Genomic DNA, 141,708 nt, shown 5'->3' with positions numbered 1-141,708 from the left:
TGTCACAACCTCAGAGACGTACAGTATAACCTACATAACTTGGGCTCGTTCCGTTGGTGTGTTCGGTACATATCGTCCTTTGTTTACGACTGCCAGCAGCCTTAGCGATCAAGTAGCCTGGCGACGTTTCGTGTTGCGTGCATCAGTCAGAAATAAATAACGTAAGGAGCATCTGTACAATGTGATTTCACGAAATCTTGTTTCCGCTGTGTCGTATTTTTCGCCATAGCTGCTGATACTGTGCGCACGGCGCAAGCGTGGTTAAAAGTTGGTAACCTTCCGAGCCGATACGTAAACAACCTTCCCCTCGCGTTCCTTTGCCCGTGACGCTAAATGTATTTTTATCTTTATCTGCCCTATAACTTGCGAGGCCCCTCCCGCCGGAGGGTCGAGTCCTCCCAAGGGCACGGGTGTGTGTGTGTTCTTCTTAGCAAAAGCTAATTTAAGTAGTGTGTGAGTTCAGGGACCGATGACCTCAGCAATTTGTTCCTTTATGAATTCACACATTTTTTTGTCCCATAACCGGGCTATAGCGTAGTTCGACGCTCAACTTATCTTGGAATACTTTTACAGTAGATGGGAGCTCCCATCGGGGGCTATTTTTAACTCCCGTTGCAAAATGGGGGTGTTACACGAGAGGCGTTCAGTAACTAGTGCAATACATTTTTTCTAAGATAATTTTGGTTACAATCAAGAAATCAGCTAAATTTCGATTACGCGATAAGTCACACAAATCTGAAGGCTGTAAATTCAACTAAATACTTAGGGATTACAATTACAAATAACCTAAATTGGAACGATCACATAGATAATATTGTGGGCAGAGCAGACCAAAGACTGCGATTCATTGGCAGAACGCTTAGCGGGTGCAACAGATCTACTAAAGAGACTGCTTGCACCACGCTTGTCCGCCCTATTTTGGAGTATTGCTGTGCGGTGTGGGGTCCGCATCAGGTGGGACTGACGGATGACATCGAAAAAGTACAAAGAAGGGCAGCTCGTTTTGTATTATCGAGAAATAGGGGACATAGTGTCACAGACATGATACGTGAATTTGAGTGGTAATCATTAGAACAAAGGAGTTTTCCGTTGCGACGGGATCTTCTCATGAAATTTCAATCACCAGTTTTCTCCTCCGATTGCGAAAACATTCTTCTGGCACCCACCTACATAGGTAGAAATGATCATCACGATAAAATAAGAGAAATCAGAGCTCGCACAGAAAAATTTAAGTGGTCGTTTTTCCCGCGTGCCGTTCGTGAGTGGAACGGTAGAAAGACAGCTTGGGGGTGGTTCATTGAAGCCTCTGCCAGGCACTTTGTTGTGAATAGTAGAGTAATATGTAGATGTAGATGGTGAGAAAAAAGGCAGAATTTGTTGTGGCACATCGTGGAGTATCCCCGCTTCAACCCGTATATTTTCATAAATTTCCAATAGTGATGACGCTGTCTGTAGCCTTCAAAATGGCGTCTGTCATTGCGGTTTTTTTCCAGAAAACCAGAGCATTGCAGATATCCATAGGCGCTTGCAGAATGTTTACGGAGAACTGACAGTGAACAAAAGCACGGTGAGTAGTTGGGCGAGGCGTCTGCCATCAATGCAACAAGATCTTACAAGCCTTTCTGATCTCCCACGTGCCGGCCGACCGCACACAGCTGTGATCTCTGCAGTGTTGAAATGTGCGGACAGTCTCACTAGAGATGATTGGTGGATCGCAATCAAACACCTCACTGCACAACTGGACGTCTGTTGGTAGTGCTGACACACTCATCCACAAGTTGGCTAGGGGCCTAGCCGTCTAACAGAAGGCCATAAAGAGCCACGAAGGACAAACTGTGCCGAATTGCTTGCTATTACGAGGCTGATAGAGATAAGTTTTTGCCAGACATCGTCACAAGCGATGAAACATGGGTTCATCTCTTCGAACCGGAAACAAAACGGCAATCCATGAAAAGGCGTCACACCACTTCTTCTACGAAGAAAAAATTCTAAGATGTACCTTCGGCCGGTGAAATGTTGACGGCCGCCGGCCGTTGTGGCCGAGCGGTTCTAGGCGCTCCAGTCCGGAACCGCGCTGCTGCTACGGTCGCAGGTTCGAATCCTGCCTCGGGCATGGACGTGTGTCATGTCCTCAGGTTAGTTAGGTTTAAGTAGTTCCAAGTCTAGGGGACTGATGACCTCCGATGTTAAGTCCCATAGTGCTCAGAGCCATTTGAACCATTTTGTTGACGGTCTTCTGGGACTGAAGTGTATTGTGCTACCCTCAGGAGATTGAAGAAACGAGTTCAGCGTGTTCGTCACCACAAAAATGTAAACAAATTGCTTCTTCTCTATGACAACACAAGGCCTCTCACAACTCTGCGCACCCAAGAGCTCATCAAGCTTCATTGGACTGTCCTTTTTCATCCTCTCTACAGCTCCGACCTCACACCTGTCGACCTCCATCTGTTCGATCCAATGAAGGATAAAATGAAATTTTGTTGCTAGAAGAGGGGGGAATAATATGATCTATTAGAATCCTGAGTAAAGCCAACTTTCTTTAAAAAAATGTTGCATTACTTATTGAACACCCATAGGACTGCCTGTGTGTTTGTCTGCGCAAACATGGCTCCTTATAGAAGGTCAGACTGTAATGCAATTCTTTTTTATTTGGAAGTTAGTTTAATCGGGATAGTTCTTATGTATATTCCATGAAAACCTGTTCATCCGTTTAAATTTCATCAGGTATATGAAATAAAAATGTTTCCCGCCATCGTTCTCGTTTGACATCCATTAAGTAATCCATAAGAGCTACATCAGTTTCTTAGTACCAGACTGTGGATCTCAAAAAGATCTAAATAAAAGTCCACAAGACAATTATATTTATCTTTTACGTTTGACCAACAATTACGATTTTTTCTTTTGATGATGCCTGTTTCAGCACCTACAAAACAGAAAGCAGAAAAGAAGTGATTGTGACTAACATGTAAAAGATTAGCACACTTCTCGCAGAATTTGTGTAGTTATTTTTTAGGTCTACAATTCAGTAATAAATCAAATGAGTTTGCTCTGATGGTTTAGGCAGCATATTGCAAGGGAGTGCACTGGCAGTCCATTTCTTCCGACTAGAACAGCAATTACTGCCACTACTTAATCCTTACGTTACCTAAAGTAATCACAGTCAATAAATACATATGTGAGTAAAAAAAGAAACATGTATATCGCATAAATGGTTCTCAACTTATAAATGCCTACCTGTATATCAGGTTTTGAATTCAGTCTTCATAGAGCACGATTCGCATGGTATCGGGGACATTCTAAACTGTAATAAGTTTCTCTTGTTAGCTATCGTTAACTCCACAGAAAAACCAACAAAACATCCATCTGGCGCTTGCGGAATACACATTCAATAATTAATCAAACAGGTAACGTACATCAGTCACTTGCAGTTCAGTAGTTGCATCGACTGTTTCGCTCTGATCTGACTGCGTTCTTTCGTTTTGTTCGAATTGTTTATTTACACTTTGGGACTATGAGGTTATTTGACAGTGAAATAGTTACGTATACCTCTACTAAAATTAGTGACTTCTTTAAAGCCAAAAGTCAAAAAGTTTGTGGGACCAATGAAAATCACAATTTAGATTTGGAATCTACGACTTCAGCCGGCGATGGAAAGCACATGCAAACAACAAAGAAGACTATCTTTCTCCTACGCTGTCGTCGCTAAATGAAAATGTCTCCAGGTTGTCTCCAGGTCTCCAGGTTGGATATGGATAATCGGCTTTCGAATGTAGTAGTAATTGAAATGACGATGAAAAGTCAGATTTTTGGCCTAGCAAATAATACGTAGAGCAAAAAACTAAAACACCGTGGTTAATTATTTAAAAACGCAAAGTTGTCAGATTTGTAGAAGTGCATATACACTAGGTGCTGAAAGAAACAAAAAGGTTAAAACTGAGTGAGCAACGAAGTTTAGGAACTGTAAGCTCACATGGAACAAATAAAAAAGAACAACAAACTTATCTTAGGAAAAAACTATTTGATCACTGCAGATTTCTAGCTCACGGATTAGCTAACAAAATCCTGAAAAATGCAGAAAAACACCGAATCCAGAACTCAATTACTTCCATGGCAAAGGAACCACAAACTTACAGAGGATGTTTTTCGCACAGCTTGTAACCAAGTGAAATTAAATGAGCCGTTTCGTGAATGTGAGACAGAAACTAACCTCCGAATTAAAAATGGTTTGTATATGGGCCGAATACTGAATGCAAATGTTATTTTTATTTATTTTATTCATTGAGATTTTCCTCCAACATAACAAATATCCGAAAATTTTTACATCGTTTACATAAGATCTTGATTTATCTCATGAGGATGTCTCACCAGGTGTTTTGATCTTGTATAAAAAACATTTTTGTCTACCGTTATGCATGTTGCAGTTGTTTACATTCTGTATTATTTACATTGTTTCTACTTTACTATCAACTGTTTGTACTGCTTCGTGGCCAAATAAATGCAACCTTGCAAAATTTCCGTTTGTTGCTTTAATATTGGACACTTTGTGAGTCATTTCTAATAGCAAAGGAAACACAAATTCAAGACAGTAAATTATCCAACCCGGTGAAGACATCACATCAGTGACTGCAACTGTGTGAAGTTTGTCTTCTGGGAATAGGTTATTGCCTCTGAGGGCACATTATAAAGCATACAAGCAGTCTACTCCTTTCCGTAAGGCATGAAAAAGTGAGACAGAAAACTTAAGTTACAAATAATTTATCATCACCACACAACAGAGAATCACGTAAGAGAGTTTAATACCGTGACGTGTTTGCTGGAACCGCGTGTGTCAGTCCTTGTCAATTTCACTCATAGTTAGAAAATATAATTAAGATATTCATCTGTACTACATGATGACAAATAAACTTACTTTGTGAGTTAACAAAAACATAATTTTTGAAAACTCTTATGGAGATGGAGGTCTGTAAGTATAATTAAATGAAAAGTGAAAGAATTTACGTTTAACGTCTCGATTAGTTTTTATCGTCAAACCGACGTACAGCTGTTACATTAAGAGCCGGCCGGAGTGGCCGAGCGGTTCTAAGCGCTACAGTCCGGAACCGCGCGACCGCTACAGTCGCAGGTTCGAATCCTGCCTCGGGAATGGATGTGTGTGATGTCCTTAGGTTAGTTAGGTTTTAGTAGTTGTAAGTTCTAGGGGACTGATGACCTCCGAAGTTAAGTCCCATAGTGCTCAGAGCCATTTGAACAATTTATTACATTAAGATAGTACTTGGAAAGTCTGTATGACCCTCCTGTAATTTATACATTGTCGTTTATGTTAGTTGAATCGGGACAATGAAATAACAAAAACGTTGATTAGATCTGTACAGCTCATCGAGCAATACGAATAATTTATAGGTACAACGCATCTTTCAGTATGGCGTCAATACGCGACAATCTTCTATACTTTCAATCTCTCCAACTCTCGACGACTAAATGGTGATTTCTCTAAATATCGTTTTAAGTTTAAAATATTTCACAATGAGATTGGGGAAAAAACCTTACAGAGATAGAAAATCCACGCGCCAAGCGTCTGTTGAGTGTTACGATCTCTGCGGCAGATATTTCTACTATCGAAAATTCCAACAATTAATTTAAGTAATATTACAAAATGAACACTGTTTAACATTTCTTTTTCAAAACACAAATACGAGGATACAGTACTGAATGTAATACTTTTGCTTACTGTTATGTGTTCCATTGTCTCCGGAACCTTTCGAAGACTTTCTAAGTTGTGTTTTCGCTATGTTTATTGTATTTAGGATCATCCCATTATTTTTTTTTTCTTGTACCTCCTTTTCTTCATTATCATCCGTTTGTAATCAACTGCTGGTTTAATGAGTCCGTCAAATTTCTTCATGTCACGGTCTTTAGTTATACGCATTCTATATCTTTTATCAGCTATTGTGTGTCCTGTACATAATAACATAAATCGATTCTAATCATATGTACTACAGTTGCATATAGTAACAGCTACATGCTTTGCGCACACAACGTATGGCAAAAGCTAACTGCTGCTTAGTGGAGAGCCGACGTAAACGCTTAGAGAACAACAGCACAGGCTAAAAGTTTCTAAGTCAGCTGAGCACCGTTCAGCTGTATGGCTTAACAGTTTCCGATCCCACGTAGAGGGTGTTCAACTTCGACGGATCATGCACATTGTGTCTGGAACGCTTCGGCTTACGCATGTCGGTGGCTCCTAGCGCCAAGCCACAAGCCACATCGCCTCACGTAAGGAACACGCAGGTTCGATTTTCTTTTCTTCCCGGTCGCGCAGCAAGGCGGCCGGCTGATTTTGTTACTGAATTTTTGTCCCTTTTACCTTTTTGACAAGGATCCTTTGGTTTCATGACAGCATTTCGATGAGGACGACCTCAGATGATTAAGTGATTTTATTTTTTACATCAAGTGTTGAAACTTTAATTGTTCCGATACCTGTCATGTACATAACAAATGACTGTGGATTAAGAAATTGTCCTGCGGTTTCTTCATTTTCCAAAATGGACTAATGCAGTTGCGGCTGTTGCACAAGAAGAACTCTTTGATATCCTTCTGAATTTTAATTCCACTCTTCATCCTTTCTTTTATTTCCTTCTTAGTTGTACGGATTGAATAATTGAGATGAAAAACTACACTCTTGCCTTACGCCCTTTTTAATTCGAGGACTTAGTTCTTGGTTTTGAACTTTAATTGTTCTCAAAAAATGGCTCCAAGCACTATAGGACTTAACATCTGAGGTCATCAGTGCCCTAGACTTAGAACTTCTTAAACCTAACCTAACCTAAGAACATCACGCACATCCATGCCTGAGGCAGGATTCGAACCTGCAACCGCAGCAGCAGCGCGGGTCTGGACTGAAGCGCCTAGAACCGCTCGGCCACAGCGGCCGGCTTTATTGTTCTCTCTTCGCGCTTTCACATACTGTATGTTACCCATCTTTCCCTATAGCTTCCTCGTATATTTCTCAGAATTTCGAAAATCATACGCCATTTGATATTGTCCAACTCTTTTTCCAGGTCGACAAATCCTATGAATTTGTTTTGATTTTTCTTCAGTCTTTCTTCCATTATCAACAGCAACGCCAGAACTACCTCTGTGGTGCCTTTACCTTTCCTAAAGCCAAACTGATCGTCAACTAACAGATCATCAATTTTCTTTTCCATTTTCCTGTATATTTTTCTTGTCAGCAACTTTGATGCGTGTGGCGTTAAGCTGATTGTGCGATAATTCTCGACTTCTCGGCTATTCCTATCTTCGGAATTATTTGTATGATGTTTTTCTGAACGTTAGATGGTATATTTCCAGTCTCACACATTCCACACATCACCGTGAATAGTCGTTTTGCTACCACTTTCCCCAATTATTTTAGAAATTCCGATGGAATGTTACCTACCCCTAATGTCTTATTTGATGTAATGTCATCCAAAGCTCTTTTAAATTCTTTTGCTAATATTTGATCCAACATCTCTACTCTGTCGGCTCCTGCTTCTTCGTACATCACTTCATCAGAAAAGTCCTTCAATGACCTTCGGTGTACTCTTTCCACCTATCCTTTCTCTCCTCTGCATGTAACAGTGGAATTCCCATTGAACTCTTAATGTTATCACCATTGCTTTTAATTTTAAAAAATGGTTCAACTGGCTCTGAGCACTATGGGACTTAACTGCTGTGGTCATCAGTCCCCTAGAACTTAGAACTACTTAAACTTAACTAACCTAAGGACATCACACACATCCATACTCGAGGCAGGATTCGAACCTGCGACCGAAGCAGTCGCGCGGTTCCAGACTGTAGCGCCAAGACCCGCTCGGCCACTCCGGCCGGCTTAATTTCACTGAAGGCTGCTTTGATTTCTCTGTTTGCTGAGTCAGTCTTTTTGACATTAATATCTTTTTTTGATTTCTTCACATTTTTCATTCAGCCATTCGCCTTAGCTACCCTGCACTTCCTATTTGTTTAGAACAAATTTCTTTATTTCACGACCATGATCACAATCTTGTAGGTACCCAGAATATCGGTTTCGGTCAGCAATGACCGTCTTCAGATATCAGTATTGATTTGATGATTCAGTTTGCTCAGGTTTTTGACTCTGTCGTAAGCCAGCCAAGGGACCAGTTTCGTAAAATGTGCCATGGTCGCGGATGGTTAGTGATCCAGAAAGTGTAGAATAAATATCTTTATTTCATGTCTATGTTTACAATCTTGCAGATCCTCAGACTTCCGGTTTCGGTGAACAATGACCGCTTTCACATCTCGGTACTGATTTGCTGCTTCAGTTTACAGAGCCTTTTATTTCGTTCCTAAGTGACTTATATATCTGAGTTCGTGAATTTCCCCGCACTTTCTTCTACTTCCTTCTTTAGCCACTCAACTAAAGTATTTCTTCTGTTATCCAGAGTCCCATTGCAGTTACCTTTCTAGTATCTATGCTTTCCTTTCCAATTTCCGTTGCTTCCTTTTTAGAGGTGTACATTCCTCTTCATCTTTACTGCCTACTGAGTTACTCATTTTCGCGGCATTTAGAGCCTCAGAGAACTTCAAGCGTATTTTTTCATTCCTTAATACTTCCATATCCCACCACTTTGCACATTGGTTCTTCGTGACTAGTGTCGTAAGTTTCAGCTTCTACATCGTCACTAAATTGTGATCTGAGTCTATATCTGCTTCTGGGTGCACCTGAAAATCTAATACACTATTGGACATTAAAATTGCTACATCACGAAAATGACGTGCTACAGACGCGACAGTTAACCGACAGGAAGAAGATGCTTTGACATGCAAATGATTATCGTTTCAGAGCATTCACACAAGGTTGGCGCCGGTGGCGACACCTACAATGTGCTTACATAAGGAAACTTTCCAACCGATATCTCATACACAAACAGCAGTTGACCGGCGTTGCCTGGTGAAACGTTGTTGTGGTGCCTCGTGTAAGGAGGAGAAATGCGTACCATCACGTTTCCGAGTTTGATAAAGGTCGGATTGTAGCCTATCGCCATTGCGGTTTATCGTATGCGATATTGCTGCTCGCTTTGCTCGAGATCCAATGACTGTTAGCAGAATACGGAATCGGTGGGTTCAGGAGGGTAATAAGGAACACCGTGATAGATTCCAACGGCCTCGTATCACTAGCAGTCGAGATGACAGGCATCTTATGCGCATGGCTGTAACGGAGCGTGCAGCCACGTCTCGATCCCTGAGTCAACAGATGGGGATGTTCGCAAGACAACAACCATCTGCACGAACAGTTCGACGACGTTTGCAGCAGCATGGACTATCAGCTCGGAGACCATGGCTGCGGTTACCCTTGACGCTGCATCACAGACAGGAGCGACTGTGATGGTGTACTCAACGACGAACCTGGGTGCACGAAGGGCAAAACATCATTTTTTCGGATGAATCCAGGTTCTGTTTACAGCATCATGATGGTCGCATCCGTGTTTGGCGACATCGCAGTGAACGCGCATTGGAAGCGTGTATTGGTCATCGCCATACTGGCGTATCACCCAGCATGATGGCATGGGGTGCCATTCGCTACACGTCTCGGTCACCTCTTGTTCGCATTGACGGCACTTTGAACAGTGGACGTTACATTTCAGATGTGTTACGACCCGTGGCTCTACCCTTCATTCGATCCCTGCGAAACCCTACATTTCAGCAGGATAATGCACGACCGCATGTTGCAGGTCCTGTACGTGTTGAAGCTGCATGGGCAGCTGTACCTGTACACGCCATCCAAGCTCTGTTTGACTCAATGCCCAGGCGTATCAAGGCCGCTATTACGGCCAGGGGTGGTTGTTCTGGGTACTGATTTCTCAGGACCTATGCACCCAAATTGCGTGAAAATGTTATCACATGTCAGTTCTAGCATAATATATTTGTCCAATGAATACTCGTTTATCGTCTGCATTTCTTCTTGGTGTAGCAGTTTTAATGGCCAGTAGTGTACTAAGGCAATATTTAACACTTTGTTTTTTTCTTTTCTTTCCGACGGAGATACCATTGGTAAATCCTAAGTTATTTGCTTGGTCTTTGAACAAGTGGGATATAATGCTCTGTATGGTGAGAAAGATTTTAGTGCATTTTCCCATTACAGAATACAGACGGACAATTATATTAAAGCAACACTGTAAGGAGGGTGTCAGAACTCTCCATTACATTGATTAAATATTACACTGAGTATCGAAAACAATATAGCCAACTTAAGGCTATTCTTTGCATTGTGTGAGATCTGCGATTCTCTATGGAAATAAATAAGGACTCAGATGTCGATAGCAACAATCTGAATGCGAAACATGGGAACGAGATTCTAAGCATTGTTGTGAGACGAGGTCTGTCCGTGAGAGTAAATTTTCAGTACTGTTGGTCAGAAGCTCGCAGACAGAGAACGTGTCACGCTGTCCTCACGTCGGTGATGGCAGATCTTACTACACCACGGCCGCGTTTCATTTACATCCGCAGGAGAGATTTAGATGGCTTAACTACGCTTGATGATGGAATTTCGCAAGAAGAGCGTAAAGTGCAATGGCAGGGTTAGGCTCGTGATTGTTAGTCAGAGTTTGCAATAAGCCCATTTTTGCTCGTCAGTTAAAGAAGCCTCCTTAACCCTCCAAATAATAACAATTATTCTCCACGTCTAATTCATAAATATGCTGTGGTTATTAAATGTTAATATAACTTTGAAAGTGAAATAATTTGTTGATCTGCCACTCAGTCATAATTGATAATTAGAAGGTCATTGCCAGGCATTTCGCCATTATTAATACTTGACAAACTAGTATTGGGCATGATGATTTGTGAAGTTCTTAAATAGACTTAGTTTATGAAATCCCTTCTTACAAATCATTTAGTAGTTAACAGGATCCAAGCAAACTCCTTTTTATGAAATTCAATGTTAGTTACAATAAGCTTTAGTAAACCTCTAAAGAGGTGATTGCAAAACTTAGGGCCAAAACAGAGACACAGACACACCAGAACATGCCATGTACTCTAATCCAGTAAATTCCGTTGCATACGCAACACTCTGTACCATTTGTAAATTCTTATTCAAATACGCAGTCAAATAGCTTAGTTATTCATTGTTACAGGTTCATTCATTCCTGTAGTTTTTCAGATTAAAATACGAAATCAGACAGCTTATCCAAGTGTTAGTCTTAAGTTTTTCATGTAACGACCTGTTGAGGGCTTAAATGGCAGTGATACTGACACTCATATTAATATAACACACGCACAGTGTAATGCAGGTTAGATTTCGATCATGGATAGCTCAGGTTGCTTATGTAGTCCATTTTCACAGACGAACATAGGCTTTTTTGTAGTAGGTACGTTACAACACACATTTTATCGCAACACTTAACCATAAGAGATGGCTATGCCTGAATAATACCTCGTGTCAACGGTTTTAACTTTGATAACCTCCCAACGCCTGCTGTTCAAGTAAGACTGGCTTTGGCGATCTGAATCTGTTATAATATCCCCGAGTACATATAGCCCACGTAATTAGTCCAACGGATACTAGCTTGGATGGAAAAGATGTAATGCCGAAAAAAAAAACATTTTGTGAGGATATTGTCGAGTATTCTATTCGGTGAAGCGCGCAGTGGCACGATCAACGGTGTTCCCGAACTATTAGTTCATCAATACACTATAGAAGGCGAGCCTCAAATTATACTGACGTGTGGGTAAGCTGTCGATGGTGGCAGCGCAAAAGGTGTTCAGGCAAACATAACAAATCATGTTTAATACTAGTGTTATATGTAGGCCTATAAGTTAAAGGAGCAGATAGTATAACGGTGGATGTCATTGCATCACAGTAAGACCCGTTGAATGAAAGTACATTGTCACATCGAATAACACGCTATGACTGAGAAATTAATACATGAATATACACTATGAGATCAAAAGTATCCGGGTACCCGCAAAACATACGTTTTTCTTATCAGGTGCATTGTGCTGCCACCTACTGCCAGGTACTCCATATCAGCGACCTCAGTAGTCATTTGACATCCTGAGAGAGCAGAATGGGGCGCTCCGCGGAACTCACGGATTTCTAACGTAGTCAGGCGAATGGGTGTCACTTCTGTCATAAGTCTGTACGCGAGATTTCCACACTCCTAAACATCCCTAGGTCCACTGTTTCCGATGTGATAGTGAGATGGAAACGTGAAGGGACACGTACAGCACAAAAGCATACAGGCAGACCTCGTCTGTTGACTGACAGAAACAGCTGACAGTTGAAGAGGGTATGTAATAGGCATACATCTATCCAGAACATCACACATGAATTCCAAACTGCATCAGGTCCACTTCCAGTTCTAACATAGTTAGGCGGGAGATGAGAAAACTTGGATTTCATGGTCGAGCGGCTACTCATCAACCAAACATTACGCCGGTAAATGCCAAACGACACGTCCCTTGGTGTAAAGAGCGTAAACACTGGAAGATGGAACTGTGGAGTGTAGTGACGAATCACGGTACACAATGAGGCGATCCGATGGCAGGGTGTGGGTATGGCGAGTGCCCAGTGAACGTCATCTGCCAGTGTGTGTAGTGCCAACAGTAAAATTCAGAGGCGGTTGTGTTATGGTATGGTCGTGTTTTTCATGGAGGTGACTTGCAAAAAAAAAAAAAATGGTTCCAATGGCTCTGAGCACTATGGGACTTAACCTCTATGGTCATCAGTCCCCTAGAACTTAGAACTACTTAAACCTAACTAACCTAAGGACATCACACAACACCCAGTCATCACGAGGCAGAGAAAATCCCTGACCCCGCCGGGAATCGAACCCGGGAACCCGGGCGCGGGAAGCGAGAACGCTACCGCACGACCACGAGCTGCGGACCGGGGGCTTGCATCCTTTGTTGTTTTGCGCGCCACTTTCACAGCACAGGCCTATATTGATGTTTTAAGGACGTTCTTGCTTCCCACTGTTGAAGAGCAATTTGGATGGCGATTGCATCATTCAACACGATCGAGCGCCTGTTCATAATGCACGGCCTATCGTGGAGTGGTTACACGACAATAACATCCCTGTAATGGACTAGCCTGAACAGAGTCCTGAACTGAATCCTATAGAACACCTTTGGGATGTTTTGGAACGCCGATTTCGTGCCAGGCCTCACCTACCGACATCGATACCTCTCCTCAGTGCAGCACTCCGTGAAGAATGGTCTGCCATCCCCCAAGAAAGCCTGTGAGAGTGGTGGTTTGTAATCGAGGCTAATGGTGGGCCAACACCATATTGACATCCAGCATTATCGATGGAGGGCGCCACGAACATTTAAGCCGTTTTCTACCAGGTTTCCGGATACTTTTGATCACATAGTGTAGCTGAGAAATGCTATTACAGTTGGCCATCGTATCAAACACAGAAGGATGTTTCAAGCAGATAAGAACCAAGTGTTGTGCATCACAAAGACAGTGCAACAGCAAGACATTGCCTTAATTTCTTCTAAAAACAATGCAATGTAGCAATCAGTGACGCCGGTATGTAGTGAGAAAGTAAGACAGATGTAATAATTCGTATGAATGCGAGACTTGGATTCCACAAGCGGCATAACAGAATGTGTCTGACAGTCTTTACTAACAATTAGAAGACTATTATTTTGTCACACAACATATTTTTGGGCTAACGACGAGACGACTGGGAAGAGGCGAATATGGTAACACTGAAATTCGCACTTTATACCAGTGACACGTAGGGATATCAACACATTTAACAAGATTGCGGATGGTGACAATTTCACTGTGGCAACAGTGTAATAATGCGTCAAAATCGATTCCTATATGGCTTAGACCATTTGCACTAGATTTAAGTGTCAGGAAGTCGTTTCTGAAAGTATTTGTATGGAGTGTAGCCATGTATGGAAGTGAAACATGGACAGTAAATAGTTTGGACAGGAAGAGAATAGAAGCTTTCGAAATGTGGTGCTACAGAAGAATGCTGAAGATTAGATGGGTAGATCACATAACTACTGAGGAGGTATTGAATAAAATTGTGGAGAAGAGGAGTTTGTGGCACAACTTGATGAGAAGAAGGGACCGGTTGGTAGGACATGTTCTGAGGCATCAAGGGATCACAAATTTAGCATTGGAGGGCAGCGTGGAGGGTAAAAATCATAGAGGGAGACCAAGAGATGAATACACTAAGCAGATTCAGAAGGATGTAGGCTGCAGTAGGTACTGGGAGATGAAGGAACTTGCATAGGATAGGGTAGCATGGAGAGCTGCATCAAACCAGTCTCAGGACTGAAGACCACAACAACAACATTTGCACTGGTTCTCATACATTCAGGGCTGGTTAATATTTGTGACAATGAAAGAGGACAAGTTACTCTTTCAGCTATTTTTTACAAATATTTTGTTACAATGTTATGCAAGTTGAGTGAGAATCTAGAAAGTTAACGGCCTGAGTAGGCATTCATGGAGCCTGGTAGGGCGCTAAAAGAATGAGGTATTTTTATGGTTTCTTAGTTCATAGAAACGGCATGTTGGGATTTGAAAGCAAGTGGCGGCGAGTTCATCCCTCAGTAAATCTTGCCGGACAGGCCACAGCTGCCCAGGGCAGACAGAGCAGCCCCTAGTCGAGACAGGTCTCCAGCAGGACAATGCGACTATACCTACACTGGCGCCAGCCAAAAGTTGGGCTGGGGGCTATGGACTGAAGGGACGTTTCTACACAGTATAGTCATAAACCGGGCATTTCGTGCATCGTTATGCCTAATAAAAAACTCACAAATTTTCGTGTTCGCCGATACTGCAAACAGGCCTGTGACCAAATTCCCACTTCCATCGGCCACCTTGGTCGTATTAGAAACTTTGGCATCTGAGAAACGTTCAGGGATAGAATCTTTATTACACCTCATGGCTAGGACTAACATTCTCCAAGGCATAGGCGATTTAGATAAATATCTTTATGATTGTATCTGTTCCCTTGTTGCCACGGGAAGCAATGCAAATTCAGACAAAACATCTCCTCCCACCGCGAAAACTCAAAAAACCAGTAATTCGCTGTTTCTTTTTTTCCAGAGGCGCAGGTTTCTTAATTCTTGTGCTGTCGTGTATGAGGGGAGATTTAGCGCCTCTAAAACCCTGTGATTGGCTCGAGACGGGGTGTAGGCAGTGTCGTTCGTGCACTTTGCAGAAAAACGGAATTGTTTTATCTGGGAGAGGTTCGAGGCATTCACGCTCTGGACTTTGGTCTGAAAGCAACTTCTGCTCGAAGCTCTGGCATAAATGGTTGGAACTTGGGACTTTCCTAAGACTGACTTCACTTGCAAGTAATTAGACTGGGGAGCCTGTGGTGAAGTTCTTACTGTGCGACTTCAAATGTCTCGAAATACTCATTTGCTGAGGGCACACTTATTTGTTTTTGGTTTACCAGTCTTGACGTTTGGCATCCTTCTGCGTTCTGTCGTATGAGTGAGCCAAATTGGTCCTTGATACGACCAGGGAACAGATGTGTCACACACCGAAATCTACTGCGATTTCAGGGCTCTGGTAGAGAGTAAATTGCGATCCATCTGCCTGTTCGCTAGGTCGTGAGATTTTACATTTCTTTTGTGGCTGCGATCGATACACAAGTGCCGGCTTACGCCTCGCCCGCGCCACATACATCTCGCCAGCTGCAAGTTACATTGCTGCAAGAAGTAAGTAGGGTAAAATACTGCTGTTCCGGTCTTTTCATGGTGTACAAATCCCAATTTCCACTTACTCTCAGCTGCACCAATATAAACTTCTGTAGATTTGAACAGTCAAAGTCTGCTCGGCGTCAGATTGATTCAGACTGCGTTATTCACAGTTTTAGGGCCAGTGTACTTGACTCACTTCTGCCAGCCAGGATCCTAGTCCATTGTGGTCTTAAACCACCTGTTAGATGTTTACGATATTCTCAAAAATGGTTCAAATGGCTCTGAGCACTATGGGACTCAACTGTTGAGGTCATTAGTCCCCTAGAATTTAAAACTAGTTAAACCTAACCAACCTAAGGACATCACAAACAACCATGCCCGAGGCAGGATTTGAACCTGCGACCGTAGCGGTCTTGCGGTTCCAGACTGCAGCGCCTTTAACCGCACGGCCACTTCGGCCGGCTTACGATATTCTATCAAATGGTTCAAATGGCTCGGAGCACTATGGGACTTAACGGCTGTGGTCATCAGTCCCCTAGAACTTAGAACTACTTAAACGTAACTAACCTAAGGACATCACACACATCCATGCCCGAGGCAGGATTCGAACCTGCGACCGTAGCAGTCGCGCGATTCCAGACTGTAGCGCCTAGAAGCGCTCGGCCACTCTGGCCGGCGATATTCTATCATAACGCGTTTAGCATAAATCACGTCTGTCTTTGTTTTTGGAAAATAAATGTTGTCAGTAAACTAGATTTTGCATACATTCTCAATCATTTTTATATATAGCCCCCAAACAGGTTAACTTTCATTGTGGCGTCCCATGCCAGAATAATTTTCAACAAAGTTTCCACGGGTAGTAAATTGGGACTAAATTTCTTCTGTTACCCTACAAGTTTGTCCAGTCGTTCAAACGTTATGCCAAAAGATGATGGATGGTTTTTGAAATGATGAAGTAATCACAACACTGACAAATAAGGCAAATAGAAAACAGCACAACATCCTAATTAGTGTATGCTGATGGGTGAACACACAACGGTTTTAGCTGATTTCGTGACTGAAGCTATCACCAGACTAGGGCATGATGGTGGTATCCAGAAAAACAGTCTATGGTAGGGAATCTACCATAGCCTACTACCTAAAAATGTACCAATGCAGTGTACCACGATGGGGTAATTACATCCAATGGTTAGCTTATTTGAAAACTGGTAAAATTGTAAATGTTGCATAGATATCTGGTCGTAGATAAAATGCTGGTAGTTACTTGTGGGTTGTTGCGGTGAAGTAGTAAAAGGTTATCGATGCTGTATTGATGTATTCATAAAATTGACTGGGTATTTAAACGATGATCAACGGAGGAGGATTCAGAAGGCAATCAAAACCACTGCATTACAGATACATAATGTGCAACAACAGGACTCTTGGCCTGTGTTTGAAAAAAATGCGTCATCTACATCCATACTCCGCAAGCCACCTGACGGTGTGTGGCGGAGGGTTCCTTGAGTACCTCTGTCGGTTCTCCCTTCTATTACAGTCTCGTATTGTTCGTGGAAAGAAGGATTGTCGGTATGCCTCTGTGTGGGCTCTAATCTCTCTGATTTTGTCATCATGGTCTCTTCGCGAGATATACGTAGGAGGGAGCAATATACTGCTTGACTCCTCGGTGAAAGTATGTTCTCGAAACTTCAACAAAAGCCCGTACCGAGCTACTGAGTGTCTCTCCTGCAGACTCTTCCACTGAAGTTTGTCTATCATCTCCGTAACGCTTTCCGATTACTGAATCATTCTGTAACGAAGCGCGCTGCTCTCCGTTGGATCTTCTCTATCTCTTCTATCAACACTATCTGTTACGGATCCCACACTGCTGATCAGTATTCAAGCAGTGGGCGAACAAGCGTACTGTAACCTACTTCCTTTGTTTTCGGATTGCATTTCCTTAGGATTCTTCAAATGAATCTCAGTCTAGCATCTGCTTTACCGACGATCAACTTTATATGATCATTCCATTTTAAATCACTCCTAATGTCTACTCCCAGGTAATTTATGGAATTAACTGCTTCCAGTTGATGACCTGCTATATTGTAGCTAAATGATATGGGATCTTTCTTTCTATGTATTCGCAGCACATTACACTTGTCTACATTGAGATTCAATTGCCATTCCCTGCACCATGCGTCAATTCGCTGCAGATCCTCCTGCATTTCAGTACAATTTTCCATTGTTACAACCTCTTGATATACCACAGCATCATCCGCAAAAAGCCTCAGTGAACTTCCGATGTCATCCAAGGTCATTTACGTGTATTGTCAATAGCAACGGTCCTACGACACTCCCCTGCGGCACACCTGAAATCACTCTTACTTCGGAAGACTTCTCTCAATTGAGAATGACATGCTGCGATATGTTATCTAGGAACTCTTCAATCCAATCACATAATTGGTCTGATAGTCCATATGCTCTTACTTTGTTCATTAAACGACTGTGGGGAACTGTATCGAACACCTTGCGGAAGTTAAGAAACACGGCATCTACCTGTGAACCCGTGTCTATGGCCCTCTGAGTCTCGTGGATGAATAGCGCGATCTGGATTTCACACGACCGTCTTTTTCGAAACCCATACTGATTCCTACAGAGTAGATTTCTAGTCTCCAGAAAAGTCATTATATTCGAACATAATACGTGTTCCAAAATTCTGCAACTGATCGACGTTAGAGATATAGGTCTATAGTTCTGCACATCTGTTCTACGTCCTTCTTGAAAACGGGGATGACCTGTGCCCTTTTCCAATCCTTTGGAACGCTACGCTCTTCTAGAGACCAAACGGTACACCGCTGCAAGAAGGAGGGCAAGTTCCTTCGCGTACTCTGTGTAAAATCGAACTGGTATCCCATCGGGTCCAGCGGCCATTCCTCTTTTGAGCGATTTTAATTGTTTTTCTATCCCTCTGTCGTCTATTTCGATATCTACCATTTTGTCATCTGTGCGACAATCTAGAGAAGGAACTACAGTGCAGTCTTCCTCTGTGAAACAGCTTTGGAAATAGACATTTAGTATTTCGGCCTTTAGTCTGTCATCCTCTGTTTCAGTACTATTTTGGTCACAGCGTGTCTGGATATTTTGTTTTGATCCACCTACCGCTTTGACATAAGACCAAAATTTCTTAGGATTTTCTGCCACGTCAGTTCATAGAACTTTACTTTCGATTTCATTGAACGCCTCCCGCATTGCCTTCCTCACACTACATTTCGCTTCGCGTAATTTTTGTTTGTCCGCAAGGCTTTGGTTATGTTTTTGTTTGCTGTGAAGTTCCCTTTACTTCCGCAGCAGTTTTCTAACTCGGTTGTTGTACCACGGTGGCTCTTTTCCATCTCTTACGATCTTGCTTGGCACATACTCATCTAACGCATATTGTACGATGGTTTTCAACTTTGTCCGCTGATCCTCAACACTATCTGTATTTGAGACAAAACTTTTGTGTTGAGCCGTCAGGTACTCTGAAATCTGCTTTTTGTCACTTTTGCTAAACAGAAAAATCTTCCTACCTTTTTTAATATTTCTATTTACGGCTGAAATCATCGATGCAGTAACCGCTTTATGATCGCTGATTCCCTGTTCTGCGTTAACTGTTTCAAATAGTTTGGGTCTGTTTGTCACCAAAAGGTCTAATTTGTTAATGCCACGAGTCGGTTCTCTGCTTAACTGCTCAAGGTAGTTTTCAGATAAAGCACTCAAAAAAATATCACTTGATTCTTTGTTCCTGCCACCCGTTATGAACGTTTGAGTCTCCCAGTCCGGCAAACTAAAATCTCCACCCAGAACTATAACATGGTGGGGAAATCTACTCGAAATATTTTCCAAATTATCCTTCAGGTGCTCAACCACAACAGCTGCTGAGCCAGGGGGCCTATAGAGACATCCAACTGCCATGTTTGAGCCTGCTTTAACCGTCACCTTCAACCAAATTATTTCACATTTCGGATCCCTGTCAATTTCCTTCTATACTGTTGCACTTCTTATCGCTATAGAGACGGCTCCCCCTTCACTCTCCAGCCTGTCTCTGCGGTATACATTCCAATCTGAGTTTAGAATTTCATTACTGTTTACATCTCGTTTCAGCCAACTTTCTCTCTCTAGTACTATGTGGGCATTGTGACCGTTTATTAATGAGAGCAGTTCTGGAACCTTTCTATAGACACTCCTGCAGTTTACTATTAGCACATTAATATTGTTATTCCCTGTTGCATTTTGCCTACTCCTACCTTGCCGCGTCACAGAAGGCGTCTTGTTGGGCCTAGGGAGGGAATTCTCTAACCTAAAAAACCCACATGTGCACTCCACACGTACTCTGCTACCCTTGTAGCCGCTTCCTGCGTGTAGTGCACGCCTGACCTATTCAGGGGGACTCTACATTTCTCCACCCGATAGCGGAGGTCGAGAAATTTGCGCCCCAGATCTCCGCAGAATCGTCTGAGCCTCTGGTTTAAGCCTTCCACTCGGCTCCAAACCAGAGGACCGCGATCGGTTCTGGGGACGATACTACAAATAGTTAGCTCAGATTCCATCGCGCGAGTGAGGCTTTCCGCATTCACCAACTCCGCCAACCGCCTGTATGAACTGAGGATGACCTCTGAAATCAGACGGCAGGAGTCATTGGTGCCGACATGAGCAACAATTTGCAGTCGGGTACACCCAGTGCTCTCTATCGCCCCCGGCAGGGCCTCCTCCGCAACTCAGATGAGGCCCCCAGGCAAGCAGACAGAGTGAACACTGGCCTTCTTCCCAGAGCTTTCCGCTATTTCGCTAAGGGGCTCCATCACCCGCCTAACGTTGGAGCTCCCAATCACTAACAAACCCCCCGTGTGCCTGCTCGGACCTTGCTGAAGGAGCGACCACATGTCCACTCACAGGCAGAGCGGGCGATGCCACACGGCGAGCCTCCCCATTGACCCTCCGCCTCGTGCGCCGCGAACGCCGCTGAACCCGCCACTCCCCTTGGGGAGAGGGTGGCCCAACCACGCCCGGTACCCGCGAAGATGTCTCGACAGTAGGGACAGTGGGTGAAGCATGAAACCTGGGGTGTACCATGCAACGCACCAGACTCCCCACTGCCGCTACACTCGGAGACAGCAGCCTGAAGACGGCTGACCGCGGCCATCAACACTTTCAGCTGTTCGCGAACAGTGGCCAGCTGCTCCTGCGTCCGTACACAGCAGTGACACATCCTATCCATCGTAAGAAATCAATTTACTGTAGAGAGTTAATTAACTTTTAACTAGACTGCTAATTCACTAAAGGCGGCTGATAGTTGACTAAACTGTGGTTACTAGACACTTCTTGTAGAAAACCATGAAAATAGCACTACCTGTCTCTGGACTGTATTCAAAACAAACCGTAGAACTACTGGCACTATGGCTGACTAAAGAGACTCTCTCTGACTGTATTCAAAACAAACACGAAATCTATGGAACGCTATTACTAGCACTCGACAATTAAAGCTCCCTACAAGCAAAAACACACGGAAGAAGAAGTGACAAGTAAGAAAAATACAGTTAATACTTAAATTAACGTAGCTCGCTGCACAGCAGACGAGACTCAGACGGCAATTACGACGACATGATGATATCTCCATTGGCAAGAGACTCTGGGTTAGTTCCCCATTCAGATCTCTGGGAACAGACTGAAGAGAGGGAGGTGACCATGACGAAAAGATGGAATAATAACCAGCTGGACAACATTCTACGATTCGGAGCTTGAAATCTCAGAAGTTTGATCACAGTATGGGAAACCTAGAAAATCTGAGAATGAAAATTTAAAGGCTCAATCCAGATGTAGTGGTATCCAGTGAATTGGAATCGAAAGAAAATAAGAATTTCTGATTAGTCGAGTATAGGATAATATTAACAGCAGCAGAAAATGGTATAACAGTGGTAGGATTCCTGATAAGTGGGAACATAGGGCAGAGAGTGGGTTACCGTAAACAGTTCAGTGATAGGGCGGTAATCATCAGAATCGACAGCAAACCAACGCTGATAACGATAGTTCAGGTACACATACCAACTTCGCTAGCATCAGATGAGGAGACAAAGAAAGTGTATGGGGATACTTAACTGGTAATTCGATATGAAAAGGGAGATGAAAATCTAAAAGTCATGATGGATTGGAACGTAGGGGAAGGAGTAGAAGAAAGGATTATTGGAGAGTGCGGAACTGGCAGTAGGCACGAGAGAGGAGAAAGACTAATTAACTTCTGCAATAAATTTCAAATGGTAATAACGAGTACACTGTTCAAGAATCACAAGAGGAGGAGGTATTTTTGGAAACGAGTGGGTGATACTAAAAGGTTTCAGCTGAATTATGTTATGGTCAGACAGATATTATGAAATCAGATATTGAACTGTAAGAGGTACAAATGTGCAGATATAGACTCGTATCACAATTTAGTAATGATGAAGAGTACACTGAAGTTTAAGAGAAGCTTCCGAAAGAACTATTGCAGAAGGAAATGTGATACTGAAGTACTGAGAAATGACGAGATTCGTTCGAAATTCGCTAAGGATGTGGATACGGAGATAAGGAACAACGGAGTAACAGCTCGGGTGAAGAGGAGTGGACATATCTAAAAAGGGTAATCACTGATGTTGGACGGACATACTCTGAGCTGAGAAAATTCATGGGATACCTACGAGGGCGGTTCAGAAAGTAACCTCCAATTGGTCACAGTGCGGGTTGTGGGGTAGTAGCGACGCCATCTGAGCGTTCACGCACTCAACAGGTCAGTCGGCATCAAGCCGTGGTCGAGTGAACGTCGTACCTGCGCTAGTTTAGTTTTTGTGGCAGTTTGAAATGTGTGCTGCAATAGATTACCCCGCCAAAAGTGAAGTGCGTGCTGTCATAAGGTTTTTTACAGCCAAAGGATATTCTGCAGCAGCTATTCATCGTGAGCTTTGTGCCGTGTACGGACCAAGAGTTATGAGTGAAGGAGTTGTCCCTGAATGGGTACGTTTATTTAAAAGTGGACGAGAAAACGTTCATGATGAAGAGAGGAGTGGTAGACCATCATTGGTGACTGACGAACTCGTTCAGACAGTTGATGCAAAAGTTCGTGAAAATCGACGTTTCTCAATGTTGGAGTTGTCTACTGGTTTTCCACAGATTTCTAAGACTCTCTTGTACGAGATAGTGACAGCAAGATTGGGTTACCGTAAGTTCTGTGCACGATGGGTGCCCAAAATTCTTACCGACCATCACAAAACTCAAAGAATGGCCTCTGCATTAGACTTTCTGTCACGTTATGAGGACGAAGGAGAACCATTGTTAAACAGAATCGTGACCGGTGACGAAACCTGGATTAAGTACGTGAACCCCGAGACAAAAGAACAATCAAAGATGTAGGCACATTCAAATTGGCTACAAAACCACAAAAGCCTCGCAAGATTTTTCTGCCAGAAAACTGATGGCAACGGTGTTTTGGGATGCCAAAGGGGTGTTTTTGGTTGAATTCATGGAACGTGGTACGACCATTATCAAGACGTGTACTGTGAAACAATAAAAAAGTTACGACGGGCTATACAGAACAAACGCCGTGATATGCTGACTTCCGGTATCATTTTTTGCACGATAACGCCCGTCCTCACTCTGCTCGCAGAACAACGGCCCCTCTTGAGTCCTTCAAGTGGGACGTTATCAACCATCCACCTTACAGCCCAGACCTGGCGCCAAGTGATTATCACCTCTTCATGCATTTGCAGAAATGGCTCGGGTCACAGCGGTTTGATGACGACGAAGAGCTCAAAGATGCGGTCACAGGCTGGCTCCAGGCACAAGCGGGTGATTTTTATGCAGAAGGAATTTCAAAGCTTGTGAAGAGATACGATAAGTGCCTCAATCGCTATGGAGACTATGTAGAAAAATAGTGCAAAGATGTAGTTGTAAGATGTATATATTAAAATATTTTTATTTAACTTGGTGTATTTTTTTAAATCAACCGGAGGTTACTTTCTGAACGGCCCTCGTATTAGTATCCTGTCGGACTTACTCGACGTGGAATAGACTCAAAAAATCGATACAAGCTTTTTTTATGTTGAGTTATGCTGATTCTATAGCCGTCCATGACTGCAAAAGTGTTGCCGGTGGTCCCATACATATTCGATATGATTCATGTCGGGTATTTCAATTGGCCAAATCATTCGCTCGAACTGTTCAAACCAATCGTGGTCTGGTGATATGCCGCCTTGCCATCCATAATAAGTCCATCGCTGTTTGGGAACATGAAAGTCATGAGTGACTGCAGATGGTCTGCAAGTAGCCAAACAACCGTTTACAGTCAATGGCCGATTGAAAAAATGATTCAAATGGCTCTAAGCACTATGGGACTTAACATCTGAGGTCCTCAGTCCCCCAGACTCAGAACTACTTTAACCTAACCAACCTAAGGACATCACACACATCCATGCCCGAGGCAGTATTCGAACCTGCGACCGTAGCGGTCGCGTGGTTCCAGACTGTAGCGCCTAGAACCGCTCGGTCACAGCAGCCGGCATGGTCGGTTCAGTTGAACCAGGGAAGCCAGTCCACTCCATGTAAACACAGCAAAAGCATTTGCGAAGCCATCACCAGCTTGCACAATGTCTTGTTGACAGCTTGAGTCCATGGCTCCGTGGGGTCTGCGCCACTCTCGAACCCTGGGATCAGCGCTCACCTACTGAAATCGAGACTCATCCGATCAGGCCAGTTTCACAGTCGTCTAGCGTTCAACCGATATAACATAATCACGAGCCCAGGAGAGGCGCTGCAGACGAGCTGCTAGCATAGGCACTCGTGTAGGTCGTACGTCTTACACTGATTTCTGCGGTTACTTCACGCAGTGTCGCTTATCTGTTACAACTCTACGCAAAAGCTGCTGCTCTTAGTCGTTAAGAGAAGCCCATCGGTCATTGCATTTTCAGTGCTGAGAGGTATTGCCTGACATTTGGTGTTCTCGGCACACGCTTGACATTGCTGATCTCGGAATATTGAATTCCCTGACGATTTCCGAAATGGAACGCCCCATGTGTCCAGCTCCAACTACCATTCCCCGTTCAACGTCTATTAATTCATGTCGTGAGGCCATAATCACGCCTGAAACATTTTCACGTGAATCACCTGCGTACAATTAACAGCTTTGCCAAAGCGTTGCCCTTTTATACCTTGTGTACCTGATACTACCGCTATCTATATATATGTGTATATCGCTATGCCATTGCTTTAATCACCTCATTGTGCATAGGTACAAGAAAGGTAACTGCAGAGAAACCTTGGTAAATGGATGTAATACTTTTATTGACGAAAGAAAGAAACAGAAAAACAAAAAATGGTTCAAATGGCTCTGAGCACTATGGGACTTAACATCTGTGCTCATCAGTCCCCTAGAACTTAGAACTACTGAAACCTAACGAACCTAAGGACATCACACACATCCATGCCCGAGGCAGGATTCGAACCTGCGACGTAGCAGTCACGCTGTTCCAGACTGAAGCACCTAGAACCGCACGGCCACACCGGCCGGCACAGAAAAACATCCAGGGAAAGACAGGAATATAGCGATATAAATTCCTTACGAATGAAATGTACAGTAAATGAAGGGCTGTGAATGCCAAATGGATGCAGGAAAGACCTGAAGAAAACGAGAAAGAAATGATGGTTGGGAGGATTGATTCAGAATTTATAAGAAATGATGGTTGGGAGGATTGATTCAGAATTTATATAAGTCAAAACAGCTTTGTATAATTTAAAAGCAATGGCGGTAACGGTAAGAGTGCTATGGGAAATCGACTGTAAAGGCCGAAGAGAGAGATGACTGGAAAGAGTACATTCAAGGCGTCTATGAGGGGGAAGACTTGTCTGAAGACGTGCTAGAAGAAGAAATTGGAATCGATAGGGATGACACAGAGGATCCACCAGTACAGTCAGAATTTAGAAAAAAAACTTCTGGAAAACTTGAGATTAAGTGAGGCAGAAGGGATTGATAACATTCCATCGGTATCTATGAAATCATCCGTGGAAGTGTCAACCAAGCGACTGTTCAAGTTGGTGACTAGAATCTATGAGACTGGCGACGTAGCATCACACTTTCGGAAAAATGCCATCCCACAATTCCAAAAATAGCAAGGTTAGATAAATCCGAAAACTGTCGCACAACCAGCATAACAACTCATGCGTCCAAGCTGCAGACAAGAATAATATACAGAAAAATGGAAATAAAACTGAATAACAGTTAGATGACGATCAGGCAAAAAGGCCATGAGGGCCTTAGAAGCGTTTGAAATATGGTGCTACGAAAGCATTTCGAGAATCAGGTGGTGTGGTAAGACATGAAACGAGGGGGTTCTCCGCAGAATCCACGAAGAAAGAAACATACGAAAAACAGAGAAAACAAGAAGGAAAAGGATGATAGGACATCTGTTAAGACATCAAGGAATAAATTCCATGGTGTAGAAGCAGCTGTAGAGGATAAAAACTGTAGAGGAAGACATAGTTTGGAAAACATTCAGCAAATAATTGAGGACGTAGTGTGCAAGTGCTGGTCTGAGATGAAGGCGTAGGAGAGGAATCCAAAGCATATTTGAACAGTCGCATGTAAACAGTCAGAAGACTGCTGACTTATACTGTGTCCGCAAATGATAGGTTAGCAGAACTAGTAACACATTGGCAGAAACCAGTAACTCAGAACCTAGGTAGCTGATTCGCACAAGTTCATATTATTGCTCATCTATGAAAAAGAGATGAGTTTGGGTGCTGACTCTACTGGTGAAATGTATGAAACGTACTCCCAAAGAAGATAAATTTAGTGGAAAGAGGGTTTTAGTAGGGTTATGAGGCAAGCTAGGAAGCCAATCGTGATTAGCTTGAAAGGTAACCCTGGTGAGACTGTTTAAATGATTGATTGTGTAGGCAAAATTTAATTTAATAAAAACATTTATTTTCCCAAAACAGACATTAATTGTGCTAAACACGTTATTGATTGAATACTGTAAACAACTAACAGTTGATTTAAGGCTATACAGGACAAGGATCCTGGGTGGCAGAGACAGTTTAACTTGTGGAGTGAGTCAAGTACTCTGGCTCTGAAAATGTGGAGAACACAATCTGAATTGATCTGACGATGAACAGACTTCGATAAAATCTACTGAAGTTTCTCTACATAGGTGCAGCTGAGAGGAAGTGGCGATTGAGATCTGTACGCCATGACAGTGCCATATGACGATGTAACTTGCAGCTGGCGAGATGTGTGCGGCGGAGGTGAGACGTGGAGGCGGCACCTGTGAATCGATTGCGGCCATGAAAGAAACGCAAAAACCTCACGGTCCTGCTATAAGGCAGGCGGAATGCAATTTACTCTCTACCAGAGCCTTGAAATCACAGTAGATTTCAGTGTGTGTGACACCCGTTCCCAGGTCGTACCAAGGACCAATTTGGCTCACTTACACGACAGAGCGCACATGGATACCAAGACTGTTAACCAAAAACAAATAAGTTTTCCTTCGGAGCCATTCATACAGTACGTACAAGAGCGAAGAGAGAACAAAAAATCCGGCCAATGTGACCGAGCGGTTCTAGGCGCTCCAGTCTGGTCGTAGGTTCCAATCCTGCCTCGGGCATGGATGTGTGTGATGTCCTTAGCTTAGTTAGGTTTAGGTAGTTCTAAGTCTAGGGGACTGATGACCTCAGATGTTATGTCCCATAGTACTTAGAGCCATTTGAACCATTTTGTTTCCTCGGCAAACGAGTAGTCCGAGACGTTTAAAGTTACACTGTTGGTACAGTAGGAACTTCACCACAGGTTCCCCAGTCTAAACTACTTGCAAGTTAAGTCAGTCACAGGACAGGTCCCAAGTACCAACCACACATGCCAGAGCTTCGACCAGAAATGCTTACAAGACCAAAGTACCGCTCCTGAGTGCTTCGCACCATTCCAGAAAAAAATTCCGTTTTCCCTCAAAGTGCACAAATGACACCGCCTTCACATTGTCTTGAGCCAATCACAGGGATTTATAGGCGCTAAATCTCCCCTCCCACACGACAGCAAAAACTCATGTCGAACCATGGTAAGAGTTAAGAAACCTGTGCCTCTGAAACAAAAAGAAACCGCAAATTACTGGATTATTCAAGTTTTCGCAGAAGGGGAAGGGATGATTTTTTTCGATGTTGTGTCTCTTCCCACGGCAATAAGTCCTCTCTCGACGAGGGCCTTCCCTGTCTGCCCTGCGAGGCTGTGGGCCTGTCCTACAAGATTTGCTAAGGGATGGGCTCGCCGCCAATTGCTTTCAATTCCCAACAAGCCGTTTCTACAAGCTAAGAATCATAAAAATACGTCATGCTCTTAGCGCCCTACCAGGCTCCATCAACGTCTGCTCAGGTCGTTAACTTTCTAGAGTCTCGCTCAAGGTGTGTCAGGTTGTAATGAAATCTTCAATATTTTTCCGTATACGAAAATTAGGTGAGAGAGTAACTTGTCCTCTCTCAAGCTCTCCAAGATCGTAGCGACCTAAGCAAACCGATATGTTGCGCACCACATCAGGTAGGTCGCTATCCAAGGAACTGGAAACAGGCGTTCATAATACTGAAGTACGAGGTGCATTCAAGTTCTAAGGCCTCCGACTTTTTTTTTCTCCAGACTGGAAAGAGATAGAAACATGCGCATTGTTTTAAAATGAGGCCGCGTTCATTGTCAATACGTCCAAGAGATGGCAGCACCTACGGCAGATGGAATTTTACCGCCAGTGGCGAGAACGAAAACTGTTTTAAATACTTAAAAGGGCGACGTTTTCCTTACTTGAACAGCGTGCTATCATTCGTTTTCTGAATTTGCGTGGTGTGAAACCAATCGAAATTCATCGACAGTTGAAGGAGACATGTGGTGATGGAGTTATGGATGTGTCGAAAGTGCTTTCGTGGGTGCGACAATTTAATGAAGGCAGAACATCGTGTGACAACAAACCGAAGCAACCTCGGGCTCGCACAAGCCGGTTTGACGACATGATCGAGAAAGTGGAGAGAATTGTTTTGGGGGATCGCCGAATGATTGTTGAACAGATCGTCTCCAGCGTTGGCATTTCTGTTGGTTCTGTGCACACAATCCTGCATGACGACCTGAAAATGCGAAAAGTGTCATCCAGGTGGGTGCCACGACCACATGGCTGCCCGTGTGGCATGTTGCCAAGCAATGTTGACGCGCAACAACAGCATGAATGGGACTTTCTTTTCGTCGGTTGTGACAATGGATGAGACATGGATGCCATTTTTCAATCCAGAAACAAAGCGCCAGTCAGCTCAATGGAAGTACACAGATTTACCGCCACGAAAAAAATTTCGGGTAACCGCCAGTGCTGAAAAAATGATGGTGTCCATGTTCTGGGACAGCGAGGGCGTAATCCTTACACATTGCGTTCCAAAGGGCACTACGGTAACAGGTGCATCCTATGAAAATGTTTTGAAGAACAAATTCCTTCCTGCACTGCAACAAAAACGTTCGGGAAGGGCTGCGCGTGTGCTGTTTCACCAAGACAACGCACCCGCACATCGAGCAAACGTTACGCAACAGTTTCTTCGTGATAACAACTTTGAAGTGATTCCTCATGCTCCCTACTCACCTGACCTGGCTCCTAGTGACTTTTGGCTTTTTCCAACAATGAAAGACACTCTCCGTGGCTGCACTTTCATCAACCGTGCTGCTATTCCCTCAGCGATTTTCCAGTGGTCAAAACAGACTCCTGAAGAAGTCTTCGCCGCTGCCATGGAATCATGGCGTCAGCATTGTGAAAAACGTGTACGTCTGCAGGGCGATTACGTCGAGAAGTAACGCCAGTTTCATCGATTTCGGGTGAGTAGTTAATAAGAAAAAAAATTGGAGGCCTTAGAACTTGAATGGACCTCGTAGGACTTGTATGGTTATAGAGTGTTTGTCACATTTATTGAAAAGGGGATCTTATTGGTCCTGGACGATACTAATTAAATCAGATGGAAAGAACAACTGGCAGGCACGGCTACATTAGTTTGAATAAAGGAGATAGCAGGGAAGGAGTAATTCTGAAATATTAATGAGACACTGATCACCAACAGAACATCGATGTGTTTCTCTTCCTCTCCTGAGAATGTTGAGGGGAATGCAGTATAGTATAGGTAAAGAACAGGAACAAAATTCGTAGATGTCAGAAATCTACCTTGATAAAAATTGAAGTGAGTGTGCAATTGCTGTCCATGTACATACTGTAACAGTTGTGTTACTAAATGTGACACTTCTGTCACTCAATGTAACTGGGTTTTCTCTTTTGATGCTGTCAATTGTCAGGATGAGCATTCTAAAGCATTCTGTCAGGGTGAAAATATTAAATAAATTAACTTTTCTCTCTTAACAACATGTGGGCAGGGTGGGTTCTTCCTTGGCTCGGGTATGAGGTCGAATGAAACATCATTTTTACATAAGATAACTTTTATTGAAGATTTGTACAACTGTATCTTACGGGATGTTCTGGTTCGGAGAGCGGCAGCTGTGTCGTTTGTGAAGTCTTCTGCTGCGGCAGCGGCGACGGTGGCGGCGGCGGCAGCGGCGTCTGATTACGCGTAGCGGTGTGTATCTCATGTCGCCGTCTCGCCCAGTTGACTGGAGACGCGCAGCGCGAGGTGGCCCGTTTAATTATTGCGAGCGAAGTCGTGCATCGGATGGTGATACCTTGGATGTGGCGTCCCAGTGTTTCTCTTCTCTAAGCGGCCGCGTGTGTTGTGCGTCGACCAGCGGAGCGGCGCGGCGGGGCAAGGCCAGTGTCCCGAACTCGAACCACGGACTCCCGCTTGCCAGTCTTCGGCTGTCAGGTCTTCATCCCAGCTCACAGGTGGCTGCTGAGGTGAGGCCGTCTCCTTCCCGTCCTCACGAGTCACCCGGGTACGTAAAAATCAGACTTCAAATACCTTTTAACTTCTGTCTTCTGGCGCCGCGGCTGCTGTTTGCTATGCCATTAAAACAGCGGACTTGGTGCGTCTGTGTATGATGCAGTCTCTTCTTGGATGACGGTCTTCAGCACCGAAACTGACTGAAAACTATTGCTACTCTTCTTTTCTTCCTTCGTCTCTCATCTTCGTCTCCATCCCCATCTCCGTCTTCATCTTCGTCCCCGTCTTCATCTGTCTTCATCTGTTGGGCCCACCGCGTCTCGCGTATTTATTCACTTCAGTTCACTGGAGGTGAACGACTTCACGGCCATTGCCTCTTCTGTCACGTTGAAAAGCTTCTCCAAGAATCTTCTTGACCTCTGTCATTGGCTCTTGGTATATAGGGGGGGGGGGGGGCCTCTGATCGCATGTGACGAGTGAGAAACACGTGAGCTGGTCATTGCCTCTTCCGTCACGTTGGAAAGCTTCTCGAAGAATCTTCTTAACATCGGTCATTGGCTCTTGGAATGTAGGCGAGGGCCTTTGCTCACATGCGACAACTGAGAAACACGTGAGCCGGTCGGGCGATGCCCTGATGGCTGAATCGACAGCGCCCGCTTATGTGGAACTTGCTGACTTCACAGTCATTGCCTCTTCTGCTCTGCTGTTGTGCCCGCTGTGTGCCAGTATGTAACTCTCCAAACAAACCAAGTTTTTCATTTATATTCTAATTTCTAGTTCACTTTGATTTCACTAATTTATTTACTTAAGTACCACTCAACATTCCTCCACCCTTTGGAGAAATTCGCCCTCGAATTTACCACTCAACATTCCTCCACTCTTCACACGGAAAAAGCACAAGCAATGAAAACTCTCGACTTAGAAGATTACACACGCTTCACATTAAGTATGTGGAAAATACTTTATCACTTTACAAAAGCACTGTACGGTCAGGAATCACATAGTTCTTACATAAATGGTTGTAATAAGTGTAACAAATCTTGATGACAATGAATAAACAAAAAATAGATTTTGCACTTAGAAAATTACAGAGCAACAGCTGTTTAATCTACCCTATACTAATGCAAGAATATCTATTCTACAGTATTGTTTATTTTAACAAGAGACTGTTTAATAGAGAATGAAGTACAATAAACAAAATTAATACACTAATGCTCGAAAGTAACTACTGAAGTACACCAGTTAAGAGTGTGGTATCCAGTTTACAGGGATTTGATGAAGTGTCATATTATGATTTGGGTTATTTTTTCGTCTTAAATAAAAGGAAACTGTACAAAGCAGAAACACCAACACAAAGGTTGCAGATATACCCGTTTCTAGCATTATAATTTTAGTTTTGTTCACCTTTTAATTGTAAGACATGTTGCATCATAACATTAGTATCAATTTTGCCTTGCTGTGAGTTTATGACTTCAGAAGGGAACTGTCAAGGGAGTCATTGAGGTAGGATAGGCTTTGTGTAGGAAATGCTTGCATGGCGTTTTCTGAAAAAAGCAAACAACATGGTTATGAACCTACCAACCTAGTGAAAACAAAAACAAAGAAAAGAAGGAATACATTGTTAACTACAAGATCTACCTGTTTCTACGTTCAAATTTTATTTCTTAAAAAATAAACCATTATAATTTATTAATTATTTACATTTGTATACTGTCCACAGTCTACTAAGATTCAACTAGGTCATTCGCACCCTTGAACGAAGATTGTATGGTGCCATCTCTGTATGTTGTGCTGGCGTGGCCACTCTTTTTCCTTTACGGGAACTTCCTCCACCCTTCGAAAAAGCAGACACTATTGTTGAAGGAATTACATCTGGAGCGCCCTTAAAAGGTTTTAAACGACTTGCATGGGTCAATAATTTGATAAGGACCTCTGTAGTTTGTTACAAATTTCTTCGTTTTTCCTTTCGCTATGTAAGGAGTTGAAAGCATAACCCACTGACCGATTTTGTAATTTGGATATTTAGCTTGGGTATTACCTAATCTTTCCTGTCATTCCAAAGCCTTTGTATTAGATTTTTGAACCTTTTTCCATACATCCTTCATCATTCGACTGAAATCTCTTACTGTTTCTCCGACTTTTCCGTTTTTCTGCCTGATTACATCAAAAGGGGACGGCATTTTTTTCCCATAGACCACTTCATAAGGTGACATGCCAGTTGCTTCATGCGTTTTGGCGTTGTATACCGACACGATTATTGGTAAATACGTATCCCAATTAGAATGTTGTTCATTAATATAATAACTAAGCATCTTGCCAATTGTCCGATGAACTCTTTCTGTGCGCCCGTTGCACTGAGGGTGTAACGGAGTTGTGCGTAATTTGCGTATTTTTAATAAGTGGCATAGCTGTTTCATTAATTCAGACATAAAATTAGATCCCTGATCTGTGATAATAGCTTCAGGTACTCCAAATTTAAGTATCCAGTTGTTAACTAAAGCTTGGGCAACTGTATTTGCTTGCTGATCTGGGAGACTCACCATAGCTAGATAGCGTGAAAAGTGATCGATAATTGTAAGAACATACTTATTACCAGCAGGTGTTTTATGAAATGGCCCGTAGAGATCCACTCCGCAGATTTGAAATGGACATGAAGCCTCGGGGAGCCTCTGTAAGGGTATTTTTGAACGAGAAAGTTCAGCTCGTTGTGCGCACGCAATGCAATTACGAACGTACTGCGCAACATCCTGCTTTCTGGTTTGCCACCAAAATTGCTCTGCTACTCGTCTTTCGGTTGTCCGCTGTCCACCGTGTCCTGCAAGGATATGATCGTGGGCCTCTGCCATTATTTCTTGTCTAAGGTGTTGGGGAACGACAATTCGCGGTCCAAGTTTTGTTTTACGGCATAATACACCATCTTCAAAGCAAAATTGTTTTTGAGTTGCGTATTTTTTACATTCTGTATCCTCATCTTGTGCCTTTCTCCAGTCCTCAGTATCTCGGCCTGTTGCTTCCAAAAGTGCTATTTTCCAACTTAGGCAATCCGCGTTCGTGTGTTTTTTGCCTGGTTTATGGATAACTTCGAAATCCATTTCGGAAAGACATAGGGCCCAACGGGTAAGACGACTAGATGGATCCTTTAATCCAAGCAACCATTTTAAAGCTGCGTGGTCTGTAATAACCTTGAATTTCCTACCATACAAGTAGCATTTAAAGTATTTGATACCATAAATAACACTTAACAATTCTTTCTCCGTTGTGGAATAATTTCTTTCTGCCGTTGTTAGTTGTCTCGAAGCGTAGGCTATGGGGTGTTCCGCGCCATTAATATTCTGACTCAAAACAACTCCTACTGAATGACCACTTGCGTCACAGGATAAAATAAATTCTTTGTTATAATCTGGGTAGGCTAATACTGGACTGTGTGTTAACTTATCTTTAAGGGTTTGAAATTCTGATTCACAATCTTCAGACCAATGAAATTTTGCACCCTTTTTCAATAATTGGGTTAAGGGTCGGGCAATATCAGCAAAATTTTGAACATATTTTCGGTAATACGATGCGAGACCAATGAAACTTTGTACTTCCTTAACGCGTTGTGGTGTTGGGAAGTCCTTAACTGCCGAAATTAATCGAGGATCTGTTTAAATTCTTTTTTCACTAATGACATGTTCTAGGTATGTAACCTCTGTCAACGCAAAACTACATTTTTCCATATTTAATGTTAATTTAGCTTTTCTAAGTCTCTGAAAAACATTACGCAGACGCACAGCATGTTCATTAATGTCTCTGGAGAATACAATAATATCGTCTAGATATACACAACATTGCTGAGTTTTGAGTCCTCGCAATACTCCGTCGAGTAGTCTTTGAAAAGTTGCTGGTGCATTTTTCAAACCGAAAGGCATTCTTTTAAATTGCCAATGGCCTCCAGGGGTAGAAAATGCTGTTTTATGCCTATCTTCAGGAGCAACTTCCAATTGATGATATCCGCTACGTAGATCGATTGTTGAAAAGTATTTACTGTTACCTAAACTGTCAATGATATCTGTAATGTTGGGAAGAGGATAAACATCTGAGATAGTTTGTTAGTTAAGTTGCCCATAGTCACAACAAAATCTATATCGTTTCGTACCGTCGGGAGACTTCTTTGGAATAATTACAATATTTGAATTATAAGGAGAATCAGAATATTCTATAATTCCATCCTTTAGATGCTGTTCCAAAAATTCATCCAGTACTGGCTGTAAGTGATGCGGAACTCTATAAGGCTTCCTATAAACTGGGGGGCTATTTCCTGTTGGGATCCTATACTGTGTGATGTCTGTTGCTGGCAATGGACCTTCTGCATTAAATAAATCTTGGAACTCAACTAAAACTGCTTCTATTGTGTCTCTATCCTTTCCTTTCAAATGCTCAATCTTCTGGCGCAATGCGGTTTTATAGGCGTCTGGTTTCTGACCATCAGTAATATCTGACCAAATGAAATCTTCTTCTTCAAAATTACTGACTGTAGCCACTAATATTCCCTTATGCAACTCTTTCTCCTCCACTCCGAAATTGTCAATATGTACCGGTACTTTTCTTTCTCCCTCAACGTCTTGAACCCGTACAACACTCCTACGTACAAAACAATGTGATACATCTAATTCCTCATTTTCCTCTAAAGGCTCTATTAGACACACTGTATCTGTAGGTACTTCGTGGTCAACGGTCATCCAGAGAAGTTTTCCTGAGCCAGATGGTATCTGATCCCACGAATCAACCTTCAAGGACGTTGCACGCAGTATAGTTGATTTCGCCTTCCGGTTAGGGAAATCTTGCGGCCGAGGGCCCTTTGCAGCGGTGTCACCTAGCTGAAACACTATTCCGCTAAGTTCTACAGTTTGCTGTCTGAGGTCGATTTTAGCGTGATGTTTATTCAAGAAATCCAACCCTAGGATCGCGTCGTACCCGTCAGTTACCTTTGTTACCACTTCTACATCTTCTTGAAATTGTACACCTTGAATATGGAAAATCAATGATGTACATCCTAATGACTTAACTGTACCTCCTCCTACTCCATTCAATCTATACCTTGGAGGGTCATATTTCTTTTCTCCAATACATTCATTACTTACTATTGATACGTTTGCGCCTGTATCCACCAGTATCCTTGCCTCTTTATCCTGTATGGTAGCAGATAACCAGCATTCCGCCTTCACATTCGCCTTAATGGCATGAAATTTTATTGGGAACGCCTGGCGGCGGCTCCGACATTCCCGTTTGAGTTTAACTGATTTCTATTTCCAAAAACTTTCTTAGACCTGCATTCCTTGAATGTGTGACCTATTCTTTGACAATTAGTGCATTGAGGTTGTCTGCAGTTTTTTGCTATATGTCCTTGTCGATCGCACCTAAAACATTGTACTCCTGCTGAAAATATATTTCGCTTCTCCTTGTATCTGGTGGCAATGTCAATTTCTTCAAAAGCTGTCGCCACAGATACAGCTTCTGCTAAATTTTTAGGAAACTCTGCCCTGACACGACGGGACGTTTCAGGAGGTAACCCACGTAAAAATGTATCCAGAGCTCTATCTTCTGCCTCTTGTAAAATAACCTTATTTGCTTCATCACTCGTTGTCAACTGATAGGTGTTAATATTAACTTTTCTAATCCTATCTACAAAGCTTTCTAACGACTCGTTTTGCCTCTGAGTGATAGTGTTTAATTTTTCCCTATAAAATCTACAGCTGTTCTGTTTTTGAAAACGTTTAAGCAATCCTTTCTTCAATTCCTCAAATGTTGGAGCATTCCGTAATTCTTCATGGTATAAGACGTGTGCTTTAGCATCTCCTGTCAATCTTAACTTTGTCATTTGTAAGAGCTGTTCATCTGACCATGATCCTAACTTTGCAGCTGCTACTAAATCATCAAAAAAGGCTGTTATGTGTTCGCCAGGTTTACCTGAAAAAGGAGTTACTAAGGCTGCTGCTGAGGAATCTAGTGTGGGAGGGATTGAACTGGTTTGCCTAACCTCACACAACTGCTTAAATAATGCATTATTATCATTTTTAAGCTGTGCTATTTGATTAACTAAGCTCTGAATAGCTTCATCAGTAGAAACCGCTTGTGGTGCTGACTCTGACTTTGTACGATTTTGTGTCATCATTTTACAAACTGTTAGTTACACAATCTTCCTATACTCAATTTAAAAGATGTTTAAATATTTCCAACAAACTCTTAAAATCATGAGAGAAAATACACTTCTAAACAAAGAAAATATTACGACTGCTATGCAAACCTCTATCCCTTCACACATTAAACAATACTAACTGTGGACCTTTAGTGACTGTCATTCACACCTCATATTGAGCCAAGGGTTTTTTCTCTGACACCAAATGTAACAGTTGTGTTACTAAATGTGACACTTCTGTCACTCAATGTAACTGGGTTTTCTCTTTTGATGCTGTCAATTGTCAGGATGAGCATTCTAAAGCATTCTGTCAGGGTGAAAATATTAAATAAATTAACTTTTCTCTCTTAACAACATGTGGGCAGGGTGGGTTCTTCCTTGGCTCGGGTATGAGGTCGAATGAACATCATTTTTACATAAGATAACTTTTATTGAAGATTTGTACAACTGTATCTTACGGGATGTTCTGGTTCGGAGAGCGGCAGCTGTGTCGTTTGTGAAGTCTTCTGCTGCGGCAGCGGCGGCGGCGGCGTCTGATTACGTGTAGCGGTGTGTATCTCGTGTCGCCATCTCGCCCAGTTGACTGGATACGCGCAGCGCGAGGTGGCCCGTTTAATTATTGCGAGCGAGGTCGTGCATCGGATGGTGATACCTTGGATGTGGCGTCCCAGTGTTTCTCTTCTCTAAGCGGCCGCGTGTGTTGTGCGTCGACCAGCGGAGCGGCGCGGCGGGGCAAGACCAGTGTCCCGAACTCGAACCACGGACTCCAGCTTGCCATTCTTCGGCTGTCAGGTCTTCATCCCAGCTCACAGGTGACTGCTGAGGTGAGGCCGTCTCCTTCCCGTCCTCACGAGTCACCCGGGTACGTAAAAATCAGACTTCAAATACCTTTTAACTTCTGTCTTCTGGCGCCACGGCTGCTGCTTGCTATTCCATTACAGCGGCGGACTTGGTGCGTCTGTGCATGATGCAGTCTCTTCTTGCATGACGGTCTTCAGCACCGAAACTGACTGAAAACTACTGCTACTCTTCTTTTCTTCCTTCGTCTCTCGTCTTCGTCTCCGTCCCCGTCTCCGTCTTCGTCTTCGTCCCCGTCTTCATCTGTCGGGCCCACCGCGTCTCGCGTATTTATTCACTTCAGTTCACTGGAGGTGAACGACTTCACGGCCATTGCCTCTTCTGTCACGTTGAAAAGCTTCTCGAAGAATCTTCTTGACCTCGGTCATTGGCTCTTGGAATGTAGGGGGGGGCCTCTGATCGCATGTGACGACTGAGAAACACGTGAGCCGGTCATTGCCTCTTCCGTCACGTTGGAAAGCTTCTCGAAGAATCTTCTTAACATCGGTCATTGGCTCTTGGAATGTAGGCGAGGGCCTTTGCTCACATGCGACAACTGAGAAACACGTGAGCCGGTCGGGCGATGCCCTGACGGCTGAATCGACAGCGCCCGCTTATGTGGAACTTGCTGACTTCACGGTCATTGTCTCTTCTGCTCTGCTGTTGTGCCTGCTGTGTGCCAGTATGTAACTCTCCAAACTAAACCAAGTTTTTCATTTATATTCTAATTTCTAGTTCACTTTGATTTCACTAATTTATTTACTTAAGTACCACTCAACAATACTCATACACGTATGAGAAAACGAATGAGAAATCGAAAGACAGAAATGATAGAACCACGTGAGGCTGGGCAGAACTGCCCTCATAGGAATGTACTAGATTGTAAGCATATGTGAGTGCACAGCTTCCCATTGTTGTGTAATGCTTTATCATGTATGGCAAAGAAACGACAGCCCCTAGCTTAACGAACCACTTGAGACATAACTCATACCCCACGGTAAATCTTTGAATAATAAATAAATCTGACACTGTGACAAAGGAGGAACCAATACCTCAGTATTTATTCGCTGGAACAGAAAGACAAAACTAGTACTGTCGGAGTAACATGACAAGGCTTCTCGACGACGAAATAAGAAAAAAATAGAGTAGGCTCAATGACACGGCGATAGGGTAAGGAATGAAAGTGGAGCGTTTCAAAAGATAACTGCAACGACATATGACTACAGACACCAATCGGCGTCTCAGTGGCAATACCGATTGGCTGTACATCGTGCCTTGCCAGTGGCGTAATAAACCTAGTAATTAAGAAGTTATCCCCATTGTCTCTTGATTGCTGTGTGTATAAACCAACATCTTTACACAAACAGTAAGCAGGTAACCATGTCAGAAAAGGTTTACTCAATTTCCATTGTTTAGCACTAGCGCCATACAATAGTCTAACCACAAAGAGTGTAGCCAAGTGTCTTTTCATATCTCTAGTCGCATTTCAGGGTAGTGTGAAAATTCTGACCCTTCCTAATACAGGTATCTACTGCCAGATCTTGTGGGAACAACTCCCTTCAATCACTCCTACACGTCTGAATAGTGGCAAGTGTGGTAGAAGCGTAACCACAATAAAGAAAATTGTATTATGTGACTGAGACAGAGCACATGCAGCGTAGTCCACAGTAACAAAATTCTATGAAAAGATAACATGCATCACTAAAAAACACAAAATAATTAGTTTTCATAAGGAGTACTAAATCAAAACTGCTTGACTGTCCACCTGTCCACCCCATTGTAGGAAAAATTAACTTCTCAAAATACTTTCAAGCGTAAATTCTCCAGCATTCCCCATAAACATATATGAAACAGTGCACGCTTTAACTTCATCACCATGTATGTTGTATACCCCATACTAAAATCATGAGCTTCCTCGCAATGTATTTAACCACATCTAAAATACCATCCACTGCCACACAGCGTTTCACTTAAAAGTATTCTTTTCATATCGTACGCTGAGTAACACTACAACTCAAAGCCTATTAATTCCGTCTTGAGGAGAGAGACTGTCACCTTATCTCTAACTCTCATGAGATACAGTACACAAAATGCATAAAAATAATTATTGAAAAGAGCCAGTCAGAGGCTCATGAACATAGACAATCAATATAAGTAAAATATATAAGCATAAAATGCATGGCCAAGTAACTAGAGCAATAGGATGAGCAGTAAGTTCATAATTATTCCGTTGTAACGGTCAACGTATCTATCCTCCTTTGCTGAACCATACTTAACTCTCATTAGTCCTTATCCATACTTACGACAGTGAAAGTGCTACTCTTGTTCGATAATTGTTTGCAAAATTTATTGTCTCATCACGTGAAACTGTGCGTAATTCAATGTTGCCTCCTCGCGATTCTTTGTTGGGAAAGTATGCTACGTTCAACAGTTTTCTTGTCTTTTGAGTCTTTCAAGTAGCGTGGTACAAAATTAGCGTGTGATTCAACTCTTTCACAAGTGGTTTCCTCGTACAAAATTTCATTTTTCAAAGAAATGTTCTTTGTACTCGTTGCGCCCTGACCTATCTGAAGAACCTTATATTCTGTATGCGACGTAACACTGCTACAATTGATGAAACAGTAAAAACGATATAGCAAATCTATGTAAATTCTAAGGCACACGCGATCGATACCCTACGAACATATTAAAACAAAACCAAAAACTCCTTGCCGGCCGCGGTGGCCGTGCGGTTCTGGCGCTGCAGTCCAGAACCGCAGGACTGCTACGGTCGCAGGTTCGAATCCTGCCTCGGGCATGGGTGTGTGTGATGTCCTTAGGTTAGTTAGGTTTAAGTAGTTCTAAGTTCTAGGGGACTTATGACCGAAGATTTTGAGTCCCCTAGTGCTCAGAGCCATTTGAACCATTTTTGAACCAAAAACTCCTTGATAATGATCCGTGAAAAAAATATGCTTTTTGCTGTCGCTTTGCTTTTCAACGTGCTAGGTCCAAGTTCACTTTTTGTTACGAGAGTTTTTGTCCTTCAAACGTAGTACAACAAGGACCTAATTCCACCCAATACCTTAAAATAACTGGCAAATTCGTCATAATTGCCTGGCCCAGGTCTTCAGCTTTGCTAGAAGAAAAATTATGTAATATTCTGTGCTGATAGTAACACTCCTTTAAAACACTAACGTAAATTTTTAATGTCCCGCGTAATGGCGGCGGACTCAAGGCCTCCAGCGATGGTGTTTCCTCTCCACTGCAGACAATACTATAATTCTGAAAACTGGGGTTATTTGACACATGTTTAACACTTCTTTAAATAAAACTCGACTTACTCTTTAATTTACTATCTATTTGACATCAGCCCAGTAACTTACATTATAGACCAGACGAGCAGTATACGTAGTCACGTTTCAGAATACAATCAGAGAGAGAGTGAGAGAGCGAACACTTACATATATAAATCTGTTGAAGACTGCAGATGAACACTTTTCAGTACAATGATATTGTATTTTTTCAAATACATCATTATTGCCTTTCATTTTAAATTATTATTTTCGTAATCTTTCGCATAAAACACTACCTTTACGTATTTTATAATCACACTACTTTTTTGGTAGTTTTTCTATGTCTCATGTCAGTTGCAAAAAATGTTAGTATTACGCGTTGGTATGGGGACGGTATAACATCTACCTTCCTTTGCTGAAATATACTTAACTCTCATTAGTCCTTATCCACACATACGACAGTGAAAGTGCTACTGTTGTTTACAAAATTTATTGTCTCATCATATAAAACTGTGCATAATTCAATGTTGCCTCTTGTCAATTCTTTGTAGAGAAAGCACAATGAACAACTTTCATATCTTTAGTAGCTTCCAAGTAACGTGATACAAAATTAGTGTATGATTCAACTCTTTGGCAAACGCTTCCTTGTACAAAATTACAGTTTCTAAATAAATATTCTTCGTACTCATTGTGCCATGAACTACCTGCCTATATTCTGGCCGTGATGATTCGATGATCTCGATGTGCAGCGGCATCTTCTGTCGGTGAACTTACTTGTGTCGTCTGCCAAGAATTTTAATCATGATTTTTCTGGTACTGACGTCTGCTTCAGTGATTTAATGGTTCAGCTGATCTTTTCCTTCATGCGATCATACATATTGGTGTTTGACTATGGAGTGCCTTTACGTCGCGTAGAAATGCAAAGTTAACAAGTAGCATGAGGTTGGGTTTAACGTCCCATCGATATCGACAACATTAGAGACGAGGCACAAGCTCGTATTGTGTCAAAGAAAGGAATGAAATCGACCTTTCCCGACATTTGCCTGGAGCGATTAAGAGAAATCACGGGAAACCTAAATGGGGTGGCCGGACTCGGGTTTGAACTGCCGTCCTTCCGAAAGCGACTCCAGTATGTCAACCTCTGCGCCATGTCGCTCGGTCTGCAGATATTATCGAAATCGAGCAATAAAGTAAATCAGGAACTGTCACATGAACATGTTGAACTGCTACCTCTGCACGTGATCAGTAGTTTTCCTGGGATCAGTTCCATTCCCTCTTTTCCTGGAAACCCGTCGGAGAATATTCACCTCTTTTGTGAAACGTCCGTGATATTACGCCTGTGTACTCCTGCAGGAACAAGTTTTTAGTGTTTGTAGCCAGGTTAAAGTTGCCAGGAATCATCCCCCAAATTTTCAAGGATAATTATGCGTAAAAGAGAACAAATTGATAATTAGTAACTTCAAATCGCTGTCAGTTATCGACGACTGAGAAGGTCGTGGTCACGTAAATAGATATACCATTCATGTGTGTTTCATGTCCACCAGGTTAGTACACATAGTAGGTCGTTCAAATGCCCACTCATCATTTATAAAAAGTATTGTAGTCAGTACTGAGCACCTGACTTGAGAATGATGGACGAAAGCAGCACAGTACGTTACTTCAGTGTGGAAAATCTTCGTTTTTCATGTCTGAAAGGTAAACGTGCATAATATCAGACAGCGAATACTGTGGCGAGTTCGACATGGATCGCAAACGCAGGTTTCGAGGAACACTACTGAGAAAATTTAGAAAACCGGCATTTGAAGCTGACAGCTGAACGATTCCACTGCCGCCAACATACATTGCGCGTAAGGATCATAAAGACAAGATACGAGAAATTAAGGCTCATGCGGAGGCATATAGACAGTCCTCTGTCCCTCGCTCTGTTTGCGAGTGGAACAGGAAAGTAAATGACTAGTAGCGGTACAGTGTACCTTTTGCGACGCACCATAGGGTGGCTTACTGAGTATCTACGTATATGTAGACGTAGATGCTAAAGAATTCTGATGCGATTAATTTTATGTAGCTTTGACGCTCCAGCGCGTGATTCAGGAACCGGCTTCTGCTCACACATAAGAGAGAAAATTCAAAAGTGCATATTGTAGCGATCAGATTCGCTAATATATGAACGTCTGCTCAACTCCGGCTACGAATGGCAGAATAGTACCCTGAACGTGCGGTACTATCGACCACGTAAGAGACTAGCAGGAAATGTCATTTTCACTGCCTGAGTATGGTGGTGGTTAGTGTTTAACGTCCCGTCGACAACGAGGTCATTAGAGACGGAGCGCAAGCTCGGGTTAGGGAAGGATTGGGAAGGAAATCGGCCGTGCCCTTTCAAAGGAACCATCTCGGCATTCGCCTGAAACGATTTAGGGAAATCACGGAAAACCTAAATCAGGATGGCCGGAGACGGGATTGAACCGTCGTCCTCCCGAATGCGAGTCCAGTGTGCTAACCACTGCGCCACCTCGCTCGGTGCCTGAGTATGGGAAACCCATTGTCCTTACATATCCATTTTGCTTTTTAGCCTTCTCCCAGGACCCGTGGTAAAACCCACCTTGTGGGAGTGTTCCTGCTGATACGTGTTAAACTGCATGCTGAAATTTTAAATTCAGCCACAAGTCTGGTATGTTGTATACAAAACATGAGATCTGGAGCTGTGATTGTCACTGAACAAGTCACGAAAGAAACAGAATGATTCAAACAAAGGTGAATTATTAGTACCTAATACATTATTGGTTATGACAAAAGTCTGTAATATATTCGGCGGTTCCTCCTGGGATAATTACTTTTGTAGTATCGTGCATAGTTCTGGCTATTTGACTGAGTCATTACTGATGGCAATGTTCAGTAATTAAATTGACAATAATACGCCAAGCTTATTTGGTAGTCTGGTGCGACGCGCGGGGTTGGTGGTTGGAGGAGCGAGGGATAGCTCGACTCTCTCCAGCTGGTGTCTCATGATTGGCTGAGACGGCCGGTGGTAACGTCTTGCTGTTATGGCTGCCTGGGAGCGCGTGGTAATATTAACAGCGATGACAAGGGCCTATTTGACATAACCACATAGTTTTTCTCGCGCTCGCAGCGTTCTTTTAAAACTTTCTGTTTGTTTATAAGGCTCGTTTCAGGAAGGGTAACATCAGATCATTTACACGTTGTACAGAACGTGTCATTAGTGGCGTAGTTTCTTCCATGATATTGATTTTGTAAAACACTTCATTTACCTTCATAACTTACACTAAGACATGGACTCACCTTTTGATGTCTACACTGGTCCTCAGCACCCAAAAGCCTAACGAACGAAACTGTTAGCAACCAGTAACAACTCATGATTCCCAAGTATGTGTAGGCTTAATTATTACTAAAATTTGTTGAGAGATTTCCAGGTATGCCGGTTCTCATTGTGATCAGGAGGTACTCCATCAATAGTTTTTTCCTGCCAAGAGGAGCGCTCTCTTTTTCCGCATGTATAGCCGTTGGGTTGTATTGTTGTTGCTGATGTAGACTCTTACAAAACTTTTTCTGGACTTCAAAAGTGATGGTGCCGGAGAGAGGCCAAACAGTGGGTGAATATCAAAGCTATACATCCTTCTGCTTGGTCAGCTGCTTAAGGGGGGACGTTGATGAAAAACACACACTACTTCAAAAATGCACCAAATCCACAGTTTTGGAGATATGGTAATGAAATTTTGCACCACGCTTTGCATGAAAGTAACACATTTAAATATAAAATCCTTTGATTATATATATTCAACTTTTTTTGAATGAAATTTGAAGTTTTTTTTGAAAAAATAATGTATGTTCCTTTTTCTCAGAACGTATTAAAGAGATTTCTACAAAAAAATTTCTGTTTCATCTCTTTATATGTTGTAATCTTCTCTCACGAGGTTTTTGGAATAGGTCAAATAGAAGAATTGTCATAATTTTTTAATTATAATTCCACAAGTAAGATTTTAAATTCATGCAAAATTCCAAGCACTTTGCCTCATATCTCGGCTTGCAATCAGAGTTTCAAACTTTGCTCTTGAGACAACGTTTATTAGGTTTGCAGAAATATGTGTACCAAATTTCATACTTCTAGCCTTCATAGAATCTGAGGAAAAGGTACATAAACTTTAAAAAAGAAACTTTTCAGGAAACGCAATTTAAAGTTTAACCTAACTTTTTTCCTTATGTTACTACTTCAGAAGGCACCACATTTGTACTCTGGGTCGACTTTCCCTTCAAGGCTTCTCTTCTGGTTTCTTGTTGTCTGTCTTCTTTCCTTTACCAGGACTTCAACTGACTTTTCAGCTGCAGAGACGCCGTGTAAATCTATTTCTCTCAGGATGTCTTGAGTAAAATTTCCTATCTTGAAGCGATACCTTCATCCTCCTAACTTTTCCATCATTAAATACAATAACTGCATCATAAGTTGCAATTATGACAACTGTAGCAGATGCAAATGTGTTTTTAGGGCATCGTTTCCATATGAGTTTATATGATACGGAACAAAGTCAAAGATGATCTATAAAACCAAAGAGTATGTATCACGGCCTACTAGATGTATCCCGCACACGTTTGGTTGAAAGTAATACACAAAATAGTTGTTCACTGAGCTGGTATTGAATTGCTGCTTCAAAACGTGGGAGTGGCAGGGAGGCCGCGTCACACTTTTAATTAATTTTCAGGCACTTCAGATGCGATTTCAACATTGAAACATTGAAACTTTGTACTAACAAATAAAACATAATCGAAAATTGACGTTATTGGTCAATTTCATCAACGTCCCCCTTAACGCCTGATGTCAGGCAGAGTTATGCCTACCAGTACGTGTAGCTGCTCCACTGTAATTGGTCTCAGACATCCAGTAATTATGCGACACGTCTCATTCAGAGTGGTGTCCATCTGGCTAGTAAGCAGCCTAGCATTACCTACATGTGGTGGTGTAAATTATAATGCAGATTCCAAGAGACGAACAGGCGTAATTACTGCTAAAGTCTGTTGACGGACTTCCAGGAACACCAGTTCTCATTGTAACCAAGAGGTAGTACTTCTTTAGGCCTAGAGGAGCATTCTCTATTTTACAGGAAGCAGCCATGTCAACACGTCAGTAGTAATAGTAGTAGTAGTAGTAGTAAATGCTCAAACTGCAAGTTGTTAACTGCTGACACACAGCTTCGTCAGTAGGCAGCAAGGCGGAGTGGGAGGAAATAACGGCAATGGATTCTTTATAATCATTGTGTTATAGCATAGTATTTCGCGCAGAGCAGTCTTCTATAAGCCTTAAATTCACCCTTTATTGAACTGAGTCCAAAAGAAGCGATCACTCATTCGTTGGAATACCATTCGTAAACCCAGCCTCCACAGACTTGATAGGCTAGACACTTACACACTTTGGTACAGGAGGAATACCGGCTGGGATACATTACTCCAAGTGATCTATAGTTACAATGTTGTTGTGTTTGCTGGCCAGAATGGCCGTGCAGTTCTAGGCGCTACAGTCTGGAACCGCGCGACCGCTCCGGTTGTGTGTGATGTCCTTAGTTAAGTATAAGTAGTTCTAAGTTCTAGGGGACTGATAGCCTCAGAAGTTAAGTCCCATAGTGCTCAGAGCCATTTGAACCATTTTTTTGCTGTCGTGTTTTCAAAGTGTACAAATTCTTATACATAATAGAACTGCATTTTGATGGTTTATCTTAATTACGAGACTTCTTGCAATTGCAGGGAGACATCAAATTCCTGTGATGGATAACGCCACTGAAAATCAGTAATGGAATCATAGTCGATAAATGTTAGGTATTTTAGGCTAATCAGACACTATCATATTTTGGCACTTACATTGACACTAAGCATTTTTCATATCAAATTATTATTGTGACCTCACTAGATCACAGCTTCTCTATTGCATTGCATGCAGTTGTCTGCCGAGCTGTGTGGCAGGAAGCAGGGGGCGGTAAGTGCTGTGGCGTGCTGGTGGGGATGGCGGCAAGTACTTGGGGAGTGACTTTGAAGATAAGGAGATACTGATGCTGCTGTCAGCGAACTATACATCTGCAACTGTCTCAGCTGAAATATGTATATAAGAAAATGCTGATACTGATGTCAGCGAATTCCTAGCCAGAATGCTCAGTGACCCTCTACTCAGTTAAACCCCTAGATTTCTTGTTGATCTTTTAGCCCTTTCGTGGGTATCGTCCTCCCTCTCTACTTGTGACGCGGAATGGTAGGGTCTGTTTGCAGCCAGGGGATTTAAAATGTTTATGTGAGTGGCCTGTCGAAGTAGTTGTTTGAGGCAGTTTCGTGACAAAGTATTCTACATCTACATCTGTCTGATTACTCTGCAATTCCAATTAAGTGCCTGGCAGATTGTTCACCACCTTCAAGCTACTCCTATACCATTTCATTCTCGAAAAGCGCACAGGAAAAATGAACACTTGAATCTTTTTGTATAAGCTCTAATTGCTTTTATTTTATTATCATGACCGTTCCTCCCTACGTAGGTGGGCGCCAACCAAGTATTTTCACACTGTTGAGGAGAGAATCGGTATTCGGAATTATTGCGCATAACATTTTGTGCATACAGCACACATTCTCATTTTTTGCAGTCAATTCTGAGCAAGTTAAAATCGTCTCATGCCACTACCGTGTGCTCGTAATTGTTTGATGTTTACTTAAATAGGTTTTATTGAACTTTCAAGTCACTACTATAATTGTCATAGCACACAGGAAATACTTGATAATGACAATGTCCAATAGGTGCTGAAGTGTCAGTTGAAACATATTTGCAGTTTTACCACCTGAAACGTCCGGCCAAGGAAAAGAACACAACATATGTGTTAAGTAGGAAGTAGCCTCCTCGTCTTGTTTCTTAATGAACAGTGAATCCACAACTGTTGAAAGACATGAACTATTCTGGAGCTTAATTTTGTTATATTAGAATGCAGAAATGAATAGAGTTTCCTACTTTGTGAACACATATTATACAACTCAAAAACTTTTGTTTTGTTATGGCAGCACCAAATGTGGTCGATTAAATACCTAAAAGTTATTTTATTGTAACAAATCCTTACGTTAACTGGAGTACGAAGCTGGAAAAAGCTAGAAAGCTTACTACTGAGTGCAAAGGACCGACCGTTTGTCTCAATACATCAAATGAATTCGCAATTGCGAATAAGGACTACCATCAGCTGTTGAATAGAATAGAATAACTCAGGCACTGCAATATCGTATTTGTATTAATGGTTTAGGGAGACTTTGGAAGAATATTCCAATTCTGAGTCTGAGATACTAGCTCTAATGGACATAGAAAACAATATGTTGGAATTATCAACCATTTAGTAACAAGGGAAATATTGATGGGAACTTACGAACACATAGATCTTTCACAAAATAGTAGCTATCTTAAAAGTCTTTTAAAAAAATTGGAATGCAGTATTAATGAAAAAAAGAAACACATGACATTGATGTAATGTATAAATGTATAAAATATTCTGTTAACTGGCAAGGGAACAGTGAACTAACGCAATTTAAATTTGTGTAATGAGTTAGCCACATAATTTTGAACTACAAATATTACTTACATTATATACTTTTAAATGAGCGCTGGATCATTGACTGTAAATTTCATAACAACTGTGAAGTACAGTCGTTTTCACAGAGTACATCATTTACCAACACTGCTGCTCTGCCATTTTCAATTGCAGCACAGTATCAGCTCGATTTGAAGCAAACTAATAATTTTCTGTTGGTTAACAAAAAACGATGCCATTAGCAAGCTGCTCTACGCATCTTCTATCAGCATTCAGCAGTCACAGAAAAGTTTTTCACTACCTAATTTTCAGTTGAGAACCATGAAGTATTTGGTGTGATTTCAGGGTCTTGACATCTAAGCTCCGTCTTGTTATAGTAAGGGCTTCGTCGACTATGGGACATTGGCTAGCTTGCCAACCATGTAATGACTTCTTTTGAGAAGAGCTGGTGTTTCTTTCCAATACTCATATACTTCCTCATTTCATTCTTATTAGCTCTGACTATCACATCTTTCTTTTTCCTGACCTTGTCCCTTACCTTCATTGGGTCGGCATGATCATCTGAAATTGGTAATGTTGATACCAAAGAGTGGCTGGATGTCCTTTCTTTTGTAACCCTATCGCTACCCCTTCTTCGCTTCTGAAAGAAATTTGTGTACTCCATCCGTCTGCATCCAGTGTAATCTCACGTGAAAGTGTGGTTGGTTGGTTTTGGGGAAGGAGACCAGACAGCGTGGTCATCGGTCTCATCGGATTAGGGAAGGATGGGGAAGGAAGTCGGCCGTGCCCTTTCAGAGGAACCATCCCGGCATTTGCTTGGAGCGATTTAGGGAAATCACGGAAAACCTAAATCAGGATGGCCGGACACGGGATTGAACCGTCGTCCTCCCGAATGCGAGTCCAGTGTCTAACCACCGTGAAAGTGTGAGAACGTTGTGGAAATATCAGCGAGTCTTGTAACTGAGGTTGGATGCGGATACCGATGTGTTGTTCACATAGCCGTACGTGGGAACTGCCGAAAAACCACATCCACGCAGGCCGGCACACCGGCCATCATGGTTAACCAGCCGGGCGGATTCGATGTGAGGGGCGTTGCGTCTCCTCGAATCCTGGAAGCGGCGTGCTAACGCGCGCGACTATCTGGGTGGGTCCACAAACGTCACGTCTAATTTACGTTTCTACATAAACTCACTTTTACGAAAGTTTCTCTCCTCAAAGTTATGTGTACCGGTAAAACATGTCGTCTAATTCATAGCCATCGTCACATAACTTTCGTTCCTGCATGTCTACACTGCTTCTTCTTACATCGTTCTAGATGCTTAAGCGATAGCATTGTATATCTATAGCTGTTATGCTTCATGTTTAATAGGTACTTCAATTTATTTGCTCGTACAAAATAATCTTTCAACTACGCCGCGCCAACTAATCCTGCTGCAAAGTTTCAAATTGGAGTTCATCATTTAACGCTCCAGTTATCATAGAAGTTAGACAATGCACACGCTTCTGTCACAGTAATGTCACCACCGTCTATTTACGACGTTAACGTGCAATGATTACTGACAAATTGCAGGTGGCTGCACTAGCAGTGGAGGTTGTATAACGCATGTTTGGGAATACAGTAAACAGAGCAGTCGCTATCGTATTGCGACGAACGAAGCGAGTTATCCGATGTCCAAATGGCATGATCATTCACTTTCGCGGCAAATGTGAAAGCATTGCTGAGACAATGAAGTTCGTAAACACTTCGCATGCCGCCATGTTGAAAGTATACTGGCATGGTATAATGACGCTACCCAAACCCAGCGCCAAGACAAATGTGCTGCATCACGGACAATAGGTGACATGGGTGAATGACGGCTGCGGAGATGTGTACGAGTGAACAAAGTGCAACTGTTGGGCAACTGATGAACTGAGAGGCTACCATCTGTGTCTCCTCAACAAGCGTTCAGAGAACGTTGCTTCGTACGGGCGTCTGCAGCAGACGCCTGGTTCATACACTAATACTGACTGTTGTTCATCGGCGACGAAGTTGGAATGTGAATGCAACTGGACGTCAGTCGAGTGCGATAGGTAGCGGTCGGGACGAATAACGTCGTTTAATACTCAGTCGGACTGAAAGCAAACATCTTGAAAGACTCTTCGGTAGGAACCAAGGCGGAGAAGGGAACGGTATGGTCTGGGGAACGTTTCGTGGCATTCCCATGGTGATTTCGTCTTTCTGGGATGCACAATGGTTCAGTACAGGTATGCATCTATCCGTGGGGATCAAGTCCACCTCTACATGCAGTTTGTTTGTCATCGGCAATATGGCATCTACAAGAGGATAATCCAATGTGACGCATAACTCGCACTGTACGTGCGCGGTCCGAACAGCAAAAGGATGAGTTTTCCGTACTGCACTGGCATCCAAACTCCCCAGACTTGAAGGTAGTCGGTAATCTGTAGGACCAACTCGATCGGCTGGTTGCGCCATGGATCTTCAACCATAAGCCTAGTGCAGCTGGCCAAGGCAATGATGATTGGCATGGCTTCAAATCCCTGTCGGTAAATTCTAGAATGTGACTGACTCTCTTCCTGCACGTTTCGCAGCGGTCCACTCTTCACAACGTGGTTATTCAGGTTTTTGACAGGTTGTCACATTAATTTGACTGGACAGTGAAGAGATGGAGAAATTCCTGTCGGTAACTTCCAGAATGTGACTAACTCTTTTCCTGTGCGTGTCACAGCGATCCATTCTGCACAAGGTGATTATCAAGGTTTCGACAGGTGGTCACATTAATTTGACTGGACAGTCAAGAGATGGGGACATGTTTGTTCACAAAGCGTAGGCTCGATGCCACGTATTACAGATTAACCCTGAAAGTATTTTAAAGTGCACATCGAATTATGACTTGTGTTTTTCAGAAGTCGATTTGACTATCTGTTGTTTAGATACTATGTATTCCACCTGTCAACAACTAACGTAATTAAAATGATTCAGCGAGTCAGATTTCGTACGCCGACAGCCACCGTAAGATGCATGTCAGAGGATTCGTGGCATACCATTAAGATTTGTATCCCTTCGTGCCATTCGATTCACGGAGATAACAACAGACAGTAAGTCTAAGTGAGACACGCAGTAGTTACGGCAGAGGCTTGACATTCGAAAGGAGTGGACATCCAGAGATACACTACTAATACTTTTTAGTAGCCTTTTTTTAAGACGAATACTGGCATGACACCTCAGAAAATGACGCAATTTATTTACTTTCAGCTTTGGAGTTTTGCTCCGACTCTAATGACCTTACCGTTAGAGGGGCCGTTGAAACTGATGTATGTCTCTAAAGCTTGCCGTTATAGTTTTTACGCCATATGTTTGATATTCCCTGTCTTTTGAAAGCGAAGTACCCGGTATTTTATGTCTTTCCGTAATGGTCGAAGACGTCCGCCGTTGTATCTGTTCTTTGATTGCTAGCACTAACTGAGCAAATTAATGATCCAACTAATCGAAATTTTATACAACCCACATGTTTGTTGCAAAATAAAAGCAGAATATTCATTTATTATCACATTTTCAATGTCACAGCAAAGAAATTAGGTTTTCCCCCTACGCATGTTAAGCTCAACTCACTGCAGAAGTGTGGAAATATGTTACATGCTGACGTATGCGACGATAATCAAAAATCCAAGACCATCGATCACAGATCTGGAGAGATCACACAATTATGTTCCTTTGTCTAAGGTGAATATTATACATCCCGGTAAAACGTAAATGCCGTGTGGCTAGGGCCTCCCATCGGGTAGACCGTTCGCCTGGTGCAAGTCTTTCGACTTGACGCCACTTCGGCGACTTGCGTGTCGATGAGGATGAAATGATGATGATTAGGACAAACCCCAGTCCCTGAGCGGAGAAAATCTCCGACCCAGCCGGGAATCGAACCCGGGCCCTTAGGATTGACATTCTGTCCGCTGACCACTCAGCTACCCGGGGCGGGCATACATCCCGGTGATGGTTCCCTACACACGAAGTGCTTCTCTTGAGACGGTGAAGATTACATTGGCCTTTTTTACACAGGTCGTTTTGGAAGAGTATTATTTCGTGCAACCTACAGAGCATAGAAATAGTAAAGGATTCCAGCCAAATATTACACAACTGCTCCATGGGAAATCTTACAGGGGTTGGACAAAAATGGAAAGAACTGCATTAAATGCACATAATGTGTAACCACAGGATATGTGGTCTATAACTGAAAAAGTGTCATGATGGTCTCTCCATTGCTAAAAGATTCCAGACATGATCTTCGTTCGGATTTCTGGGATGGATCTGCCAAGAGAGAGATGACCATGAGAAAAAAATTGAATAAACAACCAAAAAATGACGTTCTACGAATTAGGGAGTGAAATGTCAGAAATTTGAATATAGTAGCGAAGCCAGAAAATCAGAAAAGAGAACTGCTAAGTTCAGTCTAAATATAGTGCAGGCCAGTGAAGTGAAGTGGAAAGAAGACAAGGGCTTTTGGTCAGATGTTTTGCAAACCCTCGTCGCTAGTTTTGTAAAAGGTTCGTCGCTGTGGAGGCCGAGTTTCCACTGTTGTAGCGGTAGGCCGAGTTTGCGAGTTTGTGAAAGGGCTTCTGGTGCAGTACACCGCCAAGACATCTCTCTGTAACTATTACAAAGCTATGCCTCGGGCTCAGGTAACAGGATAGGGGAACGAAGGTTCCACAACACTCCAACAAATTAGTAACAAAGTCACGAAATGAGTTAAAAGGTTTACTTTTCTTTGTGACTCGTCGAATATTGAAGTCGGCAACACTGCATGTAATATAACACGAAAAAGGCCCTCAATGGTTAAGTGAAATAATCGCAGGTAAATTCCACAGTGCGTAGCAAACGCAACACACAACAATTGTCTGTTCACTTGTAAGAGTTCACTAAACGACATTCCCTGTCTGAGTCAGCCCTGGATGATGATCCATAACTAAGTGCGCTAGAGCTGCTCTTCTATCTTCCGAGTAGGCTTCTGTCCGTTGTCGCCCGGTGATTGGCGCATTGTACTTGGCCGGCAATTGGCTGAGGCGAAGTCGGAATCCTCATCCACAGCACCGCCCGTGGCGCTGGTGTAACTGGCGCAAGTGGCGAGTCTCTACGGCACTGGCACCAGCTCGCATCTTTGCACCCGTGGTGCTTTTTCCCTGGCTATGTCTTGCTTGGACGACACAGCAAGATGAGTATAGAGTAATATCGACTGCAGCAGAAAGTGGTATAACGGAAGCAGGAATCATTATGAAAAGGAAGAAAAGGAAGAGAGTAAGTTATTGTGAACAGTTTGAGCCGTCGCAGCCCCTGTCGATTCCAGAAACGTTTGCGCAGAGCGCTAGCAGCATCTAACAAGGGAACCTCCCCATCGCATCCCCCTCAGATTTAGTTATAAATTGACACAGTGGATAGGCCTTGAAAAACTGAACACAGATCAATCGCGAAAACAGGAAGAAGTTGTGTGGAACTATGAAAAAATAAACAAAATATATAAACTGAGTAGTCCATGTGCAAGATAGGCAACATAAAGGACAATGATAGCTGATGAGCGCCGTGGTCTCGTGGTTAGAGTGAACAACTGCGGATCGAAAGGTCCTTGGTTCGAGTCCTCCCTCGAGCGAAAATTTTACTTTCTTTATTTTCGCAGAGTTACGATCTGTCCGTTCATTCATTGACGCCTCTGTTCACTGTAATAAGTTTAGTGTCTGTGTTTTGCGACCGCACCGCAAAACCGTGCGATTAGTAGATGAAAGGACGTGCCTCTCCAATAGGAACCGAAAACATTTGATCGCAAGGTCGTAGGTCAACCGATTCCTCCACAGGAAAACACGTCTGATATATTCTTTATGACACTGGTGACGGCATGTGCGTCACATGACAGGAATATGTTGTCGACCCACCTAACTTGCTCACTTGGCGAATGGGTAAAAAGATTCTTCTACCTTGCCCGATTTAGGTTTTCTTGTGGATGTGATAATCACTCCAAGAAAAGTGATGAAAACATAAGAGTTTGTCACATAAACTGCATCAAATGAATGCAACAGTTTCAGAGTCGCACAGTTTTCCCTGTGCTCTGTCAAAACATATGTTTTTTTTTACGTTTTCAAGTGTTTCCGTGCGTAGACCGTCAAATTCTGTATGTGTCCAAGCAAATCTGAACATGTCCTGGAATTTTGGAGAGCGAAGTTGATTATGTGTGAGTGCCTGAACTTCGATAATTATCTGAAAATAAAAAATTAAAATTTTCAACCGAAAGAAGATTTGAACCAAAGACCTGTTGTTCCATAGCTAGTCACGCTGACCACGGGACCACAGCGTTCGTAAGCTATCACTCTCCTTGATGTTGCCTTCTTGCGCATGGACTACTCAGTTTGTATATTTTGCTTATTTTTTTCATAGTTCCACACAACTTCTTCCTGTTTTCTCGATTGATCCGTGTTCAGTTTTTCAAGGCCTATCCCTGTGTCCCTGTGCCAACTTATAACTAAATCTGAGGGGGGTGCGATGGGAAGGTTCCCTTGTAAGAGCCTCTGTGACCCAGAGAAAACTTCAGCAACCCCCCCCCCCCCCCCCCCCACATACTGATAGCGATAGTAGGAGAGACAGAGAGAACGCAAGTGTCCGTAGGTGAGAAAGGAAGGAGACGCCGCTATCAAAGTGATAGGAAGTAAGCAATATAGTGCAGCGTGGAACCAAACTAGCACCGACTGTGCCTGTCACGCAGCGCACTGTCCCTGTTTCCCCCCGCTGACGCGACACCAGTGGAGCGAGGAGGCACTTGGTTGTAGTTGCGGCGTGCATCCATTACCGAGTGGGGACAGAGTAAAGTGTCAAGAATCACACGCGTCGGTGGGGTAGCTAGTGGACAGTGGTGAATTTCACTAGGGAGAATACGATATCCGACGAATCAGCGGCGGCCTAGAGCCTCAAATTAGTGAGGGTGTTTTGTTGGAGCAACGCACAGAGCAGGACATGTAGACGGCTTTGCAGTGCGTACTGAATCCGTCTAAAGCATCGGCTTTAATGGTGTTTGACCAAGGAACCGACTAGTGATGCTGTATCTAGGACACTGAATTAGTGAATCTGGTTAAGCCGTCGTGTTCGGTTTTGCTATGAGTGTGAACTGCTTCCTAATAAACACTTATGCAGGTAATTGGTTTCTTGAAGACCACCGTGTCAAGTTGCTTTTCTGTAGTGATTCCTGTGGTGTCACCGCCAGACACCACGCTTGCTAGGTGGTAGCTTAAATCGGCCGCGGTCCATTTAGTACACGTCGGACCCGCGTGTCGCCACTGTGTGATCGCAGACCGAGCGCCACCACAAGGCAGGTCTCGAGATACGGACTAGCACTCGCCCCAGTTGTACGACGACATTGCTAGCGACTACACTGACGAAGCCTTTCTCTCATTTGCCGAGAGACAGTTAGAATAGCCTTCAGCTAAGTCCATGGCTACGACCTAGCAAGGCGCCATTAACCGTATCTGAAGATAGTCTTATTTGTATTATCAAGAGCGATGTACCACAAGGATGGAATAAAGATAAGTATCCCAAAGCAACGTACTTTTCTTGCTACCATTCACTACTTATCCTGTTCCAGAATTCACGCCCGTCTGCGTTAGATAGCGTGCATTTCGGCCTCCTCTATCTACAAGGTGTTGGCACAAATTGCCAACACATCATTGGCGACGAGGGAAACGTGTTCTTTCTAATTGCTTACATTTACTTGTGTCATGGCTTCGCCAGATGTACTGTCCGAATTTTATCGCTTGCAAAATCAGCAGACGCAGGCGTTATTGGATGCCCTTGGACAGCTCGTCCAGGGTCAACGTGCCATTCAAACCGATGCGGCAGCCGCCGCTTCACCGCTCCCGCAGCCACAACATGTAGTTGCACCGCCGTTTCGCAATTTTGATGCACAGCAAGAGACCTGGACTGAGTGGTCACGCCAGTTTGGATTTCATCTCGCCGCCTACAGAATTCAAGGTAACGAGCGGCAGCCTCACTTATTGTCTTGTGTCGGCGTGCAAACGTACCGTGTGATAGTGAAATTATTTCCCCGACGCGACGTAGCAACTCTGTCCTACGATGAAATTTTGTCGGCATTGGATGCCTATTTCAAAGAAACAGTTAATGTAGTTGCAAAAAGATATACTTTCTTTCGTACAAAACGTACGGCCGGTCAAACTAATAGGGAGTGGGTAGCAACATTGCAAGGCCTTACAAGGGATTGTGCATTTGAATGTGACTGTGGCCTTCCTTATTCAGATACTATGGTACGTGATGCAATTGCACAGAACGTTTCTGATGTTCGCATACAGGAGCAGATTTTGAAACTAGTTAATCCCTCCCTTCAACAAGTGATAGACATATTGGATAGACAAGGTACACTTGACTTTGCTCAGGAATCATTTGCGACTTCGCCAGCCGTGTGTAACATTAACCGGCTGGACAGGCGCGCTGCGCGGCCCGGTAAACTGCCCTCGCGCATGTTTGCGCAGCTGCCGCCACGCTCTAACCCAGGTGTGCCACGCCAGCACACAAATGCAGTGAAATCATGCCCGCGGTGTGCTACTAGACATTCGCGTGAACATTGCCCGTCACGCCAATCTATTTGCTTTTTCTGTAATAGGAAAGGACATGTTCAAAGTGTTTGCCAGAAAAAGCTCAGATCAGACAATCACAACCATTCCAGGCCTTATGCTTCGCGCCGGAATCGAACCAAGAATCCACAACTCGTGATTGCAACTTTTCCCTTACCCCGCCCAGAAGATCTGTTTGATAAACTGTGCCCGGGTAAATACTTTTCAAAGTTGGACCTAGCGGATGCGTACTTGCAAATCCCAGTGGACACCAAATCCCAGCGCACCTTGGTGGTTAACACGCATCTGGGTTTGTACCGATTCAAAAGACTGCCATTCGGGTGTGCATCCGCCCCTGCATTGTTTCAGCAATATTTACAAACTATTTGTGCGTCGGTCCCTACTGCTGCGAACTATCTGGACGATATTGTGATCTCCGGAAAGATGGCAGACGAGCATTTAGCACACCTAAGAACATTATTTCAGGTATTGCGACAAAATGGTCTTCGCTTGCGGAAGGACAAATGTGTGTTTTTTGCTCGTGACTTACCATATCTGGGACATGTCATAAATGCACAAGGCATACATCCCAGTCCAGAGCACCTCCGTGCCATACAAGAATTGCCTTCGCCACAAAATGTGAAGCAGCTACAGAGTGTGTTGGGTAAAATTAAGTAATATCATCGCTTTCTGCGCAATGCCTCTTCCATTTCAGCTCCGCTTCATCGCTTACGCCGTACAGGTGTTCCGTTCGTCTGGACGACGGAATGCGAACGCGCCTTTCGCCAGTTGAAATCGGCGTTGCTTTCTAATACTTGCCTTACGCCATTCGATCCCCAGAAACCCCTTTTGTTGATGGCAGATGCATCGGATTTCGGGATCGGTGCTGTGCTTGCGCACAAAGTTGGCTCGCATGATCGCCCTATTGCCTTTGCGTCCAAATTGCTCTCGTCTGCGCAAAGAAATTATTCACAGATAGAGAAAGAAGCTTTGGCTCTCGTGTTTGGTGTTACTAAGTTCCATGATTTCTTGTATGGTCGTCACTTTACCATCATCACAGACCACAAACCTTTGACGTCGCTTTTTCATCCGAACAAGCCTGTACCTCTGCGTACAGCGCAGAAATTTATTCGCTGTTCTATTTTCCTCTCACAGTACCGCTACGATATCTTGTATCGGTCCACTGCTAAGCACGGCAACGCTGATGCGTTGTCCCGTTTGCCTGTTGCTGAGGATAAAGCATTAGATTCTTCCGAACTTGCTTGCATGTTCATTGATTCGGAAACCGATGAAGTGGTCGAATCGTTTCCGATTGATTTTCGTCGTGTAGCTATAGCCACAGCTGCTGACCCTGTCCTTGCTACCGTTTTGCGTTTTGTTGCTACGCAATGGCCTTTGTCAAAGTCTCGGATCGAGGATCCGTTGGTTCGCCGATTTTTTGCTCATAGGGAGAGACTTTTTGTACGACGTGGTGTTTTGTTGTTGCGTTCTGATAATGATCAGTCCAGAGTCGTGGTCCCACGATCGTTACAGTCCTCTGTCTTACGGCTTCTTCACCAAGGACATTGGGGTATAGTGCTAACGAAACAACTTGCTCGTCAGCACTGTACTTGGTTCGGAATCGATGCTGCGATTACGAATATGTGCTCTTCTTGCATGGCGTGTGCCGAACAACAATCCGCACCGCCGCGGAAAGTCTTTGCATGGCCAAAAGTCACTTCCCCTTGGCAACGCTTGCACATCGATTTTGCTGGTCCATTCTGGAATGCTCGATGGTTGGTTCTGGTAGATGCCTTCAGTAATTTTCCTTTTGTTGTCCGGATGTCTTCCACGACGTCATCTGCCACCATCCAAGCGTTGTCTGCTATCTTTTGCATTGAAGGTCTTCCGCAGACTATTGTTTCCGACAATGGCCCACAATTCATGTCCGCAGAATTTCCGTCATTCTGCCAAGCCAATGGTATTCAACATCTGACATCCGCGCCGTTTTCGCCTCAGTCAAACGGTGCCGCTGAACGACTGGTCCGGACTTTCAAGTCACATATGTTGAAGTTGAAAGAGTCGCATTCTCGGGAGGACGCGTTGTTGCTCTTTTTGTCATCGTATCGCTCCCAGCCCCGAGATGGTCGCTCGCCGGCTGAGTTGCTCAATGGTCGTCCTCATCGAACCTTGATGTCTTTGCTGCATCCGCCGCATCAGGTTCCTGTGCAGCGGCAGACTCCTGCTTTTGCTCCAGGCGACGTTGTATTTTATCGCAACTATCGAGGTTCACGGCGTTGGCTCGCAGGGCGCATTCTTCGCTGCCTCGGCCGCGCGATGTATTTGGTTTTGGGGGCCTCTGGTGAGGTGCGTCGGCATCTCAATCAGCTGCGCCTCTGTCGTCGCACGGGTTCTGCCGCTCCCCGTCTGCTTTCAGCGACGGTGCCGTCCGGTCAGTGCCCTGGGGACCCATCTACTGGCTCGCCTCATCCCCAGGTGTTACCGACAATGCCTTCCATTTTGCCCCATGGCGACGCGCCGCCGCAGCCGCCGCCGCCGCCGCCTGTTCTCCCGCCGGCGCCGCCCGCATTCGACGCTTCGCTGCAGCCGCCAAGCGCCTACCTGGGTCACGCGCCGCCGATCGCTTCCCGTGACCAGCTGTCCTCCGCCATGGAACTCTTGCCCGCTCCGGACCCCATGACGTCATCGTGCGTCGGGTACCCCGACGCAATGGAGGTCGACCCTTCGGCCCCTCCTGTCTCTTTACGGGCGCATACACCGCATGTTGACGTGCACCCTGGACTAGGTTTTCAGGCGTTTCGTAGCTCCCCTCTGACCGAATGGCCGGGTGCGGGTGGCACAGCCTCGCCTGTTGTTAGGCTCCCCACCTCATCGTATACGTCAACATGGGTTCCTCCCCACGGCGGGCGGAAGCCTTATAACACGACCGTTCGCCGATTTGCGGGGGAGGAATGTGGTGTCACCGCCAGACACCACGCTTGCTAGGTGGTAGCTTAAATCGGCCGCGGTCCATTTAGTACATCTCGGAACCGCGTGTCGCCACTGTGTGATCGCAGACCGAGCGCCACCACAAGGCAGGTCTCGAGATACGGACTAGCACTCGCCCCAGTTGTACGACGACATTGCTAGCGACTACACTGACGAAGCCTTTCTCTCATTTGCCGAGAGACAGTTAGAATAGCCTTCAGCTAAGTCCATGGCTACGACCTAGCAAGGCGCCATTAACCGTATTTGAAGATAGTCTTATTTGTATTATCAAGAGCGATGTACCACAAGGATGGAATAAAGATAAGTATCCCAAAGCAACGTACTTTTCTTGCTACCATTCACTACTTATCCTGTTCCAGAATTCACGCCCGTCTGCGTTAGATAGCGTGCATTTCGGCCTCCTCTATCTACAAGGTGTTGGCACAAAATGCCAACACATCAATTCCAGCTGAATTAATTTGAGCCATTTGTTTCTCATGCATAACAGGTTCTGCCCTGTTCGATGCAATACACGACTGGGAGCCTATCCTGTGTCACATTAGCGTTAAAGGATTTTTACATGACTGTGGATGTGTAAGTGGGCCTTCTCTGTTGGTTGAAGTAAATTATTCTTACACTGTTCTGCGGCACATTAATGGGAAGATCCTTTTTTCGTATTTCTTGCTGTTAAGTGGAACAGGTTCCGTCTGACTTGAATTAGTAATTTATTATTTGTTGAGAGCCACATTTAGAAATAAGCCTTACAATAAGAAATTTTAGTTCTCTCTGAATTGTGATAAATGTTGGGTAAACAATACTCGTACAGCACTGGTCACACATATTAACCTTGTGAATGCTGTTATTACTGTATGTCAATATTACCTTTCATGGCTGCTGGATTGGGTTAATAAAAAAAATTGTCAGAACAAACTACAACTGTTGCTCACGTAATTAGGGAAACAGTTTTGCTACTGTTCGTTCATGTTCTTGATATAGCTATGTAAGGATTTCTCTTATGTACTCCGGACACAGGTTAACTGAACGTAAATAGGGTTATGGGTAAGGTGAACTGTAGGTGCGAACTTAGCTCTAAATTATTTGTTGTTAATTGAACTGATTAAGAGCTCACTTGAGAAAGACAAATTGATTATTGTACTACTTGATCTATTTTGGGATATCAACACTATACTGTTGTTTAATGTGTAAATACTGTTTAACTTTATCAAGTGTCTCTGTTAAGGAATTTCAAATGCTTTGCAGGATTGTTCAATTTATCTGTTGGGAATACATTTTATCATTTGCAATTATTGTTCGTATCAAAACACCCAGCATGAGCCGAACTCCTGCTTTGAGACTCGCCGTTCCAGTAGTAGCGCAGAGCCGGCTCTGCTACGGGCGCTGCTCAGTGTTTGTAACAATTAGTAATCTTTTTTAAATGTGCCACTTGTGTTTGTAAAAATCTTATCCCGTTGGGAACCAAACGAGATACGGGTAGCGAGCGGCCCCAAGAAGGAAAAAAATGCGGTACGAACTCCCCATACACCGGTGTTCACCGGAAGGAGACCGTTGCGAACACATACGCAGTTGCGTGGATCGTTTGGCCAGCCATTAACAGTCGGGCCGAGCAGTTCGGTGCTTGTAACTCTCCGCAATACAACGTTGTTTCCTCTGAGTTAGACTGTGTGTTTATCTTGCGTGAGTCAGTAGAACTTTCCAAAAGAGAGTAGAGCCACAAGTGATTCGTTACATAAATCATTTGAAGGATATTGGCCGGCAGCTGTAGCCGAGCGGCTCTAGGCACTTCAGTCTGGAACCGCGCGACCGCTGCAGTCGCAGGTTCGAATCCTGCCTCGGGCATGGATGTATGTCCTTAGGTTAGTGAGGTTTAAGTAGTTCGAAGTCTAGAGGATTGATGACCTCAGATGTTAAGTCCCATAGTACTCAAAGCCATTTTTGAAGGATAACCAAATCTCTGACTTGCCAATAGAAGACTTAAATCAAGTCAAGGTAATATTAACTATATTATAGGATTGTTAACCAATGTGTATACAGTTCATGTAAGTGTCTTGGCTATGGATGTACTTGAAAAGAGTGTCGCAGACTTTTCTGTGGAAGATCGGCCATGGACGAGAGCGTTTAGTAGTTTCGCTAGGTTACCCAACCTGCTTTTGCATATTCTTCAGAGAGTAAGGGATTCGTAGAATCAGTATAAGAAACATAGAACGTTTTGTGGTTTTTAGTTGATATATAGCAACAAGCAAATTGGAGACAAAGAATAATTATTATTACTATATTCAATTGCTGAGGGACAGTTAAACCGGCATATTAGGGAATCTATCTCAACTAGAATTAATGTAGACCAGTTTCATAAAAATCTGAGAGACTGACTTGAGCCAGATTAGCTTATACGTGAATTGCAAACAAAATGTTATTCATCACTTCAAGGAAAAGATGAAACCTTCATATATGGCATGGAGAGGGAAACGTGACTTGTTATCGCAATGGGCAGCCTCCCTTAGTTACTTCGTGTTGCGTGAGGGGGACAGGGAGTAGTGGGTCTTAAAATAAAAGAGGTTATTTAAAATACTGCCCATTTAACTGGACAGTGGGACGTTCGTAAGTTTGTGATACCTGTGAGTCTATTGGTTAAACGTCTACAAACAAATGGCTCTGAGCACTATGGGACTTAACATCTTAGGTCATCAGTCCCCTAGAACTTAGAACTGCTTAAACCTAACTAACCTAAGGACGTCATACACAGCCATGCCCGAGGCAGGATTCGAACCTGCGACCGTAGCAGTTCCGCGGTTCCGGACTGCAGCGCCTAGAACCGCACGGCCACCGCGGCCGGCAAAGATTGTTGGAGTCCACTTGCATAAGTTAAGGTTAACTAGAAAGTGGTCCCTCGTGTGGTGTAATGGCTCAATAGGAATCTGTAACAACTAGTGATATGTAATGCACCAAGTCATACAGGGCAAATCAAACAGAGTCATCCGATATGGCAAGTCTATATTTCTGAAACTAATAAACATATGCAATTATTTATGGGTTTTTAATGAATGGGATTCAAAAAGTTTTTTCGTACCTTTTGAAGGCAGCAGAGGATCAAGCAGGTAAAAAGACGAGGGCTAGTAGAAATCCTTGGGTAACAGAAGAAATATTGAATTTAATTGATGAAAGGAGAAAATATAAAAATGCAGTAACTGAAGCAGGCTAAAAGGAATACAAACTTCTCAAAAATGAGATCGAAAGGAAGATCAAAATGGTTAAGCAGGGACGGCTAGAGGACTAATGTAAGGATGTAGAGGCTTATCTCACTAGGGGTAAGATAGATACTGCCTACAGGAAAATTAAAGAGACCTTTGGATAAAAGAGAGCTACTTGTATGAACATCAAGAGCTCAGATGGAAACCCAGTTCTAAGCAGAGGAGGGAAAGCAGAAAAGAGGAAGGAGTCCATAGAGGGTCTATACAAGGGCGATGTACTTGAGGACAATGTTTCGGAAATGGAAGAGAATGTAGATGAAGATGAAATGGGACATACGATACTGTGTGAAGAGTTTGACAGAGCACTGAAAGACCTGAGTCGAAACAAGGCCACGGGAGTAGACAACATTCCATTAGAACTACTGACGGCCTTGGAAGAGCCAGTCCTGACAAAGCTCTACCATCTGGTGAGCAAGATGTATGAGACAGCCGAAATACCTTCAGACTTCAAGAAGAATATAATAATTCCAATCTCAAAGAAAGCAGGTGTTGACAGATGTGAAAATTACCGAACAATCAGTTTAATAAGTCACAGCTGCAAAATACTAACGTGAATTCTTTACAGAAGAATGGAAAAACTGGTAGAAACCGACTTCGGGGAAAATCAGTTTGGATTCCGTAGAAATGTTGGAACACGTGAGGCAATACTGACCTTATGACTTATTTTAGAAGAAAGATTAAGGAAAGGCAAACCTACGTTTCTAGCATTTGTAGACTTAGAGAAAGCTTTTGACAATGTTGACTGGAATACTCTCTTTCAAATTCTAAAGGTGGTAGGGGTAAAATACAGGGAGCGAAAGGCTATTTACAATTTGTACAGAAACCACATGGCAGTTATAAGAGTCGAGGGGTATGAAAGGGAAGTAGTGGTAGGAAAGGGAGTGAGACAGGGTTGTAGCCTCTCCCCGATGTTATTCAATCTGTATATTGAGCAAGCAGTAAAGGAAACAAAAGAAAAATTCGGACTACGTATTAAAAAACTTTGAGGTTCGCCGATGGCATTGTAATTCTGTCAGAGACAGCAAAGGACCTGGAGGAGCAGCTGAACGGAATGGACAGTGTCTTGAAAGGAGGATATAAGATGAACATCAACAAAAGTCGGGTGATGCTGAGGGAATTAGATTAGGAAATAGGACACTTAAAGTAGTAAAGGGGTTTTGCTATTTGGGGAGCAAATTAACTGATGATGGCGAAGTAGAGAGGATATAAAATGTAGACCGGAAATGACAAGGAAAGCGTCTTTGAAGAAGAGAAATCTGTAAACATCGAGTATAGATTTAAGTGTCAGGAGGTCGTTTCTGAAAGTATTTGTATGGAGTGTAGCCATGTATGAAAGTGAAATATGGACAATAAATAGTTTGGACATGATGAGAACAGAAGCTTTCGAAATGTGGTGCTACAGAAGAATGCTGAAGATTAGACGGTTAGATCACATAACTAATGAGGGGGTATTGAATAGAATTGGGGAGAAGAGGAGTTTGTGGCACAACTTGATAAGAAATAGGGACAGGTTGGTAGGACATATTCTGAGGCATCAAGGGATCACCAATTTAGCATTGGGTGGCAGCGTGGAGGGTAAAAATCGTAGAGGGAGACCAAGAGATGAATACACTAAGTAGATTCAGAAGGATGTAGGTTGCAGTAAGTACTGGGAGATGAAGAAGCTTGTGCAGGATAGAGTAGCATGGAGAGCTGCATCAAACCAGTCTCAGGACTGAAGACCACAACAACAACATTCATAGGTGTTCAATATACCCACCTTGAGATGCATGGCGGTATTCTAATTGTTTACACACTGTAGCGAGCATGCCTTGGTAGAGCTTCCACAACTGCCGTTATGCGAGGTGTCAGATCATTGATTGTTGTTGGTAACGGAGACATATAAACAGAATCGGGTACGGTGACCTTGGTGGCCAGTAATGTAAGGCTGAATCATTGATCCAGTGCGACCGATCCATCGTTCAGTTAATTCCCGCACTTCCAGATGCCAGTGTGGCGGGCCCCATCCTCTTGGAAAATGAATTCGTTCGAATCAGTCTCCAATTGTGGGAAAAAAATTTCTCAGGCATACGAGATATATGCTCCCTGTAACAGTGTTCTCGGCAAAGAAAAACGGAGCATACACCTTTTCCTGTGAAACTGCACAAAACACAGTAAATATTGGAGAGTCCCTCTCATGTTGTACAACTTCATGTAGTTGTTCCTTTCCCATATTCTCACACTATGACGGTTCACCTTTCCATTTAAGTGGAACGTTGCCTTTTCACTAAGCACTAAGCGTGGAAGAAAACTGTCATCCTCCATCTTGCCACGAACGAAATTACGGGACTGCACACGTTTTTGTTTGTCACCTTCATGAAGAGCTTCCAGTAGCTGAATTTTGTATGGTTTCATGTGTAAACACCGACGTAACACACGTCAGACGGACATCGAGTACATGTTCAGCTGTCGAGACGCACAGTGAACGAATTTCTGCAGACTTCTTGTGAAACTACGGCGGATGGGTTCGACGTCTGTGTCAGACACTCGGGGACGGCCCGGCGATTTGCCTTTATACAAACAACCTGTTCCCCGGAATTTTTCATGCCATCGTCTAATGCTCTGTGCTGTAGGAGGACCCACGCCATACCTAGTACTATAGTCACGCTGAACAGTTATTACTAACCCGCATTGCGCAAAACGTAGGACACAAAACGGCTTTCTGTTGTCTCGACACCATTTTTACTAGAACTGAAGAGGGTGCACTCTGCTGCTACCTGACGGGAACCATGTAAAACTCTAGAGTTTGCTCTTTCAAACAGTACATTTTCACGTACAAATCTCAAATAACAAAATAGTTATGATTTTTTAAAAATTGGATGCCTCTATTTGATACAACCTGTATTTTGGGTATTGTAATTTTATGTATTGTTCTGGGTAAGTCTAGGCTGCAAAATGACATGATTTCCATTTATATCTCTGCATGAATCTGAATGATAATTTTGAGATAGTTCGGATGTATTATCAGAGTCTGATGCTACTAGGAGTTCCTACCACGCATCTAGTCAACGGATTAGCTCTGTGGGCGAGCGATCTGTTTCAGGTGTTTGGGCCCAATTTAGGCGTGGGAGGATGAGCCATCGCAGCGGCTATCGACTCCACAGAGATCTGTAGGGGAACACTAGAGGTAACTACGAGCCTCTCTGCCCAGAGAAAACTTCAACAGCGCTCCCTAGAAGTAGCGGAAGTGGAACTGGAAAAGAGGATGCAATTGTCAGTAGAGGAGAAAGGAAAGAGCCGCCAAAGTCAGATATAGTAAGCAACACGGCGCAGCGTGGAACCAAATTAACAGCGAGTGTGCCTCGCCTGTGGCACGCTGTCCGAGTTTCGCCGCGGTGACGTGACGCCTGTGGATCGACTAGGGCACGTGGCTTTAGTTGCGGCGTGCTGCCTTCCGCTGTATCCGTTGCTGTGTGTGGACAGAAGCGAAGAGTAAAAGTTACGTACATGTCGGTGGGATAGCTAGTGGACAGTGGTGAATTTCACAAGCGAGATTCTGGTGCCCGACGACTCAGCAGGTGTCTGGAATCTCAAACCGATAATGGTGTTTTGTTCGAGCAATGCGCTGAGCAGGATATATTCGATGGCGTTGTAGTGCGAACTGAGTCGGTGTAAAGCGTCGTGTTTAAGAGTGTTTCGTTGGAGCGTGGCACCGAGTAGCGACACGGTATTTAGGACAGCGTTGCGCCTATTCACTCCGTCTGAAGCATTGTTTTTAAGAGTATTTTGTCGCAATGAGGCACCTAACGATAATAAACATGTTAGACTGCGTTGCACTGAATTATCGAATCTGATTAAGCCATCGTGTTTGGTGTTGCTGTGAGACTGAAATGCTTCCCAACAGACACTTGTGCTGATAGTGCGATTCAAGTGGAGGTTAATTTGATGCGTTTGGTTGTCATGCACAACAGTTCTGACCTCTTGGTACACTACTGTGAGCCTATCCTGTGACACATTGAAAGGTGGCTACACTGAGCCACAGCGCCAGAGAGTTTTGTTTCGCCGCCTCCACTGGCAGTGATTATTGAGAAGTAGCGGAGGGCAGTGCTGGTCGAGAACTCGTAGTAGTCAGTGCTTGCTGAGATGTCGTAGTGAAGAGTGCTTGTCGAGATGTGGCAGTAGTCAGTTCTTGTTGAGATGTGGTAGTAGCGAGTCGGTGTGGAGATATTGTAATGATTAGAGTGCTTTTCATCAATATAAATGAAGGTAACAAACTACTTTTCTTTTTTTTCTCATTATTTCAGTGTCCTGAATAATGCGTCATTACAGGTTCAGTCAACAAAGCATCTGGCTTGTGTTCTTGTATTAGAGTGTAATTCTGGTTTTCTTGCGCAATTATAGTATTTCTATTTTTTTTATCACTTCAGTATAAATGGTATTTGAAATTTCTTGTCTTATTGAAGAAGAACCGTGCCAGATGTGTACGTTGAGTCATACTTCCACACACAGAACAGTTATACTTGTGCTTTGGTTTCGTAGGTTTTATAGTTGCTGGGGACTTAATTAATTAATTGTATTAACGGAAATTTTCATTTCATTCTTGTTGTTGTTCTATGCAGTCAGATTGCGTACAAATACTAATCAGGGCCAACCGTTTACGAAACAGCGTAATCGGACATACAGCTACGAAAAATAAAAAAAATTATTTTCAAATTATATAATTAAGCCCCCATGCAACATTAAGGTTATAGGATTTTTACGTATTTATGGTAGTCGTATGTAACAGATTCAACCCTGTTGGATGAAATGAAAATTAATAATTCTAAACTCTTCTCTGACAGTTCCATAAAATTTCGGGCGTGCAGCCGCATAAATTCAGCTTCTTCTTCTTCTAATATTTCGGCTGAATACCGTCCAGTCATCTGCAGAGTGAGCCGAGGTAACTAACGCTCCAGCACTTGTTCCGTCCTGTTAAACCCAAGGACCGAACCACAGTGCATGCAGCCAAAGATACACAAGGCGCCAGAGACGTTGATAGGCGGCAAAGACATGTAACAATTTAAATTCTGTTGTGAGCAAGATTAACTGTATGCCTGAATTAATGTACACCTGCTTTCTAATGAGAAAGAAACACCGTGGGAGCGAAGCATAATTCACTTCCATTTGGTACAATTTGTTAATGAACTGATTAAGAGCTCAGCTGAGAAAGATAAATTAATTATTGTACTTCCTGATCTATTTTGGATTATCTATACAACTGTTTGTTAAGATCTTTGTCAATTATATTTTTTAAGGATTTTCAGATGTTCAATAGAGCGGAGTATAAGTTTTAATTTATGTGTAATGAATAAATTTTGTCATATGCCAACATCCAGCATGCACCGCACCTCGCTTTGAGACTCGCCGTCCCACAGTTCAGTGACAGGGTTTTTCTCTTCAGAATCGACAGCAAACCAACATAGACAACAATAGTTCATGTATACATGTCGACGCTGCAAGCAGCAGATAAAGAGAGAGAGAGAGGAACTATGAGGATGCTGAAGGTTAATTGGTTATGTAAAGGGAGACGAAAATCTAACAGTCATGGCGGATTGAAATGCGGTTGTAGTGCAAGGAGTAGAAGTATGGGCTACGGGAGAATATGGTCTGAGCTATCTTTGTCACTGTATTTGTTTTTAATTCTGTTGTGAAGTTTAGCGATGGTGTCAGAGCTGTAACCATTATCGTGTGCTATTAATTTGATTGTTCTTAGTTCTTGTAGTTTATCTTCAATGTCCAAAGGGATTTTTTTTACGTTCTGTTGAGCATTGCCTCTAATGCACCATTTTGTATTGTGGGCTAACGTGATGAGCTGTTGATTGTGTCATCCGTTGCAGTGGGCTTTTGTATATTTTAATTTGTTTTTACCGTTGTGTATACTATTTTTTTCCTACCTCTCGCATTACGACAGGTGGGGAAAGATCAGTTAATTTTTTCCAACACTTTCGTGCGCTGGAGCGAAAGTAAACTGCAGACAATGAAATTAGTTACTGGCTTGACTGTATTGCAGACACTCCAACGTTAGTTATGCTGCTTGTTGCTGTCTGCTGCTACTCAAAATGACTTTTTTGCAGTATTACGAATTTACGTGGCTATAGCTGCTGCTGCATGAAGCAACAGCACTAAAATAAACAGTTAAAATAGCAACAATATCAATGAGAGACAATTATCAACAATTATAATAGCAGCAGTAACACTATGTTTGAAATATACTCACTGACTGCTTGCTGCTGCCTGCTGCTACTCGAAATGTCTTTTTCTCAGAATTGCGAATTTATGTAGCTGCTGATGTTGTTGATGCTGTTGGCTGACAACTGACAGTGGTGCAGCTCCCGCATTTGATAGTACGAAATGCTACTCTGTGTGGAGCCCCTGAGCTCGAGAGCCTGTTGGCCTAGAGTCATCGATACTCAGACGCTATTGGATCCCCCCAAAAAACTAGGGAGTGAGTGAGAAGGCTGAGAAAGAGAGAGACTAATTAAGATGTTATCTCAACGGGGGTCGGGGGTCAAGATGGCAAATCAGATAAAAATGGCCTCGAACGCTCACTTACTACTATTACTGGTCCCATACACTGAGCAATAGTGTTTTTTAAGCAGTCTCCTTTGTAGACTGACTGCATTTTCAAAGTATCCTGTCGATGCGATGAACCAAAGTCAAGCACCTGCTTTACTTACATCTCAATGTATCGGATCATTCCGATCCATATCCCTATAAATGCTATAGAAAATATTTGTATGAATTGATTACTTCCAATGATCGTTATACCAGACGTTAGATGCCCCCTCTCCCACGTCCAGTCTGTTAACCATAATATTCTTGACGATGCAAGCTGCAGGTAATAGTACAGGTGGCAACCGCTAGCAGAAATCGAGTGTTATCTACTGCAGAGAACGGATGAAAGGCTGATTATGCAACGAAACAGAAAGCTGGATTAAAGTTAGGAGTCCTAGTCAGCGCAGAAACTGCGAACTAAGCAAGGGAAGATAAAGTCTCGAACAAGAAGCTCCCAGAGCAAAAGTTTACTTGTTGACTTTTTGAATATAATAACCGTTAAAGGATAGGTTGCACTGTTATTATACATGTATTAATCGTACAGGATTGCAGTTAAAATTTCGTAGTTTCTTATTTAAAATTTGGAGACATATGTAAGTTTTTATTTTTATTTTATTGGGGCTTCTCACCCTCTAGGCACACGTATCAGTCTATAGTCTATAAAATAATGGAGACCCTACTGTCACCATAACACAAGCGATGTAAGATTAGAGACCACATCACTGATTAACCAGCTCTGTACATGAACTAAGAATGTTTGCGTTTTGTAGTGTATCAGTTTCATACTACAAAGGTGTCTGTAATTAGACATTAAGCAACAATCCAGCATTTACAGATTTGTAAAGTTGAAATTTATGTTCAACTTGGTTTAGAACTGTATTGTTCAGACTTGCCCCACTGACTTACCTGTATGATATATTTCTAATGAATACTCCACTCTGTTCATAGATCAAAGCTCCATTGCAAGTATTTGTAATTTTTCACGCGTAGAAGATGGTTCCGTTGTAACATAACAGACACTTTCCGGTCTATTAGGAAAGTGTTTCTAATCTTCCGCATCCAACACTATTTCGAAATTATATTGACTTTATCAGCTTTCTTCATATGATTCATGATTTAGCATTTGTTTTATCCTTTACAAATTATCCTCAGAATTTCTAACATTTATTGGAAGTCAGAAAAACCTCATATTAGCTGTGACATAATAACTTTTGTGTGAATTTATCTTCCATGAATTAATCCAGCAAAGCTAAACGTGAGAGCATTGTTCATATTAGTTTTCGACGCTTTCTTTGGAAAGCATACTGGAACAAGTGAGGCATCATAGTTGGTGTACGAAGTCAAAATGTCCTGATACAGATCATTTGTTTCAAACAAAAGACGATGCTTCAGTTAACATTACATACGTGAGCTACATTTTGAAGTGTTTTTCGTTTTTTGATGATTTGTACATTCTATCCCCGTATCAGTCAATACATTATAAACACGACGTGTATGTGAACAGAACCAATAACAGTGAGAATCGGCGGGTTGTATGTTGATCAACTGAATCATTTGAAAACTGGCTCTCTTTGTGATTTGAAGCTACAAAAATAATAATTTGATTCATGAGACACTTCGAAAATTCGACGTCGGCCCTCGTTGTCGCCGTAATGACTGGGTATTTTCTATACAGATAAGTAATGTGATGGCGTCAGTAAAATGTAAATGTCGTGTGGCTAGGGCCTCCCGTCGGGTAGACCGTTCACCGGGTGCAGGTCTTTCGATTTGAAGCCACTTAGGCGACCTGCGCGTCGATGGAGATGAAATGATGATGATTAGGACAACACAACACCCAGTCCCTGAGTGGAGAAAATCTCGGACCCAGCCGGGAATCGAACCCGGACCTTGAGGATTGACAATCTGTCGCGCTGACCACTTTTTTTTTAAATCTCATTTTGTTCGTTTTTGTTCGTTGTATCTGCTTGGGGCGGACGTCGCAAGACACCCGTTTCAGTTCGTCGTTGTTCCATTAACTCAGTTTTTTTTTTTTTATTATTTATTACAGAGGGCAGCGAACCCCCTGACCGAACACGCTGAGTTACCGTGCCGGCCCCACTCAGCTACCGGGGACAGACAATGCCGTCAGTGATGAATGCTATTTTTCAGTGGAGCAATATCTACTTTTGTTGCGTAGAACGACAATAAACAAACGTTATACGTTCTTCAGTATCATCTGAAACACGAAATAAAGCCATGGAATTGTAATCTTGAACACATCAACGACAGTAGGCTATATCAACGTGGGTTGTGGATTTGGGAGGCTACTGGATATTGACTTCTAGAAAATTAAAACAGAGGTAAATTTCAGCTTTAGCAACCACCCTTGAATTTACAGTCAATTTCTGTTCGGTCTTTTTGATTTGTTTCTCTCATGCCAGCGTGGAACATTACTCCTCAGATAAACCAAATGAGGTGATTTTCCACATATGAACAAACCTGTAATATATATCATCACCAAGCACACAATTATTTCATAGACACTTTGGTTTGGTCTGTAGTATAAAATATTTATGAATATCATTTTTCTTTCTTTGATTTCTAATTTTACTTGCATATTGATTTAATGCTATGACATTCTAATCATTAGTACACATATGAGCTCACGTTTCACACGATTTACAGTTATGATGACAATCCCTTGTGGTAATTTTATGTTAAAATTGATGTTCAAATTTCTTATTCTAGAGAAATTTTTGTTTGTTGTCTTTCATTGATAGTTGTAAATTATTTGCCACTGATCAGTAAGTTTCAGCATGTCTGTTGCACTGTCAACAGTTTTCAGTTTGGTATGGAGTAGTAAACAGTGCGGTTATGTATGACCTCTAGTTTTACATGGCGCAGTAGACTGTAATAATCATACAAAGCAGGCTTCCGCTGCCCTTGTTTATGTAATTGGTGATTTTTATGTTATGTGTCCAGATTATATTAATATTATTTACTTGTCTTCAGTATTTGTAATACAATATATCCAGTGGCAGAAGCAGTAAATAATCATTCACGATTTTAGTTATGAGTACAGTCACCATTTCCCTCAGATCATTTAAGTTTTATCTCAGTTCTCGAAGTTAAATGCTATTGTTCACTATTTCTATAATCTTCTGATAGTCAGTTTTGGTCTTATATAAAACAAGTGAAATGTGTAAAGCTACTAACATTGGTGCTGAGAGTATTTTGAGTTTGGTTTGGAAATTCATTTGCTATAGTGCCGTCTGCTATCTAAAGATACCATTGGCCCTTACTGAAAACGTTTTCATGTGTTTACTGGCTGACAGCTCAAAAAATTCATTACGGTGCGGTAGCCAGTTATAATGCTAATCCTTCTGTCTACTTGTCAAGAAGGGGATGGTATCCATAAGTCATTAGAGTGCGGCAATTAAAGTGATACGTCTGCTATATGTACTACAGTCGCTTTCCTAAAGCAAGCTGTCTTGTAACACATTATGTGACACAGCTTTCTACGCCGACCAAATGGTCACTGAGTAATGACCAACATTTGCAAACTTTTCTCTTTACTGGCCGGCAGCTCATAAAATTTATCACGATGAGACAGCCTGTTATAATAGTAATCTGTCGAGAAGGGGATGGTATCCAGATGTCATTAGAGTTCGTTAATTAACGTAATACGTCTCCTATATGTGCTACAGTCGCTTATCGATAGGAAATTGTCTTGTGGCACAGTATTGGAGACAGCATACTTCGCCGACCAAATCATCACCTAGCCATGGCCACCATTTGGAAATCGTTATCTTAGTCTTCCAGCAATTAGAATATAGATGGAAACGTAATACTAAACTATACGTTTCATGTTACAAAACTTTGTTGTTATACTTACGGTCATATTCATAATGTCAAATCGATCTTTTGTTTTCTAACTGTACTCTGTCTTTATCGCAGAATACAAGGGTTAATGAAGATTTATATTTCTGAGTATTTAAATATATTTCTGAGTATTTAAATATGTAAGTTTTCTGTACACCAAACTTCGTTTTATCTTTGTAAGTATATCGAGACAACTCATCTAACAAAAACTCCTACAAAGTGAAGTGTGTCACAAAACAGAAGTCAATACTGATTCGCTTTATGTCCATGAACAAAAATAAGAAGTCTTGAATGTTCCTGGCGCCTGTATACTCTTCACATATTTTCCCAATAATTCTTGGCTAAAGTATTATACCACTTTCAGTTTTTTGCACTTTCTTTTCACGAGAGGTTAGATACACTTAACGATTTCCACTACAGCGCGCTTCGTGCCAATGACCTTTCATGAGAAGAGAGGAAAGAATGGAGAATATAAACGCGCTTTCTACTCTTGGTGGGTGAAAGCGGTCATGAAAGACAATGACTTTGCAATGATCGTGGATTGAGACTACTAGGAGGGGAAGAGATGGTGAATGACACCAAAGCTGTCCTTAATTGGCGGCGAGGAAGCAAAACTAAGGGATTAATACAGTCACTTCTAATTACAATGCAACTAGTGGTAATAGGCTTGCCTTACAAGCCTATTTACGTGGTGAAAACATTAAACGAAATTTTGTAATAATAACTATGGCACTGAAACCTTCGCCCAATGTTATTTTCAGTGGCATATCGTACACATTTTGTGACGAATTTAGTGTAATTTATGTAATGAAGTTTGGTTTCGTCACATCATTCGAGAATGTAGTTGGAACAGGTTTCCACTCTTTTGTGGCTTCAATTTCTTACCGTCAGTGAACAGTTCACTTGATACGCCACAAAATTACAGCATTTTCCTAGGTAACGAATTATATCAGAAAAAGGATACCGGTCTTCACGACATCATGTTAACCAGTTTATTCATGACATAGTTTCGTAATAGAAGAAAGCATTAAGAAAAATTGTTGTTACACTTTTTCATCCTTGAAATTTCGAAGAATCGCGAAGAATGAATAAGACACATTGACGACCTGCAAAGAAAGAAAGGAATAATTAGAGAAAATTTCCAGAACTACTAAACTAATTCTTAAGAATACTAAAATAATTTCTATTTAGTATCCGCAATCTACAACAGCAGTCAATAACACTTCTGTATGAATATTCTAACAAATAAAGATCTAACTGGTTAAGAAGATGTTTCATCTATAATATTCGCTTATATTATTAGTAAGGCAGTTTTGTTATACCCGAAGAACAGTTTCCTTACTATTTTATCTACGTTCATTTTCTAATGATATAATCTTGTAACGCTTCACAGGGTCTTGTAATACGATGCTACATTGAATGGCTTATGGTGAAACTCACGGAACAATATTAAGAGTTATGGTACCGAAAAAAGGTAATTTAAAATTAATAACAACTGGTGAAAACTTCGGTGGATGTAGCTAACCTCTGTAAAACATTTCCATGCAGATACTGGAAGCGAACGTCTTATGAGGATGGTGTACCAACGACAGTGAAATCCTAATTATGTACACATTCATGCTGAACACATTATCATTTATTCCAGAATTGAGGAGATGACGGATAAGCACAAGGAGTGTTTGTTTTCAACAGGATGATATGGTGTCTCACACTTCAACTGAAACGGCGACAGTCGTGGGAAACTTTTTCACTGGATACCTCATTTCTCTTTCCCGTGATGTGCCGCGGTCACCAAAGATTAGTTTGGACGTTTTTTCTTGGGGTATTTGAAAGAGCGTGTTTCTGCTAACAAACTAGAAAGTTTAATGGAGATGAAATCTGCCGTTAAGAATGTGGTTTTAACTGATAAACGCCGTTAATATTCCTTAGAGTTGAAAATTGGATTTCAGAGAATGGCAGCGACGTTAATAACACAAATATTTGTAACTGACCACGTAAGCCAAGCAGAAGGCATTAACCAAGATAATGTACAAAATAATGCTGTTCATTAAAAAACCGTCCGTTTCTCGAAGATTACCTGGCTATTAAAATTATTTCAATAAAATAGTCTAGAATACATGAAAGTTGTGTGTATTTCACTTGATGACTGGTTTCAGTTCCTTTTAAGACCATCATCAGGCCGCAATTTTGTATTGCATATTACAGGTTGGCTAGGAATCAATATGGTCATGGAAGTAACATTAAAATAAAATCAGTACCAGTCATTTGTTTTATTTTACTTATTGTTTCTGCGAACATCACACGTAAAAGTCGGAGGACAAGTATTTGTGATATTCCAGTACAAGTTTCCTGAAAAATCACTGTGAAGTATGTGGCAAGAGTTATTTTGTTACAGTCTGTATTCAAATTGTTAGGCTGAATATAGACTATCTGATGAAGGTACCTGGATACCTATAGTGGACATAAATATGGGGTATGTTCACCCTTCGACTTTATGACAGCTCGAACTCTGTTGGGTACTCTTTCAGTAAGATGCCTCAATGTTTATGGAGGAATGGCTGACCATTCCTGTTCAGAAACCTACACGAGAAAAAGTAGTGACGCTCAACGCTATAGTCTGGGCGAAGTCGATGTTCTAGCTCATCACGGGGAAATAACAACAGATTGCCCCATGAAGAGGCGTGCAGGTGACGATTGCAAATATTTCGTACACCATAGAAGGGTAAGCAACCTGCACTCGCGCAGACAGCCTACGATGACAAGGGACAAGTGCACTTTGTAGAGCTCCAGGGCGCACTTGGAAAGGCGTGAAACGGGAATGGTATCCTGACCCCGTCCCGGAGGAAGCTGGTGAAGAGAGGTCCGAGTCCACAAAACGTTTATTTCTTTAACAGACTTGTATTCGGAGTCAGGATAATTGGGCCGAATCTGTGCCATCGGCTCCCGATCAGTCATACATGACTTTTCACTTCGCATCTCACCTCTCTTCAATTAGCTTTGGTAACATTACACCTGGGTAGGACAAATTTGTGTATCCCCTCTGCACCGCCTATAGCTGTCCGTAGGGGTAGAGCCACGGGTCGTAACACATCTGAAATGTAACGTCCACTGTTCAAAGTACCGTCAACGGGAACAGGAGGTGACCGAGACGTGTAACCAATGGCACCCCATACCATCACGCCGGATGATACGCCAGTATGGCGATGACCAATACACGCTTCCAATGTGTGTTCACTGCGATGTCGCCAAACACGGATGTGACCACTATGATGCTGTAAACAGAACCTGGATTCATCGGAAAAAAATGACGTTTTGCTATTGGTGCAGCCAGGTTCGTCGTTGAGTACACCATCGCAGGCGCTACTGTCTGTGATGCAGCGTCAAGGGTAACCGCAGCCATGGTCTCCGAGCTGATAGTCCATGCTGCTGCAAACGTCGTCGAACTGTCGTGCAGATGGTTGTTGTCTTGCAAACGTCCGCATCTGTTGACTCAGGGATCGAGACGTGGATGCACGATCGGTTACAGCCATGCGGATAAGATGCCTGTCATCTCGACTGCTAGTGATACGAGACCGTTGTGATCCAGCACGGCGTTCCGTATTACCCTCCTGAAACATGATTCCATCTTATGCTAACAGTCATGGATCCCGACCAACGCGAGCAGCAACGTCGCGATACGCTAAACCACAATCGCGACAGGCTACGATCCGACCTTTATCAAAGTCGGAAACGTCATGGTACGCATTTCTCGTCCTTACACGAGGCATCACAACAACGTTCCACCAGGCAACTCAGGTCAACTGCTGTTTGTGTATGAGAAAATGGTTGGAAACTTTCCTCATGTCGACACGTTGTAGATGTCGCAATTTTAATGGCCAGTAGTGTATTTTATCATCTGGCATGCTCTTGGCACCGTTGGTAAAGTTAGGAGAAAATCTGAACTAGTAACAGTAAGCTATTACCCAAAACAAATTTAATAAATTCTACTTTACTGTTCAATCATAGTGAAAGCTATAATCGCTCTCTTTTATACCATATTAACTTCTGTCCAAACCTTAATTTTAGTGTTTATCGGTACCTCAGCAAGACTGCGATCTTTTGAAATAGTGCACATTGGCATCTCTAAGTTTGCCAGATTAAGAGCTAGCTTCAGGGCAGTGTGTGCTGACAGTTTCCAGAAGAATCGACCGCTACGATGAAGCCACGACTGTTCTGTACTTTTACCAAAAGTGTACTGATAACTTGGGTTTAAAAAATCGTAGCACCAACAAGAAGTTTTGCGACATAAACGGAAATTGGTAGGTGTGTTTCTGCGTCTGAAAGAGATGTCTATTCAAATTTGGCACCAGTTGCAAAGAATGGCGCTAATAGCGCCACTATGAGAATGAAAATCAAGTTTTCTTTAAATACACGCAGCAAAGGTCTTGAGCGTCGGTTACCTTTGAGACTGGGCATAGTGAGTTGTTGTGAGTAGAAAGTGCCTTTAATGCGACAAAGACGCCATTGTCAACACGTAACGAAGTTTGGACTTGGTTGTGTAATAGGGCTACGAGAAGCTGAGCGCTCCTTTTGCAACATTGCAGAAAGACTTGGCGGAAATGTAGCCACCGAACATGATTAATGGCAATTCCCGAGAACGTACAATCGCAAGAGGACCAGGCGCCGGACGACCACGTGGCACTACCGAGAGAGAAGATCATCGTGTTCGGCGTATGGCTCTGGCACATCGTACGGCATCTGCAGCGGCAATGTGAACAGAAGGTGGCACCACAGTGACACAGCGAACTGTTACAAATCGGTTACCTGAAGTACAGCTTCGAGGTCAGACGCCCTGTAGCGTGCACGCCAGTGACTCCAAACCACAACCATTTGCGGCTTCACCAGGAGCACTCATTGAATGCAAATTTGTACGTCAGTCTGGTGATTCGACTTGTTGTGCTGCCATTCATAAACAGCATTCCAGGGGTGTCTTCCAACAGGATGATCCTCGTCCACATACCGCTGTTGTATCCCAACATGCTCTACAGTGTACCGACATGTTGTCTTGGCCTGCTCAATCACTTCATCTGTCTCCAACAGAGCATATATGGGACATCATCGGACGACAACTTCAGCGCCATACACAAACAGCACTAAATGTACCTGTATTGACCAACTACGTGCAACAGGCATCGAATTCTATTCCACGAACTGACATCTGGCGAGTGTATAACACAATGTATGCACGTTTGCATGCTTGCATGCAACATTCTGGCGGTTACACCGGTTATTAATGTACTAGCATTTCACATTTGCAAAGGCGTATAACCCTTGACTTATGATCTTGCAATATTAATCACTTAAATACACTATTTAATCAAAAGTATCCGGACACTTGGCTGAAAATTTCGTGGCGCCCTCCATCGGTAATGCGGGAATTCAATATCGTGTTGGCTCACCCTTAGCCGTTATGATTGCTTCCACTCTCGCAGGCATGCGTTGAGTCAGTTGCTGGAAGGTTTCTTGGGGAATGGCAGCCAATTCTTCACGGAGTGCTGCACTGAGGAGAGGTATCGATGTCGGCTAGCGAGGCGTGGCACGAAGTCGGCGATCCAAAACACAACAAAGGTGTTCTGTTGGATTCAGTTCAGGACTCTATGCTGGACAGTCCATTACAGGGATGTTATTGTCATGTAACCACTCGGCCACAGGCCGTGCATTATGAACAGGTGCTCGATCGTGTTGAAAGATGCAGTCGCCATCCCCGAATTGCTCTTCAACAGTGGGAAGCAAGAAGGTACTTAAAACATCAATGTAGGTCTATGCTGTGATAGTGTCACGCCAAATAACAAGGGGTGCAAGATCCCTCCATGAAAAACACGACCACACCATAACACCATGGCCCTCAAATTTCACTGTTGGTACTACACACGCTGGCAGGTGACGTTCATCGGGCATTCGCCATACCCACACCTTGCCATCGGATCACCACATTGTCTACCGTGATTCGTCACTCAGTACAACATTATTTCACTGTTCAATCGTAAAATGTTTACGTTCCTTACACCAAGCGAGGCGTTGTCAGGCATTTACCGAGGTGACGTGTGGCTTATGAGCAGTCGCTCAACCATGAAATCCAAGTTTTCTCACCTCCCACCTAACTATCATAGTACTTGGAGTGGATCATGATGCAGTTTGGAATTCCTGTGTGATGATCTGGATAGATGTCTGCCTATTACACATTTCGACCATCTTCAACTGTCGGCGGTCTCTTCCAGTCAACAGACGAGGTCGGCGTGTACGCTTTTGGGCTGTACGTGTCCCTTCAGGTTTCCATTTCACTATCACTATGTTATTGCCATCTACGGATGTTTAGGAGTGTGGAAATCTCGCGTACAGATGTATGACACAAGTGACATCCAATCACCTGACCACGTTCAAAGTCCGTGAGTTCCGCAGAGCGCCCCATTCTGCTCTCTCACGATGTCTAATGACTACTGAGATTGCTAATATGGAGCACGTGGCAGTAGGTGGCAGCACAATGCACCTAATATGAAAAACGTATGTTTTTGGGGGTGTCCTGATACTTTTGATAAGATACTGTATTTTGCCTAGACAAATGTATTCTCAATATTTCATTAGTCTACAATAATTATTTTTTGATGTTGCAATTTTTTTTCCATGAATGTGGATGGGGAACCAAAGAAGACACTTCGGTCCTGATTTACCTCTACTCTGGAATTACTTTGCTATTACCAGACTTTTGTTCATCTGTGAGTTGTTAACAACCTAACGCTACTGCACGTACTTGTCTTGCGATGTGAGGAGGAGGTCCAAATTTTGGGCGTTGGGCTACATATGGATATGAGGCCCAAAAAGTGGAGCCACTTGCCCAGCTAAAGAGTAAACCTTCTATCCACTACCTGCGAGGATGACTGTGAAGAGTTGTTATTTGAACGTGTATTGTTTGGTTGCGGTGAATTTTCAGGCATGAAAAACTAGATTCCAAGGATTTCGATCTATCGATATGTATATTCTTAAAAATTTCCTTTAGGTTCGGAGTTAATTCTGCATGCAGTTTCTTCGGAGAGCTGTTTTACTGATATGCTGAACTAGCTGGTCTTCAGTTTCAACACTTCAGTGTGCATTTCGTAACGACCGTCGTGACCATTTTGTGGGAATGATTGTGTGGTCTAAATATGGGCCACTGTGAAGGATCTAATTATGGGTTAGCTCAAATCTGGACCTTTTATATTTCAATAACTGTAGTTGAAAGCTGCTATAGTTTTGCTGTCGCAGGATGTCCCCTAACAAGCGCAACTACCAATCCAAGGGCAAAAGAATGACATGGAACCCTTTGAAGATGTGTCAAGCCATTACTGCTGTGAGGGCGAAGAAAGCTAGACAGATCTTTTGTAATAGGACCACATTTGGAAAATGAGCTTGTTCCTTACTTGTTGAGCATGCAACAACTTCTCGTTTTTGCTTTACTTTATCCGGTGTGTAACGAACGGCCATCTGTTTTAGCTGAGATGGATTTCGTTAACGCACCTTTCACCACTAACGAAGGAGGTAGGAATTGGGCAGATATGAACCTGAATCGTCATCAGTTCTTAAGCCCAGTGGCTTTTCTTTTTAAAGAGCACTGGAGTCGAACAAAACAAATGTCTCAGGTTTTTTTGAGGTATTAGAAGATTACAGTAAATACTGCCACCCATATAACGTTGATAAGACAGGTTTGAGTATTGTGCACAGTAAACTGTCTCAAAAAATCGGAAGATAGGGAAAGTATCAAACTGAAGCCTTAAATCTGCATAAAGGGGTGCATAGCTTATTTGAGCGTATCAGAACATTTTGTTTCTCCTTGTTTAATTTTTTCCAGGTTCAGAGAATGAGAATATTGATAGAGTCCCATCAGGAAGTATCATCTGAGTACTCGCATGTGGTTGGGTTCAAATTCACTTGTTTACAGAGTGGTTCGACCATTTTATAGAAACGGTCAAGCTGAATGAAGATTAACCAGTTCTCCTAGTTTAAGACGAGCACTACAGCCACGTTCGTAACGCTAAAGTGATTGATAAGGCCAGGATGAGCCCCATTTGCATACTTTCATTGCCTCCTCACTCAACACACACGCTCCAGCCACCTTGATAAACCTTCCATGGTAGCATTCAACGTCTACTACAGTGAACAAGCAAGACAGTTTACAGTGCATGCTCAGCAAGCTATTACGGAATTGCTCTGGCAGTCTATCTACAAGTTAACACTGGTTAGAGTGGCGAAAGTGGCTTTAAAACCATAGGGTTTTATCCTTTGAACGACCACCTCTTCACAGACGCCGATTTCCCATGTGCTTAACAGAAAGCTCAAAACTCTTGTAACAGTCCATCACCACCAGCTTGTTGAAGTACTACCAGACGCTGCTGATGTCTTCTCACCAGTACAAGCGTCTCCTGTCTCTTCCAACTCTGAGCCAGGTTAACACATGACCTCCAACAGCACCGCCGTATACGCGGTTATCCTTCAGAATGTCCGCTGCACACCCATCCTTCATCGGAGGCCCACCCAGGACTGTCGGCTGCTGTCAGCCCTTTTGACATTTTTTCACCACCCACAGTCGGAAAGAAAACTTCCAACAGAGGTTGGAAGGCTGCAGTAGTTTGCTTGATTACAGGATCACCGCACAAAAAACAGCTCGCACATTCATTGGACAGATGTTTCTTCCTCACGCACAATTGAAGCAGAATCAAAAATAAAATGAAAAGCTAACAGATATTTGAAAAAATCAACGGAAAAAGAAGGAAGTCCCGGTTCGAGTCCTCCCTCGGGCATGGGTGTGTGTGTTTGTCCTTAGGATAATTTAGGTTAAGTAGTGTGTAAGCTTAGGGACTGACGACCTTAGCAGTTAAGTCCCATAAGATTTCACACACATTTCAACATTTTTTTTTTTTTTTGAAAAAGAAGGAAGTATATACGTCTGACGAATTCATATGATGAGAATAAACCTTCCCTGGATGAAAAGGAGTGCGTGTATTGGTACATGGTGTATGTGCAGGTGTGGACAACGACGTTTACAAACGTCATTATAAAAAACAAACTTGCACTTTAAACTTGTTTTTCAATTTCTTCCCTTCACGTTAAGGGTGATCCATATTAGAACTCATGCAAAAATTTGACGTTTCTGTAATGGTTTTCGAACTAGATTACTTAAAATAAATAGTTTTATTTTTAATATGCTTAGTCCTCCAAAATATTGACTAGCACATGCTATACTACAATTAGAGGGGTCTTTTAGCGACTTCACTGCCACAAAAATTTTATTGCCTAAAAGCAAACGGTAGCCCATACTTTGACCTTCTACCATATTCTTTATTCTATGAAGCTTGTGACCTACGTGTATGCGGCAAGCAATACTGATTCAGAGCACGCCCTCTTAATCCTAAGACCACTTCCTAGATTTCAGGTACGTACTTCTTTAACACCTCGTGCTCCACGTAACCATCTGCTTGTCTCTAAATAAGGCGTTTGAAGTCTAAGAGCTGTCCTTGGAATTTCCCTTATAGACTGTATGGGATTATTACTGGACAAAGCATCAACACAGCTGTGAAAAAGTCTTGCATCTCAGAAGTCACCTATAAAACACTAACTCTACCAGTGCTGCGTTTCATCGATGATTATCATGAATTCTTTCGAATTTACAGTATTATCCAGTCTTCGAATTCTAGAAATAACTTTGAGCCCAGACCTAATCGAGATGTGCGCATGAAAAATGTTATTTCAATATGCTATGCATACTTTGTCTAAGGCATTTTTCTTAACAGCTGGCCAATTCAAGACCATCCAGCATACTTTTCCTGCTTTCAAATTTATATTTGCTCCAATTGGAGTATGCCAATATCTGAAGATGTGAAACAGAGCTCGCATGGGTTTCAGTTTTGAATAGGTTAAAACATTGTCTATGGTGTTTACTTTTTTATCCTTGCATCTTTTCTCCCTTTTTTGTACTTGGTCATCTTTATGAACTCTTTTTATTCGATTGTGAACTGTGAGATAATTTATTTACTTTGCTCGCTTCTCTCTAACTTCCTTCATCTCAACATGTGTATAATTGGTGTATATAATTAAAAGAGATGCCTTGTTCTATCCAGCGGCCTTATAACTAAGGTTTTGATGATGTTAGCCGCATCTGGGAATTGAAATGTATCAATGATAACATGTGAAAATTGTGCCAGACAAGGATTCGAACCGGAGTTCCCACTTTAAGTCAGCGGTCGCCTTGATTGCCCCGGCCATCCGAGCACGTTTCCATTCCGACCCAAATTCCCGGCCTGTTGCACATTACGGACATAGCGACACTACCCGTGAAGTCCTTACTTTCAGTGCCTGATTCCCGTAAGAGATCAGGCATGGTGTGCATCTGCACTGAAAGAAAGGATCGTTGATTGTCGTCGCCTATATATAAAGAAGGAGGAAGAGTTATAAATGTGGTACAGGGGTAGTAATAAGAAATACTATGATTTCTCGCCCTGTAACTGCTGTACTCTAGTAATCTGCTTATAAACAAACCTTAGCAACTGTAAAATTCTTTGGGATGCATTCATATTACAGCTGGCAGCCAATACGGGTAAGTAAAGTTGTTTTAACGAATTGACTAGTAAGAATAATTGTTGCTGTTTTGTCGAAAACTGACGTTCTGAGTCCGTGGTTGTATACAGAATATAGGTTGACTCTTACAGAGTCACTTTTTATCATGCTATTTATTTATTTAAAAAGCACCGTTACCAATTTCGAATCGACAGATTCAATATCAGACGGCTTGTTGCCGTTAAGACACGTGTAAAATGTCTCTTAATGTGAATAAGCCGCCAGATGATGAACCTGTCGATTCGAAACCGGTAACGGCGCTGATTAAATAAATAAACAGCATTATAAAAAGCGGCTGGTTGCTGCTGGCTTCTCTGTAAGAGTCAACCTATATACAGAATAATTGTTGCAGGCTGGTTGTTTTCAGTTTCATTCTTGTCATAATATACAAATTATTAATATATTTTCTAGACAGACATTTAGGTAATACATTAAGCTGTAAAATGGAGTGTTTGTTGCCTTTTTAAAATTAAATTTTTGATTATATTCACATTTCAAAATTTCAAGATGGCTCTGTCATTAATACGGAATACAAGCTTTCCATATTTGTACCTTACTATTCTATATTTATTTCCTATCCAAAACTTGTTTTATTTATAGGTATTGCTTCAGAATGTCTTCAGGAACTGGAAAGCAGTGGGATGAGTCTGCTACACAAACAGCGATTAAATATGTTACAGAAGAAAAGATGGGTATACTGAAGGCAGCCAAATCTAACCAAGTTCCCATGGCCACTCTATTTAGGCTAGTAAAATCAGATTTACCAGCTGATTTAGCCACGAAGACCAAACTTGGACATAAAACTGTTGTATCTCCCGAACAAGAACAACAGCTGATTGAATACTGCATGAGAATTGAAAGTAAATTTTTGGACTTACCCGAAAGGATCTTCAACAGATGGCATTTCAGTCTGCAAAAGGCAAAAATATCCAGAATGCATTTTTGGGCTCGAAGAGGGTGGTTACGTCTATTATTAAAGCGGCACAAAAAGGATACTTCGATTAGAAAGTCCAAAGTAACTTCATGTAATAGTTCTCTAGGACTCACATGAGAAAATGTGGCAATATTTTTCTCTCTGGCTTCACAAGACATAGAGATAAACAGATTTCCATTAGACAGAATGTACATTGTCGACGAAACTGGTCTAAGTCTTGTGCAGAGCTAAGTTCCCTTCTTCGGAAAGAAAAGCCACAAGTAGGAGGCACCTCTTCTGCAGATGGTATATCATTTGTGACCACTTTCACCTGCGTGGGTGTTACAGGAAATTTTGTCCCACCCATGATATATTCCCTTGTAAGAACCGCAGCAACAGATAATGTCCATTCTTGCATGCCATCCCTCTAGGTGGGTTCAAAGCCAGCTCTTCACTTATTAGTTTCAACATTTCCTGAGAAAGGTGAAGCCAACAGCAGAATCACCGATGCTTTTGGTTCCGGCTGCCAATTACGGCCAATCCAGAAATTTGGATGTTACAAATCTCGGACGCGAAAACCATGTCAGCATCTTGTGTCTGTCTCCCCATGCCTTCCACAACATGCAACAGCTGGATAAAACTTTCACGAGTCCTTTGAAGGCCTGTTACTCTGAGCGTGTGTACGTACGGATGAAGGAAAACGCATGTCCAGTAACAAGCATAGACATCGCCGAATTGTTTTGGAAGACCTACCTCAAGTGCCAGACAGGGGAGATAGCAGTAAGTGGATTTAGGGTGAGAGGAATGTACCTAGTAAATCCTCATATTTTTCAGATGCAGATTTAGTTGCCAACAGCTCCACACAATGAAGCATCTGTAGGAGCTGCGTCTTCTAAAACTGAAAAGGCTACTATTTAAGGGGGGGAGACGGGAGGGGGGGGGGGGGAACATCTTCCGCCACATCTGGAAGTTTCATAAATAAAGAAGAGGCCAGGCACCAGGGAGAGAAAAGCAGGTTCTTCAGCAGCCTTAACCTCGTCGTCATACAACAGATCTCTTGAAGTATCACCGACAGCAACAAATAAACCGTAGACAAAGAAATAGAGGCCACCAAACCATAGAAACCAAGAATCATCTGATTGTGAGGATGATGTATTACTGGTGATTCGTCCACACTCAGTATTGTTCCGGACAATAGTTAACCCACTAATGAAGATGCCAACTGACTCTTCTGTTCAGTAAATGTTTGCAGGACAAAGCAAGGGAAGAATGGGTAATGTGTGTAATGTGTGAAATGTGGGCACTCACTGAATGCGAGCCGCGCGGGATTAGCCGATCGGTCTAAGGCGCTGCAGTCATGGACTGTGCTGCTGGTCCCGGTGTAGGTTCAAGTCCTCCCTCGGGCATGGGTGTGTGTGTTTGTCCTTAAAACAATTTAGGTTAAGTAGTGTGTAAGCTTAGGTACTGATGATCTTAGCAGATAAGTCACATAAAATTTCACACACATTTGAGTTTTGAACTGAATGTTCACGTTACGATAAAGGACGACGTGCGTGAGACTTTTGCAATTGAAATTACTTAGAATATGGAATTTAATAACCGAAAGTTGTATATTTTTGTGTTTTTCTATTGTGCTGTTATATGTTATAGTGTTTTCTTTGACAATGAATGGACATTTCCATATTCCTGACGTTAACCTTAATTTAGAAATGTTCTTGACGGGCCGCCCGGTGTGGCCGTGCGGTTCTAGGCGCTTCAGTATGGAACCGCGTGACCGCTACGGTCGCAGGTTCTAATCTTGCCTCGGGCATGGATGTGTGTGATGTCCTTAGGTTAGTTAGATTTAAGTAGTTCTAAGTTCTAGGGGACTGATGACCACAAATGTTAAGTCCCATAGTGCTCAGAGCCATTTGAACCATTTTTTGTTCCTGACGTAGTATGTTTTCAAAAATATAGGAAGCGCTAAAATACATCCCCAAGCATGTGCTACAGATATTTTATTTCTGGTCTTCCTCACCGCCACGAATGACTCCCTGGAGAGGGGGAAGAACCCTCCAGCAGTGATCCGCAGAGGTCTCTGCGCGCGGTGCATCAGCAGCAGCAGCGACTTCTTGATGGACACGGGGCATCCCTGCAGTGACGTCACCGCGTCGTATGCTGCCACGGCCAGGTTCTCGCTCTGCAACAGTCCAGCAGCATAGGGTTGTCAGAATTTGTTGCTATCAAACCGGGACGTCTCTCTAAAATTAACTACAAACGGCTGTAACTTGTGAACCATAAACCGGAACATTTCGGGACACTTTTCTTAACGTTAAACAAGTGAAATATTTGTGCAAATTACTGCTGTATTCAATTTATTCAGTAAAATAAATAAATAAATGAACGCTTTATACTGCAATTAATAACAGAACCCAAGGGAGGGCATTTCAATGGTAATAAAATTTTACAATATTAGTACTGGTAACACAAGAATTTTTTATTTTGAAACATTAATACGAGATACAAAATTGTCTACTGAAACACTGTATGTTGAAGTGCAAAGTTCACATAATTTGTTGTTCTATGCCTCATATTTATCCGAATTCTGAGCTTAGGAGAGAAGATCTTTCCGCTGTATGATGCATTCATAAAACTTAGAGCATTTCATCTGATAATTAAAAACACATTTGATTATTGCTTCGAACGTTGGTTCTTGTAATCTGTTTCGTTTCTCAGTCCATTGCACATTCATGAGAGAAAATACTCGTTCCACGTTTACATTATGCCCTGGAATTCACACAGATTCGGCTACTGAGAATAATGTTCTTCGCATCCAATCTGTCGAAAGGAATAGCTCTACTTCTCCTGACATGATTCACTACCACAGTTATAACTATTTTTGTTGATTTGTGGTTTAGTGTACAGCTTGAGTAAAGAAAACGCTGTACAAATGTTTTTATCCTTGTGACATTGCTCCACTTAGGTTCTGTGTCCAGCAACATCCATTTAAAAATGGAAAACTCACTGAGATTTGGTGACCATTTTTCTAATGAGCTGTACACGTTTCATGTAACTGTTCTACTTCAACATGAAATATTTGAATTTCACTAGTCAATGTAACCTCGCTGTTCCGCAAGAGAGACATTTCTTTGAGTGGGATAAAACTTTCTTTATGGCGTTCCATGATTCTGCTAGTATTTTCCACAATAGCAGCTACTTGTATAACACTGCTGTCTGCTTTCTCAAACACGCTCAAATGACTATGCAGGAACCACAGATATGCTTCCGTTAACAGATTCTGGAAGAGAGTTGTCAGAAATTTAGGTATCTTATCTTCTAAAGGAAGAATTATTTAAGAGCATCATAGAACTTCAGTACTCTCTCTATAGCAACAAACAAAGCGAAACACCTTGTTACTAAATGTCTACAAACACACAAAACTCCTTTAGACACTCCGTTCAAACTGTGTACCTGGAGAAGTAATTGAATAGTTTAATTATAAAGGTTTCTACGTCAACACTCACCACATCAGCGGCTGTCTTGGCGGCACTGTGTAGTATCTGAGCAGGGCAGCCAACTGCTAAGAGATTTTCGTTTAATCCACTTTTCAGTCTAGCAAATACATTATTTGTACCTGCTCGTCGCACTCCTCCAAAATTAGTGTTAGCATTGTCATCGCAGAATCAATTTTGTTTTCTTCGAATGCAGTAATGCAGTAGGTGCTTATTGTAGAGGTGGTTTCATTTGGCAGCGGAACTAACTTACGCAATTTCATTTGAATGCCATTCTGAGGTGTAAAATATTGGACAGTTAATGTAAATAGGTTTTCAACCTTGTGATTATTCCCATCTGTAGCTATAAAATAATAGTGGACCAGTGAAAGGTCGTCAAATATTTGTCTGACAATGTCAGGTGCCAAAACTCTTTTCAAAAGTGCTGTTGTTTTGGTTCTGCCCAACGTCAAACTCTTCGCTGTGACAGAATCGTTAAAAAGATTGGAGCTTAGCCTAGAAGTACAGTCTACAGATTTCCAAGAATATTATGTTTACGGTATGATAACATATTGTTAATTCCGCTGCTGGTACTGATTGCGTCTGTTTCGATGACTTTGAAATAAAAAAGCTGTCTAATTTTTTGGAAGTGCTAGCGTAGCACATGATTGATTTATGCTTTTGGCTGACTAAATGATCTGTATATCTTCCCTTCCTCCATGTTAAATAGAAACATATGACTTACACATTGCACATTCCACTTCATGTCATGTCTTCCTCGTTTGATGAAACACCATTCTTCTGTATATTTGTCTCGAAAGCAACAAATTAGTTTTGGCATTTGGAGCTCACTTAAGACACACACAAATATGAACAAGCAAAATAAGCCTCTGACAGAGAACCATGTAACTGCAACGTCTTAAATGAACTGAATCCCAAGGCAAGAGTTAATATCAGAGGCTGGTAGGTGCAGCAATGAAACAAAAAGATCATTATTTTGCTTAACAGTGAAAGTTAAAATACAAATCCACTCCACCATTTGGGAAGAAATAGACGGTACGAGAGTATTACTTTGGCATCACAAAACCGTGACTAAACCGGAAAACCAGGACGTCTGGCAACCCTACACCAGCACCCGCTCCAGTAATGACGACGGTCACATACGTAACTGTTCGATGCAAGCAAACATAATCAGTTACTATTTTTCTGGCAGACCTATATCGTACAATGTATCTAATAACATGTAAATTGATCAGAAGCCGTGATATCCTTTGTTTCACGGTCAGAACCATACTAGAAAAATTACATTCTGAAAACTAACACACCCATAATTACGAGATTGATACTCTCGCCCAAGCTACACTGACGGGGAAAATCTCGCGTCACCAAGAAGGAATAGTACGAGAGAAACGGAAGTTCGTAGGTATGTTTTTACATCTGAAAGATGACGTCTACTCAAATTTCGCGCCATTCGCGTAAGAGTGGCGCTAATAGCGCCATTATGAGGATGTAAATCAGATAAATATGCACTGTAACGGTGTTGAGAGTTAGCTACCTTTGGTATTGGACTTAGCGTGTTGATGTTAGTCAAGATGTGCGCCATTAAACATGAATATCTGAATTGGAAATCGGTAACAATGGTTTATTCAACAGTTTTCATTCAAAATTATTTATTCAGACATTACCAGTTTCGAGATATCAACTCTCATTGTTAAATATCATTTGTAGAACAAGAATCATAAAATAGGAAGGTCATTAAAAATGGTAACCACATACCTTGACAAATTATCTAACTTCAGTAGATTACTAGCTGGCAAATAAAAAGTATGGCAACGTATTTGTAACCTATAATTCTAACGGTTCACCAACATATATTATAAATAAATTGTTGTAAAATGACCCTTATATGAATAGCACTGACTTGTAAAACTGTGCATATACAAACTCTGTTAAAACAAGATAATTTCACAATACATAAATCACAGTATGTTTTCTAAATGTAACTTCTATTTCAATCTATTTATTGTGATTGCTGTGAAAGGTGGATTTACTTTTATAATTAAATATCATCAGTGGCGGGAATCAGATAGTATATCAAACCATTTAAGGAAGGGGCAAGCAGAATTTCTACCTGGAAGTATTAAAAGGGTAACAACAATGAGAAACTCCCTACACAGGTGGCATTTCATACTGTGATTTTAATTTCCAGTACGTCTTCATAAAGCATTTTCACTGGTGGCTGTTAAATAAATATTTCACTTCAATTTCCACCAAATACATCAAATCAAATATAATATCCTACGATATTCACAGTTGTGGCGTCTCAAAACTGGTCTCCCTTTCACAGTTACCGTCAAATAGTTGGCATTTAATCGTATGAAGAAGTATTTTTAGTGCTGAAATTTTACTTCTGAATAATTTAAATAGGTTTAATCAACCATGTCAAACAGATAAAAAAAAACACTTTTCTGCCATCAGTTTCGTGTGTTCCATATTCTATTTCTCACTATGAAGCAAATTTTTCACTAAGACAACCATGGTGCAAAGTAAAACTGTATGATACTTCATATGAGTTACTGAGTGGTGAGTGACTCACTTCTGTAATTAGGTCGTCCCCGAACCAGCAGTAGATGAAGAGCTCCGCAAGCATGGCAAACAAGTAGCAGCCAAATTTTCCAATCTGTTGTAGACCGTCTGCACTCTGTGAAATAACTGCAATTAAGAATCAGATAACAAAATGCTACAGACAGCAAAACAAATTCCATCACTAGCTTAAAAGTACCTTAAAGTGGGCCAGTTTCTAAGTATTTCATTCATACACTGTGTTCCATTAATCGCACCTTTAGGGAAGTGAAGCGAATCAATTAATGGGGATGAATCGGATCATGCATGGCCAAATATCTGTTTCCATTGATAGGCGATGTCGGTCTTTTTTAGGATAAATGAAGACAGCACGTTTCCCTTATTCAAGAGTATTCCAGCAGTCTAAAAGATTCTGAAAAGATCACTGAGAGATTGACTCTGACATGCCAAATGACACACATACTACATTTCACAAATAGAAAGAAACTATTGGAAAAGTAACATTGCACATTTCACAGACCTAGCAATCGTTTATCATAATGTGCGCTCAATAAGGAATGAAATGCAGTAATTTGAAATTTAGATACTATCTTTGAACTTCCAAGTAGTTTGTTTGAGTAAGTATAGGTGTCGAGACACAGAGATGTAATATGTAATATTACCGTTTTATGACAAGACAAACCCTTATTGCATGACTACTGCTAAGGTTCGAGAATCAAGCAGTTATATTAGAGAAGGAACAAAGTTTTCATCAAGACATGACCTTAGTACCGTAAGTGACGACAAACACTTTGAAACATCTGCTGCTAAATTAACACGACTTGATGTCACTAATAAATTAATCATTTTATGTGTATATAGATCATCCAGTGGTAACTTGGACACCTTATCCGATAAATTAACGGAAAAAGAAGATATTGTCTCAAGTGCGAAAGTCTAAATAATTTTGTGCGGAGGCTTAAACAAAAACCCAAGTATTATAAATGAAACTAGTAGCAACCTCTCAAATATCTTTCCAACTTTTGGCATAACTTTGTTAGTCAATAGTACAACAAGAATTACTAGAATGATTACATTAATAAGCGACCGAGAGGCGACAAATATGGACAGGGATAAGTGTGACATGTCTGTAAAGGATCTTGAACGGTCAGAACATTTGTACCAAAAAATAATAACAATAAAATTGGGTATGGAAAAAAGTCAGTATACTGCAGTCCTACAAAAGACATTTATCAGAAATCAAAATACGAGGTCTTTCAGAGAACCAGCAAAGTAAGTTGGGAAGTGTACAGAGACATCAATGTAAATGCGAAATTCTTTAAATTCTGAACATGATCTAAACTTAACTTTGGAAAGACATCTCCAAAAGTGCCCACATCGGTATCGATGTCTTACAAAAACAAGTAGATAACAGCAGGTATTAATAAGTACTCTCAAGCCCTTAAATACCTCAGTTCCATTAAAAGGAATGATAGTGTTTAAGAGCTCTTAAATTTCTATTGGAGTTGCAGAAAGATTTATACGAAGGTGCTAATCGCTGCAAAAATGCATTTAGTTCCAAGTTAATACGCAATACAGGGAATAAAAGCAAGACAGTATAGGAAGTCATTATAAACAAAGAGAGCCAAACAAAGGCATAATAATTTAATGATCAAGAAGGGAGATAAAGTAATAAATGATCCATAGTACCTATCAAACTTGGTGAATGTGCATTTTGAAAACGCTGCAGGAAAATTACAACGAAAATTCCCAAATTCCAATATATCACATCTAAGTAATTACTCAGTAAAACTGTACAAAATCTAAAAAAATTAAAAGTCGGTAGGGTCAGCTAATAACGTGTGTGCTGAAACGAACAATGTAGAGCATGCAAGCTCTACTAACACACACGAAACATTCACATCAGAATATTTACAACAGGCAACAGTTGTACTGCTAAAGGAAGATAATGCAGAAGACATGGAAAACTACAAGTCAAATTACATGCGGTTACCATTCTCAGAAATACTAGAATAAGATATAAAAGACAAATTAATGAATTGCTTGAATAAATACAACCTTTCATGTGTACCGCAGTTTAGTTTGCATAGTGGTAGAAGAACGGAAACAGCCGCAGTAGGATTCACAAAAGAGTTAGTGGATGCTATTGACAAAGATGAATGTGTCAGAGGCATAGTTTTATATCTTTTTAAGAACACTGACAGACTTGGTTATAAGATTCTGCTAAATAAGCTAGAAGCATTAAGAATAAGAGATGTAGTTCAGGCTTGTAGGATAGCTTACAAAGAATGGAGATAACAGATGCCTAAATGTATTCTAAGCTCTCAGTAAAACACTAACTAGAACCAAAATACATTAATGAGTTTCTCATAGTATCATATTAGGGCAACGACTTCACAGTAGTATTTATCATAAGGAAAAATTCTCTTTGCTGACTATGGCATTATTATAGTCACTGAGAGAAGAAGGGAACTCATTGCAGAGAAGGCAAATTTAACTCTCGAGAGAGTTTACAATTGGTCAATATACAATAAAATGACATTGAACACAAAGGAAACAAATGTCGTGCATTTCAGTCTGTAGAGGGAAAATGGATGTGTTAAATTAAATGTAGATTGCACTCCATAGACTATGTAACAAACAGAAAATGAATATTGATTTTCAGTTGAAATGCTGTGAACACTAGATGATACTTGCAAATATTATGTCTTTAGCGACTTGTCATTAAAGTCTTTTCATTAGCGTCCTGTGTTACAGCCAGTGGCTTTTACTTACATAATGTTCATATGTACACTCAATTCTTAAATGGTTCAAAAGCTATGAGCACTACGGGACTTAACTGCTGATGTCATGAGTCTCCTAGAACTGAGAACTACTTAAACCTAACTAACCTAAGGACATCACACACATCCATGCCCGAGGCAGGATTCGAATCTGCAACCGTAGCGGTCGCGCGGTTCCAGACTGTAGCGCCCAGGACCGCTCGACCACACCGGCCGACCTCAGTTCTTAGCTATGGAACTCTTTTACTGAGAATAAATACACACAATTTGAACATACAGGGTGTTTCAAAAATGACCGGTATATTTGAAACGGTAATAAAAACTAAACGAGCAGCGATAGAAATACACCGTTTGTTGCAATATGCTTGGGACAACAGTACATTTTCAGGCAGACAAACTTTCGAAATTACAGTAGTTACAATTGTCAACAACAGATGGCGCTGCGGTCTGGGAAACTCTATAGTACGATATTTTCCACATATCCACCATGCGTAGCAGTAATATGGCGTAGTCTCTGAATGAAATTACCCGAAACCTTTGACAACGTGTCTGGCGGAATGGCTTCACATGCAGATGAGATGTACTGCTTCAGCTGTTCATTGTTTCTGGATTCTGGCGGTACACCTGGTCTTTCAAGTGTCCCCACAGAAAGAAGTCACAGGGGTTCATGTCTGGCGAATAGGGAGGCCAATCCACGCCGCCTCCTGTATGTTTCGGATAGCCCAAAGCAATCTCACGATCATCGAAATATTCATTCAGGAAATTAAAGACGTCGGCCGTGCGATGTGGCCGGGCACCATCTTGCATAAACCACGAGGTGTTCGCAGTGTCGTCTAAGGCAGTTTGTACCGCCACAAATTCACGAAGAATGTCCAGATAGCGTGATGCAGTAATCGTTTCGGATCTGAAAAATGGGCCAATGATCCCTTTGGAAGAAATGGCGGCCCAGACCAGTACTTTTTGAGGATGCAGGGACGATGGGACTGCAACATGGGGCTTTTCGGTTCCCCATATGCGCCAGTTCTGTTTATTGACGAAGCCGTCCAGGTAAAAATAAGCTTCGTCAGTAAACCAAATGCTGCCCACATGCATATCGCCGTCATCAATCCTGTGCACTATAACGTTAGCGAATGTCTCTCGTGCAGCAATGGTAGCGGCGCTGAGGGGTTGCCGCGTTTGAATTTTGTATGGATAGAGGTGTAAACTCTGGCGCATGAGACGATACGTGGACGTTGGCGTCATTTGGACCGCAGCTGCAACACGGCGAACGGAAACCCGAGGCCGCTGTTGGATCACCTGCTGCACTAGCTGCGCGTTGCCCTCTGTGGTTGCTGTACGCGGTCGCCCTACCTTTCCAGCACGTTCATCCGTCACGTTCCCAGTCCGTTGAAATTTTTCAAACAGATCCTTTATTGTATCGCTTTTCGCTCCTTTGGTTACATTAAACCTCCGTTGAAAACTTCGTCTTGTTGCTACAACACTGTGTTCTAGGCGGTGGAATTCCAACACCAGAAAAATCCTCTGTTCTAAGGAATAAACCATGTTGTCCGCAGCACACTTGCACGTTGTGAACAGCACACGCTTACAGCAGAAAGACGACGTACAGAATGGCGCACCCAAAGACTGCGTTGTCTTCTATATCTTTCACATCACTTGCAGCGCCATCTGTTGTTGAAAATTGTAACTACTGTAATTTCGAAAGTTTGTCCGCCTGAAAATGTACTGTTGTCCCAAGCATATTGCAACAAACGGTGTATTTCTATCGCTGCTCGTTTAGTTTTTATTGCCGTTTCAAATATACCGGTCATTTTTGAAACACCCTGTAGTATTCAAACTTCAGAAAAGGGCCCCAAGAATCACAATTAAAAATAGTAGTCGAGTTCGTTGTAAAGATGAGTTCAAATCACAGCGTATTTTAAATACACCATGTGAGTACATTTACAGATATATCATTGCATGTAACATTTTCACACTAAATATTTTCCTTTTTTTCTGTAAAGACGTACTCCCAGAGCTATGTGGTGTATAATACTAACATGTTATCCTCTTTCTGAGCTCAATATATCACATTTTATAGAGTGATACTCATTGTTGCAGGCTAATAAATGGGATGTTGCAATACACATAGTGGAAATTAGGGTATGCAGTGTTGGCAGTGAGCAGTGACTGGTAGAGAGAAACGAATGAACAGTGTGATACTAGCCTTTTACATTATTAAATAACTGATACATAACAAATAAATGTACACTAGGTATGAACCAAATGAGTAGCACATTTAAAATAGAGCGGCCTTGTATTTTGGAAGGTGGAGGCTCGAATCTACATCCGGATATCCTGATTCAGATTTTCCGTGATTCCTCTAAATTACTTCAGGCAAATACAGGGATCGTTCCTACCATATCACTACAGAAGTATAGAAAGGGATTTCCTTTCGAGCTGAAGAACAAGCTCATAGAGACACTAATATTTCCCCATTCCTCACTATTGCGATGCCATTCTCCAAGGACTTTCTTACGAAAACTCACATGGCCTGGAACTGATCATGATTGCTTGTGCACGATACATTTGTGACTTTCTTTTTAAAACATACCACACAAGCCTACGAACAATTATCATTGCCACGTGTCGATAAGCGTAGAGGCTATCACACTCTATCGATTTGTCTTCAACTCTCACTCCAGTGTCTGAACAGCACAGATGAAATACTTGTTCTCAACAAAGTAAAATTCTCTCTGTACCATTATATAGCATTACCATTTCTAAATCATTTTCTGCATCACAATCCAGACTTTCCAACAGTCTTCTTCAAAGATTATCAGAGAAATTAAGTTACTTCTAAACTTCAAAAGACAGCTAATGGTCCACATTCTATCACAATAACAATCTCTCCCAAATTGTGTGCAGCTCTTTCCCGTCAGACCCCTCCCACAGAAATTTTCCTTACGCCTTGTCATCATAGTTCTCCATTTATATTATGTTTTTTCTTAACAGCCACCTTCAGTATCATTTCAATCTTCTCCTTTTCCTTTATCCATTCCGGGTCTGCCGGCCGTTGTGGCCGAGAGGTTCTAGGCGCTTCAGTCTGGAACCGCGCGACCGCTACGACCGCAGGTTCGAATGCTGCCTCGGGCATGGATGTGTGTGATGCCTTAGGTTAGTTCGGTTTAAGTAGTTCTAAGTTCTAAGTGATTGATGACCTCAGATGTGAAGTCCCATAGTGCTCAGAGCCATTTGAACCATTTCGGTTCTGATAATACTAAACATGACTTGAAATTTGCTAAGCTAGTCTATGTTTGGTATTTGTTGCTCCCGGTCAGGCTAGATAAGCAATGAATAAGGCCATGGAAGGTCTGCAGTCTCGTGTTTTTCAGAGAAGAGTTGTAAGTACGAGGTGTCCACAATCAAAGCTCCACTTTCGAAACGCAGTAGAAAGAGAACCACTGGTTAGAACGACGTAAAATTTGGACAGCATGTTTTTGACTCAGGAAGAAACGTCACGGAGTAAAAAAAGCGAAAATGTTACGAATTATGGCGTTGTAAGCGTCTCAAAGTAAATGGGATCATCTTCAAACGACAGATGAATTGCAATACCACGGTAATGATCGGAACCGCACTTTACGCCATCCCTACCGATCAACGTGCATAGCTGCGCTAGTTAGATAGACTACAGTCGTGGCACTATTAATTAGATAAGCCCACGCACCAAAGTCGTACCACATCGCATGGGAAAATTTGGTTTTTAATTGTCCTGAGGCCAAAAACCGCATGAAAAGCAAAATGACATCGCTTTTGAATTGTCCTGGGGCCGAAAACTGCATAAAATCAAAAGAGATCGGTTTCTAACTGTCGTTGGACTGGCGCAAGCCATATTCAATATGCTATCCAAAATTTGAAATCGAGAAACAGCATGTTCCACAACAGATGGGGGTGTCTCGGGGATTATGCGCAGATTGCATTGCGCAATGAGTACCTTCAGTTCAGCTACTTTCGCAACAGGGGAACGGAACATCTTTCAGATAACCCCACACCCAGAAGTCAGACGGCTTAAGATAAGGATGTATGGAAATGACGGCTGATAACTCCAGCGTTTCCGAAATGGTTCTGCAGCAGTTGCTTCATTGGCTGTGCAATGTGCGGAGGAATAGTACGCATGTATCATTCATTTCAACTATTCTTTATTTATTAATACGTCACATTGTTTCTTCATTCATTTTGATACCTTCCTATATTTTATATTGTACGAATATGAATGTTCTGGTCCTATATGCTTTGTAAATCTTTGGTTAGGCAGGAGAAGTACTGTGTCAGAGAGAGAGCGAACGACTATCGATAGAGAGCGTGCGAGTTATGGTACGTGGTCGGTTCGTGGGTGAAAAACGTTGAAAAGTTCGGTGTGAAAGGCGGTGATACGCGGAGGAACAATTAATTACAGTGTGTCTGCTGTGTTAATAAGAGACTGTGCATTATTAAGTGCACAGTAAAACCTGAAAAGTATATCGAGTATTTGCGGTGACTATTTTACAAACTGCGTGAACTTGTGACAATTAGCCATGAATCAGACACCATTGTCGTGTGGAGACACTAACTGTGAAAGTGGAACAAACCAAAATGTTAAGTAAAAGAATAGTGCTGTGATTTGATCAAGAAACATTTATTATATCGTTCAAACTATCTTAAAGACGACGACGTAAGTTGAACTGATGTTTAACGGACTGTTATAGTGATGAACACATGTGACTGTTTTCCTGTGGCAACACGTTGAAAGAACTGTGGCGAAGTATTGGCATTAACCGGATATATATCGTAAATACTAAAGACATTGCATAATTACGTCCCACCCGCACCGCGTGATTAATAAACTTTCAATAATTAAATGTAGCGCGCGTAACGACAACGCACATACTGGAACTATTATTATCGCGCCAGTGCTGCCGGCTGATTCGACTACAACGCAGACGTGGACCACCGCCGTAACTGGAATATTAATGAAACAGGAGGATCCATCATTATCTTCACGCCACGAACCAGGATTCACTTCACACATCGTCCGCGCGGACCACTGCAGACGTCATCGCACTGCCTGCAGCAACAGTTAAGACATTAAAAGAAAATTACTACGCTCTTTCTCATTTCAAAATTAAAGACAATTGCAGTTAAATTAACTGTTTTAAAAATACTGTCACAATATCGTAATTTTGTTTAGTACCAATAAATATTCTTTCCTTGTTTTCGTCTTGTTGACAGTGTTGAAAACCCTCCAAATTAAAGTTCAATTAATAATTTTCCTTCAAAATTCTTCTCAGACATTTTGCTACTCATTCTAATTTTATTTTAATGTTTGTTTGTACCTTCTTTTGGAGGGAGTACATATTTTATTTTTTGTGTAGTAAAATTAGTTACCATAAAGTTACGTATATTACCAGTTGATGCTGTCCGCCATTACCGCTTGAAAACTGCACCTATTTTCTCATTGGCTGTCAGCTTCAAAACAAAATTACGTATTTCGTGGGTATCTAGCAGATGCGCGATGTCTATGTAGGCCCCTACAATAACTTATTTTTACTTTTGCAGGTTTACAGGGATTGTATTGACTGTAATTGTTCGTTTGGCTCCCGTTAAAGTTATTTATCGCAGCTATATAATAATTGTACTGAATTACATAATTTTTTTTTCGTTCATGACTAACAGGGGTAATCAGATTCCTTTTATAGGTCATGTTTTATTACTTAAATGGTTTTTTTTTTTATTAGAAGTAGGGAACCAGTTTCTTTACACATTCTCAAGGCACAACTGCACTTGTGTAAGTGTTTTTGTAAGTTTTATGTTGCTGTGTAATCCTTGTAATACACAAAGGGAGAACTGCTCTCATTTAGATCCCATAAAAGAGTGGTTTTCTGTGCAAGTGGCGAAACGTTAAATCGAAGAGATGGCTTGATGTTGTCACTCACCATAGCGACCTGGAACATCTGGAAGCAGGCGACGGCGCCTATGGAGAGGCTCTGTCCAAGCAACATCCCGCCAAGGCAGCGTTCCAGCAAGTCTGCGTTCCTGTCAACGCACAGCACCCAAGACACACACACTGTAAGAAATCGACCGACAGGCCTTACAGACTGTGAGACCAGCTGTTGAATGTGTCGATAAAGAAAAAAAAATGATTTTTCTAATTACATTAAGTTAGCAGACAGAGGAGATATTTAATAGTTACAGCGTTACAGGTGCTCATTAGTTCTTTATACCGTGGCTATGTTTGCTAGTGTTTAATGATTCCAAGAGATCCTCACTCAGATGGAGACTAACACAGTACAAATTACTCAAAACACAAACCATGTTGCATTTATTCGACAGAAATACAATAAATCTGCATTGGAAATATTATTACTGATGAAGTCGTCCTCAGCACGTAATTGACTCAGTATCTGTATCCGACCTTCACTTGGCACAAAGACTGCGAGGCACCTCCTGTAATTTCACATTTCATTCAAGGAGACGGTAAGTGCCTCTTAATGCAAGCACATTTCCCACACACAATACATTGGAAACATGTAGCCAACTAAGGAATATAACTGCTGTTTACAAAGACCTTATTGGTACGAAACATCCACAAGTTTTCGGCAGCTGCCACCATATTCATCAAAAGACTGGTGCGATATTCTTCTTTGCGGCCACACACAGAGATTAATAGCTTCTAAAGGTGTGTGTGAACGGGGAGCAAACAGTTCGGCCTGTTACTCCGAAATGGAGAGAAATATTTACCACTGTCTTTGAACTGTCCAGTTTCTCTTTAAATGCCGAATTTAGTTCGTTCTGTCAACGAGTTGTTAATCAGATGCGTAGCTTCGAGGCACCTTTGAGAACTCGTAAGACTTCTGTGCTTGGTGCATAAGAGGAGGATACAGAACTAATCACTGGATCAGCTTCTCAAAACCTCGAGTCAAATTTTCGAACGAATGAAGTTACTGAAGACGACAAGATCCTAGTGATTCAGTTGGTGCTAAATAGTCAGCAAGGTACATGGTTCACAGTCCCGTTTATACAGTGAACAACATGCGAAGGTTGTGGAGTGGTGTGACGTCATGAGGTTAGACTTCGCATGTAAATACAACGTATGCTTAAGGTGAAAAATTATAAGTGCACTTACATTGATGTTCAAAGTGAATTTGTTCAATGGATACCATTTGTGAAATTACGAACCACAAAAAGAACGTAAGACAAGCAAGTATTCGCAAACATCAATATTCAAAACGGTCAATTTTAACGAAACAAGAGACAAAGAGTAAATGGACATGTATAACTATGGTGTGACCGAGGCTCTAAATTTCAATGTAAAATTCAAAGCTACTTAAGTAAAGTGGTCAGGGGGATTACTTAATCGTATGCATCTCTTATGGAGGTTGAAAGGAAATTGGCAAACGGTAATTGCGATTCATTAAGTGACCTCGCTGACTATCAGTGTGGCTGGGTGTTGTGTGCTGTCCTTAGGTTAGTTAGGTTTAAGTAGTTCTAAGTTCTAGGGGACTGATGACCATAGATGTTAAGTCCCATAGTGCTCAGAGCCATTTGAACCATTTTTTTGACTATCAGTGATACGTTACCAGGTACAAGAAACAATGTGTTTTGTTAGAATTACAAGTTCGTCCATTAGGACGTCCTCATATAGCAACAAATCAATGTATATAACAATACCTATCCAAGCAGTGATAATGAACGAATGTTCATGCGAAAAATCATGAAAAAGCATAAAATACTGATGGCACTTTCATACTGCAAATAAAATTCTGATTATCCCTGCACACGTTTAAGATGACAAAGATAATAAGGCACTTAACACAATCCCACAGGTTACACCATTCTGGCGGGACTCTTGGCATAACATTGTACTGGAGTCGTATTCAACCTTGTACAACTCGTTCTTCCAGTCCAATGTGTACGCGAGTGACATGAGCGCCATCGAAGTTTACCTAAATCTGCATGACCGAACTTGGATTTGAACCGTCCTCCTTCCGAATGCGAGTTCAGTGTGCTAAGCGTTTAAGCAATCATTCTTTCCGCCCTCCATGTCTGACTGGATAGGGAAGAAACCCCGATAACTAATACAGTGGACTGTATCCTTTACCAAGCACTTCGTCGTGATTTGCAGAGTAGCTGCGGTGGGTGTAGATGTCATCCAACGTATTGATACCTGTCACCACATTATTTGCAACCCATTACCAGATAAGCTCTCGTTTACTGCCGAAGAGCTGGCCTAGTTGGTAGTGTTCACCCGTGTAACTTCGACGTACTTCACCGTCTTCCAGGCGTTCCACGTGGAGATGCATGATTGCCTCTTTGAATAACTGTTGTGGCGATGTGAACAGTAATGCTGCTGTGGTGTACAATGTACTGCTCGGAAATTTAACCTTTGTGCATTTGCCATTACGTTACAGAATTGCATAGGCGCGAAAATTTTTTTGCGTCACACTCGTACCTGTAGTTTGCGATCGCCATGCATAATGTCAGGTTTACTTCGAGCCTAGAGTAATGTGGACATTATTTTATATTTCCTTGCCTCCATGATTTCTTTTTAATACGCTCTTCCCATGAGGGGTTGTATGACGTAAGACAAAGTGCTTCACAACTCCTACTACAGGCTTGTAGGAGCTGTACGGGGAATTTAGTAGACAAAGTTTTGATAACGAACCCATGTCCGGGAATAAGTTTAAAGGCCAGATCCCTTTCAAATATCTCGCTTCACGACATGCATACAGCGGAGTCAATGAGCTCCACAGGAGTTTCTGCACGGGGTGACAGTGCTGTTCGCTGTACAAGGCACGTATGCAGTGCCTGCTTCCAACCACATGGTCGACAAACTCTAGTTCGCGTCCTTGGAACACGAGTCAACCCTTCTATTGCGATCGTACCTGTTTCTGGCAGCAACTGTAGTAGTCAGACCAAAACATGTACGGCGTTCAATAAGTAAAGCAACATTTTTTTTTCCTCTGCCAGTTTCGGTTGAAAAAAAAAATGCTGAGTGTACTGTGGGACATCATAGAATATTCCCGATTAAGCTCCTATGGTTTCATGATGTTCCAATAGGTGGCACCGATATACGTAGCCTTCAAAATTGCCTCTGTAGCGGCGGTGTGTTCCGAGCATAAAGCTGTCATCGAGTTTCTTTTGAAGTAAAACTGGAGCAGCGCAGTTATTCATAGGCGCTTGCAGAATGTCTACGGAGACCTCGCAGTGAACACGGTGAGTCGTTGGGGAACGTATCTGTCATCATTGGTACAAAGTTGAGAAAACCTGACCATTCGAGATGATCGCCGAGTCACAATCAAACACAGCACTGCTAAGCTAGACGTCTCTGTTCGTAATAATGACACACTAGTTCACCAGTTAGCGTACTCAAAGGAGTGTGGCCGCTGAGTTTCTCGCCGCCTAACAGAAGACCACAAGGAGCAACGAAGGAAAATCCGTGCGGAATTGCTTACGCCTAACGAGTCTGGCTGATGGTGAGAATTTTTTGTCGCAATGATCTGAGGCCATGAAACATGGGTTTATCGCTTCAAACCGTAAACAAAACGGTGACCCATGGTGTGGTACCACACCACCTCTCCTCCGAGGCAAAAGCTGAAAGCTCCACCCTCAGCTGGTAAAATCATGGCGATGGTCTTCTGTGACTTTGAAGAGGTTTTTCTGTTTGATGTCCTCCCTCGTGTTGTAATGATCAATTCTGTAGTGTATTGTGCTACCCTCAGAAAACTGATGAAACGACTTCAGTGTGCTCGTCGCCATAAAAAAACAAATGAACTTCTAGTTTCCTATGCCAACACAATGCCTCACAACAAGTATGCGCACCCGAGAGGAGCTACAAAACTTCATAGGACTGTTCTTCCTCCTCCACACAACAGACCGGATCTGGCACCTTCCGACTTTCATCTGTTGGGCTCAATGAAGGATGCATTTTGCGGCTGACAGTACATTATTAATAGATAGGTTGCAGCAAGACGTTGACTCCGACATCGACCACAAGGACATCCAGGCTCTCCCAGTAAGGTGGCATTAAGGCCGTCACACTGAACAGAGATTATGTTGAAAAATAGTGTTTTGTAGTCAAAAGAGTGGGCTCCAATCAATCCTGACTGAGACCAACCTGATTTCAGAAAGAAATGTGTTGCATTACCTATACAACGCCCTTCGCATTATGTATTGGACTACCACGATCCTGGATACCTCGATACATGCGTTGCCGTGAAGAGGGACGATTTAAAGTGATCCGGTCTTCAAATCTATGTTATATCCTAACAGTAGATTTCCGGACATAGTTCCCTTACCAAAACTCTACCTACCAGTTCTCCCTCTGTAATCCTAGAAGCCTATATTACACTCCTGGAAATGGAAAAAAGAACACATTGACACCGGTGTGTCAGACCCACCATACTTGCTCCGGACACTGCGAGAGGGCTGTACAAGCAATGATCACACGCACGGCACAGCGGACACACCAGGAACCGCGGTGTTGGCCGTCGAATGGCGCTACCTGCGCAGCGTTTGTGCACCGCCGCCGTCAGTATCAGCCAGTTTGCTGTGGCATACGGAGCTCCATCGCAGTCTTTAACACTGGTAGCATGCCGCGACAGCGTGGACGTGAACCGTATGTGCAGTTGACGGACTTTGAGCGAGGGCGTATAGTGGGCATGCGGGAGGCCGGGTGGACGTACCACCAAATTGCTCAACACGTGGGGCGTGAGGTCTCCACAGTACATCGATGTTGTCGCCAGTGGTCGGCGGAAGGTGCACGTGCCCGTCGACCTGGGACCGGACCGCAGCGACGCACGGATGCACGCCAAGACCGTAGGATCCTCCGCAGTGCCGTAGGGGACCGCACCGCCACTTACCAGCAAATTAGGGACACTGTTGCTCCTGGGGTATCGGCGAGGACCATTCGCAACCGTCTCCATGAAGCTGGGCTACGGTCCCGCACACCGTTAGGCCGTCTTCCGCTCACGCCCCAACATCGTGCAGCCCGCCTCCAGTGGTGTCGCGACAGGCGTGAATGGAGGGACGAATGGAGACGTGTCGTCTTCAGCGATGAGAGTCGCTTCTGCCTTGGTGCCAATGATGGTCGTATGCGTGTTTGGCGCCGTGCAGGTGAGCGCCACAATCAGGACTGCATACAACCGAGGCACACAGGGCCAACACCCAGCATCATGGTGTGGGGAGCGATCTCCTACACTGGCCGTACACCACTGGTGATCGTCGAGGGGACACTGAATAGTGCACGGTACATCCAAACCGTCATCGAACCCATCGTTCTACCATTCCTAGACCGGCAAGGGAACTTGCTGTTCCAACAGGACAATGCACGTCCGCATGTATCCCGTGCCACCCAACGTGCTCTAGAAGGTGTAAGTCAACTACCCTGGCCAGCAAGATCTCCGGATCTGTCCCCCATTGAGCATGTTTGGGACTGGATGAAGCGTCGTCTCACGCGGTCTGCACGTCCAGCACGAACGCTGGTCCAACTGAGGCGCCAGGTGGAAATGGCATGGCAAGCCGTTCCACAGGACTACATCCAGCATCTCTACGATCGTCTCCATGGGAGAATAGCAGCCTGCATTGCTGCGAAAGGTGGATATACACTGTACTAGTGCCGACATTGTGCATGCTCTGTTGCCTGTGTCTATGTGCCTGTGGTTCTGTCAGTGTGATCATGTGATGTATCTGACCCCAGGAATGTGTCAATAAAGTTTCCCCTTCCTGGGACAATGAATTCACGGTGTTCTTATTTCAATTTCCAGGAGTGTATGAATTGTGAAACACCGTTAGTCATGAAGGCAAGGGGATTCTCATAGTGGAAACACCGGTTCCGGTCAGCTCACCGAAGTTAAGCGCTGTAGGAAGTGGCCGGCACTTGGATGGGTGACCGTCCGGGTCGCCATGCGCTGTTGCCATTTTTCTGGGTGCACTCAGCCTCGTGATGCCAATTGAGGAGCTACTCGACCGAATAGTAGCGGCTCCTGTCAAAGAAAACTATCATAACGACCGAGAAAGTGGTGTGCTGACCACACGCCCCTCCTATCCGCATCCTCATCTGAGGATGACACGGCAGTCGGATGATGCCGATAGGTCACTTGTGGCCTGAAGACGGAGTGCTAAGTAATGAGGAACAGTAAACACTTGGTTGAAATTTAACGTTGGTTATATGTTATTGAACGCAGCCGATGGACAAGCTACGGCATACTTACAGTGACCCAGGAAGGCCTGTATGTCTTTATCCCAGTTGTGGGCCACAGTCTGATGAAACAGGAGTTAATTTTCTGTTTACATCACAGTTACATATCTTAGCTGGATGTGACTGAAAATCGTTTGTCTCTGGTCTTGAAGATGATGATCATACGTCGTCCACCTAAAAAGTTCCAAGACTCATTTGGTTCCTGTCACGGTATCTACGGTGGCAGGCTGAACTGACAGATGTGGATTCTGCTAGTCAGTTGTGAGCAGGAAGTGTTCAGTAGTGGACGTGAGTCAGCGGTGCTGTGTGACATATATCAATGAAGCAACGTCTCTAAATCAATGTGTCAAGACATTGTCCAGATTGTTTTGAAAATAGAAAAGAGCGAGCGTAGTTTATCCCACACAGCTTGACTCCCGAACGAAAGTAACGACGCGTGACGCCTGCTATGGCTTCATTGAAATCGGAAACGTGGATAATTGTCATCTGGAAAATACCATCACGGATGACGAGACTTTATGTTATCAATACGAACCTACCTAGAAACGGCAAAGTGCGGAAATTCATATGAACGGTCGACGTTTTGATGACATAACGTAAGTTCAAGCTAGTTGTGCTCTCGAGTTGAACAACATCCCAAAGGAGATATTTTGAGATATTTTCTGAGAGTTTCAAATAGTTGTATGAACGTTTATGGGTTGTACTCAAGTTATGGAAGACTACGCAGTACACCTACAGCTTTAAAACCATCATCTTAACTTTTTCCTATTTTTTATGAATACTATCTCAAAACTTTTTGGGCCGATGGAGTAGGCTGAAATTAAATGCGTCTTCTATAAGACTGTGGTCCGTAAATTGAATAAAAACTTAAAAACCTGTGAGCAGTTGCTGAATATATAAGGGACACTCAAAACTTTTCCCTCTGACGGCGTTGCTGGAGCGTTTTATGCAACGTAGCGCAACTTCGATACGGTATATAAGCACCGACATTCGTGTCTTTCCGACGCGCAGTGCAGTAAATGCGGAAGCCTGAACTATGGCTACGTTATTACCAAATGCGTTCAAGCAGGACCAACGTGGCGTTATTCTTTTCTTGGCTGCCGTATGGCAAACGACGGAATAATACATAGGAGAATGAAGAATGTGTATGGAGAAATTACGGGGTTCAATTAACACTTTGCCATCAGCACGTCTCGTACAAATTTATTCACTTGGCGCCGGCAGGGCTAATTCGGATTACTTGGTTTGTCGCCGGCCACTTGCCACCTTTCCGTTAATGACAAGCTTTTGCGCGTTTCAATTTTTCCGGAAATCCTCTATTTCGCCGTATCGTTCCACAAACTCGAATTTTCTTTTCATGTAACATCTCTGCAAGTTCTACATTGTTATAATAATTATCCATGTAGAGATAATGCAACTTTCCATAAGAAGGTGTCAATAGTTCCTTCACTGTTTTTGCTAAAGCTTGTTCAGCGCCGGAATATATCTTGAATGAGGAAATGTATCCCGTACTCGAATCACACAGCATCCGAATGGGCATGCCATGTTTCGTAATTTTCGACGGATTGTAAACTTTAAAATTTAGCTGACCACTCCACGGCATCATTCCTTCATCAGTTGAGGTGTTCTGACTTAGATTAAACGTTTCTTTAAACTTTTTGGAAAAATAACCAATTACGAATTGCACTCTGAAAAGCCGGTCGGCATTATCCGATTTATTGTTGTTGTCGGAAAAATGCAAAAATGATAATATTTATCTCAATCGGTCGCGGGACATCGTTTCGCGAAATATCGGTGCGTCTACCAACGGATTCGTTGACCAGTGATCATCGATCCTTGCTTCTTTTACGGTTCCCATAAGGATAGCAAGCCCAAACGATTTTCTAAGTTCGCATCCCGCAACGTCGACAAATTTGGCATTTTTTAAATCCAGTTTCCTTCTATTGCAATTTAGACTGTGATACCTGTTGGTTTCGTTGCTAATATATTCAAATAGATCGTTCCCAATATATAATTCTACGATATCCACGATGCTCTATATATCTTTGGGAAATATGTGTGGACCCGGAGATCCTCAGTAAATCATAGTTTGTCTTCTTCGTACGATTCATCCGAATAAGTTGGCAACCCTAGCGTTCGGCGAATTCTTCTTGGATGTATTTTGCTATCTTCCGACGATTCTGCTTCTCTTTCATTTTTTTGATATCCATTGTCTTCTTCCCAATCGGCCAAGTCTTCCGGAACGTCAGTCCGCGATCGTAAATAATCGTATCGACTCTTTCGTCGACCATGATGAAAGTGCACAAGTACTTACAGAAACAAAAAAAACTTGTTGACGTGTGTAAATTATTGTTACCTAAACAAAACTCCAACAGAATGAAAACGATACTAAAGTGCTGTCACCGGCCACTGCGCGATACTACGCTCACGACACCACTGTGGTGTCGCCGGACGGCAAAGTGTTAAGACGAAATATCCACTGAAACTGAGACAAGGACTGCTGTTGCTACATGATGGCGAAGGCGCCGTATCACAAATGTCGTAACGCAGAAGTTACGTTAACTCAAGTGGGAGACACTTGAGCACCCGCCCTTTAGTCCTGATCTCTCCCCATACGAATATCACGCCTTCTGTCCCTTAAAAAAGACCTTGAAGGGAAGACGACTTCTGTCAGACGAGCATGTGCAGCAGTCAGTTAGGGACTTCTTCATACAGCAGGACATGTTGTTTTACCAACTGGGTGCGTCGTTAGGACGATTACCTTAACGCTCACGGAAATTTTTCCTGACTGAGGTACGGATTCTGGACTGTAAGGCCTTCGAACAAAAACTTTCTAATCGACCCTTACACCTTGCCTTTCCGTAATATAGAAGCAAATGAACACTCAAAACATTCAGGCATCCGTACTATTGTAGCATCTTGCTATAAACTTGCCTGATAATGGCTTGATGATGTAGGACGCATTTCTCTAGTCGGTAGTGAAGGTCCCGATGGTCTATACTTTGTAATGAGTCCAAGGGACTCGAAGTGTTCTCTTTGGCGATACGGATAATTTTCCTGTTGAGCAACGTGAGTTGTATGCGTAGCTGAGCGATGAGGCTGACGTTGAAGGCGTCGAACACCATGGTCATCACGACGACGTGCACGGTGACTATCGTGCAGTAGAGCCACGAGACGGCGTAGCCCAGGGGAGTCGTCGCGTCGTAGGGCAGAGCGAGGATGAAGGGCAGGCCCTCCGGGCTGACGGGGGAGACCAGCCAGTAGGCGGAGGCGGCTATGCCGAACCAGATGTAGGTCAGCGTGAAGCGGCGAGCGGCGCGGCCCTGGTCCAGCAGCACCGGCACGTCGTCCGCACTCAGGAACTCTGCGAAGTCCTGGCCCACCTGCCGGCACGAAGGTACAACTTGAGCCAACGCCAGCGAGATGTCCTTGGGCTGCCGCCGTAGACTCTAACCGTAAGGGCTTTTGGGTCACAGCTGATGACAGTTACCTGCAACACAATACAAACGGGTCAAATGGCTCTGAGCACTATGGGACTTAACATCAGAGTCCATCAGTCCCCTAGAACTTAGAACTACTTAAACCTAACTAACCTAAGGACATCACACACATCCATGCCCAAGGCAGGGTTCGAACTTGCTACCGTAGCAGTCACACGGTTCCAGACTGAAGCGCCTACAATACAAACGGCGCCGACAACATGCGTATCAGAGATGGTCAGAAGGCAGCTCACGAGCAGCATGTGGCTTGCTTTAGGAACCATTTGTATACCCAACGGAAGGATCGTCTTGAAGTAACTATCCTACAGTATAGAACGTAAGTTTAAATTACACACGCTTCCTCCAACTTAGGAAAAATGGAGCAAATCGGTCGGTTCTTTATGGATTAAATGTGGACTACGGTGCCTCTTAATGGGCTTATGGAAGGAACATTTAGTTCATGGGTGTTCCTGAGAAAATCCGAAAAATATGATTTTTGGATACCAAAATCGAGAAGTGGATTCCAAGATGGCACTGCACAGCAAATGGCTGTAATTTTTACAATATATTCATAACAACCGGATCTTGATCAACCTTGAAAATTTTCTTCATCTCTTTACCAGTTTCTGAGCTACAGAAGTTCAAAGTTACCCTACTTGTACATGGAAAATACGCACGTAAGATCCGGTACGAGCCGAATAAGTTGTTTACATACGACGTAGCACGGTGAAGTATGCTCTAAAGTGTCTCCTTCACCATCAGAAGTGTTCTGGGGACCCCATGTTGTTGTAGTACTGAAGCACAGGCAAAATATTTGTGCACATAAAATCCGAACTGAGATGTAGAGCCGGCAGGATTGGCCGAGCGGTTGTAGGCACTACGGTCTGGAACCGCACGACCGATACAGTCGCAGGTTAGAATCCTGCCTCGGGCATGGATGTGTGTGATGTCCGTAGGTTAGTTAGCTTTAAATAGTTCTAAGTTCTAGGGGACTGATGACCTCAGAAGTTAAGTCACATAGTGCTCAGATCCATTTGAACCATTTTTTTGAGATGTAGAATTGTATGGCTCTACGTTACTTCCATTTCACATAAGTAAATTTTACTGACCTCTAAAGTTCTTTTCATATGAGTGACGTGCCGTACTCTAGCAGGGAAAGGAAGGAAACTAGCGGTAAAATGCCCCTATCGGAAAACAAAAAAGATGAATATGTTCCTCTTTATTAAAAGACTCTGACTGAAGAATTGGTACCAGGTGCCTCGTTCTATTTTCCTCAGCACTTTCAAAAATTTTCCCAGAGATTTTGGAATGCAAACGTATTCGCTCTTTTTTATGTTGAGAGAGAAGGAAGCAGTGTCAGTGAGAAACAGATGTAAAAGTAATAATTACTGTAAGACGGAACACAGTGGTTGTGCTATAGGAAGAGTGAAGGAAACAGCGGCAGTGTGACAGAAAGAGAGGGACAGTGGAACATAATTGACGCTGGGCACTGGCAGTGATTGGAAAAGCGTGAAGGAGCCAGTGCCAGTGGGAAGGAGAAAGTGGAAGTGAGTGACAGCTAATAATAATGAGACACCGTGTCTATGGAAATAACAACGGAGAAGAGAGAGATAGTGACACTGAAAAGAGACAGCAGCAGTGGGAAGCTAAGAATGAGATAGTAGCAGTAAGAGAAGAGAGAGCAAAAGAGAAACAGTGACAGTGAAAGGAGACGGTAGTAGTAAAACAGAACGAAGTATATTGTGGCTGTGAGACAGCGGAGAGTGACAGTTAGAGGGGCACGGAGAGGTAATGATAGTGAGTTGGGGTGAATGAGTGAGTAGGAATGGGCAAGTGGGAGCGGATGGCAATGAACGACTTCCAGCGATAGACTAGTGGCTGTAAGCGAGTTACAGTTAGAGGTGTTAGTGGGAGTAAGATGTGAGTTGAATGTTAAAATGAGCGCGAATGTGTTGGCATGCCAAAAATTTTGGGAACATTTTAAGGGTGCCTAGGAAACAAGATTGTGGCAGCTGGTACCCCACTTTTCAGTCTGATTCTTTTCATAATCAGGAACATATTCCCCTTCTTGGTACTCAGACTGGAGCATTTTTCGGGTAGTAACTTCATACACGACAATTCCTATTCAGTCACTCAATCTATTGGTGAGAACATGAATGTTGTTCTTCGTGCAGCAATATTGGTTAAATACTACTGCAGCTGTTGCTGGTGCCCTAACTTCCACTATGTTGTCTAAGAAGCGCAAATATGAAGAAGAGAACAGAGTAGTAAAGAGTGAGAAAACGAATTGCTGGCCACACACGAGAGAATTTCTATGACGGGCCAGTTCTGTTGATTTCTGGCTGATTAAGCCTGCCGGTGCCGGGTCTGTCCTTTACCACTAACCCGACCGTAGGATCTAGTTTTTTAGATCTGCCCGGACTCATGATCCCTTCGTGGATGTCGTAGATCCGCGAATTTCGTGGGGAGTGTCGTAGGACTGTTGCTATTCACAATATACAGAGTGGTCTATTGATAGTGGCCGGGCCAAATATCTCTCGAAATAAGCATCAAACGAAAAAACTACAAAGAACGAAACTTGTCTAGCTTGAAGGGGAAAACCAGATGGCGCTATGGTTGGCCCGCTAGATGGCGCTGCCATAGGTCAAACGGATATCAACTGCGATTTTTAAATAGGAACCCCCATTTTTTATTACATATTCGTGTAGTACGAAAAGAAATATGAATGTTTTAGTTGGACCACGTTTTTCGCTTTGTGCACACTGAAACGTTTTTACACATTACCTTATAAAATTGGTTTATGTCGTCGACACGTGGTAAATATTGATGATACTATGAAGAAAACTGTGGCAGTGGCCGGCGATTTGTATGTCACCTACTGTCTCGAAAGAAAAAGCACCACAATGGGCCAAAAATTGATTGCCGAAAGGCAACATTCCAGATTTATGGATATGACTCACATTCGCTCCCATTCCTCCAACAATCGTGAACATTCGATATATTAGAACGAGTAAGTCCTTTGTACGGCACAGTATTTCGTAATACCTATGCAACTATGGACATATTACATTTATGAGCAATACAACAATGAACACAGTACAAGCAACTTTTTATTGACACTCACCACAGTGTTCACCTCCATTTCTTTCAGAAGCCTGCACTTTCCTTGGCTCTTTTCTGCAGCTATATTTCTATTTCTTAGCTTGTTTTAGACTTTGATCCACAGCTGGAATACCGCCTAGAAATGTTATAGCCATCTGTTCATACTAGCCGTCTTTTACGTTATTGTTCGTGAAATGTTTATGTGTAACCTTCCACAAACAATTTATTGCGTGGTATAATTGTATAAGTTTTTCGATATGGCCATTGGTCCACTCGTTCACTATGCCTGTAGTAACTACAAGTCTCTCACCTAAAAACCACAAGATATTTCACAGACTTTCTGAACATGGCTCGTTGCAGATATCTGCTCGTGTCTATCCAGCTGGGGAGGTGGGATAATTGGTTCTGAGAACTGTAGCCTGCAGCTCCAATCGTCAATAACGCACCGGTGAGGCTTTCGAATTTTGCAGAATCCGTCGGAAATTTCCGTAGCTCATCTTTAAAATCGTGTGTGGCAGCAAGTTCGTTTTCGTTGAGAGAAACGATATACTAATGTACCTCTCCTGTCAGATGGCTCTGTCGCAGTACAAGGCTAGTAATCAGAGATAGTATTATAACATTAACAAAAGTAGTTTCATTAAAGACTTCCCTGTTGGTTTTTAGTTATTAAAAACTAACCTGATACAACTGAAGTAAAACATCAAGGTGATAGTAATGTCCGTGTTTACAAAGAAAACCAATTTGAGAGCTGGAACTTAATATTGCAGAAGCAAAGAAAAACTTCCACAGAGGAGGAATTTGTAAATAATTGTTCCTGTTTTAAACCCAGATGAACGAAAAAAAAAGATGATTGACCATAAGGCCACTGCTACAGATGGAATAGAGAGGCGACTATCAATTATCCATGGGGTCACTGTAAATTATTTGCAAAGAAATTACTGAGAAGTCTAGGCTAAGTGTGGCAACGGCCTTGCCGTACTGGATACACCGGTTCACGCCAGATTACCGCAGTTAAGTGCTGTCGGGCGTGTCTGGCACTTGGATGGGTGACCATCCGGATCACTATGCACTGATACTATTTTGCGGGATGCACTCAGCCTCGTGATGCCAATTGAGGAGCTACTCGACCAAATAGTAGCGGCTCCAGTCACAGAAAACCATCATAGCGACCGGGAGACCGGTGTGCTAACCACACACCCCTCCTATCCCCATCCTCATCAGAGGATGGCACGGCGGTCGGATGGTCTCGATGGGCCGCTTGTGGCCTGTAGATGGAGTGTGCTTAGACTAAGTCTGTCATTCTATTACTCTAAAGATAACAAATTTCGTCCACAACTTGCTGTATTTCTAAGACTGGAACACGATAGTGTATCCCTTTATCCTTAAAGGGCAGTTGGTTGTGTCTGGCTTTATGCACATTAATGCCGTCACAGTGAGAACAACAACAAAGGCATACAACAGGGAGGAATTTTTTGGGTGGATCACCTAACAATGAAAAAGTTGTGGACAATTCAGAGATCTTGAAATCTATTTCATATGTCAGTGCAACGGATTTGAATTTGTTCTTTACGACATGCACTATTCCCATAAAACTGACTGAGAGCAAAGTTCCTTAAAATCTCACTAGTAATTACACACAAAGACTATAATACTGGAAGTGGGGTTAGCATATTATATGGAAGACCTCATGGAGAAAATGCAGCAAGGTTTCCTCATCTGGGTAGCTCGCGAATTGAAAGCCAACGAGACAAAAAAAGGACAAAAATTACGATCAAGTAGGCAACTCAAATTGTATGTCACAGCAAGTAAGTTGTGAGCTGTTCACAATAGAAATTGTGCTATGACAATTGTTAGATCTGCATTTTTCCAAAAATCCAAAAGCCCAGAAACATGCTTCTCCATTCTCAACTCTCACCTACCCACAAAAAAACATGGAGGGGAGGATTTAGTGATGTTGCCTATGTCACGAACAAGAAGTGTTCTAGCGTAACCACAAGTGCCGGAACGAAGATGCGGAATGCAAGAGCAGAGAAGCCGGTGAGGAAACGTCGACCAAGAGTGACACCTGGAAGAAGGGAATATAAACGCCACTCCTGCTAGCTTCAGCCGCTCAGATCGCCCCATTGCGCAACGGGACTAGTGCTACGCTATAAGATTGTCGTGATCCATATCAAGTGCCTACTAGGACTTGCTGTATAGCAAGAGCTTAACTGTTTTCATGTCGTCTCTCGCTAGCGACATTTGCTGTAAAGAAAGTTAACTATTGTCAATTTGTTTTCTAGAAATAAACTAGTAATGTTATTTATTTGAATTGTTGTATAGCATTCCCAGAATGCAGCATCCTTTAGGCACCCTAAAATCAACGAGTCGGCAAGAGCCCACAAAAAGGTTCAAATGGCTCTGAGCACTGTGGGACTCAACATCTAAGGTCATCAGTCCCATAGAACGTAGAACTACTGAAACCTAACTAACCTAAGGACATCACACACATTCATGCCCGAGGAAGAATTCGAACCGGCGACCGTATCGGTTGCGCGGTTACAGACTGAAGCGCCTAGAACCGTCGGACACAACCGCCGACAAGAGCCCACAACTGGGGACGAGTCGTCAAACATACTACACGCCCCGATAGCCACAGAATTATTATTATTTTTTTTTTTTCAGGCACCTTAATTCTCTCTTGACTTTACTTTGCAGGGGCGCATATTGCTTCAACAGTTTCTTATCGTTTTGCTAATTCGTGTTTTCTGGTGGGCGTTGCAGAACATTTCTTTGTACATCGTTTTGTCTATTTGTTGCGTTTGTATCTTCCAACATGAACCCCCACCCCCCTCATTCTCCCCCTGTTCCGCCGCCTGCTCAGGTGTCGCAGCCACAAGCCATATAACTAATGTAGATATTTTAGTTTCAGACGAACCAGATTTCTACGCTGCTCGACAGGGTGCAGCAGCTACTCGCCAATGCTGCGCACCCGACAGAATAGGCCCCTCCTACTACAGCTGCTGTACCACCTTTCCGGAAATTTAGTGAGCAAGAAGAAGAATGGTTCGAGTGGTTACAACAGTTTGAGGCACATTTACTCACCCTATACTACAGGCTCTTGTAATCTCTGAGGTCATATGTAGATTCAGCGTTGGCATGCAGTCACCACATGTGTTGAATGCCATGTTTAGACAATTAGTGCCTAAGAGTAGAGTATACAGATTATAAAAGGATACACTATATATATAGAGAAAAGAACTGATTTTAACTGTCACAAACATCACACTGAGGAAGGCTGACATGTTGCAACAGAACTGTGTCACCTATGCAAAGAGGTCGTCAACTCGAATCTAGGTGTAAGAGTGAACCAACATATATTTTCAAATATAGTCAATTGTATATGATGTTCACGACTGATGCTGTATACAGTCAGGTACTTTATCATAGATATTATCTTACATTTATATACGTTTATAGACAGCTGTCATCTGACACACACCAGTCCATCACTGGACTAATGTATCTCATATGCTATTCGTAATTTGATTTAAAATCATTACTAGCTGATCTTTATTCTCATGACTCAATAAAATGGTTAACTGTTGTAATGAATAATTTCAGTGATTGTCAGGAGTAGGCCCCATGTTTCTATATTATTTTCTGCATATTTCTGGTGCTCGTTTTGTATCACTTTTGTCTGTCATTCAGTTGGACATGTAATGAGACAAGCTGGACGGACAGGGCGATTCCACCGACCCGATGTTCAGGTGGACTTCCATATGGGTGGCGGTCTGCCTCTTCAGAGGAAAGCGCAAAGCGAGGCGACCGCTAAGAGCAGGTACCGGACACTGGCACGACTTTTTTCAGCGGTGCCGATGGCCAGTTGACTTCTTGCTGTTTTCACATAATGCTATGAACTCTGCATGATACGGGTTCAGGTATACATTCACAGAAGTAGTTAACCTGGCGTGAGAAACATCTGCTCTTGTGGAGGTTCAAGGTTTTTACACGCAGGGGCATCCGTGGAAAGCAAATTTAAAAGGAGCTTTGTTTTGCACCGAGAAGTCCCTTTCCAGGAATGCTAGGTGAGGGGCAAAAAGTGAGAAGCAACTGGACTGCTATGTGAACAGGAATTCTTTTCTCTTTGTAAAACATTGGGCCGCCTTTCTGCCACCGCTTCATGTGAGGCGAATAACATCTGGCCTTACAAGTTGTAAGAGAGCATATCATTGGCTAAACTAAACAAATAATAGAGTTAAGGACGTGTGGACACAATTTCTGTAAAGTATGTACATGGATGTGATCGATTGGCTAAAACACTGAACTGGCCGAACAGTGGAAGAGTAACTGAGAACTGTAGTTAAATACCGCAGGCCTGGATGTGTAGCAACTGGATAATGTTGAAAAACGTTTGGATGAAGGAGAGAGTGTTGTCTTGCTAACAAAAAGAACATTGGACAGCACATCGCACAACCTCTTCCACTGACACTTGAGAATTGCTGGGACTGTAAACTGGAGAATGAAGACATTATCAGTAGAGAACACTCTTCAATTTGAGGATCAGTATAGGAAACAATTATGTTTAAACTTCAGTAGAGAGATTTTGTAGAAGACACTTCGATTCGGGGGATGGGAGATTGTGTTTCACGTCCTGTCGACATAGAGGTTATTAGAGACGGAGCACAAGCTCGGATAGTGTCAAGGATGGGGAAGGAAATCGACCGTGCTCTTTCAAAGGAACCATTCCGGCATTTGCCTGGAGCGATTTAGGGAAATCACTGGACACCCAAATCCGGATGGCTGGACGAGGGTTTGAACCGTCGTCCTCCCGAATGGGATGTCCAGTGTGCTATCCACTGCGCCACCTCGCTAAGCACGGAATACACTTGAGTTGGAGACTTTGTGGAGAGCTGAGGGAGTGCTGAGACATCCTGCGGCAGATTATGGCGCCCACTACGCACCACGCCCATGAGTGCGGAACATGGTATGAGATTGCATCTTTTGCGAGCAGCGTGGAAAAATTAACGTGTGTCTGTACGTACGCTGTTCAAGTCAGTCTCACTTCAGAATCTAATACTTTTGCGAGCAACTGAATGGGCATTACGACTCAATCGGAAATGTTAGTTGCGTATGTTCTACCTCTATCAAATTCAGGCAGCTCTTGCGAAGTAATGTCTCTATAATTTATGTGCAGATTAGGAACTAGTCATATTCATCTGAACTATGCGATCTTTGCCAAGTTATTCGTTTGTTTGATTAGTGTTGACCCAAGTTAAAATTTGATAATATTCTTGTCTCCTGTATTACTTGTGATGGAACTGATTTTGTAATAATTTGTTATTCATGTGTGTCAGCTGGGAATTCTGTAATGAACAGAGATTAATGTTGGCCACAGTTTCACTTTATAGGTGAACATCCTGTTTATTATCTTCATCTGCATAACTACACTGCAATTCACAATGAAGTGGTAGGCGTAGGGTTCATCGGACCACCTTTGAGCTATATTTCTGGTGTTCCACTCTCGAACAGCACAAGGGAAAAACAGACACATAAATCCTTCCGTACGAGCTCTGATTTCCCTTATTATAATGATCATTCCTCCCTAACTAGGTGACAACCAACGAAATATTTTCACTCTCTGGGGACAAAGTTGGTGGCTGATATTTCATGAGAAGATCCTGTAGCAACGACAAACGCCTTTGTCTTAATGATTTCCACTGCAATTCCTGTATCTTATACGTAGCATTCTCATCCATTTTTCGCAATAGTACAAAACGAGTTGCCCTTATTTAAACTTTTTCCATGTCCACAGACAATCCTAGCTGATATGGATGGCACACTGTATAGCAATATTCCAGGAGAGGGCGGAGAAGCGCAGTGCAAGCAGTCTCTTTAGCTGATCTGTGGCATTTTCTAAGTGTGCTGCCAAAAAATCGCAGTCATTGATTTGTTTATCCCACAACATTATCTGTGTGATCGTTCCAATTTAAGTTATTCTTAACTGTAATCCGTAAGTATGTAGTTCAATTTACAGCCTTTAGAACTGTGTGATTTATTTTGTAACCGAAATTTAGTGGATTCCTTTTAGTACTCACTTGAATAACTTCAAACTTTCCATTATTTAGAGTCAATTGCCGGATGCCTTTTACAATGTTTTGCAGTTTGTTTTCAACATCTGATGACTTTATAAGACTGTAAATGACAGCATCATCTGCAACCAATCTAAGAAGACTGCTCGGATTGTCTCCCAGTACGTTTATGTAGATCAGGAACACTTCCTTGGGGAATGCGGGAAATCACTTCTTCTTTACTTGATGATTTGCCGAGGATTACTATGTACTATGACCTTACTGACAGGAAATCACGAATCCCGTCTCACAAACGAGACGTCAGTCCAAAGGCATGCAATGTAATTAGAAACGCTTCTGGGAAACTAAAAATATGGAATCAATTTGACATTCCCTGTTGATAGAACTTCGTGGAAGAAAGAGCTAGTTGAGTTTTATAAGAACGATATTTTCTGAATCCGTGTTGACTGTTGTCAATAAATCACTTTTTTCGAAGTAATCCATAAAGTTTAAACACAGTACGTGGAGAACAGTAATAAAACCGACAAACAGCAGGGACGGATTGCTGACTGGAAATGGAGGAAAAAAGGTCCTATGAACATGTGTCGGGAAATGCATCGTTCCAACCGTGGAAGGAGCTAACTAAGACAGTTTCTCTGATCACGTCCGTATTTTTGTTATGTGTCTCAGGCTGTGTGATTGATGCAACGTACTGTAAGCAGTAGAATGGCACGGTGTTCATGTCGGAAACAAGCCGAGATGCTGTTTGTGCTCGCTTCCCGCGCCCGGGTTCCCGGATTCGATTCCCGGCGGGGTCAGGGATTTTCTCTGCCTCGTGATGACTGGGTGTTGTGTGATGTACTTAGGTTAGTTAGGTTTAACTAGTTCTAAGTTCTAGGGGACTGATGACCATAGATGTTAAGTCCCATAGTGCTCAGAGCCATTTGAACCATTTTTGCTGTTTGTGGACGGCCAAGCAGATGGAAAATGTCGAGAGGCAGGGCAGCTATTCAAAAACAAATACCCTCACAGACACCAACAACATCACACTGCATTTAAAGTCCTTTCGAGGCGTTTGTGTGTTCATGAGTCCTTTCAGACAGAGGAATATGACAGGGAGGCTGCGGACTTTGCGTACACCAGATTTGGAACACCAACTTGTACACGCTGCAGGCAAATGGCCGCCAGTATGGTGTAAGCCAAACCACAGTTGTGTGTCCAGAATGAGATTTTCACTCTGAGCGGAGTGATATGAAACTTCCTGGCAGATTAAAAATGTGTGCCGGACCGAGACTCGAACTCGGGACCTTTGCCTTTCGCGGGCAAGTCCTCTACCATGGACTTTGCCGTTGGTAGGGAGGCTTGCGTGCCTCAGGGATACAGATAGCCGTACCGTAGGTGCAACCACAACGGAGGGGTATCTGTTGAGAGGCCAGACAAACTTGTGACTTCTGAAGAGGGGCAGCAGCCTTTTCAGTAGTTGCAGGGGCAACAGTCTGGATGATTGACTGATCTGGCCTTGTAACACTAACCAAAACGGCCTTGCTGTGCTGGTACTGCGAACAGCTGAAAGCAAGGGGAAACAACAGCCGTAATTTTTCCCGAGGGCATCCAGCTTTGCTGTATGGTTTGACTTATCTTAGAATCTAGATTGAGGAAAAGCAAACCTACGTTTCTAGCATTTGTAGACTTAGAGAAAGCTTTTGACAATGTTGACTGGGATACTCTCTTTCAAATTCTGAAGGTGGCAGGGGTAAAATACAGGGAGCGAAAGGCTACTTACAATTTGTACAGAAACCAGATGACAGTTATAAGAGTCGAGGGACATGAAAGGGAAGCAGTGGTTGGGAAGGGAGTGAGAAAGGGCTGTAGCCTCTCCCCGATGTTATTCAATCTGTATATTGAGCAAGCAGTAAAGGAAACAAAAGGAAAATTCTTAGTAGGAATTAAAATCCATGGAGAAGAAATAAAAACTTTGCTGTTCGACGATGACATTGTAATTCCGTCAGACACAGCAAAGGACTTGGAAGAGCATTTGAACGGAATTGATAGTGTCTTGAAAGGAGGATATAAGATGAACATCAACAAAAGCAAAACGAGAATAACGGAATGTAGTCGAATTAAGTCGGGTGATGCAGGGTGAATTAGATTAGGAAATGAGACACTTAAAGTAGTAAAGGAGTTTTATTATTTGGGGAGCCAAATAACTGATGATGGTTGAAGTAGAGAGGATAAAAATGTTGATTGGCAATGGCAAGGAAAGCGTTTCTGAAGAAGAGAAATTTCTTAACATCGAGTATAGATTTAAGTGTCAGAAAGTCATTTCTGAACGTATTTGTATGGAGTGTAGCCATGTATGGAAGTGAAACATGGACGATAAATAGTTTGGACAAGAAGAGATTAGAAGCTTTCGAAATGTGGTGCTACAGAAGAATGCTGAAAATTAGATGGGTAGATCATATAACTAATGAGGAGGTATTGAATAGGATTGTGGAGAAGAGAAGTTTGTGGCACAAATTGACTAGAAGAAGGGATCGGTTGGCAGGACATGTTCTGAGGCATCAATGCATCATCAATTTAGTACTGGAGGGCGGCGCGGAGGGTAAAAATCGTAGAGGGAAACCAAGAGATGAATACACTAAGCAGATTCAGAAAGATGTACGTTGCGGTAGTTACTGGCAGATGAAGAGGCTTTCACAGGATAGAGTAGCATGAAGAGCTGCATCAAACCAGTCTCAGAACTGAAGACCACAACAACAACTAATTTTGTTCTATATTGTTCGTTGAATTTCTTCGGGGCGGACGTCCGATGACACCCACTCAGGTTCTTCTTTGATCCGATCACTCAGTTTTTTTATTACAGAGGGTAGCTAACCCTCTGACCGAACACGCTGAGCTACCGTGCCGGCACCATCTGAGCCACCCAGACACGACTCACTGATTTACTCCCGCCAGGACCTCGTCTTCTACCTTGCAAACTTCTCAGGTTCGCAGGACAGCCTCTGTAAAGTTGGGTAGCTCAGATGGTAGAGCACTTGCTCGCGAAAGGCAAAAGTCCCGAGTTCGAGTCTCGGTCCGGCACACAGTTTTAGTCTACTAGGAAGTTCCATACAGTTATGTGAATTCTGCAGAAAGCCGCTACTATCCCAATCACCTGCAATTCCATCGAGTTCACTTTGAACATCTGTTGTGACGTGGACGCAATGCAGCTCTGTACTGTGTTCTAAGACAATTTGTTGTCTTTGCAAGTACACCGTCCATTTCTGGACACGTGTTCATAAGACCCAGTTTCCTCCACTTCCGGCCAGGAATGCATCCCTGCAATTTGTCGGTTTTATTAATGTTCAGCCTGAATATTCCAGAAATCTTACAACAAATAGACGTTACCAATATGGATCTGTAATTCAGCGAATTACTCCTATTTCCTTCCTTGGACTGTGGTATGAATTGTCAACTTTCCAGTCATTAGGTACGGATCTTTCTACGAACGAGTGGTTGTATGTGATAGCTGAGTATGAAGCTATTGAATCAGCATACTCTGAGAGGAACGTGACTGGTATGCCTTCTGGACCGAAGGCTTTGCCATTGTTAAGTGATTTAAGCTGATGCATTACAGCATGGATATCCACTTCTCAGTTACTTTGTTGGCAGTTGTTCTAGATTCGAATTCTGGAATATTTACTTCGTCCTCTTTGGTGAAGGAATTTCGGAAACCTGTATTTAGTAACTCTTTAGTGGCAGTGCCATCCGTCACATCACCATTGTTATCGCACCGTGAAGGTATTAAAAAAAAATGACTGTGAGCACTATGGGACTTAACATCTGAGGTCATCAGTCCCCTAGAACTTAGAACTACTTAAACCTAACTAACCTAAGGACATCACACACATCCATGCCCGAGGCAGAACTCGAACCAGCGACCGTAGCGGTCGCGCGGCTCCAGACTGAAGCGCCTAGAGCCGCTCGGCCATACCGGCCGGCGTGAAGGTATTGATTTTGTCTTTCCGCTTTATCTAGGACCAGAATCTGTTTGGATCTTCTGTCAGATTTCGGGATAGAGTTTCGTTGTGGACTGTATTAAAAGCATCTCGCTGTGAAGTTCGCTGTAAATTTCGAGCTTCTCCAAAACTTCGCCAATCTTGGGGGTTTTGCGTTCTTTGAAATTTGTCATGCTTTATTCGTTGCTTTTGCTACAACGTTCTGATCTACTTTGTGTACCATTGGGCCAATGCCACCATCCCTTATTAGTTTATTTGATACACATATCTCTATATTGCCGTCGATACTGATTCTCTGAATCGAAACCACATCTGGTCTACGCTTTCATAGTCAGACTGGGAGTAGAGATTGTCTCTTTGGAAGGCGTGATGCGAATTTTTATTTACATATCAAAATATATGTATTTTTTGTGGGTTTGTATGTTACGGTGTTTATTCTAGCTACAACAACCTTCTATTCACTAATCCGTGATGCTCTCCATTTGGTGAGGATTATTTGTTGCGAAGGAGTCAAGTATGTTTTCGCAGCCATTAACACCTTGAGTGGTCTCCGGAAGTAATTACTCAAAATAATTTTCTGAGAATGCATTCAGAACTGTCTCGGTAGACGTTTTATGCCCGTCACAGGTTTTAAACACATATTTTCGCCTACATATCGAAGGCAGATTGAAGACATCTTCAATTATAGTTTTATGAGTGTGGCACTTATTTAAAATAAGACTCAAGGTTTCTTTGAGATGTTCAGCAACTAAATTATTTGAGTCGGACATTTACTACAGTTGTCAAATATAATCTGTACCCATGATAACTCACAGGAACTATCTACTTCAGTTTCATCACAAAATGAACAACTTGCATCTCTGTGAAGCAGAGCATCCACGTCCTCATGTTTGTCCTGTTAGTTTTACGTTGTGCGAGACCTATCTCATCAACTGCGTACTGCATTGGGGGCGATCCGACTATTGGCCAGTCCAGCCGATGTGAATCATTCCGATATCCACAGGGGTACGTCAAGTCCTCAGCCGTATCTTTACGAATTAGTTGTACCAAATCGAAACGTTCCCCAGGTCTTTACTCTCATTTCCTTTCGATCTGCCAACAACTATACTTTCCAGCATCATCAGCGCACGATCTTATCAGTTATATACACTGAAAACGTTAGCTTCCTTGGGACACACCCCACGCTACCTCACTTCCTATCAAACTTTCACCGTACTAGCTTCTACTTGTCTAACATGCAAGTTGAATCAGATCGCCAAACAAAATTTTCAGAGGCTGACATGGATGTTTATACTGTTATATTTTCAACCTATGACTACAAACTGCAATATCGGTGCGACGAATTGATTTGTGATGAACGGCATATACCGACTGCGAGAATCGGACGTTCCGTGCTACGAACGCATCTCTGTGGATTGCTGAACCAAATATTCTGTTATTGGGACGTTTGGTGAAGGAAATGGGGAGATCGGACGTGTGAGGAGAGGAGAGAGATTGTATTGTCGTGAGACGCTATTACGGTATGTAGCAAATGTTCAAATAGTTTTTGGCAAAAAATAAAATCCAATAACTAAGATCAAGTATTCAAAGCGTGTATATCTCCATACCGAAATTACTTAATTATCACGGTACAGATATTATGAAACGTAGTTCGCTCGGAGGGGAAGTTTGGAACGATAGTGCGAACCTGCATTTTCCACGGTCAGAATTTGTCGAGAGCCATTGGGGCCTCCCGGCAAACAATGCCATACGCTCAATTCCATTTGTTTTTTAAACTTTAACTTGCTAAATTGCTGGACCTATCGTCCAGACTCATCAAACAATATATCACACAGTTGTCCCGAACGATCAGCGTAGTGTGTAGAGAGTTTAGAGATTTCAGGTGGAGCAGATAACGACGACAAATTTCCGCGAGATAGCCGCTGCGGAATACATCTCTTGCCCTCCTGTAGTATTTAAAACGAAAATATTTATATTTCCAGGTCTTCAGGAGAGTAAAGGTAAAAGGTAGTAAGGATCTAAGTTAAACCAACTGAATCCAATAATTAAACCAATAATTAAACTAACAGCACACATAAATAACGTTATTGATAGTAATAAATAAATAAAGAATAATTTTTAATGAACTATCCAACTATAACAATACATTAAATTGTCTTCCGAGCAAAAGACGTCCAATAATTAGTAATTGTTGTACATATTGTATTCCACTATTATATGCATGTTCTAGTCCATATATTGTATTTCATGTACAATAACTAATATTAGTGAAGTCCGGTCGTGTGAGCTGAGCAGCCCAGATCCCCACCGCAGAACTTCACATCGCTGGAAGCTGTATAAGGCAAGCACACACAACGATCAACATTCTTGTCTCAGTCTGGGTCCATGATCTGAGCAGTCTCAATCCGTACTTTATAGAATAGTGCTATATTTTCGGTTCATTTATGTATTTTCTTCAGAAGTTATAATAGAAAATTAGTCTGTGCATTCTCTTCAGGAGATATTTTTAATGTAAAGTAGTATAATTAGGTGCTAGAGCATTTAGGTATTCTGTGTTTCTAATTTGGTTTTGGTCAAGACTCTATCACAAATTAATATGGATAAAGACAAAGTTTCAGAGGTTCAGGAAATCTGTGAAATGCCTAGTGTAGAGGAGATTGCAGTTTCGCTCAACAGGAGACAAATCCTTTAAGTTTAATTTTGGAACAGCTGAGATTTTTATCTGAGTCGATGACGACAATATTACAAAATCAAACTGGTATGTCATTAGTGGTGCAGGATATGTCACAGAAACAAGCTGATATGTCACACAAACATGATAATATGTCTGCGGTGGTGCAAACTATATCACAGAAGCAACTAGACATGTGTCAAGAAGAAACTGACATGTCAACTGCAATTCAGGCAATAGTTAGCAAGCAACAACAAATCTCAACTGAGATAACCGAATTTAGAAATATGCAAAAGCAGTGTCCTCTGGAAATTCAAAAGATTACCCAAGAAATGCAAACCATTAGATCGAAGGAGGAGGAAGTAGAAATTTCCGTAGGAAAGTTAACACAAACTGTGACTAGTATAGTTTATGGGTGTTATCAGTTGATACAAGCAAATTTCAATTGGCACCAACAAGATTTCTCAACTAAACTAAACGAATGGGCATCCGCTAAAGAACTGCAGGTGATGCAACGTGAAGACGAAAGCATAAAAGAAGTGGTAAGCTAACTGCCTATTGAAAGATTAACAATTTCAAATAATATTACGGAAGGTATTAAGGAGGTAAAAGAACAATTAGGAGTGAATTTCAAACAATGGAATGACGAAATAGTCCATTCTGTCGAAAATATTTCGAATGATGTGGGCCCGATTCGAAGAGTAATAAAAGATGTAGGAATGAGCTGCGTGAAGCAGAGCGAATGCAGGCCTCGAGCCACGAATGATGTTTTGGTAACGGACATGCTTCGCCTACGGTAAATGTAAATTACAACGGGATGCATGCAGTGCCACAAGCTTATACTGTTTACGCTGCAACGCTAATGGAAGAAAAATTGTTGAATTCTCGGCAATTTCAGCCGTTCTCACCTGAACGAAAATCAATAAACCCGGTCGCGTTCATACGAGGATTTCGTGGAGTACTACCAAGGGCATGGACTGAAGCGCAAAATACTAGCTACGTTTCATGTTACATCCAAGATGGACAGGTGCGAAACGTACGAGGAATATGAGAAGGCGTTTCTCGCCAAGTATTGGTGCCGCGGAATGCAAGAATGATTGAGGAACCTTTCAGTGCAAAATCTGGAAGTTTACGGCGATACTTCGAGAAGTATTTGAACAAAGCAAGATACTGGGATGAGTCTATAACGCATAAGGATATTTTGCGGATTTCAAAGGCGAAACTTCCGGTTGAAACGCAAGAAAAATTAATACACGCATCAGAGGAGAATTTAGAAGAATTTATGTCGGTCTTTGACTCTAATGACGTGATCCAAGGAGACATTAAGGAAAGAGCAGATAGATACAACTCGTACTCGCAGCAAATAATACCTGTGGAAGCCGTGCCCGCAATCAGCTGATTCAAGGAACAGTTGCGAGTCGCGCCTCGCAGCACTTTAATAATTACGGCCAACATCGTAACCAGCGTAGCGGTAATGGGAATAATTTCCGTTATGGCAAAAACAGACAGAATAGATATGATAGGCGATACAACACAGGGTACAATGTAAATCCAAATACTACGAATTGGGAAAACAGATGCAGTCGTCTGTGCCAGTGAATAATGACAGGAGACAACAGACACCAGTAATTACAGAAGTGAGACAGGGTGCCATTAATGCAAATGACAAGCTCGGAAAACTAATTCCGTCCGAATCGTGTCCCGGTGGAGCGGTCGAGGAAAGGCATAGTAGCTATGGGCAGAAAGTTCGTATGGAGATATAACGAGGGAAAGTTAATAGGAGAGGAGCTTTGTGCCGACACAAACAAATGAACGGGAAAATACTTACGAGAACACACATCTGCAATTAAAGTTATAATAGAGGGTATTCTAGTGACAGTAGTTCTGGATACGGGCTCATCGGTAAATGCAGTATCTACGAACCTATTTAATAAATTAATGAAGAAGACCCAGTTACCGACTTTTCCCGCACAACATTGCAAGATACTGCGAGCGTTTGGCACACAATCCCAACCCGTGAGGATGCAGGCGATGCTGAAATTGAATCTAGGAAATGCAGAGATAACATGCGCGTTCCTAGTAGCTGATAAATTAATAGTATACTGTGTTCTTGGATTAGAGACTATCCGGGAGCAGGACGCAAAATTAGACTTCTCTATCGGGAAGATAAATTTTATGATCGACGGAGCCCTAGCCCAGGTAGACTTGCTAAGGATCGAGGGAATACATGGAAGATACTGCCGTGGGGCAAAGTTACAGTTAATAATAAAAGAGCGCCACCCATTCAAGACAATTTCGATTAGAGTAATGCAAGTAGTAGAAGTATTTGAGCAGATACAACAGAAGTTAAGTGAGCCACAGCACTTTAAGGAAGAGCAAAGGACACAATTGTCTGCTCTATTATGCAAGTATACGAGAGTATTCGAAAAGCAACCAGGTACCATCAAGGGTTATACATGTCGTCTGAACGTCAAGCCACACAGATCATACGAGGGCTATCCACAAAGTACATTACGTTTCCGTTTGTGTCCGTTAGGCCGGTATTACACTATCAAATTTCTTTGTCCAATATCTTTGTCCAATATCTTTGTCAAAGATATTTGATAGTGTAATAGGGATCTTTGACAAATGTCGTCCAATATTTGATCAAATCTAGGCCGAGGCCGTATATTTGATCAAAGAAATCGCTTGTCTTCTGTTCACTGCAATGCGATATGTTACCACGCGGAGCGCTAACATCGCTGCAGCGTTCTGTCGTCTGTAGTGTTTTTATAACCATTGCCGGTAAATACAATCGGTGTGTGCCGACAACTACAGAATTAATAGAGATGTCTGAAGCTTATGAGGCGCTTTACAACGTGAGGCACCCTGAATAAAAAATAGATTAAGAAGATTGGAGACCTAACCTGACCTAACCTAACATAACATAAACCTCTCCTGTAGCAAGGAATCGGAGTGTTATAGTGAGCCTGTCTTCTGAAGATGTAGCAGTTCTTAAGTGAAAATTGTGCTTTGTGATATGAGGATACACTTCATTGAGCACATACAGAAATGTATGCTCATCCATTCTTAAGTAATTGATGTACGACTTGACGTCTTCCACTGTAAGCTCACGTAACAAGTTTTGTTGAATGCTTTTATCGTGTCGTCGTAAAACCCACGGTTTCACCCAGATTAGATTAGTTTTTCGTTCCATAGATCCGTGCTGAGGAGATCCTCGTGGATGTGGAACATGTCGATTTTTTTTTAAGCTGAAATAAAAATACTAATAGTATGAATAAATACATCATTTGTTTCTATTAAAAATTTCGCCAATGGAGTAGAAGGAGTTGGCCAGTAGTAAGTCTTTCAGGCTCCTTTTAAACTGATCTTTATTTCTAACTAAATTTTTTATGTTTCCTGGCAAATTATTGAACATGAGTGCTCCTGAGTAGTGGACCCCTTTTTGAACTAAAGTAAGTGTTTTTAAGTCCTTGTGCAGATCATTTTTGTTCCTGCTATTGTATGTATGAACTGAGTTGTTTGTTGGAAAAAGAGATATATTATTTACGACAAATTTTATTAAGAAGTAAATATACTGAGAGGCAGTAGTTAACCTGCGAGCCGGAAGTATAGTGAGACTCTGTCATTTGGGCCTACGAGAGTTATAGTTTTTTTTTGTTTGTTTCTCATGCCTAGATAACTGTACAAACATATCGTTGCATGTATTGTAATAATCATTACATATAATGATCCACATGCAACAATATCTCTACGGAAGTATCTAGGCAAGAAATACAAAGCAAAAAAGCTAACCTGCAAATCTCGTACGTCCAAACGACTTCTGGCCCGCCAACAGTTTAATTTTCTTTCTTATTTTCCCCCAGTACCAATGCAAGAATCTGAAGTACCCAGTTCTTTGAAGAGGTTTCTGCAGGAGGTCCGTGAATTTACTCCACAATTAATACGTATTACACGCTTTTGGACCTTGAAAACTTTTGTTTGACTTCAAGATTTACCCCAAAATATTATCCCATATGACATTATGGAATGAAAGTATGCAAGCTTTTTCATTTTTATGTTGCCTATGTCTGCTAACACTCGAATTGCAAATACAGATTTGTTAAGGCGTTTCTGCAGTTCTGTGGTGTGCTCCTCCCAACTGAATTTATTATCAAGTTGTAATCCCAGGACTTTTAAGACTGTCAACCTCGTATGTATGGTTCCATTTTCTCCCCCCACTTCTTTCCCGCATGTGCACACAATGCAATTGGAGTACGTAGAACTGCTGCGGTTAATAACAAGTTGTTGTCAGCCATCTTGAACTTTGACGAAAAATTTGATGACAGTGTAATACCCCTTGTAGCGCTACGTCAAAGATCTTTGTCCAATATATTGGACGGAATATTGGATCACATCTTTGATCAAATCTTTGACAAAGAAATTTGATAGTGTAATACCGGCCTTAGGGGCGGGGCTAGCGCGGCCATCTTGGTGTCATGGCATTCCGCCGCACAGTCGGCATCCTGCCGTGCTAGTGAGAGGTTCGTGCCGTACTCCGTTGAGTTACTGTGACAGTTTGAAATGTCAGCGTTAATTGAAAATGCCGCGAAGTGTGAAGTGCGTGCTGTAATAAGGTTTCTGACTGCATTAAACTGTACACCGGTAGAAATCTATCGGCAGCTTTGTGAAGTGTATGGGGACAACATAATCACTGAAGGTGGAGTGCGTCAATGGGTCATAAAATTTAAAAATGGCCGAACTAACGTTCACGACGAAGAGCGAAGTGGAAGACCCTGCATAGTGACTGCCGAACTTGTCGAAAAAGTCGATGCCGTGGTCCGTGAAAACCGTAATTTCACAATAACGGAACTCTCTATGAGTTATCCACAAATTTCACGAAGTTTGTTGGACGAAATCATTACCGAAAAGCTTGGTCACCACAAGTTTTGTGCAAGATGGATACCAAAAATCTTGACAGAGAACACAAAAATCAGCGAATGGCTGCAGCGTTAACGTTTTTTGCCGCTTACGAGAAAGATGGCGACTCATTACTCGATCGCATCGTTACTGGTGACGAAACATGGGTTAAGCATGTGAACTGCTAGACAAAATTGCAGTCAATGCAGTGGGGGCACACAAATTCCCCCCAAAAACCCAAGAAATGCATGCAGACAATGTCGTCAAGGAAGGTGATGGCGACTGTCTTTTGGGACAGAAAAGGTGTGATTTTTGTGGATTTCCTGGAAAGAGGCACTACAATAAACTCTCAAAGGTGTTGCCAAACTCTGCACAACCTCAGAAGAGCAATACAAAACAAGCGCAGTGGAAAGTTGGGCTCAAAGATCTTGCTGATTCACGACAACGCCCCGGGCCCACACGGCAAATGCCACTCTTGAAGTTCTCGAATCTTTTAAGTGGGAGTTGTTTCCTCATCCGCCGTACAGTCCCGACCTGGCACCGAGCGACTTCCACTTATTCCCAGCAATGAAGAAGTGGTTGGCTATGCAGCGTTTTGATGACGACGCACAGCTTCAAGAAGAGGTAACCACGTGGTTGAAGGAGCAGGCGGCCGAATTTTACGACGGAGGAATTTCCAGGCTCGTCCATCGCTACGATAAGTGCCTTAATTTAAGTGGCAACTATGTAGAAAATTAGTATTTAAGTGTGGCTTTCATCTGTATATAATAAAAAAATTTCCAATACTTTATTTATTTTTAATTCCAAAACGTAATGTACTTTGTGGATAGCCCTCGTACTACCATAGTTTCTATCCTGTTCCTTAGAAGCTACGCAATTCAGTGGTCCAAGAAATACAGAGGATGTCAGACTGGAATCTGACTGAACCTTAAAACAGTCCCTACTCCAGTCCGCTTCTCACTGTGCCAAAAACCAGGGGGAAAAGTACGTCTAGTACTCGCTGCTCGTGTAATTAACACAATTATTGTATCAGTATGTACTCACCCAGAAAATATAAATGAGCTGATTCAAATGTTCAGTGGAATAAAGTATTTTACAACAATTGATTTGCGTACTTCATACTGGTAGGTGAAGTTAGATGAAGATTCAAGAAAGTATACTGCATTTGTATACGTCGATAGGATTACCATTTCAAAGTTCTTCCATTTGATTTGAATATCAGTGCGGGAGTAATCATATCTGCATTGGATGCTGTTTTAGGATCTGAACTAAGGAGTCAGCTAACATTATTTGTCAGTGACATCCTGATAGCTATAGATACCTGGGAAGAACATGCGAATATACTGACACGAATATTAGAGAGATTTTCTAGTCTGGGAATAATAGCGAATCTACAACAGTCACATTTCTGCTTGAAGAAAATAAAATTCTTAGGACATTTGATAAATTCAAGAGGTATTTTACCTGATGAAAAGAAGATCAGTGCAATAAAAAAATTTCCTGTTCCTAGAACGAAACGGCAGTTAAAAGGATTTCTAGGTCTTGGACCGTCTTTTTGTCGATTCGTTGAGGATCATTCGATTAAATTTGTTAAGAAAGAATGGGCATTGGTAGTGGACTGAGGAATGTCAACGAGCATTCGAAGCAATCAAGCAAGCTTTGCCCAACGCTAAGATTCTATATCATCCTGATATGTCAGTTGAATTTGGATTAATGGCTGATGCTTCATCTGTTGGTTTGGATGTATGTCTGTTCAAAATTCGAATAATAAATGGCAAGCCCATTTTTTCCCATTATCTTTCTCTAGTAGGACACTGTAAAGTTACGAGAGATCTTATACTACAACAAAACAGGAGACTCTTGCAGCAGCGTGAGCGTTCAAAAAGTTTCATTATTATTTATATGCAACAAGAACCACAATGTATTGTGACCATCAAGCTCTTAGCTTTTCACAAACCTGTAAGCTATTACATGTGGGATCAGGAAGGTGGACGGTTGCTCTTCACGAATACCAATTTCGTATTGTATATATCCAAGAAAAGGAGAATATCATAGCAGATGTGTTATCCCGTCTTCCAGAAGGATTAGAAGAACGCGTCATCTAGTATGAAAATGCAGAAGAGTTTCCAATATTATTGATGAGAGATCAGGTAAACCGAAGACACTATTTAGAATTATGTGGAGATATGAAGAGACTCGAACAAAGTGATCCACGATGGATAAATATTCGACAGAAATTAGAAGCTCCAAAAGAATATAAAATAAGCCAGTACTATAAGGTAGTGAATGATGTATTATTTCATCGTCGGAGAAATATGAATCAAAATTGGAGTGTGTGTGTATAACTGAAGAATATGAGGAGAGGTTAATAACGTATACTCACACCAGTTGGGGACATTTTGGTGTTGGGCAAAGCTTGCTTGATTGCTTCGAATGCTCGTTGACATTCCTCAGTCCACTACCAATGCACATTCTTCCTTAACAAATTTAATCGAATGATCCTAAACGAATCGACAAAAAGACGGTCCAAGACCTAGAAATGTGCAAACAAGCTGAGAATGTACTGTTCCTTCCCAGACTTACGTAGGAAAATATGGAGGGTACGGAGAAAATATGTAATATGTCAGCATACAGAACCGAAAAACAGAGATAGTATAGGCCTGTTACTATTCGATCGTTCCTGAAGGACCGCTAGCTGTTTTATCGGTCGATTCTCTGCCGACCGTTACCGATGGCCGAACCAGGCTGTAAATACATTGTAGCTTTTTTGGACGTATTTATCAAATATGTACAATTCTGTCCAATGAAAACTGCTACAGCAGCATCAGTTCTGAATCGTCTATTCAGTGACTACATTCCGCGCATTGGGAAGTCGAGCTCAGTTTTATCCGACCGACAATGCGAAAGATTTTACCTCACATAGGTGGGGGCAAGCATTAGCCAGAGCAAATATAACACAAATCGTGACTTCCAAATACAGTCTGGGCGCGAACCCGATTGATAGGGCTTTTCGTGAATTAAGCAGATTTATGAGAACTTATTGCCATGCGAAACAAACAAGATGGATAGGATATCCCTATACCTTTGAGGAAATCATGAACAATTTGACTCATACGTCCACAACTTTACACCGGCTGAACAAATTTTGAATGAATGGAAAGAAATTAATGGACGGATAAAATTCCGGGGATACCTCGAGAAGAAACCCACTGGTTGTAACAGCATTAACAACTCTCACCAAAAAGACAAGAAAAAGGAAGATAGACTAATGTATGAAGGACCATTTGAGATTATTAGGATACCAAATCCAGGAGCATATCAATCAGGACATCCTGAAACAAGAAATTTAAAGGGATTATATCCCCATCATGATTTTAAGAAGTTTCATTCCTGAAGAAACGAAGGAATGACACAGAAAGAATAATATAAGCAAGTTTTTTTTTATAATTTCAGGTAAATGTATGATGATTCAATAGAATTGCATAAGAGATGATTCATAGTGATTATGTAAAAATATATGGTTTGTTTCAGCAAAATAATTTTTAGTTTTGTTAAGGAAATGTTAGTTATGATGTTTTTTAATTTCAGTTAAGACTATAGTTGTGAGTGGATACCTCTTTCAGTTTTTTAATGAGAATGTTAGTGTGGTGTCACCGCCAGACACCACACTTGCTAGGTGGTAGCTTAAATCGGCCGCGGTCCATTTAGTACATGTCGGACCCGCGTGTCGCCACTGTGTGATCGCAGACCTAGCGCCACCACAAGGCAGGTCTCGAGATACGATATAGCGCTCACCCAGTTGTACGGACGACATTGCTAGCGACAATACGGACGAAGCCTTCCTCTCATTTGCCGAGAGACAGTTAGAATAGCCGTCTGCTGAGTCCATGGCTACGACCTAGCAAGGCGCCATTAGCCTTACCTAGTTTGAGAGTTATCGTATAAATGTCTCAAGAAGAACGTGTAAACCAACAAAGAATAAAGTTAAGTATATTCCAAAGCTACGTATTTTCTTTATAGCAGTCATAACGTATCCTGTTCCAGAATTGACGCCAGTCGGCGTGTGTGTACGCGTGCCTTTCTTTCGGCTCCCTTCCCAGTGTGGCGTAGCAAGCTTGTTACGCCACAACAGTTAGTATTAGGTATATGAGAATATTCACTTCAAGAACATACGAGTACATATATTCAAGGCAACGGCATATGGCTAGAGATGATTAAATATTTTCAAGACAAAAGTCAGTTCGCTTTGTGGAGTTTATCCGAAATTTGGTTGAGATAGATTACAAACGAGGATATTAGGAAGGACAATGCTGGAACAGGTTGAGAGAGATATATGCGATCCTTGTGGGATGTTTGAAATTAAATTGTCATTATTTAAAGTAAGAGGTATGACAACAGATTAAGAGAATCGACTTGGCTGAATTTATGTACATTTGGGGGTGTTGTTGTTGTTGTGGTCTCCAGTCCTGAGACTGCTCTCCATGCTACTCTATCCTGCGCAAGCTTCTTCAACTCCCAGTACCTACTGCAACCTACATGCTTCTGAATCTGCGTAGTGTATTCATCTCTTGGTCTCCCTCTACGATTTTTACCTTCCATGCTGCCCTCCAATACTAAATTGGTGAGCCCTTGATGGCTCAGAACATATCCTACACACCGATTCCTTCTTCTAGTCAAGTTTTGCCACAAATCCCTCTTCTCCCCAATTCTGTTCAATACCTCCTCATTAGTTATGTGATCTACCCATCTAATCTTCAGCATTCTCTTGTAGCACCACATTTCGAAAGATTCTATTCTCTTCTTGTCCAAACTATTTATGATCCATGTTTCACTTCCATACATGGCTACACTCCATACAAATACTTTCAGAAACAACTTCCTGACACTTAAATCTATACTCGATGTTAACAAATGTCTCTTCATCAGAAACGCTTTCCTTGCCATTGCCTGTCTACATTTTATATCCTCTCTACTTCGACCATCATCACTTATTTTGCTCCCCAAATAGCAAGACTCCTTTACTACTTTAAATGTCTCATTTCCTAATCTAATTTCCTCAGTATCACCCGACTTAATTCGACTACATTCCATTATCCTCGTTTTGCTTTTGTTGATGTTCATCTTATATCCTCCTTTCAAGACACTGTCCATTCCGTTCAACTGCTCTTCCAAGTCCTTTGCTGTCTCTGACAGAATTACAATGTCATCGGTGAACCTCAAAGTTTTTATTTCTTCTCCATGGATTTTAATACCTACTCCGAATTTTTCTTTTGTTTCTTTTACTGCTTGCCCAATATACAGATTGAATAACATAGGGGAGAGGCTACAACCCTGTTTCACTCCCTTCCCAAACACTGCTTCCTTTCATGCCCTTCGACTCTTATAATTGCCATCTGGTTTCTGTACAAATTGTAAATAGCCTTTGGCCCCCTTATTTTACCCCTGCCACTTTCAGAATTTGAAAGAGAGTATTCAAGTTAACATTGTCGAAAGCTTTCTCTAAGTCTAGGAACGCAGGTTTGCCTTTCCTTAATCTTTCTTCTAAGATAAGTCTTAGGGTCAGTATTGCCTCACGTGTTCCAACATTTCTGCGGAATCCAAACTGATCTTCCCCGAGGTCGGCTTCTACCAGTTTTTCGTCTGTAAAGAATTCGCGTTAGTATTTTGCAACTGTGACTTATTAAACTGATAGTTCGGTAATTTTCACATCTGTCAACACCTGCTTTCTTTGGGATTGGAATTATTATATTCTTCTTGAAGTCTGAGAGTATTTCGCCGGTCTCATACATCTTGCTCACCAGATGGTAGAGTTTTGTCAGGACTGGCTCACTCAAGGCTGTCAATAGTTCTAATGGAATGTTGTCTACTCGCGGTGCCTTGTTTCGACTCAGGTCTTTCAGTGCTCTCTCAAACTCTTCACGCAGTATTCTCCCATTTCATCTTCATCTACATCCTCTTCCATTTCCATAATATTGCCCTCAAGTACGTCGCCCTTGTATAGGCCCTCTATATACTCCTTCCACCGATCTGCTTTCCCTCCTTTGCTTCTACAGTACCTTCATTTAGTTCTCAATCGCATCGAAATTAAACTGGCTTCCTACAGAGTATTTTTAAATACAGAAATTTCCTCTGTTGTTATAAGTTTTGCTAATATATTATGACAGTACCTTGTATCTCTTATTGTGTCTAAGAGGCGATGACGTATGAATTGTTCTTCGGATTCTGTGTAGAAGTTTTGTCGCCGTGCAGTTATATGGACTTCATTTCCTTGTTGCAGATTCTTTTTCCGTAAGGCTCTTTCGGGACACAACTTGAAATAATTTTTAATACACATTTTTCTCTTCTGTAACTCACTTATTATCTCATTTCATGGAATTACCCGTAGTGCAGTGGCGTCTTTCAGGCTTTAGCCATCTTGTGCATGAGATCCTGCACACATTAGCGCACGATTGATCCAGAAGTGTACCTCCTCTGGTTCCTATTATGTTCTTCCTATCCTCACATAGTGCTGTATTTCATTATTTTACCCTTTGTATTTCCTTACTTTACGTGACTTATTTTCATTTACGGGTTCATCCATAGCGCGATATTTTATATTACTTCTATAGCCTCATGTGTGAAACTATATCCTGTAAGAGTTTCCATTTTGATGTTAATGGCTACATTACGTTTGCAGTCAGTAGATTTTGAGGTGACTAATCAAAAGCCACCAGTTTATGGTAGCTTCTCCATCCAGTCATTATGGAAGAAAATGAAAGTTATCTTTGAATACATCGAGTATTACAAACAATCAGGACCTTGCATGAATTAAGCTAATAAACCTGCAGAAAATATTTCACTGTTTACGAAGTTATTTGCCCTACCTCCTGTAGGCAAATCCTCAAGTCAGTATCCCTATGGTAGTTATTTACTAATCCTTGCACGTTAAAAAAAATGGTTCAAATGGCTCTGAGCACTATGGGACTCAACTTCTGAGGTCATCAGTCCCCTAGAACTTACAACTACTAAAACCTAACTAACCTAAGGACATCACACACGTCCATGCCCGAGGTAGGATTCGAACCTGCGACCGTAGCAATCGCGCGGTACCGGACTGAAGTGCCTAGAACCGCTCGGCCACCGCGGCTGGCGCGCACATGTCGCTTGTGACCGCAACCTGACTATCAAAGACGAACATGGAGGTTCAAAATAAATCCAAAGTGCACAGCGCCAGCTTTCAATGTGTCCAGTGTGGCTCGACTTGGCCTCACGCGGTTCTGATACTGACCTGAAGAGCGAGCCGGTGGAAGTCGTGCTCACGGATTGCGATGTGCACCAGGCGGACGAGCCAGGTGCCGGTGGTGTCCGAGACGCTGAGCGTCAGCGTGAAGACGTCCAGGTCGGCGGTGCCCTGGCGGCAAACCACGGCGATCTCGGAGCAGAAGAAGGACAGGGAGATGGCCGCCAAGACGAGGGTACACAGCCGGAAGAGGAGAGCTGAGCCGGCGACGCTGCGCGGGTGCCTCATGATGGCCGTCCAATGGAGGGGCGCCAGCAGGTAGCCCAGGTCGCTGGCCGCCTCTGCTGCCCCCACCGTCGTCTCCGCTGGACGAGCTGCTGTCATGGCGACCAATCCCTACGCATACAGCAGTGATCGGTACTGTTTCAGGCTAGGGATCAGTCAGGAATAATGATCTACAGACAAAGTTCGATTTGATAGACAAATGGCCATTAAAATTGCTACACCACGAAGATGACGCGCTACAGACGCGAAATTTAACCAACAGGAAGAAGATGCTGTGATATGCAAATGATTAGCTTTTCAGAGCATTCACACAAGGTTGGCGCTGGTGGCGACACCTACAACGTGCTGACATTAGGAAAGTTTCCAACCGATTTCTCATACACAAACAGCTAGCTTATCGCGATTGCGGTTTATCGTATCGCGACATTGGTGCTCGCGTTGGTCGAGATCCAATGACTGTTAGCAGAATATGGAATCGGTGGGTTCAGGAGGGTAATAAGGAACGCAGTGCAGGACCCCAACAGCCTCGTATCACTAGCAGTCGAGATGACAGGCATCTTATCCGCATGCCTGTAACGGATTGTGGAGTCACATCTCGATCCCTGAGTCAACAGATTTGCAAGACAACAACCATCTGCACGAACAGTTGGACGACGTTTGCAGCAGCATGGACAATCAGCTCGGAGACCATGGCAGCGATTACCCTTGACGCTGCATCACTGACAGGAGCGTCTGCGATGGTGTACTTAACGACGAACCTGGGTGCACGAATGGCAAAACGTCATTTTTTCGGATAAATCCAGGTTCTGTTTACAGCATCATGATGGTCGCATCCGTGTTTGTCGACATCGCGGTGAACGCACATTGAAAGCGTGTATTCGTCATCATCATACTGGCGTATCACCCGGCGTGATGGTATGGGGTGCCATTGGTCACACGTCTCGGTCACCTCTTGTTCGCATTGACTGCACTTTGAACAGTGGACGTTACGTTTCAGATGTGTTACTACCCGTGGCTCTACCCTTCATTCGACCCCTCCGAAACCCTACATTTCTGCAGGATAATGCTCGACCGCATGTTGCATGTCCTGTACGTGCCTTTCTGGATACGGAAAATGTTCGACTGCTGCCCTGGCCAGCACATTCTCCAAATTGCTCACCAATTGAAAACGTCTGGCCAATGGTGGCCGAGCAACTGGCTCGTAACAATGCGCCAGTCACTACTGTTGATGAACTGTGGTATCGTGTTGAAGCTGCATGGGCAGCTGTACCTGTACACGTCATCCAAGCTCTGCTTGACTCAATGGCTAGGCGTATCAAGGCCGTTATTACGGCCAGAGGTGGTTGTTCTGGGTACTGATTTCTCAGAATCTATGCACCCAAATTGCGTGAAGATGTAATCACGTGTCAGTTCTAGTGTAATATATTTGTCCAATGAATACCCGTTTATCAACTGCATTTCTTCTTGGTGTAGCAATTTTAATTGCCAGTGGTGTACGTTGTACACCCAGGAGCAAATAAAAGTGGCCCGGATGAGTGGATACGATTGGACGCGAATGCTTGCTTATAACCACACACCGTGACGCGCACACCACTTGCACGTCCACCACGTGATCCAGTGCGGGCTGTGTCAGTGTGAGTAGAGTAGTCGAAAGGGAACGATGGTACTCACAATGGAGCAGCCGGTGTTTGTTGTGGAAAGTTGCATGTCAACAAAGTCGTGGTAACGTTGTGTCCAGTTCGTTTACCGAGAAATTTAATGGTGTCAGAAATGTGCGCTCGCCCCAAAAAATGTGGCTGCAGTTAACCCGAAAATGCTTCAGAGTCCTACCAGTTCAACCTGATGCCTGTCGCAAGAGACTGGCATATCAAGTCGATCATGCGGACGAATACTCCACGTGGACCTGCGCGTTAATCCCTAAAGAGTGTCTGTTGTTCATGCTTTAAAACCAGCAGATGCTTCTCAGTGCTTCCAGTTCTCTGAGTGCTTGTTCACTGAGTTAACAATGAATGACTTGGACATGGATCTGTTCTTTTTGTCTCATGAAGCCTGTTTTCACCTGAGTGGTTATACCAACTCACACAACCGTAGGTTTTGGCAGTGGAAAAGCCGCATAACTTCCACGAAACGCCACTGCATGTGTTTGGGGTTTTGCATGCAGCATTACTGGTATCGCGTTTTTTCATCAGATGCTAATTTTGGCAAGTTGTATTGCCTACATTTTGAAACCATTTGCGGCAGCATTAACGGTGGTGGCAAAGACCTACAGTTACTTCCATCAGGATGGAGCAACTGCCCATACAGCCAACTGACCATTGGAGCACATTTACTCAATCTTCACATCTGACAGAATTGTTAGCAGAGGTCAGTCTAGTCGCTGCCCATCCTGGCCACCCACGTCACCTGATCTGCCAGTGTATTTACGATGTACCGCCACAACCCTAACAGTCCTCGACAACTGCAACAGAACATTTTGGATGAGACTGTAGGAATTCCAGCACTCCAGCTTCGATTCTTCTTCAGCAACTTGCTGACCAGGGCTCAAAAGTGCCAAGAGATGAATGGTGATCGCTTTCAACATCTGCTATAGTCATTTTCCTCTACTTTATTTCCTTATATCCTGGAATTCTGTTCTTCTGGCAACTTTTATATTCCCCACCCTCTACATTTTCTTCTTAAATACCTGAAGGTAGCAATGCAATAACGTTGTACAGGTGCGGGAAGAGTGGGCTGTTGCATCCCGCTTCTGGCGACAACTTGCAGGAGGTCGAGCGGTATGAACTTATCAGGTGGGCGTCCAGGGCTGACGTTACATGACAGAGAAGGAAATTAGGTCAAATAAAGAGAATATACTTCAGACAATGGGATCGATGGGGCGTACCTGGGGTCGGAAGTTACCAGGTGGAGGCCAGTCTAGGAGGTCGACTAAAACAAATACAGTGAGTGACGGGGCAAGTGGCGGTTCATGTTAAGATTTGTTGGTCATGGGGTGCAGAGCCAAGGATTTGTGTCACGAGAAAGATGTCTGTTCCACATGAGGGCTCGATCACAAGCGAGAGAGCAAATGTGTTCTGCTCCGCAGAAACATCCACCGTCCACGCAAGTGACCTGCATCCTACGCACTTACTGACTAAATCGAATGTGTGCATCTGCTTGCAAACATCAGCAGAGGGACGAGCGCGCCTCTTGTCAGAATCTTAGAACAGACAGAACTGCCTCAGTTCTGAAAGGCAGGCAACATGGGTCACGTAGGCGCAGCCGAAATTGCTCTGGGCAAAAACTTGTAAAAACTGGGCTCGGGCCATTAAAATAAAATTTTTTAAACCAATTGCTTTAAATATTCCTTGACTGGCTGCCACCTTATCCAACGTCCATGATCAGGACGTTTGGAATAGCTGTTTATCTGACTAGTCGGACATTCAGCTGCAGTACCTAATTTATGTTCTTCTGGACGTTAATAGAATTCCTCAGACCGCCAAAGATGACGTGAGAATCCGTGTATCATTTCAGCGCGTTCGTATACCAGTATCTGAATACTACCAAACCACTTTTTTTGAACAGTGGTCCTATGACAGTAGCGACTATCATTTTCTCTCCTGAAAACGTACGACGAGGAACAATCTGTAAACTGATGCGAAATGACTAAGATGACATTACTTCGTCCATTCACGGTCCAGTCTCATTTTGGAATACCTTCACCCATTCATGGTCCAATCTCGATTTGTGAAATTTCTGAGGGAGCAGAAATGTCAGCTCACAATTTTATGTGTACGGTTAATGATACAA

The 141,708-nt window shown here is 42.5% G+C and overlaps 1 protein-coding gene across 1 annotated transcript; it reads right to left on the bottom strand.

Annotated features, from left to right (window-relative positions):
* Positions 1-74,679: 74,679 nt before the first annotated feature.
* LOC126416984 (uncharacterized) lies at positions 74,680-138,021 on the bottom strand. Its single transcript, XM_050084868.1, has 5 exons — positions 137,686-138,021; positions 109,324-109,602; positions 91,239-91,343; positions 87,190-87,351; positions 74,680-74,742 (listed from the first exon to the last, which is right to left on the bottom strand). The coding sequence occupies exons 1-5, from the start codon at positions 138,019-138,021 to the stop codon at positions 74,680-74,682; spliced, it is 945 nt and encodes a 314-aa protein (XP_049940825.1).
* Between the last annotated feature and the right edge of the window lie 3,687 nt (positions 138,022-141,708).

Source organism: Schistocerca serialis, chromosome 8 (assembly GCF_023864345.2).
Source record: "Schistocerca serialis cubense isolate TAMUIC-IGC-003099 chromosome 8, iqSchSeri2.2, whole genome shotgun sequence".
NCBI lineage: Eukaryota > Metazoa > Arthropoda > Insecta > Orthoptera > Acrididae > Schistocerca > Schistocerca serialis.
Note: the sequence above shows the minus strand (reverse complement) of the source record. Positions and strands in the feature narration are given on the sequence as shown.

Bases quoted from the DNA above. Each gene is read 5' to 3' on its own strand.
- LOC126416984 (XM_050084868.1), bottom strand. From the start codon at position 138,021: ATGACAGCAGCTCGTCCAGCGGAGACGACGGTGGGGGCAGCAGAGGCG. The intron at 87,352-91,238 runs GTGAGTCACTCA...GGACTGTTGCAG, and splicing joins GGGACGACCTAATTACAGAA to AGCGAGAACCTGGCCGTGGC. The intron at 74,743-87,189 runs GTGAGGAAGACC...CTTTCTTTGCAG, and splicing joins CCAGGGAGTCATTCGTGGCG to GTCGTCAATGTGTCTTATTC.